Below are 141,367 nucleotides of genomic sequence, written 5' to 3' on the forward strand. Positions count from 1 at the left end.
CCATGAAGATTGCAGGTATTGACATGTGATTTACCTGGATCTTCTTGTTTTTCCTGGTATTGTGACACTACAAACTTTCCAACAACTCTAGGATGTATCACCTAGAAAAAAAAATTGTGGATGACAAAACGATTATATAAAATAGTATAGGATTTCACATCACACTGACCAAGTCTTTTCCCAAAACAAAATTTTGGTATCATAGATATATTTTATTGCACAATTTGAAAGGGTGGTATCCATCATGACATGCAAGGTCTGTAGAGTTTATGTGATAGAAACTCATGGAAGGGGTAACCTCACCAAGAAAAAATGATAAGTAAATCCTTTCTGGAAATTTTCTCACAGATATACTCAAATATTTATTTTAATAGTGCCTTTTACAATCATGTGAAGAATTAGAAAACTACCAAGTTACACAAAAAATCAATAAGAGAAAAGAAATATATATATATATATATATATATATATATATATATATATATATATATATAAAACAAATGAATTAAAATAGGATATATTAAATTATAAACAACAAGCTTGACTTTATCAGGTCAAATTCCTTAGTTAAAATACACACAATGCCTACATCAAGCAAAAATCCAAACATGAGATGCTACCTATAATAGAATAAGCAGAACATGCAGTGGTGGCACATTCATTTAATCCCAGCACTTCGGAGGCAGAGGCAGACAGATTTCTGAGCTCAAGTCTGTCTGGTCTACAGAGTGAGAACCAGGATTGCAGAGAGAAACACCTGTCATGAAAAAAAAACATAAAAAAGAAAGAAAATAAGTAAAGACACACTTACATTGAAAATTGAAGAAATGAATGTTATATAGAAGCAAACTACATGTGTACTGCAGAATATATACTTACAAGTGTCAAAACTAGAATGAATGAATATTGTAGAAAATGTAAATATGTCGATTGTCAAAATGAAATAACAACAAGGAAACTAACATAATAGTATCATAATTATTGGGGCAGAAGATTTGGTCACACTGCAAACCTTGAGGTTGTGTTGTTTACTGGAAATACCTGTTTCTAGTTGTGGTATAGCTCAGTCCAGCAAACAAATGTAATCCAAGTGCTTTGCATTCATTGTAAACATGGTTAAATATAGTTAGCCATAGGTCAAGAAGTAGAGCAAGCAACCAGTTACAGGGAGTAACATAGGGGGAATAAAAGAGAGGAAGAGAGGAACTCAGGTTCCAGCTCGTGGCTTGTTAGTCTTTACTGGTAAAATTGAACACTTGAGATTTTGTAAAAATCAACATGTTTTATTTCTTTGGCTTTGATCAAACAGGGACACAAAGCAACTTGAGGAGGAAAGGATATGTTTGCTTTACACATCCTGAACATAGTTCACCATGGGCTTTTCCATCCATGCCACAGTTCACAAATAATGACTTGGATACTGAATTACTTATGAATGAATGCTTAGACTATAAGATTGGGCTTGTTCCCTGACTAACTCATAACTTATATTACCTCTTTATTCTGTTTTATGTGTGTCACAGGGTTGGTTTCCTCTCCTCAGTTATATATGCCTGTCTCCTCTGAGTTAGGGGTAAAATCTTTCTGCCCCTGACTCTTTCCCAGAATTCCTACCTCTCCCTTCTGGTAGGGAGATGTCCTACCTTCCAATCTCACATAAGGTCCTCATTGGCCATCAGCTTTTTGTTGACATGTGATACTTCCACACAGTCCATGAGGAATATTCTCTACACTGAAGACACCACACCCATAGAGTAGTGCATCTCTCAACCCCATAAGAGAAGATTCTTCCAGTAGACGAGGAAAACATAACAACACTCTTTTTTCTGGGAATTAGTTCTAAGGAACTGTTCAATTAAAAAAAACATGGAAGAAGAATAATAGGAAATAATAATAGAAAAACTAATGAAAAAAATAGAATGATACAAAGTAATAGAAATAATAGAACATTCCATTTTATATGTAATATAATAAAATGTATAATGTTTGTGAAGGAGTAAATAAAAGGATAGATACAGTCAGCAGGGGACTGAATCAGATTTCCTTCTTTCTTGTAGGGTTATCAGTATGTCTAAACTATTCCAGAAGTTGCCAGTAAACCAAACAGAAGCAATACTTCTTGATACTTTTCAAGAGTGTCTCCGTGTCCTTGAATTGTATCTTAAAATTTCTTCAGTTTAACAGCTTTATTGGACATCACTATTTTGTGAATGGATTTAATGTTGTTGTCTCGATTTCTCTTTCTTCCTAATGAGCACCACAGTGTGTTTAGTTTTATAATAGATCAATTTTTTAAGGAATCATCTTATCAGACATATAATTCTTGATAAATTATTATGAGTTTATCTCATATTGATTGCATCATTTCTTCTCCACCAATGCTGAGTCACTCTCAACATAATGTGAGTTTAAAATAAACAACTGAGCAAATGAAAATTACTCTTTCAGAACCTAAAAGAAAGGAATGTTAACATAAAATCTTCAAGAGAAGATAGATATAATATATATTGTACATGTTATTTTATATAATATAAACATTGAAATTTAAACATGCATAGAGCACACCCTTAGAAAAGTGGTCATTTATATTATTAAACATTTGCTACTTCAGGTGATAATGTATTTTCTTATATGTTGAAATTACACGGATAAGATTCTAACATAATTATAGCATGTGGCAACATTCTTTTCTGTTTCCAGTTTGACAGATGTGGATATAGAATGATAATATTTAATGAAAACTAGTAGGCCTAAGAATATAGACTCTTCTCCACATTTATCTAACCACTATAGAAAGAGAATCCAGCATACTAATATGTCAGTTCTCATTCACATCTGGTTATCAGTTGAATGACCACTGTGGCAGCTGCAGACCAAGTTCAGCTCTCAACTCTCCTCTGTCAGAATTACTCTATATTCCCTTGCTCACGTATTTTATTTCCAAAAAATCTCTAAGTCTCTACATATAGTTACCTTAAGAGGGGTCAGTATCCAGAGAGCACTATGATACTCAATGTCAAAGTTTGGGAAGCAAACCAATGAAAAAGTTGAAATCATTTTATTTACCCTACAAATTTTTAATTTTCTCTGTTTCAAAATTTGCTTTGCTAAATCTCAAATGAAGACTCTGACAACATTAAGCATATTCCAAATAGTTCATATTTATTTTTATGAACATGAACATGGGACCTTGAAGAGTATAAAATAATATATTACACACTCTACATAAATAATGCAAAAAGCGACCTATTCATATGCCTGCAAGGCTAAACATGTAATACCTAATGTAGTTAACATATGTGTCATATCAGAAAACTGTTAGTTGTACATTGTGTACATGATGTAATTGACTAAATTTTATGTGCTGTTTTCAAAACTCAATTCATGATTTTCTAAGCTTTGTCTTCTATCTCAAAGGTGGTTGGGTATTCCTAACTTTAAGCCATATATTTAAATTAAATGTTCCTTGGATATTAAGAAATAAAAGTTTATAAACAAAGCAATTTTATCATTAGTATTCTTGGTTTACCTTCATTTTAATTAAAATTTTAAACAAAATAGAAGTGAATGAGTTAAAAAGAATAGATATAAACAGAGCTGAACACAATTCCTGAATTTCCTGCTTTCCTTAGAGAGACTTGATTGATAGAGTGCCAATAGCCATTGCTAAATATCCAAGAAAGAGTCCACAAATTGCCCCAACCCTAACCCTTTCCCTCAAGACACAGGGAACCTGTGAAAGAAAAGGCAGAAAGATTGGAAGAGCAAGAGATGATAGATGACATCATGTAGACAGTGTCTTCCAGATACAAGACGGTCACACATTTGAATTGATACAGACTGGGTCAGCACACATGGGGCCTACACAAAGTCAACCCAGATGAGGTCTAACTTCTAAGAGGGGGATACAAGCTCCCATGCCACAACAAGAAGCTGTCTCCAATTACAAATGCTGCATAGGTAAATTGTTTTTTCTCAATGGAATCTCACAAGACATGTAATTCACATTTATGTGTAGTCCTCATGCCCAGCTGTAGACAGCCAACACAGCAAACAATGGTATTTTTGTAGATTTTTATTTTTTATCTCATATTGCTTTTTTGGGACATTTTTATATTACTGTTTTTATTGTGGTTTCTAATTTTGTGTTTTATGAATTTTTGTATTTCTTGTGTTTTTTTTCTTCTAGTATTTTACTAATGCTATCTTTTTTGAACTTAAGGAGTCAAGGAGTTGGTTGGGTAGGGAGGTGGAAAAGACTTGGAGGAGATGAGAGTGGGGAAATGATGATGAAAATATATTGCATAATTTTTTAATAAGTAAGAAAAATGCCTTGAGTTAATTTAAAACTCTGTGCTCAAGCTATCTTACTGTATTCTCAGCCTGTTTAATTTTTAACCTGCCATTAAGAAAACAATGAAACCAACCTCAGTATAGCATGTAATCAGCTTTCACAAGCTAAGGTAAGAATGTAGCTGTAACCTTAAACTATGTGGTATACCATGCCTGTGATCCAGAGTAACATATTTGTGCATGTATAAACTATTAGTATTCATTTTTGCAAACAGAAGCCAGACTGACATCAAACTTGACAAGACAATAACATCTTGAATTTGGAGAGCAGATAATGTCAATGTGTGGCTCTGAGTGGTGTTTTATGTCAATTGGTTTCAATAAAGTAAAGTCTTTCCTTGTGAAACTTTATTAAATATTTCTGTAACAGTGTCCCTTATTCTTTCCTATGTCGTTTCTTATATTTTGTTCTACATGTGAAACAAATCCCTTTGTAAGGAAAAGACAGAAAATATGTTCAGGCAATAGGGGCAGACACAAATAAGACACACAACAACCAGACTATGAAACACAAACTATACACATATTGGAAGTATGGTGAGAAATTTGGAACATTTAAATTTGGGCTCACTCTCACAGTAAGAGGAACAAACAGTTTGAGGAAACCTCTCTCTCTCTCTCTCTCTCTCTCTCTCTCTCTCTCTCTCTCTCTCTCTCTCTTTCTTTCTTTTAAGGTGTAATTGACACAAGTATTATCTAATGTAGTAGACTAACAATATTGGGGATGCTAGTAAATGCACTTTGAAATAATATTATATGCCTTACCTATTCCTGTTTTCTCTCAGTTTCAACAATTTTTTACTAAATATTAAATAGGTACCTAAATACTTCTATATTATCGGAGGCCCTAATGTTGATCTTCCTCAAGGTGAGCAGTAGAATGCATATATTTTAAATAATTTACTTAAAATTGTAGGACAAATCCTTCTGTCAGTATTTCTGTATTGTTTACACTTAATTTGCCTGTGTTTTGTAAGTAGACGTTAATTTAGAAAACTACTAGTAGTGAGCCTTGTCCATGAAGTAGATGACCAAATATCACAACTTATTTTAAAAATTAAATTCATGACTCAGCATTTAGTTTTAAATCTCCATAGTGTTTGTATAGTTCTAGATTAAAGCATTATATTTGAAATTAAAGAAGAATATGTCCAAGACTTTAAAGATGTAGACTGTTACCTTACCTGTAGATCTAAACACTATTTTTAGAGTGTCTGTTTGAAATATTTTTGAATATAGAAAATTTCTAAATTGCAAAAATCAATTGGGAAGAAAAACTATAAACGCATAATTCTATTTTTTCATAATTCATGTAATTATTGACTTTATATCCTGATCACGGCCCCTCGTCTCTTCCTATTACCCACTCACATGGCCTCTTCCTCCTATCCCTTTCGCTTCACTTCTGAGAAAGTGGATATCCCTCTCAGAAATGGTGAGTAGGAAAACTTCAAGAGAACAATTGGTATATATGTAGATATATAAATCTGTCTGTCTGCCTATCTATCTAATCTATATCTATCTACAATATTTGTATAATATATACATATATTATAATAAGTAATAATATAATATATTGAATATTACATATATATTATACACATGTATATATGTACATATATATACATATATATATATATATATATGTAGCAACATGTTTCTTCAGTTCATGATTTTCTTCTACTTTTAGTTGACAACTAAGACACAAAACTTATCCCTTGAGATCTCACATGACACGTATGTATAGAATGATGAGGTTTCAAGAGTAAAATGATCCACAAACACTGACTCTAATAAACATTTATCTAATACTTTGTAAGCAAAATTCAAGCCTTGTTGCTGTCATTTCTCATTGTCTACCTGGACAGCAAGTGAAAGGTTACCCATGTGGCTCAATGTCTAATGTCTAACTGAGCTCATTGTTCTCAGAATTACTGCTGTTCTTTAAGTTCTTCATTTTTAGAAACTCAGTGCTTCTTGCTCGTGTTTGGTAAGAAAGCAAGAGGACAAACAACAATTAGTTTCTTAACAAATGGAAATTTGGAAGTACATTTTGCCATGTTATTTTATTTTTATTCAGCATAAAAGATCTTTTGATGAAAAGAAAAAATGAATTCTCGATCACAAATGCCTGGTCTGAGTTCTGAGTTGTCCATGATGTACAAAAGGGGAAGAAGATCAATGTGTGACATCAGTGAGTTTCCAGAAGGTGGTTTATAAAGTGGAAAGATCAGAAAATTTACCTCAGAATACATAAAAATATAACTATTGCCTTAGAGTAAGACATATGTATAATAGTTTGCCTTTTAAAATATATTAATAAAATTAAAGGGTATAGTATTTTCTTACTTATGAAAAGCCTTTTAATATGAATTTTACAAATGTTTACTGAAAATATATTTTCTAAATTTTAGTGCAATGTATAAAAACAATATATTTACTGAACATTATAATTATTAATTCTAAAAATTAATCCAAGTGTATTTCCCTTGATTAGTTTAGTGGGTATTTTTCTTCATTTTTATTAATCATTTTATTTGTTTACATTCCAAATAATATCCCCCTTCCTGGTAACCCCTCCACACACCCCCATCCCATCCCTCCTTCTCCCCTCTCCTCTTTGCCTCTCAGAGGTTGCTCCTCCACCCATTCACCCACTCTTGCTTCACTGCTCTAGCATCCTACTATGCTGTGGCATCAAGCATCCACAAGACCAAGGGTCTCCCCTCCCACTGATGCCAGATAAGGTCTTCCTCTGTCACATATATATCTGGAGCCATGGATCTGTCCATGTGTACTCTCTGCTTGGTGGTTTAGTCCCTGGGAGGTCTGGGTTGTCCAGTTAGTTGACGTTGTTTTTCCTATGGGTTGCAATCTCCTTCAGCTCCTTCAGCCCTTCCCCTCATTCTTCCTTGGGGTCTCCGAGTTCAGTCAGATTGTTGGCTATGATTATCTGCATCTGTATTATTCAGATGCTGGTAGATCCTCTCAGGGAGCAGCCATATCAGGATCCTTTGCTCAGAGTTTTTTCAGTATATCTCAACTTCCTTCTCCTTCTGCTAGTAATTTTCCATTTAGTAGTAGCTGATCTGTTCTTCCCCATCCCAACTCTCACTAAATTACTTAAAGAAATTATATTAGAATTGCTTAGTTATTAGTGTTTATGCAAAACAAAATGTCAATGTATTTTAAATATGCTAAACTTTTGTAAAACACAATTACCTTGCAACAACTAATACACAATGCAGAGATAAAATTTTCTCATCACACAAAACCTTAGATCACCCAGTAACTCTAAGAAAATTATTCGTATTAGTGATTCACTCTTAGTCATCAATAATATATCTATTGGTATCACATTAAGCAAAGAAAGAAAATCACTCACCCTTGGAGTCATTTAACCAAGAGTGAATCAGATTTAAATACTTTTCTTCATGCTCCCTGTGTCTCCTGCCCTCTGTTGCATGAGGTGAATTTGTGCCTACTTGTATGTTCTTTTTATCACTGTGTCTAAGTGTCTTTACTAAACAGCATAGCAAACATAACATGGTAAGGAATGGGATACTTTAAAGAAATATTTTAGAGTTTTACAAGAGATTAAATCACTGGATCCAACTGATCTCAAGTGACTCAGACCACAAACAGTACCTACCATAAACATCATCTAGTTATCACCTATACACATTTGTGGTTTCTTCCATTTTTATGGTGAGTTTAGAAAATTGCTAATCAACTTCTGTATTTACAACTTTCAGCAAATGAAACACATATTTTGACTGGGTCAGGAGCATAGAAGGGTAGGTAATTTAAGGTTACAGCTTTGTGGGCTGGAGAGATGGATCAGCAGTTAAGAACATTGACTGCTCTTCCAGAGAGTTCCTGAGTTCAATTCCCAGCAACCACATGGTGGCTCCCAACCATCTATAATGGTATCTGATGCCCTCTTCTGGTGTGTCTGAAGACAGCTATTGTGTACTCATATACATAAAATAAATAAATCTTTAAAAAAGAAAAAGATTACAGCTTTGTGTTAGTTTATGTCATAAAAGTTGATTACATGAGAAATCCAAAGCAAATGGTTGATTGTTTTTTTTCTAAAGTCCGGTAAAACAAACAGTTTTAGTACATGGCAACCTAGTAGTCTTAATCATTATGAAAAAAGAAAAGAAAAATGAAAATAGGGCTTCCAGTTTCCATCTCTGCCTATAGCAGATCCTCTGACAATATACCCATAGCACCAGGAGGGAGCAAATCTCTCAGGAGTGCCAGTGAGTACAGACAAGTCCACCACTGCTGCTCAGAGACACCTGCCCAGAACCCTCAGGACACAGGAGCTGAGGGGCTGCCTGGTACAGGAGTCTTCTGGTCTCTGTCTGCGCCCGAGAGCTGACCCTGTACCACAGTTCTCCATACCCGAATCCCTCCTGGAGAGATCTGGTCACCTAGGATTACTGACACACAGGTTTGCAGGGAGGGACAAGACAAAGTCAAAGACAAGACCAGTTAACCCCATAGATAACCAGATGGTGAAAGGCAAGTGCAAGAACATAAGCAGTTGAAGCTAAGACAACATGGTATCATCATAACTCAGTTGTCCAAAGACAATATTATTAGAACAACAATCTTATTAGATATTAGAATGGCTACTCCAGCTTGTTTCTTCAGACCATTTGCCTGGAATCCTCACCAGCATCTGCTGTCACTTGAATTTTTGATCTTGGCCATTCTGACTGGTGTGAGGTGTAATCTTGGGGATGTTTTGATTTGCATTTCCCTGATGATTAAGAATGTTGAACATTTTTTTCAGGTGCTTCTCAGCCATTAGGTATTCTTCGGATGAGAGTTCTTTGTTTAGCTTTGTAACCCATTTTTTAAATAGGTTTACTTGATTTTCTGGAGTCCAGCTTCTTGCGTTCCATATATATATATATATATATATATATATATATATATATTGGATATTAGCCCCCCATCTGATTTAGGATTTTTAAAGATTCTTTCCCAATCTGTTGGCGGCCTTTTTATCTTATTGACAGTGTCTTTTGCCTTACAGAAGTTTGTAATTTTGTGAGGTCCCATTTCTTGATTCTTGATCTTACAGCACAAGCCATTGCTGCTTTGTTCAATAATTTCCCCCCTGTGCCCATATCTTTGAGGACTTTCCCCACTTTCTCCTCTGTATGTTTTAGAGTCTCTGGTTTATGCGGAGTTCCTTAATCCACTTAAACTTGAGCTTTTTTCAAGGAGAAAAGGATGAATCAGTTCAAATTCTTCTACATCCTAACTGCCAATTGACCCAGCACCATTTGTTGAAGACACTGTCTTTATTTCACTGGATGGTTTTAGCTCCTTTGTCAAAAATCAAGTGACAATACGTGTGTGGGTTCATTTCTAGGGTCATGAATTCTACTCCATTGATCTACCTGTCTGTCACTCTACCAGTACCATGCAGTTTTTATCAAAATTGCTCTGTAGTATAGCTTGAGGTCAGGCATGGTGATTCCACAAGAGGTTCTTTTATTGTTGAGAATAGTTTTTTTCTTTCTTTCTTTCTTTCTTTCTTTTTTTTTTTTTTTTTGCTATCCTAGGTTTTTTGTTATTCCAGATGAATTTGCAAGTTGCCCTTTCTAACTCAGTGAAGAAATCAGTTGGAATTTTGATGGGGATTGCATTGAATCTGTAGATTGCTTTTGGCAAGATAGCCATTTTGACTGTGTTATTCCTGCCAATCCATGAGTATGGGAGATCTTTCAATCTTCTGAGATCTACTTCGATTTCTTTTTTCAGAGACTTGAAGTTATTATCATACAGATCTTTCATTTCCTTAATTAGAGTCACACCAAGATATTTTATATTATTTGTGATTACTGTAAAGGGTGTTGTTTCCCTAATTGTTTCTCAGCCTATTTATCTTATGTGTAAAGAAAGGCCACTGAATTTTTTGAGTTAATTTTGTATCCAGCTACTTCACTGAAGCTGTTTATCAGGTTTAGGAGTTCACTGGTGGAATTTTTAGGGTCACTTATATATATATATATATTATCATATTGTCTACAAATAGTCATATTATGATTTCTTCCTTTCCAATTTGTATCCCCTTGATATCCTTTTATTGTGTAATTGCTATAGCTAGGATATCAAGTACTATATTGAATAGGTAGGTGGAAAGAGGGCAGCCTTGCCTAGTCCCTGATTTTGGTGGAATTGCTTCAAGTTTCTCTCCATTTACCTTGATGTTGGCTACTGGTTTGCTGTAGATTGCTTTTATTATGTTTAGGTATATGCCTTCAATTCCTGATCCTTCCAAGACTTTTATCATGAATATGTGTTGAATTTTGTCAAATACTTTCTCAGCATCTAGCGAGATGATCATATGGTTTTGTCTTTGAGTTTGTTTATATAGTGGATTACGTTGATGCATTTCCATATATTAAAACATCCCTGCATCCCTGGAATGAAGCCAACTTGATCATGATGGATGATTGTTTTGATGTGTTCTTGGATTCGTTTTGTGAGAATTTTATTCAGTATTTTGGCATCGATATTTATAAGGGAAATGGGTCTGAAGTTTTCTTTCTTTGTTGGGTCATTATGTGGTTTAGGTCTCAGAGTAATTGTGGCTTCATAGAATGAGTTTGGTAGAGTACCTTCTGTTTCTATTTTGTGGAATAGTTTAAGGAGAACTGGAATTAGGTGTTCTTTGAATGTCTGATAGAACTCTGAACCAACTGGTCCTGTTTTGTTTTTTGTTTTTTGGTTTTTTTTTTGTTTTTGTTTTGTTTTGTTTTGTTTTTTGGTTGGGAGACTATTAAGGAGTACTTCTATTTCGTTAGAGTATATGGGACTGTTTATATCATCAATCTGATCCTGGTTTAATTTTGGTACCTGGTATCTATCTAGGAATTTGAACCATTTCATCTTGGTTTTCCTGTTTTGTTGAGTGTAGCCCTTTGTAGTAGGATCTGATGATGTTTTAGATTTCCTTGTGTTTTGTTGTTATCTCTCCCTTTTCATTTCTTATTTAGTTAATTAGGATACAGTCTCTGTGCCCTCTGGTTAGTCTGGCTAAGGGTTTATCTATCCTGTTGATTTCTCTAAGAACCAGATCCTGGTTTGGTTGATTCTTTAAATAGTTCTTCCCCTCCCCCCACCCCCCACCCCCTGCTTGGCTGATTTCAGCCCTGAGTTTGATTATTTCCTGTCATCTACTCCTACTTAGTGAATTTGCTTCCTTTTGTTCTAGAGCTTTTAGGTGTGCTGTCAAGCTGCTAGTGTATGCTCTCTCAATTTCTTTTTGGAGACACTCAGAGTTATAAGATTTCCTCTTAGGACTGCTTTCATTGTGTCCCATACATTTGGGTACATTGTGGCTTCATTTCCATTAAACTCTAAAAAGTCTTCAATTTCTTTCTTTATTTCTTCATTGACCAAGGTGTCATTGAGTAGAGTGTTATTCAGCTTTCTTGTGAATGTTGGCTTTCTATTATTTATGTTGTTATTGAAGATCAGCCTTATTCCGTGGTAATCTGATAGGATGCATTGGATAATTTCAATATATTTGTATCTGTTGAAGCCTGTTTTGTGACCAATTATGTGGTCAATTTTGGAGAAGGTACCATGAGGTGCTGAGAAGAAGGTATATCCTTTTGTTTTAGGATAACATGTTCTGTAGATACCTGTTAAATCCATTTGTTTCATAACTTCAGTTAGTGTCCATGTGTCTCTGTCTAGTTTCTGATTCCCGGATCTGTCCATTTTGAGAGTGGGGAGTTGAAGTCTCCCAGTATTATTGTGTGAGGTGCAATGTGTGCTTTGAGCTTTACTAAAGTTTCTTTAATGAATGTGGCTGTCCTCGCATTTGGAGCACAGATATTCAGAATTAAGAGTTCACCATGGAGGATTTTACCTTTGATGAGTATCAAGTGTCCCTCCTTGTCTTTTTTGATAACTTTGGGTTGGGAGTCGATTTTATTTGATATAAGAATGGCTACACCAGGTTGTTTTTTCAGACCATTTGCTTGGAAAATTGTTTTTCAGCCTTTTACTCTGAGGTAGTGTCTGTCTTTTTCCCTGAGGTGGGTTTCCTGGTTGTGTAGCCAGTCTGTTAGTCTATGTCTTTTTATTGGGGAATTGAGTCCATTGATATTAAATTATACTAAGAAAAAGTAATTGTTGCTTCCTGTTATTTTTGTTGTTAGAGTTGGAATTCCTTTCTGTGGCTGTCTTCCTTTAGGTTTGTTGAAGGATTATTTTCTTGCTTTTTCTAGGGCTTAATTTTTGTTCTTGTGTTGATGTTTTCCTGTTATTACCCTTTAAAGGGCTGGATTCATGGAAAGATATTCTGTGAATTTCATTTTGTCATGGAATACTTTGGTTTCTCCATCTATGGTAATTGAGAGTTTAGCTGAGTATAGTAGCCTGGGCTGGCATTTGTGTTCTCTTAGGGTCTGTATAACATCTGTCCAGGATCTTCTGGCTTTATAATCTCTAGTGAGTAGTCTGGTGTAATTCTGATAGGTCTGCCTTTATATGTTACTTGACCTTTTTCCCTTACTGCTTTTAATATTCTATCTTTATTTAGTGCATTTGTTGTTCCGATTATTATGTGCTGGGAGGAATTTCTTCTCTGGTCCAGTCTATTTGGAGTTCTGTAGGCTTCTTGTTTGTTCATTGTCATCTCTTTCTTTAGGTTAGGGAAGTTTTCTTCTATAATTTTGTTGAAGATATTTACTGGCCCTTTAAACTGAAAATCTTCATTCTCATCTATACCCATTATTCTTAGGTTTGGTCTTCTCATTGTGTCCTGGAATACCTGGATGTTTTGAGTTAGGATCTTTTTGCATTTTGCATTTTCTTTGATTGTTGTGCCCCTGTTTTCTATGGAATCTTCTGCACCTGAGATTCTTTCTTCCATCTCTTAGATACTGTTGCTAATGTTAGCATCTATTGTTCCTGATATCTTTCATAGGATTTCTATTTCCAGAGTTGTCTCCCTTTGTGATTTCTTTATTGTTTCTACTTCCATTTTTACATCCTGGACAGTTTTGTTCAATTCTTTCACCTGTTTGTTAGTGTTTTCCTGTAACTCTCTAAGCAATTTTTGTGTTTCCTCTTTAAGGGCTTCTAGCTCTTTACCTGTGTTTTCCTGTATTTCTTTCTTAAAGTCCTCCATCATCATCATGAGAAGTGACTTTAGATACATGTCTTGCTTTTCTGATGTATCCAGGACTTGTTATAGTGGGACAGTTTGGTTATGATGATGCCAAGTAACCTTTGTTTCTATTGCTTCTGTTCTTATGGTTGCCTCCTACCATCTGATTATCTCAAGTGCTTGCTGCCCTCAATATATCTGTTTGGAGCCTATCCTTCCTATAATTCTAGTTGATTCAGGATTTCTCAGAGTCCAGCTTTCTCTGTGATCCTTTGATTTTGAGCTCCTGTGAACTTGAGATTCTGGGTGTGCCAGAGTTCTTGGCAGTCAAGCTTCCTCTGTGACCCTGAAATCCTGGTGTGACCAAGTTCCTGTTATACTGGGATCCTGTTATCCTAAGATACTGGGAGTGTTACCGTGCCTGGAAGTGTTAAGATCCTGGAAGTGTTACCGTGCCTGGAAGTGGTGTCTCCTCTAAGGACCATGGAACTGTCTGGTCTGTTCGAAACCAAGGTAAACCAGTACTGATCAGAATGAACCTGAACCTCTGGTGAGGCAGGGATCCTGTGTTTTTGCTCCTGCTGTCACAGGCTCATCACAATTGGTTTAGAACAGATGTTGTGTTCCACTGATCCTAAGATCACATGGAGCATCCTCTGGGGACCGTGGGGGTATCTGCCAATTCATGCCCAAGATGACCCAGAGCTGGCACCTACTGGAAGGGACTTGTGCCCCTGGTCAGGCAGGTTTTCTGCTTCCCTGCTGATAGCTCAGGTCCCACATGATTAGTTTGTAACCAATGTTGTGTTCCACTCACCAGTGATCCTAAGATCTTGTGGAGAGTCCTCTGGGGACCGTGGGGGTGTCTGCCTATTTGCACCCAAGGTGTGTGTTACTTTTTAAATGGCTACTGTGGGTGTTTCAGTACACGTTCTGTAGCCTGAAGGACAAGGTACAAGAATTCTATATCAAAAGGGTAGTTGGTAAGCTTGGAGGATTTCCCCAAAGTTGGATGTTGCCCCTTATCTTGAAGAAACACTTTGCTGGGCTTCCGCCAGGTGATATAATGAATGCCTCCGAGCCTGGCCAGGTCTAAGTAACAGTACCCATTGTCACAGCATATAGTTGTAACACTGCAGCCAGTCCAGAAGGAAAAGTAAGTGGGTAAGGCCAGATCTCTGAGCATGCCAATAAATATTTCCATGTTGTACATGATCCTGAGCTGATCTAAAATACCGAGTTCTCTGTACTTGTAATCAACCACATGGACTTCAAATGTGGATACTGTTTTCAATGCGTTTACCAGTTCATTTTGGTTCAGGATTTTTCTGGTGTTCTGTGCTGGGTGCAAGAATGGTACTTCAAACATCCTTGGGTACCTCTTGAGTGATGTTCAGCCTATGCAGCACATGCTGGGTGAAGGCTCTAAATAATCCAGTATTCTGACAGCTAGAGATTAGAGGTGTGTTATAGAACAGCCCATTCCACATGCAGGGCAGCAACAAAAACACGGCTTCTTTAAAAGACCTCTTTTTGGAATCAAAGGTCTTCAAATGTATGTTATCATATTAAGTAAATGCTTTCCAGGTATTGGCGAAGAGGTCACCATATGCATAAGAGCTGATGTCGCACATCACAATTTAAACCTCTGAACTGAAAGAAATGTTAATTTGATGAGTGATATAGAGATTCAGGAAATCATACAAGTAGTGGTACATGCTAATATCTACATCTAATTTCATAAAATGTGTTGGGTTTTCAACAGCAATGTTACATTTAGCATTTTCAATAGGCCTGAAATTGAGCTAAGTGTAGTTTTGTAGCTCAGCAAAGCAAGACTGTAGAGGGCTCTTGGAGCTGACCTTCAGACACCAGTGCGTGACTGTCAAGTTTACAGTATCCTCCAGTTTCACCACCCTGAAGAAAATCTTCCTTGAATCTGTCATGGTTTCTCTTGATGTTTTTTAAGTCCAGGTATAGGCCATAGCTCTAAAATATTGAAGGTGATGAAAGCAAACAAGACTTGAGATGCTTGCTCTTTCTGGCTGGTAGAATGTTCTTATCTCCTCCAGCTGCTCTTGGGCCTATCCAAAGTCAGTTTGTTTTCAGAACATGTCCTGGGCTGACAGTGTGTCCATCGCAAGTTCACATCACTGCAAATGGGGAAACTGAATCTGAATTCTTATATGTAGGGTTTGTTATAACCCCAGCAGTAGTTTAGATTTTCTAAACATTTCTTATATGGACAGTGGGAATCCTCCCTGCACACAGAAGCAACATGCCTGTTATTGTGCAAGAAGGGAATGTACTTCTCTGGGAGATGGAGGCTGGAGTAGTCTGTACAGGGCTTTGCCTGGCACATTTTCAGCCTCAGAGTGAGCCTCATCTTCGCCAATCTCTGGGACTTCATGAACCAATATTCCAAAGATAAGCAGCAAAACATAGCAACCTGCAGACCTCTTTAATCCTCAGGATCACCCTGAAGCTGCTGATGCTTTGGATAGCTTAAAACCATCTAAGTCACCAGTAGGAGTACTAGGTCTTGAATTTCAGGTATCCAAATCCACAGCTCCACAATGCATTCTGCCAGTTAACAAAACTTGACTATTCATAGAAAAAAAGTAACCCTTGGCAGTGGGGAAAATCTAAAGAAGCAGATCAGACAGTTGGCTTTTCAAAGGGAGGTCACACACCCACTTGCATATGCTGGGTGATGGTTCCCTGTATTGCATGAAAGTACAACTTCAGGGACTGGCAGAAAGCCTTCCTGGAATCAACTTCTCTGGCAAGACTTGGCAGAGATGAAAGCTTTAGTAGGTTGGGCTACCGTTTCTTTTTGCACAAAATGGCCAACTGCACTCCACGCATGTATAGCTTGATTGGACTTCCACAGGCCTGCAGCTTCACAAGGGAGGTCTGGCAACAGCAGCTCAGGAGCAACCCCTTAATATCTCTTAAGATAAATCACTCAATTCTCCAATAAAAAGACATAGGCTAACAAACTGGATATATAAACAGGACCCATCATTTTGCTGCATACAGGAAATGTATCTCAGTGTCAAAGACAAACACTACCTCGGAGTAAAGGGCTAGAAAACAATTTTCCAAGCAAATAGTCACAAGAAACAAGCATGAGTAGCCATTCTAATATGGGACAAAATCAACTTTCAACCAAAGTCATCAAAAAGGATAAGGAATTATATTCACCAAAGGAAAAATATACCAAGAAGAACACTCAGTTCTGAACATATATGCTCCAAATGCAAGGGCACCCACATTCATAAAAGAAACTTTACAAAAGCTAAAAGTACACATACCTAACACAATAATTGTTGGGACTTCAACACCTGACTGTCAGCAATGGACAAATCAGGGAAACATAAACTAAACTGAGACACAGTGAAACTAACAGAAGTATTGAATCAAATGGTTTTAAAAGATATCTATGGAACATTTCATCCTAAATCAAAAGAATATACCTTCTTCTAAGTACCTCATGGTACCTTCTCCAAAACTGACCATATAATCGATCACAAAGCAGACCTCAACAGATATAAGAAGATTGAAATAATCCAATGTCTCCTATCAGATCACTACAGATTAAGGCCAGTCTTCAATAACAAGGATAACAATGAAAAGGAAACCTTCACATGGAACCTGAACAATGCTTTTCTCAGTGATAACTTTGTAAAGGAAGAAATAAAGAAAGAAATTTTAAAAATTTAGAATTTAATAAAAATAAAGATACAATATTCCAAAACTTATGGGACATAATGAAAGCAATGCTAAGAGGAAAATTCATACCTCTGGGTGACTAAAAAACAGAACAGAACAGAAGAGAACAGAAGAGAACAGAACAGAACAGAACAGAACAGAACAGAACAGAACAGAACAGAACAGAACAAAACAAGCAAACAAAAACCAAATGAAACCAAAAAGAAAGAAAAAAAAACTGAACAGAGCATACACTAGCAGCTTTGCAGCATACCTAAAAGGTCTTGAAAAAAAAAAAGAAGCACATACACCCAACAAGAGTAGATGGCAGGAAATAATCAAACTCGGGGCTGAAATCAACTAAGAAACAGAAAGAGCAATTCAAAGAGTCGACAAAACAAGGAGCTGGATCTTAGAGAAAATCAACAAGATAGATAAACCCTTAGCCAGACTAACGAGAGGGAACAGAGACAGTATCCTAATTAACAAAATTATAAATGAAAAGGAAGATAAAACAATGGAAAAGAAGAAATAAAAAAAATCATAAGATCCTTTTACAAAAGCCTATACTCAACAAAACTGGAAAATGTGGATGAATAGGTTAATATTCTAGACAGATACCAGGTACAAAGTTAAACCAGGATCAGATAAAAATTCTAATCAGTCCCATATCGCCTAAAGAAATACAAGTCGTCATTAATAGTTTCCTAAACAAACAAAGCCCAGGACCAGATGGGTTTAATACAGAGTTCCACCAGACCTTCAAAGAAGACCTAATTCCAGTTCTCCTCAAACTATTCCACAAAATAGAAACCGAAGAAACTCTACCCAACTCATTCTATGAAGCCACAATTATTCCAACACCTAAACCACACAAAAACCCAACAAGGAAAGAGAACTTCAGACCAATTTCCCTAATGAATATCGATGCAAAAATACTCAATAAAATTCTCACTAACCGAATCCAAGAACTCATCAAAACATTCATCCATCCTGACCAAGTAGGTTTCATTCCAAGGATGCAAGTATGGTTCAATATGGAAATGCATGAATGCAATCCACTATATAAACAAGTTCATAGAAAAAAACATACTGGTATTTACTTAGATGCTGAGAAAGCATTTGACAAAATTCAACATCCCTTCATGATAAAAATCTTGGAAAGATCAGGAATTCAACACCTTTATCTAAACATATAAAAATAAATATACAGCAAATGATTAGCCAAAATCAAACTAAATGGAGTGAACCTTGAAGCAATCCCACTAAATCAGTGAATAGACAAGAGTGCACACTCTTTTCCTACCTGTTCAATATAGTACTTGAAATCCTAGGCAGAGCAATTAGACAACAAAAGGAGATCACGGTGATTTAAATTGGAAAGGAAGAAGTCAAAATATCACTATTTACAGATGATATGATAGTATACTTAAGCGACGCCAAAAATTCCACCAGAGAACACATAAACCTGATAAATAGCTTCAGCAAAGTAGCTGGATATAAAGTTAACTCAAACAAATCAGTGTCCTTTCCCTAGTCAAAGGATAAACAGGCTGAGAAAGAAATTAGTGAAACAACACCCTTCAATATAGTCACAAATAATATTTAAAAAATATTGTTGTGACTCTAGCTTAGCAAGTGAAAGATCTATATGACAAGAACTTCATGTCTCTGAAGAAAGAAATCAAAGAAGATATCAGAGCATGGAAAAATCTCCCATGCTCATGGATTGGCAAGATTAATATAGTGAAAATGACTATTTTGCTGAAATCAATCTACAGACTAATTGCAACCCCGATCAAATTTCCAAGTCAATTCTTCATAGAGTTAGAAAGAGCAATTTGCAAATTCACCTGGTATTAAAAAAAAAAACCTAGTATATAGAAAACTATTTTCAACAATAAGAGAACTTCTGGTGGAATCATCATTCCTGATCTCAAACTGTACTACAGAGCAAATGCAATAAAAACTGCAAAGTATTGGTACAGTGACAGGCAGATAGATCAATGCAATAGAATTGAAGGACTAGAAATGAACACACAGAACTATGGTCGCTTGATCTTTGCCAAAGGATCCAAAACCATCCAGTGGAAAAAAGACAGCATTTTCAACAAATGGTGCTGGTTCAACTGGTGGTTAGCATGTGAAAGAATGCAAATTGATCCATTCTTATCTCCTTGTACAAACTTCAAGTCTAAGTTAATCAATGACCTCCATGTAAACCAAAACCAGATACACAGAAACTAATAGAAGAGAAAGTGGGGGAAAACCTCGAAGGCATAGATAAAGCAGAAAAAAATTCCTGAACAGAAAAAAAAATAGCTTATGCTCTAAGATTAATAATTGACAAATGGGACCTTATAAAATTGCAAAGCTTCTGTGAGGCAAAGGACATTGTCAATAGGACAAAATTGCAACCAACAGATTGAGAAAAGATCTTTAGCAGCCCTACATCTGATAGAAGGCTAATATACAATATATACAAAGAACTCAAGAAGTTAGACTCCAGAGATCCAAATGACCCTATTAAAAATGGGGTACAGAGTTAAACAAAGAATTCTCAACTGATGAATACTGAATGGCTGAAAAGCACCTGAATAAATGTCCAACATCCTTAGTCATCAGGAAAATGCAAATCAAAACAACTCTGAGATTCCACCTCACACCAGTCACATGGCTAAGTTGAAAAACTCAGATTCCATCAGATGCTGGTAAGGTTGTGGAAAAAGAGGAACACTCCTCCATTGCTGGTGGAATTGCAAACTAGTACAACCACTCTGGAAATCAGTTTGGTGGTTACTCAGAAAATTGGCCATAGTACTATCTGAGGACCCACTAGTACCCCTCTTGGGCATATACCCAGAAGATGATCCAACATGTATTAAGGAAACAAGCTCCACTATGTTTATAGCATCCTCACTTATAATAGCCAGAAGCTGGAAAGATTCCAGATGTCCCTAAACAGAGAAATGAATATAGAAATTGTGCTACATTTACACAATGGAGTATTCCTCAGCTATTAAAAACAATGAATTTATAAATACTTAAATGGATGGAAGTAGAAAATATCTTCCTGGATGAAGTAACCCAATCACAAAAGAACACACATGGCATGCACTCACTGATAAATGGATATGAGCCTACAAGCTCCAAGTACCCAAGGTACAATTTGCAAAATATGTGAAACTCAAGAAGAATGAAGACCACAGTGTGGATTCTTTGTTCCTTCTTAGAATAGGAAACAAGATACTTATGCAAGGAGTTATCGAGGCAAAATATGGAGTAGAGCCAGAAGGAAAGGTCATCCAGAGACTGCCCCACCTGGGGGTCAATCCTATATACAGTCAGGAAACCCAGACACTATTATGGATGCCAACAAATACTTGCTCACAGGAGTTTGATATTACTCTCTCCTGAGGTGCTTTACCGGTGCTTCACAATTACAGATGTAGATGCTCTCAGTCTACCATTGGACTGAGCACAGGGTCGCCAATGGAGGAAATAGAGAAAGGACCCAAGGAGCTGAAGGGATTTGTAGCCACATATGAGGAACAACAGTATGAACTAAGCAGTGACCTTAGAGCTCAAAGGGACTAAACCACCAACCAAAGAGTTCACGTGGAGTAACCCATGGCTCCAGCTGCATATGTAGCAGAGGATAGCCTTTTAGGTCATCAATCAGAGGAGAGACCCTTGGTCCTTTGAAGGCCCTTAGTCTATATGTAGCAGAGAATGGCCTTGTAGGTCATCAGTAGGAAGAGAGGCCTTTGGTCCTATGAAGACTTGAGAAACTAACCTCCACAAAAACAAAAAATTCCAATCAAAAAATTCGGTATAGAGCTAAACAGAATCCACAGCAGAGGAATCTTGAATGGCTGAGAAACACTTAAAGAAATATTCAAACTCTGTACTATTTAGGGATAGTGGAACATATTTTGGGTATATGCCCAGGAGTGGTATAGCTAAGTCTTGAGGTAGAATTATTCTCAATTTTCTGATAACTCCCACAAATTAATTTCTAGAGTGGTCACACAAGTTTGAACTTCCACCAGAAGTGGAGGAGTGCTTTCTCTGCTCTACAACCTTGGCTGAATATGTGTCCCTTGAGTTTTATCATAGGCATTCTGAGGGTATAAGTTTGAATCTCAGGGATGTCTTGATTTGCATTTACCTGATGACTGAGAGTGTTGAACATTTTCTTGGGTGCTTATCATCCACTTGAGATTTCACTGTTTGGAACTTACTCTGTACTTCAGTATTAAAATGGGTGCTTGGTTAGTTGTTGTCAAAATTCTTGGGTTCCGTTATATATTTTGGATATTAGCCCTCCGTCAGATGAAGAGTTGGTAAAGGTGTTTTCCCAATCTGTAGGCTGTTTTTGGTCCTAACAATGGTGTCCTTTGACTTATAGAAGCTTTTCAGTTCCATGAAGTCCTATTTAGTAAATCTTGACCTTAGTGACTGAGCCACTGATATTTGGTTCACAAAGTTTTCTCCTATACCAACAAGTTCAATACTATTCCCCACTTTTTGGCCTATTAGATTTAGTGGATCTGGTTTTATGCTGAAGATTTTGATCCATGTGTACATGAGTTTTATGCTGTGAGATAAATAAATATATATAAGTGTGTGTGTGTGTACATATACATATATATTTTTTTTTTCTACATGCTGATATACAGTTAGACCAGCAGGATTTGTTAAAGAGGCTTTCCCTTTTCCATTATATGGTTTCGGCTTCTTTGTCAAGAATTAATTGTGCATACATGTGCAGGTTTATTTCTGGGTTTTCAATTTAATTTCATTTACCCACATTTCTGTTTCAATACCAATACCATGGATTTTGTTTGTTTGTTTGTTTATTGCAATTGCTTTCTAGTTCTACTTGATGTCAGGGACAGTGATATATTCAGAAGTTCTTCTTTGTTTAGGATTCTTTAAGCTATCCTGGAATTTTTGTTTTTGTCGATATGAAGTTGAGAATTTTTCTTTCAAGATATGTGAAGAATTGTGTTGGGATTTTGATAGGAATTGTATTAAATCTGGAGATTGATTGTTGTAAGATAATCATTTCTGCTATGTTAATCCTACTGAACCATGCATGACCTTGGCAGATATTTCCATCTTCTTATATCTTCCTCAATTTCTTTCTTAGGGCACTCAAAGTTCTTGGTATATAGATCTTTTGCATGCTTAGTTAGAATTACATCAAGATATTTAGTATTATTTGTGGCTATTGTGAAAAGTATTGTCTCCTTAACTCCTTTCTCAATCCATTTAGCAGTTGTATAAAGGATGGTTACTGATTTCTTTGAGTTAATTTTGTACTCAGTCACTTTGCTGAAGGTGATATTCAGCTGTGAGACTTCTCTGGTAGAATTTTGGGGGCTATTAATGTATACGATTATATCATGTGCAGAAAGCAATAAATTGACTTTTATCTTTCTCAATTATATCCCCTTGATTTCCTTTAGTTTTCTTATTGCTCTAGCTTGAGCATCAAGTGCTATTTTAAAGAGATAAAGAGTGGACAGCCTTTTCTTTTCACCAATTTTAGTGAAATTGATTTAAATTTCTCTCCATTTAACATGATTTTGGCTATTGGGTTGCTGTATTTAGCCTTTATTGTGTTTAGGTATGCACCTCATATCCCTGATTTCTCCATGACTTTTATCATGAAGAGGTGTTGGATTCTGTAAAATTCTGTTTTTAGCATCTAATGAGATGATTATTTTTTGAGTTTGTTTATATTGTGGATTACTTTGATGAATTGTCATATATTGAACCACCCCTATTTCCATGGGATAAACCCTACTTGATGATGGTGGATAATGTCTTTGATGTGTTTTTTTTGGATTCAGTGTGTGAGTATTTTTATTGAGTATTTATGTTCAATGTTCATAAGAAAAATTGGTCTGAAGTTCCATTTCTTTTAGAGTAATTATGTGGTTTAGGTATCAGGGTGACTGTGTCCTCATGAAATGAATTTGGCAGTGTTTCTAGTGTTCCTTTTATTTTCTATTCTGTTTCTATTTGTGGGATAGTTTCAGAAGTATTGGAAATTGCTCTTCTTTAAAAGTTAAGTAGAATTCTGTGCTAAAGCCATCTGGCTGTGGTGGTTTTGTTTGTTTGTTTGTTTGTTTGTTTGTTGTTGTGACACATTTAATGATTGCTTTATTTTCTGTGGGGTTATAGAACTATTCAGATCGATTAACTGATGCATATTTAGCTTTGAAAATTGGTATATGCTTACAAAATCATCCACTTCATTTAGATTTTCAAATTTTGTGGAGTACAATCTTTTTAATTAAGAACTAATGATTCTGTAAATCTTTTCAGTATCTGTTGTTATGTCTTCCTATTTATTTATGATTTTGTTAATTTGAGTACTATCGCTATGTCTTTTAGTTAGGTTGGCCAAGTGTTTGTCTGTCTCCTTTATTTCCTCAAAGAACCAGCTCTTTGTTTCCTTGATGCTTGTATTATTCTATCTGTTTCTAATTGATTTCATCCCCACAGCTTGATTATTTCAAGTCATCTACTCCTCCTGGGTATATTTATGCCTTTTTTCTAGAGCCTTCAGTTTTACTCTCATTAGTATGAGAACTCTCCAATTTATTTATAAGGACAATTAGTACTAGTGATTGACCTCTTAGCATTGCTTTCATAGTGTCACATATGTTTGGGAAAATGTTGGCAGCATTTTCATTGAATTTCAGGAAATCTTTAATTTCTTTATTTCTTTCCTGATCCAGTGATCACTGAGTAGAGAGTTGTTCAGTTTTCAGGAATATGTAGGCTTTGTGTTGTTTCTGTTGTTGTTGAAGTCCAACTTTAATCCATGGTGATTTGATAAGATACAAAGATGTTATTTCAATCTTCTTATTTCAGTTGAGGCTTCTTTCGTGCCTGATTATATGAACCATTTTGGAGAAAGTTTTGTGCGATGCTGAGAAACATATTGATAATGTTTCTGTAGATATATATTAGGCCTCTGTTAGTTTCACTATTTCTCTGTTTAGTTTCTGTCTTGATAACCTGTCCATTGTTGAGAGTGGGGATTGAAGTTCCCTACATTTAATGTGTGAGGTTCTCTGCGTGATTTAAGCTTTAGTAATGATTTTAGTTTTTTGTTTGTTTGTTTGTTTTACAAATGTTTTTTTCCATTTTTTATTAGGTATTTAGCTCATTTACATTTCCAATGCTATACCAAAAGTCCCCCGTACCCCCCCCCACTCCCCTACCCACCCACTCCCCCTTTTTGGCCCTGGCGTTCCCCTGTACTGGGGCATATAAAGTTTGCAAGTCCAATGGGCCTCTCTTTGCAGTGATGGCCGACTAGGCCATCTTTTGATACATATGCAGCTAGAGACAAGAGCTCCGGGGTACTGCTTAGTTCATATTGTTGTTCCACCTATAGGGTTGCAGTTCCCTTTAGTTCCTTGGGTGCTTTCTCTAGTTCCTCCATTGGGGGCCCTGTGGTCCATTCAATAGCTGACTGTGAGCATCCACTTCTGTGTTTGCTAGGCCCTGGCATAGTCTCACAAGAGACAGCTATATCTGGGTCCTTTCAGCAAAATCTTACTAGTGTATGCAATGGTGTCAGCGTTTGGAAGCTGATCATGGGATGGATCTCTGGATATGGTAATCACTAGATGGTCCATCCTTTTGTCACACTTCCAAATTTTGTCTCTGTAACTCCTTCCATGGGTGTTTTTTTTTTTTTTTTTTTTACAAATGTTATTGCCCTTGCATTCATGATGTACTTGTTCAGAATTGAGGCATTGAGGCTGAAGGGGTTTGCAACCCTATAGGAAGAATGACAATATTAACCAACCAGTCCCCCAGAGCTCACAGGGACTAAACTACCAACCAAAGAGTACACATGGAGGGACCCATGGCTCCATCCACATACTCAGCTACAGCAGAGTATGGCCTTGTCAGGTATCAATAGGAGGAGAGGTCCTTAGTCCTGTGAAGTCTTGATTTCCCAGTGTAGAAGAATGGCAGGGCAGGGAAGCTGGAGTAAGTTGGTGGGTGGGGAACCCGGAATGGCAATAACATTTGAAAAGTAAATAAAGAAAATAAAATTTAACAAAAGAATTAAGAAGATATCTTGGTGAATTTTTCTTTAATGAACATGAAGCATTGTTCCACATTTCAATTACTTTCATTTGAAAGTCTGTTTTATTAGATATTAGACTGGCTACTATACCTTATTTCTTGAGTCCATTTGCTCTCAAACCTTTTCCTACCTGCTTATTGTGAGATAATGTTTATCTTTTCTATTGAGATTTACTTTTAATATACAGCAGAATGATGGATTCTGTTTATACTCATGTCTTTTTACTGAGGAATTGAGCCAATTGCTGTTGAGTGATATTAATGACCAATGATTGCTATTTTGATATTGTTGGTGGTACTGTTTGTGAGTGTGTATGTTTGTATGTCTGTGTATTTGTTTTTACTTATTTAATTAATTATTTTTTAATTAAGGAATTTTTATTAGATATTTTCTTCATTTACATTTCAAATGCTATCCCCAAAGCCCCCTATAACCCCACCCCCACCCTGCTCCTCAACCTACCCATTCCTGCTTCCTGGTCCTGGCATTCACCTGTACTGGGGCATGATCTTCACAATACCAAGGGCCTCTTTTCCCATTGATGGCTGACTAGGCCATCTACTGATACATATGCAACTAGAGACTCAGCTCTGAAGGTACTGGTTAGTTCATATTGTTGTTCCTTCTATAGAGTTGCAGACCCCTTCAGCTTCTTGGGTACTTTCTCTATCTCCTTCATTATGGGACCTGTGTTCCATCCAAAAATGACTGTGAGTATCCAATTCTGTATTTGCCAGTCATTGGCATAGTCTCAGGAAACAAAGTACCCATGGAAGGAGTTACAGAGAACAATTTTGGAGCTGAGACAGAAGGAAGGACCATCCAGACACTGCCCACCCAGGGATCCATCCCATATTCAACCACCAAATCCAGACACTATTGCATATGCCAGAAAGATTTTGCTGACAGGACCCTGACATAACTCCCTCTCTTGTCTATTTGTTTTAATGGTGTGAAATTATTTATTCCTTGAGTTTTCTTGAGTGTAGTTTGCCTCACTGGCCTGGAGTTTTCCTTCTAATACTCTCTGTAGGACTGGTTAGTGGAAAGATATTGTTTAAATTTGGTTTTGTCATTGAATATCTTGGTTTCTCTATCTATGGTAATTAAAAGTTTTGCTTGATACAGTCGTCTCAACTGATATCTGTGATCTGTTGCGACCCATATAACATATGTGCAGGCCCTTCTAGCTTTTAGGGTCTCTGTTGTGAAGTCAGGTTTAATTCTTGTAGGTCTGTGGTCAAATGTTAGTTGGCCTTTTTCCCTCAGAGCTCTTAATATTCTTTAGTTGCTCTACATGTTTAATATTTTGATTATATATGTCAGGAATATTTTCTGTATCCCAGATAGACCTAACAAGGATAGATAGGTGGGGCAAGGTTCCAATATGATTTGGCTTGGGACTCTGAAGGTATCCACATGGAAGCAGGATACTCTTGGGGTTTTACAAACACCTCTTGGACTGAAGAGTGAGCCCAGAGCTAGACAATGGAGTCCAGGGGATTGTGTGTAATTCACCTCTGCTGGCTGCAACCTGCAGAGACCCAATTGGGATTCCTTGTATTTCTTAATCAATTAAAGTTATAGTTGAAATTAGCCATCAAATTTTCCTACATATAAAATAAAACCATTGACCTGCCTTATGGACAAATCATAACACAGTGATACAAATTTTATGAAAGAACAAGACAACAAATGGCTCCAAATGAGCAGGAAACTTTCTCCCAACAGACTGCTAAGAATGAAAGTGATGTAGTTCCTTATAAAGATTACAAAATAGGAAATAATAGGGTAACTTTAAGGCACTACAGAATGCTGTCAAGTCATTTGATAAAATTAGAATTGAAATACACCTAATAAATGCTATATGTACAGACAAATATCTTAGAATATAGAATCATATATAGGTAGACAGAACCCCAAGTGGAGGGCCAGGGTTACCAACATACACTTAAAATTTCTCACCCAGAAATGTTTCTGTCTAAAAGAATTGCAGAGACAAAAACAGAGAAAAGACTGAAGGACAGGCTGTCCAGTGACCAGCTTAACTTGGTGTGGGAACTAAAAGGGGACAGGGGAAGGAGGGGGAAGGGAGGATAGGCCACATACAGCCAGAGTTCCTTCTATGCCCAGGGCAGGTAGACGCAGGGGGGCTGCCAGACACTTTCCACTCAGCCTCGGGTGGGCATCTAAGCCACTGGTCCCACTCAGTGGGGGGTGGACAAGGGAAAGCCCCCAAAACCAGGGGCCCTGGGCCGTCACCCTGTAGCACAAGGGTTACAGGCAAGAGGGCTGGAGGAGAGAGGTTCCAATGCAAGTGAGAGTAAATGCAGTGGGCCTTGAAAAGAGACAGTCTATGGTTTTAGAGCTTTATTATAGAAAGGCAGGGAGAAAGAGAAAATGTGGAAAAACAGAGAAAGAGAGAGACCAGCCATGGCCAAAAGGAGAAAAGGGGGGAAAAAAGAGAGAGAAGAAAGGCTAGACAGTAAGAGGGAGAGAGTGAGAGGAGAGAGAAGAGGAGAGAGGAGAGTAAAGGGAGTAAGAGGAGTAAGAGGAGTAAGAGCAAGAAAAGAGGAGGGTCTAAACAGCACTTCTAATGGTGTGGTGTTATCTTTACTGTTACTAGGTAACTGAAGAGGAGTCTAGCCTGAAGGTCAGAAGCTTGGGACAATGCCTATGTGACTAAGAGCCACACTTGTCCTGTGGGGGCTACAGGGGCAGTGACTTTGACAGGAGCCAGGGTCCAGGAGACATGAGAGAACTCCTTCTGTCCCATGGAGGTGAATTAACACCACCAGGTCCCAGAGTTCAACATCTCAGCTCGACTGGAGACCAGACTATTTGTGTATATCCCAATGTCCAACAACTTGGGATCCATCTAATGGGAGAGGCACCAAGGACTGGAACTTACTGATGCTATGATATGCTTAAAGACTAGCATGGATGACCTCTGAGAGGCCCTACCAGCAGCTGACTGAGACAGATGTAGATATTTATATCCAAGCATTAGACTGAAGTTGTGGATTCCTAAGGAGGAATTGGGGAAAGGTTTGAAGGAGCTGAAGGGGAGGATAACTTCATAGGAAGGCCAACAGTCTCAACTAAACCAGACCCCTGGTAGCTCCCAGAAACTAAGCTACCATAAAGGCAGCATTCTCAGGCTGGTTGCTGACACAGCATCGGGCTGCCTTTTCTGGCCTCAGTGGGAGAAGATGAAATTAATCCTGGAGAGACTTGAGGATGTCTAAGGGGGAACATCATCTCAGAAGCAAGGAGGAGTGAGAGTGGAATGGGGAACTGTGGGAGAGGAGACATTGAGGGGAACAATGCCTGGAGTGTTAATATATATATAATAATTTTAAAAAATGCTCCCAATTACACATAGTATATGTACCTATACAAATATAATAAAATTTTAAACACATAATTTTTCAAAAGGAATCATATATATGTGGTAGTATGTGAGGAGCAGGTGCAGCTTCTGCCCCAAAATGGCGCCTGGACAGGTGCCAGGTTTTATGACCTGCACCTGATTTCCTCATTACCTCAGACTTAGCCACATCCAGCCACCTGCACTGAGCAGACACCATGCCTCTTCAGCTCGCCTGAGGTGTCATCATTTTCTGTGAACCAATGGACTGCCATTACATGACTTGGGTGATTGGGAGGAGTCAGTAGTGTATTTAAGGCGTGCCCTGGGGTTGTTCAGGGGATTCCCTTTCCTGCATTGCAATGCGAAGTGTTCCTGAATAAACCTACTTAAAGAACAACAACTTGGTGTTGCATCTTTCCTACCCAGTAAATGATATGAACTTATAGTATCAAGTGTTCTTGAGTGTTCATTCTTTAAATTTAAAATGGATTATTCTTTTACACAATGTATCCTGATAATAATAATCCTTTTGTTTACGTCTAATCCTGCTACTTCCTCCTCTTGACTTCACCTCCAGTTCTACTCCCTCACTGCCTCTCATTAGAAATTAACAAGTCTCTAAGAGACAACAATCATACATGACAAAAGAAAATAAGATAAGTTGAAACTAAACTATCAATGCAAGGCTGGATCCAGCAAGCCAACAGGAGGAAAAGAGTCCTAAGAGCTGGCACAAGAGTCAGAGTCCCTGCAACTTGTTCTCACAGCTAGGAATCTCACAAAGATGCCTTGTCTACCAAGGATAAGAGTAAATGATTTTGATGTTACTTTACTGAAAGAATTAAAACAAAAATTTAATCAGATCTGGTAGTATATGAGTCTTGACAATGCAGTGTGGAGGATAAAGCAGAAGGGTTGAACATTTAAGACCATCCTGGTTTACATAACAAAGAAACATAAGGCATAGCAAAGAGTTAAAAAACAAGAAGCAAAGGAGAGAATTATATATGTCCTGAATGATGCCTTAATTTATATCTGTTCCTATCATCAGTATTACCTTCAGGATAATTTTTGTTCATTTGGCTTTCCATAAAAACAGAATGAATAAATGAATGAATGAATGAATGAATGAATGAATAAATAATACACATTTTAAAAGAGTAAACACACAAAGGATTGTCTATCACTCCCTCTAGTGCACTGAGCAAATATGTTCTTGACATTGTTCTGATATTCAGTGAATTAGCCGCTCCTCTGGCCACAATGTGGGCAATGTTATCATGTTGTTCTCCAAACAAAAGAATGCCAATCATAGGGATTCCATAATAGATTGCTTCATACAGGCTATTGGCTCCACCATGAATTAGAAAGGCTTTGGGTTTTGGATGGCCAAGTATAAGATGAATTCAGGTTAACATTAATTACAAGCTGTAGAAATATAAGGAGAAATGTATTCTATGAGGAAATGAAAAGAGATGTTTCTACATAAAAATTCTTAAACTCATAACTTCACTAAAGCATGTTTGTCTCAGCACAAGAAGAAACAGAATTTAGAGAGAAGTGTATTTTTTTTCACATTTGTGACTTGAGACTTGAATTTTGAAGCACTCATTTCCAGTAGAACACATTAAGTCCATAGTAGATAAGAAACAACGAGTTATATTGTTGTCATATATTATCTACTCATTAAGTATAATATAAGGGATTTTGAAGTGAGGAAAGTTAAGTATAGGAATCAGAGAGAGTCATTCTTGATTAAGCATTTGTTTATCAGAGTCTTACCAAAAAGTTCATTCTGGGGAAGCCATTTATAGACTCTGGTATTGGGTCCTATGGTTGCTGGGGTTTCAACATCAAATCTCAAAAAACAAAAAACAAACAAACAAAAACACCAAAAAAACAAACAAACAAACAAACAAAAAACAAAACAAAACAACAAAACTGTTAAATTTAGATAATTTGTGTTGAAGGAAAGCAAATATGACATTATAAATATTGATCAGGTTATATTTAAGAAACTAAATATAGGAGCATCTGCGGGAGACATTTTGGATCCCAGACTCAACCTAGACTAGTCTGCACAGGTGAAAGTGTGGACTATAGAAGCTAACAGCTTCTAGGACAGGTCCTGTTTCGGGCCCTCATCTTCTGCCAGGAGGCAAGTCTGAATGCCAGATATCTGTGTACCTTCCCTGAAAGAGGAGAGCCTGCCTGTAGAGAGTGCTCTGACCACTGAAACTCAGGAGAGAGCTAGTTTCCCCAGTCTGCTGGTAGAGAACAACAGAATCATGAGAGGAACAAGTTCTAACCAGAGACAACTATAACAACTGACTCCATAGTTTACCAGATGGTGAAAGGCAGACTTAAGAATCTTACTAACAACAATGAAGACTACTCACCATCATCAGAACCCAGTTCTCCCACCTCAGCCAGTCCAGGGAACCCTAACACACCTGAAAACCTAGACCCAGATTTAAAGGCATATCTTATGATGATGGTAGAAGACATCAAGAAGGTCTTTAATAACTCACTTAAAGAAATACAGGAGAACACTGCTAAAGAGTTGCAAGTCCTTATAGAAAAACAGGAAAACACATCCAAACAGATGATGGAAATGAACAAAACCATACCAGACCTAAAAAGGGAGGTAGACACAATAAAGAAAACACAAAGTGAGGCAACGCTGGAGATAGAAACCCTAGATAAGAAATCTGGAACCATAGATACGAGCATCAGCAACAAGAGATGGAAGAGAAAATCTCAGGTGCATTAGATTCCATAGAAAACATCGGCACAACAATAAAAGAAAATACAAAATGCAAAAAGATCCTAACTGAAAATATCCAGGAAATCCAGGATGCGATGAGAAGACCAATCCTACAGATAATAGGAGTAGATGAGAATAAAGATTTTCAATTCAAAGGCCCAGCAAATATCTTCAACAAAATTATAGAAAAAAACTTCCCAAACCTAAAGAAAGGGATGCCCATGAACATACAAGAAACCTACAGAACTCCAAATACACTGGACCAGAAAAGAAATTCCTCCCAAAACATAATAATCAGAACAACAAATGCACTAAATAAAGATAGAATATTAAAAGCAGTAAGGTAAAAAGGTTAAGTAACATATAAAGGCAAGCCTATCAGAATTACACCAGGTTTTTCACCAGAGACTATGAAAGCCAGAAGATCCTGGACAGATGATATACAGACATTAAGAGAACACAAATACCAGCCCAGGCTATAATACCCAGCCAAACTTTCAATTACCATAGATGGAGAAACCAAAGTATTCCACAACAAAAGCAAATTCACACATTATATTTCCACGAATCCAGCCCTTCAAAGGATAATAACAGAAAAAAAAATACAAGGACAGAAACCACGTCCTAGAAAAAACAAGAAAATAATCTTTCAACGACCCAAAAAGAAGACAGCCACAAAAACAGAATGCCAATGTTAACAACAAAAATAATAGGAAGCAACAATTACTTTTCCTTAATATCTCTTAATATCAATGGACTCAATTCCCCAATAAAAAGACATAGACTAACAGACTGGCTATACAAACAGGACCCAACATTTTGATGCTTATAGGAAACCCATATCAGGGAAATAGACAGACACTACCTTAGAATGAAAGGATAGAAAACAATTTTCCAAGCAAATGGTGTGAAGAAACAAGCTAGAGTAGCCATTCTAATATCTAATAAAATTGACTTCCAACCCAGTCATCAAAAAAGACAAAGAGGGGCACTTCATACTCATCAAAGGTAAAATCATCCAAGAGGAACTCTCAGTTCTGAATACCTATACTCCAAATAAAAGGGCATCCACATTCATTAAAGAAACTTTAGTAAAGCCTAAAGCACACATTATACCTCACACAATAATAGTGGGAGACTTCAACACACCACTTTCACCAATGGACAGATCGTGGAAACAGAAACTAAACAGGGACACAGTGAAACTAACAGAAGTTATGAAAGAAATGGATCTAACTGTTATCTACAGAATAAGTTAACCTAAAAAAAAAGGATATACCTTCTTCTCAGCACCTCATGGAACCTTCTCCAAAATTGACCACATAATTGGTCACAAATCAAGCCTCAACAGATACAAAAATATTGAAATTGTCCCATGCACCCTATCAGATCACATTGGATTAGGCCTGATCTTCAATAACAAAATAAATAATAGAAAGCCAACATTCACATGGAAACTGAGCAACACTCTTCTCAATGATACCTTGGTCAGGGAAGGAATAAAAAAAGAAATTAAAGAGTTTTTAGAGTTTAATGAAAATGAAGCCACAACATACCCAAACTTATGGGACACAATGAAAGCATTTCTTAAAGGAAAACTCATAGCTCTGAGTGCCTCCAGAAAGAAATTATAGAGAGCACACACTAGCAGTTTGACAACACACCTAAAAGCTCTAGAACAAAAGGAAGCAAATTCACCCAAGAGGAGTAGAAGACAGGAAATAATCAAACTCAGGGGTGAAAACAACCAAGTGGAAACAAGAAGAACTATTCAAAGAATCAACCAAACGATGAGCTGCTTCTTTGAGAGAATCAACAAGATAGATAAACCCTTAGCCAGACTCATTAGAGGGCACAGGGAAAGCATCCTAATTAACAAAATCAGAAATGAAAAGTGAGACATAACAACAGATCCTGAAGAAATCCAAAACACCATCAGATCCTTCTACAAAAGGCTATACTCAACCAAACTGGAGAACCTAGATGAAATGGACAAGTTTCTAGAAAGATACCAGGTACTAAAGTTAAATCAAGATCAGGTTAATGATCTAAACAGTCCTATATCCCCTAAAGAAATAGAAGCAGTCATTAATAGTCTCCTAAACAAAAAAGGCCCAGGACCAGATGGGTTTAGTGCAGAGTTCTAGCAGACCTTCAAAGAAGATCTAATTCCAGTTCTTCACAAAGTATTCCACAAAATAGAAGCAGAAGGTACTCTACCCACTCATTCTATGAAGCCACAATTACTCTAATACCTAAACCACAAAAAGACCCAACAAAGATAGAGAATTTCATATCAATTTCCCTTATGAATATCGATGCAAAAATCCTCAATAAAGTTCTCGCTATCCGAATCCAAGAACACATCAAAAGAATCATCCATCCTGACCAAGTAGGTTTCATCCCAGGGATGCAGGGATGGTTCAATTCATCAACGTAATCCATTATATAAACAAACTCAAAGACAAAAACCACATGATCATCTCCTTAGATGTGCAGAAATTATTTGACAAAATCCAACATCCATTCATGATAAAAGTCTTGGAAAGATCAGGAATTCAAGGTCCTTACCTAAACATGATAAAAGCAATCTACAGCAAACCAGTAGCCAACATCAAAGTAAATGGTGAGAAGCTGGAAGAAATCCCACTAAATTCAGGGACTAGACAAGGCTGCCTACTTTCTCCCTACCTATTCAACATTGTACTTGAAGTCCTAGCCAGAGCAATTCAACAACAAAAGATCAAGGGGATACAAATTGGAAAAGATGAAGTCAAAATATCACTTTTTGCAGATGATATGATAGTATATATAAGTGACCCTAAAAATTCCACCAGAGAACTCCTAAGCCTGATAAACAGCTTCAATGAAGTAGCAGGATATAAACTTAACTCAAACAAGTCAATGGCCTTTCTGTACACAAAGGATAAACAGGCTGAGAATGAAATTAGGGAAACAACACCCTTCTCCATAGTCACAAATAATATAACATACCTTGGTGTGACTCTAACAAAGGAAGTGAATGATCTGTATGATAAGAACTTCAAGTCTCTGAAAAAAGAATTTTAAGAAGGTCTCAGAAGATGGAAAAGTCTCCCATGCTCATGAATTGGCAGGATCAACATAGTAAAAATGGCTATCTTGCCAAAAGCAATCTACAGATTCAATGCAATCCCCATCAAAAATCCCAACTCAATTCTTTAATGAAATAGAAAGGGCAATCTGGAAAATTCATCTGGAATAACAAAAAAACCAAGGATAGCAAAAACTCTTAAGGATAAAAGAACCTCTAGTGGAATAACCATGCCTGACCAAAAGCTGTACTACAGAGCAATTATGATAAAAACTGCATGTTACTGGTATAGCAACAGACAAGTAGACCAATGGAATAGAATTGAAGACCCAGAAATGAACCCACCCACCTATGGTCACTTGATCTTTGACAAGGGAGCAAAAACCATCCAATGGAAAAAAGACAGCATTTTCAACAAATGGTGCTGGCACAACTGGTGGTTAGCATGTAGAAGAATGTAAATTGATCCAATCCTATCTCCTTGTACTAAGGTCAAATCTAAGTGGATCAAGGAACTCCACATAAAACCAGAGATACTGAAACTTATAGAGGAGAAAGTAGGGAAAAGCCTCAAAGATATGGTTTAGGGGGAAAATTCCTAAATAGAACAGCAATGGCTTGTGCTGTAAGACTGAGAATCGACAAATGGGACCTCATAAAATTGCAAAGCTTCTGTAAGGCAAAAGACACTTTCAATAAGACAAAAAGACCACCAATAGATTGGGAAAGGATCTTTACCTAGCCTAAATCAGATAGGGGACTAATATCCAATATATATAAAGAACTCGAGAATGTGGACTCCAGAAAATCAAATAACCCCATTAAAAATGGGGCTTGGAGCTAAACAAAGAATTCTTACCTGAAGAATACTGAATGGCTGAGAAGCACGTGAAAAAATGTTCAACATTCTTAATCATTCAGGGAAATGCAAATCAAAACAACCCTGAGATTCCACCTCATACCAGCCAGAATGGCTAAGATAAAAAACTCAGGTGACAGCAGATGCTGGCAAGGATGTGGAGAAAGAGGAATACTCCTCCATTGTTGGTGGGATTGTAAGCTTGTACAACCACTCTGGAAATCAGTCTGTCAGTTCCTCAGAAAATTGGACATAGTACTACCGGAGGATCCGTCAATACCTCTCCTGGGCATATATCCAGAAGATGTTTCAAACGGTAAGAAGGACACATGCTCCACTATGTTCACGTCATTCTTACTTATAATAGCCAGAAGCGGGAAAAAACCCAGATGCCCCTCAACAGAGGAATGGATACAGAAAATATGGTACATTTACACAATGGAGTACTACTCAGCTACTAAAAAGAATGAATTTATGAAATTCCTACGCAAATGGATGGACCTGGAGGGCATCATCCTGAGTGAGCTAACCCAATCACAAAAGAATTCACACAATATGTACTCACTGATAAGTATATATTAGCCCAGAAACTTAGAATACCCAAGACATAAGATACAATTTGCTAAACACATAAAACTGAAGAAGAACGAAGACCAAAGTGTGGACACTTTGCCCCTCCTTAGAATTGGGAACAAAACACCCATGGAAGGAGTTACAGAGACACAGTTTGAAGCTGAGACGAAAGTTTGGACCATCTAGAGACTGCCATATCCGAAGATCCATCCCATAATCAGCTTCCAAACGCTGACACCATTGCATACACTAGCAAGATTTTGCTGAAAGGACCCAGATATAACTGTCTCTTGTGAGACTTTGCCGGAGCCTAGCAAATACATAGCCGGATGCTCACAGTCAGGTATTGGATGGATCACAGGGCCCCCAATGGAAGAGCTAGAAAAAGTAACCAAGGAGCTAAAGGGATCTGCAGCCCTATAGGTGGAACAACAATATGAACTACCCAGTACCCTCCCGAGCTCATGTCTCTGGCTGCATATGTAGCAGAAGATGGCCTAGTGGGCCATCAGTGGAAAGAGACGCCCATTGGTCGTGCAAACTTTACCTGCCTCAGTACAGGGGAATGCCAGGGCCAAGAAGTGGGAGTGGGTGGGTGGGGGAGTGGGTGGAGGAGCATGTGGGGGACTTTTGGGATAGCATTGGAAATGTAAATGAAATAAATACCTAATTAAAAAAAGAAACTAAATATAGAGATATTTCCATATGTGAATGTAACAACAACTAGTGGAAAAGGAGGTTATGGGTTTGAAATAGAGCAAAGGATCATGGATATTAGATTGTTTGAAAGGAGGTATGAAAAGGGAGAAATGATGTCATAATTTCTAAAAGCAATTTTAATATTTTTATTTTTAAATTTTAATATTTTAAAATTTCAGTCTTTTTAAATTTTAGCCCTTGTAGTTTAGAGAAGACATATATATATATATACACATATATATGTATATATATATGTATATATATGTATATATATATATCACTCATAGGATAGATGAGGAACTCAGAAGAGATTAGCAAGGAGAACTCTCAAAGGATTGAGACACTAGTGTATAAGAAGGTCCTGTGTTTATTTTTACACGCATACAGGCTGAATATAAGCATCACTTTACAAGGAAAGATATGTAGAAAAATGAAATAGTTATACATGAAAATATTAATAATTTGCCACAGTGACATAAGTCAACTACACAAAAGTTGGCATATAAAATATGTAACTTATATTTTATATATATTATTTTTGATAACCTTAATATTTAAGTTTTAATATCATTACATGTTATAATACATCAGAATTTACTTTAATTCAATTGTTCTTGGATTGTGTATTTGCCATTGTCCCAGATATAGCTGGTAAGATTTGGTCTATTTCAGGTTAAGCACTTCTGCTTCCTACTGGTATCCTGATAATGTATAAACAGCCCTTTCTGTGCCTATATGGAAAAGTTTTTATCTTTTTAACTACACAGTTCATCTTCATGCAGCTTGAACTCATGTGATATGTACTCATAAAACCTTTGTTAACCCTCAGAGTACACTTTATTTGATTCTCTGAATAAAGCTGGGTATTGAATTTGGCTATAATCGCACTTTCCTCTGGAGTGGTGACAAGGTAGGATTCAAATGCAAATATTAAACCTGCTATGCCAACTTCACCCTAATAGACATGCACCCTTTGTAGAGCTATTGCTGTGGACTAATGGTTCAGAACATGCAGGCATCACCCCTACCCTGGGATTCAACTTGGCTATACCAATGATGACTGTGATCACAACAAGAGAAATTGATATTTCTCTTTTATTTTTACATTTCTCTTTAGAATTTCCTATAACATGCTTCCTAAAATTCATTCCTTCTTACCATAATCTTCTGTAAATCATTGCCTTCCTTACCAACCCAACTAAGTACCCTTCAAAAAAAAGAAAGAAAGAAAGAAAGAAAGAAACCCAGCAATTTCAAGACTATTTTGCACATTCCAAGTATTCTTGTGTATGTGGTCTTTCAGTAGATAGTGGCTGGCTCCCCAGTTTCTGCACTCTTCCCATCTTACAAGCCAACAGGTGTCAAGAGTCTATGGCTCTGTGCAGACTGAGTACCCCTCTACTCTCTCCATGCTCAGATTTGCTCTGTTTATATTGCACAGACTTTCTACATGTTGCTTTTGATTTACATGAATTTTTAACTCTTCATGAAAAATCAATTTTGCTTTGGGATTCTAAGAATATTAATACGTATCTATAAATCTCTAGTCAGTAAGGGCAGAAAAATTTGCACGTAAAATTTAATTGAGCAGTCTCATTTTTGCAATTATCACAGATCTGTTCTTCCTCCACCCCTTAACTTTTGTCTGCCTCCCTTCCTCTGTGTTTATCTTTTGGAGCATAGATGAGACATTTGATGTGTGCAAATGTATGTTTATGTATACCAAGGTGAGTGTGTGACATGGAGAAGACTATCTCAGATGTTTAGTTGAATATATTTCCTGACAGAAACAGAATTTCTTGTTTGTTTTATTTTTTTCCTCACTGGTGGCCCACAAAGCTCCAGGAATTTTCACTCTGACTGGTTAGAAGCAGAGTCCTATGATTCTTGTTTACTGTTCATAGAGATGATCACAAGGTAAGTACCCCTCTCTACATTTCCTTTAGATATTTCTTCTACAAATACTGGCAATGTAAGTCAGAAAGATAGGTTCTTTTTTCTCATTTTCTTAGTTAGCCAGTTAGTACTCTAGTCTTGGAATCCCTTTCTTTAAACTGTGCTCTCAACTGCACTCTGATAATATCCACCTCAAAATTAGGATACAGACTTATGTTTCATTTCAAATATTTTCAATACTTGCTTAATGTTCTTCTAGTAGAAAAAATAATACAAATTAACTCTTTCCTGAAAAATTTTACACATGCAGTGAATTAAATTTTCGACAATTGGAACAAGTAACTTTGAGGGATTTTCTATGTCTACACGACCTTGACAGTGTTGCCATCACAATGCCAGCATTTTACAATGTGTACACAGAGATCACAAAGTTGATATCCAAGGTATTCACAGTCACTAAACCATCTGTAATACTGTAACATCTATGATGTGTGTCTGTTTGTAATTTGGCTAAAGTAAATAAGAGCTTGCCTAAACATTTACTTGTTGCACAGTCATTTCTAGAATTGGTTCTTTTAAGGACTTTAACAGACTAATTATACATTCTCTTGCCATGGGCACTTTACCTCACCTGTTGTGGAATCTGGGCAAGGGCCCATGCAATTGCTTTGGCCCATTCTTCTTTCATATTTATGACCATTGAACCCCAAGAAAATACCACCACACCATGTTCTCCAGAGCTCTAGAGGAAGTCTTCCATTTTCTATGAAGAAACAACTTGACTTATCACACAATAAGAATATGAGAAAAAAATCACTCATGAAAGTTTTATGCAAAAGCTAAAACAATAAAAATTGAAGGGCTTTAGGAATTTTAAAATAGTGGTGTTAACAGGCACAGAAGACAAAACTGGCAATATTAAACACTTTGGACTTCACAGGAAGCAGTGTGAAGTGTACTAACACAAATATAATAAATGTTCTCAAATTGTTTCTCTGGCTAAATAAAAGCTCAGGAGTGCAATCATGGTGTATGAAATATTTACAAATTTGTAGCTTCATTATATTTTTCATCCTATAGAATGTATATTTTTGCTTGTTCTTTTATTTTTGTTCTATGATATCTGAAAAAACATTATTAGCTAGTGTTTGATGAAATAATATCTATGTTGTAGTAGGTTCATATATGGTAGTTGACCCAGATTTCATAAGACAAGTAATTAAATGTTTTACTTTTTTTGTAAAACAAATCATATCTTCATGGTAAACATGTACTATGTAGTAATTTTCTTATATTGTGTATAAATAGTAATATTTTCAAAAGTAACCTCAACAATTCAATGGTTTGAATAGAAGTTATGTCTATGCTGTTTCTCTGGATGTTAAAGAACTAACTGATATGTGATAATCACAACTTTTGAATGATTGACAGATTCTGATGTGCTGAATTTTTTAACTTAATTTCTCTGACATTTTGTGTATGTTCATATATGTATATGTGCATTTGAGTATCTTGTACCTGTGTGTAAGTTTGTGTAGTGTTTGTGTGTGTGTGTGTGTGTGTGTGTGTGTGTGTGTGTGTGTGTGTGTGTTTGAGTGTGACTCAGATGTGGTGGTGTTGTGGATGTTCCCTGCCTTTGTTTTAGCTCATCCAGGCCACAGTTAAAATAAAATGTCCTACTCTATCAATTTTTACTTTTTTTTAAAAAAAAAAAAGACTGTCTCTTATTGAATATGAATCTTACCATTTAAACAGGTTAGCATCCCCAGTACTAACCTGTTTCTGCAACTCAGAACTAAGTCATTCATTCTATGCCAGAAAACTCTACATTTTATGTAGGCATTGGGATTCAAACTCACTTTCTCATGATTGTTTGGTAAGGACTTTACCCAAAGGTGAATCACTCTAGTACCCTACATGACTTAATTTAACTCACGATATTAGTATTTTCTGGGTCTGTTATGTTCTTTCATGAGTTCATAGAGCTTCTACTTAGCAGGGTACTTAATTCCACTTCCCATGTACCTCTATCATTGGGAGAAAAGTGTAATGCCAGATGTAGAATCACTTTCACCAGAAATAAAATGAAATGAAATGAAATGAAATGAAATGAAATGAAATGAAATAGAGGTAAAAAGAATGTATTTACCTTAGGCAAGGGTTTATCAGGTTTGCAGTAGAATCCACCAACATAATCAACATTTTGTAAGGTTGAGTGTGGGAACTCCAAATCCCAATAGGATCTAATGAGCCACATTCTTACTTTGCTGATTGTCTCAGCTAAAGTATTTTGCCTTCCTACCCCATAATCAGCATTCAAACGCTGACACCATTGCATACATTAGCAAGATTTTATTGAAAGGACCCAGATGTAGCTGTCTCTTGTGAGACTATGTCGGGGCCTAGCAAACACAGAAGTGGATGCTCACAGTCAGCTAATGGATGGATCACAGGGCCCCCAATGGAGGAGCTAGAGAAAGTACCCAAGGAGCTAAAGGGATCTGCAACCCTATAGGTAGAACAACATTATGAACTAACCAGTACCCCGGAGCTCTTGACTCTAGTTGCATATGTATCAAAAGATGGCCTAGTCAGCCATCACTGGAAAGAGAGGCCCATTGGACTTGCAAACGTTATATGCCCCAGTACAGGGGAACACCAGGGTCAAAAAGGGGGAGTGGGTGGGTAGGGGAGTGGGGGTGGGTTGGTATGGGGGACTTTTGGTATAGCATTGGAAATGTAGATGAGCTAAATACCTAATAAAAAATGGAAATAAAATAGATGTAGAAAATGAGCCAATGAGACAAAGAAAAGTTGACAGGACTGCCTGTTGAGTATGAAATATATTTCCTTAAAAGAGTTGGGAACATTTTTGTTTGATGTAGCACATATGCTAAGAGAACTTTTAAAAAAAAGTTAGAAAGAACCTACACAAGCCAATTAACAGCATGCCTCAAAGCACCAGAGTAAATAGAAGCAAACACAAGCAAGAGGAGTAGATGGCTAGAAATAATCAATTAACCAATCTTTATTGGTTAATTGAAAACAGCCAATTAGAAACAAAGAGAATGATACATAAAAAACAAAAAAGAACAAAACCAAAAGCTGCTTCTTTGAGAAAATCAATAAGATAGAAAAACCCTTAGCTGAATTAACTACGGGGCACAAAGACTGTATGCAAATGAACAAAATCAGAAATGCAAATGGAGAGATTAACAACAAAAACTGAGGAAATTAAAAAAAAAATCAGTTTTTATTACAAAAGCCTTTATCCAACAAAACTGGAAAGTCTATGTGAAATAAATGACTTTCTAGACAGACACCAGGTACCAAAGTTAAATCAAGATTGGGTAAACTATCTAACCAGTCGCATATCCAACAAGGAAATAGAAGTCATTTAAAAATCACCTACCCAAAAAAGTCCAGAGCCAGATGGCATAGTGAAGAAGTCTACCAGACCTTTAAAGAAGAGTCAATACCAACACTCCTCAAACAATTCCATACAATAGAAACACAAGGAATACTACCTAGTTCACTCTCTGAAGCAACAGTTACACAGAAACCTAAACCACCAAAGACCCAACAAAGAAAGATAACTTAAGACCAATTTCACTTATAATATCAATGCAAAAATATTCAATAAAATTCTCACAAACTGAATCCAAAAACACATCAAAACTATCATTCACCACAATCAAGTAGACTTCACCCCAGGAATGCAGGGATGGTTCAATATTTGAAAATCCATTAACATAATCCACTATATAAACAAACTCAAAAAAATTACATGTTCATCTCATTTGATGCTGATAATGCCTTTGACAAAATGCAACACTCCTTCATGTTAAGAGTCTTAGAGAGATCAAAAATTTAAGCTCATATCTATATGTAATAAAACCAACACACATCATACTAACAGCCAATATCAAATTAAATGGGGAGATACTTGAAGCAATCCCACTGAAATCAGGGACAAGACAAGGCTGCCCACTCTTGCTGTACATACTCAATATAGTTCTTAAAAGTTCTAAATAGAGCAATAAGGCAACAGGAGATCCAGGGAATACAAATTGGAAAAGAAGAAGTTAAGGTATCATGATTTGCAGATGATATGATAGTATGCATAAGTGACCCCCAAATCTCTACCAAGAAAATTCTACATCTGATAAACAACTTCAGCAAAGTGACTGAATATAAAATTAATTCAAACAAATCAGTATCTATCTTTATGCAAATTTAAATGGGCTGAAAAAGAAAATAGGGAAATTACCCCTTTCACATTATTTACAAATATGAAATATCTTGCTATAACTCTAAACAGGTAAGTACTGGGGGACTAGGTCCAGCACATGCTCATTCATTTTCAGTGATTCATTCTCTGGGAGAACCCAACAGTCCATTTTAGTTGACTGTGTTGGTCTTCTCTGGAGTCCCTGTACTCTCCAGGTCTTTCAGTACCTCCCTTAACATTTCCATGAGAATCCCTGAACTCTCTCTAATTTTTGGCTCTGGGTTTCTGCATCTCTTTCAATTAGCTGCTGGGTGAAGCCTATCAGAGGATAGTGATTCTAGGTTCCTGCCTGCAGACATAACAGAGTATCATTAACTGTTTCAGGGCTTGTTTCTGATCTATGAGATGGTCACAATTTGGGGAATTCACTGTTTGGTCATTCCCTCAGTCTCTGCTCTGTCTTTGTCCCTGCACATCTTGTAGGCAGGACACATTTTGGGATGAAGTTTTTGTGGGTGGGTTGCTGACCTTATCCTTCACTGGGAGTATTACTTGCTTACTGGAAGTAGCAATATCAGGATCCCTATCACTGACATCTAGAAATCTTAACTACAGTCACTCCCTTAGACCCCCTAGGTGTTCGCTTCATCCCAGGTCTCTGGCAGGTTCTGAGTTTGACCCCCTATTCCTGATGATTTCCATTCTCTCTCCCCTATGTTTTTATGTCTGATCCCCCTACACTCTGCCCTGCTTCCCTCCATATCCTCTCACCCTCCCAGTTCTGTCCTTTCCTGGACTTCCAATACCTATTTTGTTTCCCCTATTGAGAAAGTGTTAACCACCCACAATTGGGCCCTCATTATTTGGCTTGTTTAGATCTGCTGATTATAGTGTGGTTATCCTGTACTTTATGGCTCATAACCACTTCTTAGTGAGTACTTACCATGCGTGTACGTTTGGGTCTGGGTTACTCACTAAGTTTTATATTTTCTAGTTTCATCCTTGTCTCTATAAAATTTATGATGTACTTGTTTATAATGGCTGGGTAGTATTCAATCATGCAAATAAACCACATTTTCTTTATCCATTCTTCAGTTGAGGGACATCTAGGCTATTTCCAGTTTCTGGCTATTATGAATAAAGTAACTGTGAACACAATTGAACAAGTGTCCTCCTGAGATAGTGGAGCATCATTTGGGTATACGACCAGGAATGGTATAGCTGAGTCTTGAGGTAAAACTATTCCTAATTTTTGAGAAAATGCCAAATTGATTTCACAAATGGTTATACAAGTTTGCACTCCTACAAGAAGTGGAGGAGTGTTCTTTCTCCAAAACCTTATGAACATATACTATCCTTGAGTATTTATCTTAGCCATTCTGATGGATATAAGGTGGATTGTCAGAGTCATCTTGATTTGCATTTCCGTGATGACTAAGTACCTTGAACATTTCTTTAGTTGTTTCTGGGCCATTTGAGCCTTTTGTAGAGAATTCTCTTTTTAACTCTGTATTTTTAAAATTGGATTATTTGGTTTTTGGAGTCTAACTTTTTGAGTTCTTTATATATTTTGGATATTAGCCCTCTGTCACATGTAGGCTGTCATTTTGTCCTAACGATGGTGTCTTTGCCTTACAGAAACTTTTCAGTTTCATGAGATTCCATTCATTAATTCTTTAACTTAGAGGCTGAGCCATTTGTGTTCTGTTCAGGAAGCTATCTCTGTACTGATGAGTTCAAGACTATTCCCTAATTTCTTTTCTATTAGATTTACTGTATGTGATTTTAGGCTGAGGTCTTTGATCTACTTGAAGTTGAGTGTTTTGCAGGGAAATAAACATATTTCTTTTTGCCTTCTTCTACATGCAGACATTCAGTTAGAAGAGTACCACTTGTTAAGATGTTCTTCTTTTTCCATTGTACACTATTGACTTTTTTTTTTTCCAAAAATCAAGTGTCCTTAGATGTATGGGGTTTCCTTCTGGGTTTTCAATTCGATTCTATTTATCCATATGTCTGTTTCTATACCAATACCATGCAGTTTTTTTTATTATTATTGCTCTGTAGTATAGGTATAATAATACCTCCAAAGGTTCTTTTATTGTTCAGGACTGTTTTAACAATCTTTGTTTTTTTTTTGTTTTTCCATGTGAAATGGAGAATTGTATTTTAAAGATTAGTGAAATATTTTATTAGAATTTTGATGGGGATTTCATTGAATCAGTAGATTGCTTTTGTTAAAATGGCCATTTTTATTATGTTAATCCTCCTAAGCCATGATCATGGGAGATATTGCTATTTTCTAATATCTTCATCAATTTCTTTTCTCAGTGACTTGAAATTCTTGTCATGAAGGTCTTTAACTTGCTTGGTTAGAGGTACATCAAGATGTTAATATTATTTCTTGAAGTGGAAACATATGGTTTCTTTGAAAAGTCTGTTGTGTCAGTAGGTGTATTGAAGTGACAGAATCAGTCTTTTCCTGCACTGGACACAAGTGAGAAGATGTTTTGGTAAAGCAAGCCTGTGAAAGGACATGTGAGGAAGGAATGTTCATTAAGGACACACATGTAATTCCCTTCCAGTCCACTCCAGCACTGGAGTTCCTTGCCCGCGGAGTCTTCGGTCACTTGCAAGGACCCCCCCACAGGATCCCCCACAGGATCTTAAGACCTCTGGTGAGTGGAACACAGCGTCTGCTCCAATCCAATTGTGCGGGACCTGAGACTGCATTAACTAGGGAAGCAGATAACCCGGCCTGATGAGGGGCACAAGTCCCTTCTGGTCCACTCCAGCACCAGGGTTCCTTACCCACAGAGTCTCCGAACAACCGCAAGGACACCCACAGGATCCCCCACGAGATCCTAAGAACTTTGGTGAGTGGAACACAACTTCTGCCAAAAGGCAGGCTCGAACACCAGATATCTGGGCACCTTCCCTGCAAGAGGAGAGCTTGCCTGCAGAGAGTAGTCTGATCAGTGAAACTAAGGAGAGAACTAGTCTCCTAGGTCTGCTGATAGAGGCAAACATAATCACCTAAGGAACAAGCTCTAACCAGAGACAACTATAACAACTAGCTGCAGAGATTACCAGATGGTGAAAGGCAAACGTAAAAATCCAACTAACAGAAATCAAGACCACTCACCATGATCGGAACGCAGCACTCCCACCCCACCTAGTCCTGGGCACCCCAACACACCCGAAAAGCTAGACTTAAATTTAAAAGCATATCTCATGATGATGGTAGAGGATATCAAGAAGGACTTTAATAACTCACTTATAGAAATACAGGAGTACACAGCTAAATAGGGAGAAGACCTTAAAGAGGAAACACAAAAATCCCTTAAAGAATTGCAGGAAAACACAACCAATCAGGTGATGGAATTGAATAAAACCATCCAAGACCTAAAAAGGGAAGTAGACACAATAAAGAAAACCCAAAGTGAGGCAACGCTGGAGATAGAAACCCTAGGAAAGAAATCTGGAACCATAGATGCGAACATCAGCAACAGAATACAAGAGATGGAAGAGAGAATCTCAGGTGCAGAAGATTCCATAGAGAACATCGGCACAACAATCAAAGAAAATACAAAATGCAAAAGGATCCTAACTCAAAACATCCAGGAAATACAGGACACAATGAGAAGACCAAACCTACGGATAATAGGAGTAGATGAGAACAAATATTTTCAACTTAAAGAGCCAGCAAATATCTTCAACAAAATTATAGAAGAAAACTTTCCAAACCTAAAGAATGACATGCCCATGAACATACAAGAAGCCTACAGAACTCCAAATAGACTGGACCAGAAAAGAAATTCCTCCGGACACATAATAATCAGAACAACAAGTGTACTAAATAAAAAGAGAATATTAAAAGCAGTAGGGGAGAAAGGTCAAGTAACATATAAAGGCAGGCCTATCAGAATTACACCAGACTTTTCACCAGAGACTATGAAAGCCAGAAGAGCCTGGACAGATGTTATACAGACACTAAGAACACAAATGCCAGCCCAGGCTACTATACCCGGCCAAATTCTCAATTACCATAGATGGAGAAACCAAAGTATTCCACGACAAAACCAAATTCACACATTATCTTTCCACGAATCCAGCCCTTCAAAGAATAATAGAAAAAAAAAAAACACAAGGACAGAAATCACGCCCTAGAAAAAGCAAGAAGGTAATCCTTCAACAAACCAAAAAGAAGACAGCCACAAGAACAGAATGCCAACTCTAACAACAAAAACAAAAGGAAGCAACAATTACTTTCCCTTAATATCTCTTAATACCAATTGTTCAATTCCCCAATAAAAAGACATAGACTAACAGACTGGCTACACAAACAGGACCAAAACATTCTGCTGCTTACAGGAAACCCAACTCAGGGAAAAAGACAGACACTACCTCAGAGTGAAAGGCTGGAAAACTATTTTCCAAGCAAATGGTCTGAAGAAACAAGCTGGAGTAGCCATTCTAATATCGAATAAAATCGACTTCCAACCCATAGTTATCAAAAAAGACAAGGAGGGACACTTCATAGTCATCAAAGATAAAATCCTCCAAGAGGAACTCTCAATTCTGAATATCTATGCTCCAAATGCAAGGGCAGCCACATTCATTAAGCCACTTTAGTAAAGCACAAAGCACACATTGCACCTCACACAATAATAGTGGGATGTGGAGAGCTGTGCTGTGAGTAATCGCCATTATAAGATGGTGCTGGCTTCCACTGTGCCTAACTAGTAAACAAGCCTTATGGGCAAGTGCAAGAGTGAATTCACGCCCAGTCACTGCCCATCTCAGGGCTTAGTATTGAGGTGATGGTCGAGCAACTAATCAGGTGCTGTAACTCCACATCAGGTGCTGAAACGTCACGCTGAGGGCTATATAAGCAGCACTATTTTCCGGGTTTGGGGTCTTCCTTATGTTGAAGCAATAAAAGCTTTGCTGTAGAAGGATCCAGTTGTCCGAGTGAATTGTTGCTGGAGAGATACTAGCTTGGGCAAGAAGTGGCACAGAAACCCGGGATTTATCATCATCAGGCGCTGATAGGAGACCCCCCACCCCCCGTTTCACGGGGCGGGTTCAGAACTAAGGGTAACTTTACAGCTCTGCAAGGTACACTCGGTCTTGAACTTTCTCCAACGTTAGAAGCCTTTCTGTTCCTTTTCACAGGGCTCGTTCTTTTTCTTTTGATTACATACTGTTTCCACTGGTAGAATTGCTAACTGGTGTTCAGTGGAGGTCAGGCATGGTTAGAAAAAAAAAACAAGAAGATAGCATGGGGGCCTGCCACTCTGTGGTGACCGCCTTACGGTCGGTCCTGAGGCAGCCCGGCTTGAAAGTCGCCACCAAGATATTAGAAGGTTTTGTAAAAGAGGTAGATCGCATAGCACCATGGTTTGCATGCTCAGGGTCCTTAACTATCCCCTCTTGGGAGAAACTCAAGGGAGATTTAGTTAGGGAACTGGAGAATGGCAAACTTAAAGCAGGAACCATGCCGTTGTGGAAGCTGATAAGATCATGCTTAAAGGAAGAGGAATGTCAACAAGTGGTTAAGGTAGGGCAGAGAATTCTGAATGAAATTCAAGACACTCTATCAGAGGTAGAGCGGGTAGAGAGATTAGGAGCAAAACAGAAACATGGTGCATCAATTAAGCACACAGGCCTTTCCATGGACCTTGAGCCCGAGGAAAAGATAATGTCGGGAAAGAATATCTGGGGTAAGTTTGGAAGGAAGGAGGAGGAAAAAGAGAAGAAGAAAGATCAATCAGCAGAGGTCCCTAGGAGAAGGAACCTATACCCGCCACTAGATGAGTTTAAGGAGCTAGCTCTTAGTAGCTCAGAATCAGATGAGGGACTTAGCTGCTCTGAGGAAACAGACTTGGAGGAGGAAGCAGCTCGTTATGAGGGAGAAAGGTACCAGCCAGATAAAATGAGAGCTAATCAGTCAAGAAAAAGGCCAAAAGCGGCTGGCGAAAGCCAGCTTGCTGCTCGGCCTCCAGACTGTCGGCTTCAGGGTCCTAGTGCACCTCTGCCTTATGTGCAAAGGTATCATTCAGACTCATTCATTCCAAAAGAGGAACAGAGAAAAATGCAACAGGCATTTCCAGTCTTTGAAGGAGCCAAGGGAGGGCGAGTTCACGCTCTGGTGGAGTATATACAGATTAAGGGGCTTTCCAAGTCTGTCCGTAACTATGGAGTCAGCGCCAATTCACTATAACACAAGTCGAAAGGCTTGCGGCTTTGGAAATGACTCCTGGAGATTGGACAACTGTGGTGAAAGCTGTGGTTCCAAATATAGGGATGTATCTTGAGTGGAAAGCATTATGGCAGGATTTCTGCCAGACCCAGGCAAGGGCTAATGCCACCATGGAAGGGAACCAAAGAACGTGAACTTTTGAATTACTTACAGGTCAGGGACAGCACGCTGCTAACCAGACAAATTATCATTGGGGAGCGTAAGCTCAGATCTCAGCTGCCGCTGTTAAGGCGTGGAAAGCACTCTCCAGGAAGGGGGGGGCAAGTGGGCATTTGACAAGAATTACCCAGGGCACACAGGAGTCATTCTCAGATTTTGTGGCCAGAATGACGGAGGCATCAGGCAGGATATTTGGAGACCCAGAGGCAGCTATGCCTTTAATTGAACAGTTGGTTTATGAACAAGTTACACAGGAATGCAGATCAGCAATCAGACCTAGAAAGAATAAGGGGTTACAGGACTGGTTAAAGGTTTGCCATGAGCTTGGAGGGCTGTTTACTAATGCTGGATTGGCAGCTGCCATTCTACAGGGGCAGTGGCGCTCGGACTCAACTGAGCTCAAACTTTGCTTTAATTGTGGCAAACCAGGGCATTTAAAAAAGGACTGCAGAGCCCCCATAAAAAGGACAGCGCCAGGGTTGTGTACTAAGTGTGGAAAAGGATACCATTGGGCCAAAGTTTGTCGCTCAATTAGAGATATACGAGGCAGGCTCTTGCAGCCAGGGCCCCCTCAAGTGGTAGAAAATGAGAATGAAGGCATTTCAAAAAACGAGTTTCGGACCCCCAAGTCCCAGGGCCCCAAAACATATGGGACTCCGATGGGCAACAAGTGGACACCATGGTCCGCAGGGCAACAGAAGGCTCGGCTGGATTGGACCTCCGTGCCTCCACCCAATTCATGCTGATGCCTTATCTGGGAGTGCAGCCAATTCCTACTGATTATAAGGGGACTTTGCCATCTGAAAGTGTCGGCCTAAAGGGGAACTTCAGGTTCTCTGTTCCTGCCCTCAAAGTGTCTTTTCTATATTACAAGGGGATAGAATAGCTCAACTAATAATTTTGCCAAGCCTACATGGCTGTTTTCCCTCCTCTGGTATCCCTCGAGCTCCCAGAGGGATTGGTTCTACTGGAAATGATTCTGCTTACTTAATAATGTCTTTAGATTCCAGGCCATCCTTGGAGTTAGTTATAGAAGGGAAATAATTTAAGGGAATTTTAGATACAGGAGCAGAAAAAAGTATTGTTTCTTCACACTGGTGACCAAAATCCTGGCCCGTCACTCAGTCATCACACTCTTTAAAAGGGTTAGACTACCAGTCCTGCCCCACTATTAGCTCCCGTTCTTTGAGCTGGCAAGCGCCTGAAGGTCAAACGGGACAATTCACTCCTTATGTCTTACCACTCCCAGTTAATCTCTGGGGGAGAGATATTTTACAGGCAATGACCTTGACTAATGAATACTCACCACAAGCTGTTCAAATGATGAGAAAAATGGGCTATACAGAAGGAAAGGATTAGGGAAAGGAGAGCAGGGTAGGCTTGAACCTATCCCTCAAGAAGGTAATACTGGGAGACAAGGTTTGGGTTTTTTCTAGAAGCGGCTGTTGAGGGTTCCATGCCCATACCATGGCTTACAGAGGAAGCTGTATGAGTTCCTCAATGGCCTCTTTCCTCTGAAAAATTAGAAGCAGCCACAAGTTGCTCAAATGGGAACCTTCCTTGGGTCACGCATTTATCCTGACAAAATTGTTCCTCAAAAATTAGAAATCTGCAAAGATCAATTACATACCTTAAATGATTTTCAAAAATTGCTGGGAGATATTAATTGGCTGAGACAATTTTTGAAAATTCCATCAGCAGAGTTAAAGCCTTTATTTGATATTTTAGAAGGAGATAGTCACATCTCCTCCCCTAGAGCACTTACCCCAGCTGCCTGTCAAGCTTTACAAACTATAGAAAAGGCCTTACAAGATGCCCAATTATTATGAATTGATGAGTCGAAATCATTTGAATTGTGCGTATTAAAAACCGCACAGTTGCCAACAGCAGTCTTGTGGCAAAATGGACCCTTATTGTGGGTCCACCCTAATGCTTCCCCTGCAAAAATCGTTGAATGGTACCCTAATGCAGTCGCTCAACTTGCACTTAGGGAAATAAAAGCTGCCATCACTCATTTTGGAGAAGAACCTCATATACTAATTGTGCCTTATACCTCTGCTCAAGTTAGAACCCTGGCAGCAACGACTGATGATTGGGCAGTCTTAGTTACCTCCTATTCAGGAAAAATTGATAATCATTTTCCTAAACATTCAATTTTGCAGTTTGCCTTAACTCAAGCCATAGTGTTTCCAGTAATTACAGCCAAACACCCAATTGTGGATGGGGTGGTAGTATATACAGACGGATCCAAATCTGGCATAGGTGCATATGTAATAAATGACCAAGTAACATCCAAGCAATATAATGAGACATCACCCCAGGTTATAGAGTGTTTAGTGGTACTAGAGGTCCTTAACACGTTCCCAGGACCGTTTAATATTATATCTGATTCCTTATATGTAGTCAATGCAGTGAATACACTTGAAGCTGCTGGCTTAATTAAACCATCTAGTAAGCTTGCTTACATTTTTCAACAAATTCAGTCAGCCTTGTTACACAGAAGACATCGTGTCTATATTACTCATGTCAGAGCCCATTCTGGCCTTCCTGGCCCTATGTCTCATGGAAATGACTTAGCAGACAAAGCCACTAGAATCGTGGCTGCTGCCCTGTCCTCGCAGACAGAAGCTGAAAGGGAATTTCATAAACGCTTTCACGTGATGGCTGAAACTTTACGCCGCCGTTTTACTTTAACCAGAAAAGAAGCTCGTGATATTGTCACCCAGTGTCAAAACTGTTGTCAATTTTTACCTACTCCTCATATAGGGGTAAACCCCTGAGGTGTCAGGCCATTACAAGTCTGGCAAATGGCTGTCACACGTATTTCCTCTTTTGGGAGAAATCAGTATTTACATGTTTCTATTGACACCTGCTCTGGTGTAATGTTTGCCACACCTCTAACAGGTGAAAAAGACTCTCATGTTATACAGCACTGCCTAGAAGCCTAGAGTGCTTGGGTCAAGCCCACATTCCTAAAAACGGACAATGGGCCAGCGTATACTTCTGCTAAATTTCAACAATTTTGTCATCAAATGGATGTTACTCACCTGACTGGCCTTCCTTATAATCCTCAAGGACAAGGCATTGTGGAATGTGCCCACCGCACACTCAAGTGTTATTTTATAAAACAAAAAGGGGGAGTTGATGAGACTCTGCCCTCAGTGCCAAGAGTAGTTGTCTCCATGGCACTCTTCACTTAATTTTTGAATCTCGACGAGCAAGGACGTTCTGCAGCTGAGCGACATAACACAGACCCTGATAGACCAAAAGAAATGGTCAAATGGAAGGATGTTTTAACTGGTCTGTGGAAAGGCCTGGATCCTATATTAATAAGATCCAGGGGAGCAGTCTGTGTTTTTCCAGAGTGAAGACAACCCATTTTGCCTGCCGGAACGACTCACCCGCAAGATATTCATCAAGGATGGTGTGGAAGATGCTGACCTCCCGAGGACTGTTCCTGATCCTGACAATGCTGAACTTGTCTCAGGTTCCTAGTATAATGGGCGAAAAGAGATGGGCCATTCTCTCGACTTTCCCTAAACCAATGCCAGTTTACCATGATGCTATAGTTTTTCCAAAAATTTTTTACTACTAATAAAACAGTGGATTTGCAATATCTACCCTATGATCCCACCCGAGCACCATTAGGAGAAAATCGCTCTTTACTAGAACAGGGTTCTTTATGTTTTCATATTAATGGACCAGGAAAATGTATCAACCTCACAGCCTGAGCCTTGGGAATGTTTAATAAGCACCGAGGAGGCTGGGTAAGTACAACCCAAGATACTTCCAATGCAGATATAACCATTACAAATCAGACCTTCTGGCAGGAGGCAATTTGGGTTAATGGTACATTTCTACCACCTAACTTTTCAAACAAAGAACGTCCCCACCAACCAAGAATAGCACCCCATTGTAGCTTGGAAGATGAAGGACTGATCCTGCCTTGGTCTGATTGTCAATCCTCCATGACTCGTTGGGCAGATCAGAGTAAAATCTTTTCCTTTTCTCCCAACATGATGGTTGACCTAGAGAAGGAATTTGCTATGAAAAAGGGACTTCATACAGGACATTAGAATGCATCCCTTTCATAAGTGGATGTTTTATGAAGTCAATGGCAGTTGTACAGTACTCAATCCTTTGATCTTTATCCAGGGATGAGCAGTTGGAAAGGCTTCTTTTACTGGCATCTCAAGAACTGCTCAGTATTGGGGAATGCATGCTGCCTCCCTGGACTCTTATGGATATACTAATACCAGTGTAGGGATCACTGGGTTCAATAAAACTTTGGTAAACCAGAATAATTATCCACCTACCCCAGTCTGTGTTTATCCCCCTTTCTTGTTTATTCTTTCAAATGATTCATTTGAAGTCTGTTTCAATGATTATTGTTGGATTTCTCAATGTTGGGATGTAACAAAGGACACCCGTGCCATAGTGGCACGGATCCCACATTGGATCCCTGTTCTGGTGGAAACACCCTCCACCTTATCCCTGTTTAGACTAAAAAGAGATTTTGGCATTTCTGCTGCCATGATCCTAGCAATTTCAGCCAGTGCAGCTGCTGCTACAACTGCAGGGTATGCTATGGCTAATACGGTACAAGCAGGCACAAAATTAAATCAGCTTTCAGTCGATCTGACTGATGCCATCAATGTTCAAACTTCTGCTAGTGCTCAGTTGAAGGGAGGGCTGATGATTTTGAATCAGCGCCTCGATCTGGTTGAAAAACAGATAAGTGTTCTATACCAGTTGGCCCAGTTGGGCTGTGAAAGAAAATTGGGTGCTCTGTCCATTACCAGTGTCCAATATGAAAATTTTACTCATGCAGATAATCTGTCTAGACAGCTCTCCTTGTATCTTGCAGGAAATTGGTCCGAGGGCTTCTATGAGACTCTTGAGGCCCTGAGGGCAGCAGTTTTAAGAATCAACTCAAGGCGAGTGGACCTGTCATTGACAGAGGGCCTCTCCTCCTGGATTTCATCTGCATTTTCTTATTTTAAGGAATGGGTGGGGGTAGTTTTATTTGCTGCTGCCATCTGCTGTGAACTTGTGTTCATGCTCTGGTTGGTTTGTAAGCTCAGAACCCAACAAAACCGTGACAAGGTCGTTATTACTCAGGCACTTGCAGCCATTGAACAAGGGGCTTCCCCTGAAATTTGGCTATCCATGCTTAACACTTAAAGGGCATCTGAGTTCTCTGCTATTGCGTCCCACGGATTTGTGGATCCATTGCACTGGAATGAGAGAGACTCAGCGCTCATTGATCAGCACTTGCACTTCGCTGATTTTTTACTAATTCGTTTTTTGACTGGCCTCTTTTATAGAGTTTTCACTAGGTCATTTGGCAGTTACTGTCACACAGCACTGAGGTATCCAGAGATGGGCAACTTTCCTCATGTACAGACCAACCTAAGACATAGGACCCGGTGGCGATAGGATTACCCTATGACGGGAAAGGCTGTGACATTGGAGGAATGACCTAAGACAGGAGCCACATCAGATGGATATGACGGCAGAGGCCTAGGCCAGCCTCAAATTTTAATAAAATAAAAAGGAAGGGATGTGGAGAGCCGTGCCGTGAGCAATCGCCATTATAAGATGGCGCTGGCTTCCACTGTGCCTAACTAGTAAACAAGCTTTATGCGCAAGTGCAAGAGTGAATTCATGCCCAGTCACTGCCCATCTCGGGGCATAGTAATGAGGTGATGGGCGAGCAACTAATCAGGTGCTGTCAAGCCACATCAGGTGCTGAAACGTCACGCTGAGGGCTATATAAGCAGCACCATTTTCCGGATTCGTGGTCTTCCTTATGTTGAAGCAATAAAAGCTTTGCCATAGAAGGATCCGGTTGTCCGAGTGAATTCTTACCAGCGAGATACTAGCTCAGGCAAGAGTGGGAGACTTCAACACACCACTTTCATCAATGAACAGATCGGGGAAACAGAAACTAAACAGGGATATGCTGAAACTAACAGAAGTTATGAAACAAATGGACTTAACAGATATCTACAAAACATTTTATCCTAAAACAAAAGGATATACCTTCTTCTCAGTGCCTCACAGGACCTTCTCCAAAACTGACCATATAATTGGTCACAAAACAGGCCTCAACAGAAACAAAAATATTGAAATTGTCCCATGCATCCTATCAGACCACCATGGACAAAGACTGGTCTTCAATAACAACATAAATAATGGAAAGCCAACATTCACGTGGAAACTGAACAACATGCTTCTCAATGATACCTTGATCAAGGAAGGAATAAAGAAAGAAATTAAGGACTTTTTAGAGTTTAATGAAAATAAAGCCACAACATACCCAAACCTATGGGACACAACAAAAGCATTTCGGAGAGGGAAGCTCATATCTCTGAGTGCCTCCAAAAAGAAACTAAAGAGAGCACACACTAGGAGCCTGCCAACACATCTAAAAGCTCTAGAAAAAAAGGAAGAAAATTCACCCAAGAGGAGTAGACGGCAGGAAATAATCAAACTCAGGGGCGAAATCAACCAAGTGGAAACAAGAAGAACTATTCAAAGAATCAACCAAATGAGGATCTGGTTCTTTGAGAAAATCAACAAGATAGATAAACCCTTAGCTAGACTCACGAGAGGGCACAGGGATAGCATCGTAATTAACAAAATCAGAAATGAAAAGTGAGACATAAAAACAGATCCTGAAGAAATCCAAAATACCATCAGATCCTTCTACAAAAGGCTATACTCAACAAAACTGGAAAACTTGGATGAAATGGACAAATTTCTAGACAGATACCAAGTATCTAAGTTAAATCAGGATCAAGTTAATGATCTAAACAGTCCCATATCCCCTAAAGAAATAGAAGTAGTCATTATTATTCTCCCAGCCAAAAAAAAATCCCAGGACCAGATGGGTTTTGTGCAGAGTTCTACCAGACCTTCAAAGAAGATCTAATTCCAGTTCTGCACAAAATATTCCACAAAATAGAAGTAGAAGGTACTCTACCCAACTCATTCTATGAAGCCACAATTACTCTGATACCTAAACCACAGAAAGATCCAACAATGATTGAGAACTTTAGACCAATTTCCCTTATGAATATCGATGCAAAAATACTCAATAAAATTCTCGCTGACCCAATCCAAGAACACATTAAAGCAATCATCCATCCTGACCAAGTAGGTTTTATTCCAAGGATGCAGGGATGGTTTAAAATATGGCAATCCATCAATGTAATCCATTATATAAGCAAACTCAAAGACAAAAACCACATGATCACCTCGTTAGATGCAGAAAAAGCATTCGACATGATCCAACACCCATTCATGATAAAAGTCTTGGAAAGGTCAGGAATTCAAGGCCAATACCTAACCATGATAAAAGCAATCTATAGCAAACCAGTAGCCATCATCAAAGTAAATGGTGAGAAGCTGGAAGCAATCCCACTTAAATCAGGGAGTAGACCAGGCTGCCCACTTTCTCCCTACCTATTCAACATTGTACTTGAAGTCCTAGACAGAGCAATTCGACAACAAAAGGATATCAAGGGGATACAAATTGGAAAAGATGAAGTCAAAATATCACTTTTTGCAGATGATATGATAGAATATATAAGTGCCCCTAAAAATTCTACCAGAGAACTCCTAAACCTGATAAACAGCTTTGGTGAAGTAGCTGGATATAAACTTAACTCAAACAAGTCAATGGCCTTTCTCTACACAAAGAATAAACAGGCTGAGAAAGAAATTAGGGAAACAACACCCTTCTCAATAGTCACAAATAATATAAAATATCTCGGCGTGACTCTAACTAAGGAAGTGAAAGATCTGTATGATAAAAACGTCAAGTCTCTGAAGAAAGAAATTAAAGAAGATTTCAGAAGATGGAAAGATCTCCCATGCTCATGGATGGGCAGGATCAACGTTGTAAAAATGGTTATCTTGACAAAAGCAATCTACAGATTCAATGCAATCCCCATTAAAACTGCATGGTATTGGTATACTGACAGACATGTAGACCAATGGAATAGAATTGAAGACCCAGAAATGAACCCACATACCTATGGTCACTTGATTTTTGACAAGGGAGCTAAAATCATCCAGTGGAAGAAAGACATCATTTTCAACAAATGGTGCTGGCACAACTGGTGGTTACTATGTAGAAGAATGTGAACTGATCCATTCCTATCTCCTTGTAGTAAGGTCAAATCTAAGTGGATCAAGGAACGCCACATAAAACCAGAGACACTGAATCTTATAGAGGAGAAAGTGGGGAAAAGCCTCAAAGCAATGGACACAGGGGAAAAATTTCTGAATAGAACAGCAATGGCCTGTGCTGTAAGATCGAGAATTGACAAATGGGACCTCATGAAACTGCAAAGCTTCTGCAAGGCAAAAACACCGTCAATAAGCCACCAACAGATTATGAAAGTATCTTTACCTATCCTAAATCAGATAGGGGATTAATATCCAATATATGTAAAGAACTCAAGAAGGTGGACTCCAGAAAATCAAATAATCCCATTAAAAAATGGGGCTCAGAGCTAAACAAAGAATTCTCACCTGAGGAATACCGAATGGCAGAGAAGCACCTGAAAAAATATTCAGCATCCTTAATCATCAGGGAAATGCAAATCAAAACAACCCTGAGATTCCACCTCACCCCAGTCAGAATGGATAAGATCAAAAATTCAGGTGACAGCAGATGCTGGTAAGGATGTGGAGAAAGAGGAACACTCCTCCATTGTTGGTAGAATTGCAAGCTTGTACAACCACTCTGAAAATCAGTCTGGCGGTTCCTCAGAAAATTGGACATAGTACTACCGGAGGATCCTGCAATACCTTTCCTGGGCATATATCCAGAAAATGTCCCAACCCGTAAGAAGGATACATGCTCCACTATGTTCATAGCAGCCTTACTTATAATAGCAGAAGCTGGAAAGAATCCAGATGCCCCACAACAGAGGAATGGATACAGAAAATGTGTTACATTTACACAATGGGTTACTACTCAGCTATGAAAAAGAATGAATTTATGAAATTCCTAGGTAATGGTTGGGTCTGGAGGGCATCATCCTGAGTGAGGTAACACAATCACAAAAGAACTCAAATGATATGTACTCACCGATAAGTGGATATTAGCCCAGAAACTTAGTATTCCCGAGATATAAGATACAATTTGCAAAACACATGAAACTCAAGAAGAACAAAGACCAAAGTGTGGACACTTTGCCCCTTCTTAGAATTGTAAACAATTACCCATGGAAGGAGTTCAGAGACAAAGTTTGGAGCTGAAACAAAAGTATGGATCATCTAGAGACTGCCATATTCAGGGATCCATCCCATAATTAGCCTCCAAATGATAATACCATTGCATACACTAGCAAGCGTTTGCTGAAAGCACCCTGATATAGCTGTCTCTTGTGAGACTAGGCCAGGGCCTAGCAAACACAGAAGTGGATGCTCACAGTCAGCTATTGGATGGATCACAGGGCCCCCAATGGAGGAGCTAGAGAAAGTATCCAAGGAGCTAAAGAGATCTGCAACCCTGTAGGTGCAATAACATTATGAACTAACCAGTACCCCGGAGCTCTTGACTCTAGCTGAATATGTATCAAAAGATGGCCTAGTCGACCATCACTGGAAAGAGAGGCCCATTGGACATGCAAACTTTATATGCCCCAGTACAGGAAACGCCAGGGCCAAAATGTGGGAATGGGTGGGTAGGGGAGTGTGGCGGGGTATGGGTGACTTTTGGGATAGCATTGGAAATTTAATTGAGGAAAATACGTAATAAAAAATATTAAAAAAAAATAAAGGACAGACATGTATCTTTTTGCCTTACATTACATAGCTGATCTCTCTTTGTTGTGACTCCATAGAGAGAAACACACCAAAAAAACTTATAGTGGTATTCTAGTGTCTTCTAGTCTGGGCTGACATTTGTGGTCTCTTGGGGACTCTAATACATCTGGCTATTCCCTATTATGTGTTAGAGTTTCAAATGAGATATCAGGTGTAATTCTGGTAGGTTGGTGGTTATATCTTTATTGATAGGGAAACCCTGTTTCTGGGGTAAAAAAGACAGGTTTCTTTGTAGTTTATGTGCTTTTGTTTAAAATTCAGCTTTCTTTACCTAAAATATAAACATACAAATAGTATCTGAAAGGGAAGCATATGATGATAGTGTTTGCCCAGTAAACATTTGAAATCTACTAGTAGGTTCACTTTACATTAATCTTATTAGTTACTTTCAGTTCTAAGTGGCAAAATGTTCTATATAAACAAAAGCTAAGTTTTCAAAATTAATGTTAGAACTATTCAATCTTTAAAGATAGATGGTTGTGGTTGCATAGAATTTCCACAGTAGATAATCTACAGTTTTTATCATTCAATTGTTTTTCTTTGTTTGTTTAGTTTTTGTTTTACTTTCAAACATTATACTCTTTTATTGTAGAAAATTTGGAAAAACTAAGAAACCTTATAGAAGAGACTTTAAAACATCACATTGCCAACTAACCATTATTAGCATTTTTATTCCTTTCCTATCCGATTATTATTATTATTATTATTATTATTATTATTATTATTATTTGTCTACCAAAATTTTTTATTAATTAGGTATTTTCTTCATTTACATTTCTAATGCTACCCCATAAGTCCCCCAAACCCTCCCCTCTCACTCCCCCCCCCACTCCCACTTCTTGGCCCTGGCATTCCCGGCTACTGAGGCATGTAAAGATTGCAAGACCAATGGACCTCTCTTTCCACTGACAGCCAACTAGGTCATCTTCTGATACATATACAGCTAGAGTAGAGACACGAGCTCCGGGGGGGGGGGGTGTAACTGGTTAGTTCATATTGTTGTTCCATCTATAGGGTTGCAGACACCTTTAGCTCCTTGGGTACTTTTCTAGCTCCTCCATTGGGGGCACTATGATCTATCCAATAGCTGACTGTGAGCCTCCACTTATGTGTCTGCTAGGCCCCAGCATAGCCTCGCAAGAGACAGTTATATCAGGGTCCTTTGAGCAACATCTTGCTAGTGTGAGCAATGGTGTCAGCATTTGGAGGATGATTATGGGATGGATCCCCGGGTATGGCAGTCTCTAGGTGGTCCATCCTTTCATCTCAACTCCAATCATTGTCCCTGTAACTCCTTCATTCGGTGTTTTGTTCCCAATTCTAGGAAAGAGCAAAGTGTCCACACTTTAGTCTTCATTTTTCTTGAGTGTCATGTGTTTTGCAAATTGTATCTTGTATCTTGGGTATTCTAAGTTTCTGGACTAATATCCACTTATCAGTGAGTACATATCATGTGAGTTCTTTTGTGATTAGGTCACCTCACTCAGGATGATGCCCTCCAGGTCCATCCATTTGGCTAGGAATTTCATAAATTCATTCTTTTTCATAGCTGAGTAGTAACCCATTGTGTAAATGTACCACATTTTCTGTATCCATTCCTCTGTTGAGGGGCATCTGGCTTTTTTCCAGCTTCTGGCTATTATAAATAAGGCTGCTATGAACATAGTGGAGCATGTGTCCTTCCTACCGGTTGGGACATCTTCTGGATATATGCCCAGGAGAGGTATTACAGGATCCTCCTATAGTTCTATGTCCATTTTCTGAGGAACCACCAGACTGATTTCCAGAGTGGTTGTACAAGCTTGCAATTCTACCAACAATGGAGGAGTGTTCCTCTTTCTCCACAACCTTGCCAGCATCTGCTGTCACCTGAATTTTTGATCTTAGCCATTCTGGCTGGTGTGAGGTGGAATCTCAGGGTTGTTTTGATTTGCATCTCCCTGATGATTAAGGACACTGAATATTTTTTTCTGGTGCTTCTCTGCCATTCGGTATTCCTCAGGTGAGAATTCTTTGTCTATTTCTGAGCCCCATTTTTAATGGGGTTATTTGATTTTCTGGAGTCCACCTTCTTAAGTTCTTTATATATATTGGATATTAGTCCCCTATCTGATTTAGGATAGGTAAAGATCCTTTCCCAATCTGTTGGCGGGTTTTTTTTTGTCTTATTGACAGTGTCTTTTGCCTTACAGAAGCTTTGCAATTTTATGAGGTCCTCTTTGTTGATTCTCGGTCTTACAGCACAAGCCATTGCTGTTCTTTTCAGGAATTTTTCCTCTCTGCACATGTCTTCGAGGCTTTTCCCCACTTTCTCTTCTATAAGTTTCACTGTCTCTGGTTTTATGTGGAGTTCTTTGATCCACTTAGATTTGACCTTAGTACAAGGAGATAGGAAGAAATAGACGCAGTAGTTAATAGTCTCCCAACCAAAAAAAGCCCAGAACCAGATGGGTTTAGTGCAGAGTTCTATCAGACATTCAAAGAAGATCTAATTCCAGTTCTTCACAAACTATTCCACAAAATAGAAGCAGAAGGTACCCTACTCAATTCATCCTATGAAGCCACAATTACTCTGATACCTAAACCACAGAAAGACCCAACAAAGATAGAAAACTTCAGACCAATTGCCCTCATGAATATCGATGTAAAAATACTCAATAAAATTCTTGCTAACTGAATACGAGAACACATCAAAACAATCATCCATCCTGACCAAGTAGGTTTCATTCCAGGGATGCTGGGATGGTTTAATATGTGGAAATCCATCAACATAATCCATTATATAAACAAACTCAAAGACAAAAACCACATGATCATCTCCTTAGATGTGCAAAAAGCATTTGACAAAACCCAATACCCATTCATGATAAAAGTTTTGGAAAGATCAGGAATTGAAGGCCCATACCTAAACATGATAAAAGCAATCTACAGCAAACCAGTAGCCAACATCATAGTAAAGGGTGAGAAGCTGGCAGCAATCCCACTAAAATCAGGGACTAAACAAGGCTGTCCACTCTCTTCCTACCTATTCAACATTGTATTGAAGTCCTAGCCAGAGCAATTTGACAACAAAAGCAGATAAAGGGGATACAAATTAGAAAGGAAGAAGTCAAAATATCACTTTTTGCAGATTATATATATATAAATGACCCTAAAAATTCTACCAGAGAACTCCTAAACCTGATAAACAGCTTCAGTGAAGTAGCTGGATATAAAATTAACTCAAACAAGTCAATGGCCTTTTTATATACAAAGGATAAACAGGCTGAGAGAGAAATTAGGGAAACAACACCCTTCTCAATACTCACAAATAATATTAAATACCTTGGCATGACCCTAACTAAGGAAGTGAAAGTTCTGTATGATAAAATCTTCAAGTCTCTGAAGAAAGAAATTAAAGATCTCAGAAGATGGAAAGGTCTCCCATGCTCATGGATTGGCAGGATCAATATAGTAAAAATAGCTATCTTGCCAAAAGCAATCTACAGATTAAATGCAATCCCTGTCAAAATTCCAACTCAATTCTTCAACGAATTAGAAAGGGCAATCTGCAAATTCATCTGGAATTTCAAAAAACCTGGGATAGCAAAAACTCTCCTCAAGGATAAAAGCACCTCTGGTGGAATCACCATGCCTGATCTAAAGCTGTACTACGGAGCAATTATGATAAAAACTGCATGGTACTGGTATAGCGACAGAGAAGTAGACCAATGGAATAGAATTGAAAACTCAGAAATGAACCCACATACCTATGGTCACTTGATCTTTGACAAGGGAGCTAAAACCATCCAGTGGAAAAAAGACAGCATTTTCAACAAATGGTGCTGGCACAACTTGAGGTATCATGTAATAGAATGCGAGTAGATCCATTGCTATCTCCTTATGCTAAGGTCAGTTGTTTTCTTATCTGCACACTCATGTCAAAAACCTTTAAAACAAAGGAAGTTGTAGCATCCTAACTGTAACAAGCGGTCCCTGAGTTACATCATTGTAGACTTGAAATGTTTCCTGGGCAAACAAAATCATCATATGTTTCCCTCCCCAGATACTATTTCTATGCTTATAATTTTAGGAAGAAGCCACACACCTGTCTCCAGAGACCTGTCTTTTTCAAGCATCTCTTGACAATCTGCTGGAAACTCTGAACACTGGGATCTCAGAAATTACACTGAAATATTCTATGAGTTTTAAGGCTTTATCAAGTACATCTTTATTTTTTTTATATTTTTCTACAATACAATTTTTTTTACATTAAATAGTTTGAAACTAAAAATAGATGGGATTTTTGAAAATGCATCAGTATTCACAGATTTATATGTCTTCTTACAAGGTAGAATTTATAAAGAAGATGTGCCTTGATTAAAAAAGAATCAAATCAGTGTTTAGAAGGTGGCTCATAAATTAGAATGAGGCTGAAAGTTCATTCATGTGGTGCATTGACAATGAACTCTACTCATTCTTCATTTTCTTTTTTTTCGTTACAAAGAATCGGTAAATGAACAAGAGGCACTTTACAGTAAGAACTACAGTGGCTGCCACACAAGCGAGTAGGAATCCAATCACATCCAGAGAGTGGTACTGGTACCAGGTAAGGTTATGTCCAAGTGGCCTCAAGTGCTTAGCATTTTTGTGGCGCATGACAAACTCAACCCAGAATACAGCCCTGTCCAGGGGTTTCATAGGCTGGTCATGGTGAATGGTTGACAACCACATAGCATTCTTTTTATAGCTATAAGAGAGAAAATGACCATCAATTAATGGAATGAATGCACTAAAACTCTTGTTCTAGCCGGGCCTGGTGGCGCACGTCTTTAATCCCAGCACTCGGGAGGCAGAAGCAGGCGGATTTCTGAGTTCAAGGCCAGCCTGGTCTACAAAGTGAGTTCCAGGACAGCCAGGGCTACACAGAGAAACCCTGTCTCGAAAAAAAAAAAAAAAAAAAACGCCTGTTCTTATCCATTGAGCTGCCCTATGACCTGATTTTTTCATATCATTGCTGATCTTCATTTTCTTCACATCTGAACTTAGAAAAGTGGTCCAAATTTTACAGAGAACTATGCAGGTGCATTTGATTTTATTGCTGAAAATATTATAAATAAACATATTTATGAAAAGAATGAGTTAGAGAGCTAAGTCACCAGCCCAAAATGTCAGATTACTGTAGCACAACAGGTAGGATTTACAGTGGTGGTAACTTATCCTCCTACTCTTTACAAATCACAATAGCAAAATTGTGTATTTTTTTTATTAAAACATCCTCATTTATTAGTATGCTATGACAGTCAATTACAATTTAGGATTCAACTTATCTGATAGAGGGATAGGAAGACTAGATACTCCTTTGAGATGGGGAAGAGGTTAATACAAAAAAGGCATGAAGAATGTGAACGTAGATGGCAGAATTTCAGTGATGTAATAAGGGAAATGGGAAGAGGGGAAAGGCAAGGGGAAGAAGAAGAGGAGGGAAAAGGAGAAAATAACAAGAAGAATTCTGAAAAATAATTATACTCTTAACTATTTATGCCTTTCTTCCAATTCTATGCAAAAACATACATATATAGCTTTAATGAACTTTTCTCATCTGAACTGACATTCCTCTTTCCAATAGACAAGGACTTTCTACTAAAAAGTCCCACACCAGATATGAAAGCCTTCTTTTGAAGTGTTGGACAGGACTATCAAGATCATTCTTGGCAAAGCAGTGTGGAGGATGAAGCGAAAGTGTTACATATTTAGGACCATAGTAAAGAAATATAAAGCATAAGAAGGAATTAGAAAACAAAAAGTAAGAGAGAGAATAATATGTGTAGTGAATTATACCCTAATATATTTCTGTTCCTATAGTTACCATTGCCTTCAGGATAATTCTTGTTTGTTTGGCTTTCAGTAAGAAGACACTAAATATATGATTGTGAGAATAAATGAATAATTAATGAACCACATTTTAAAAGGTTATACTCACAAAGGATTTTCTATGACTTCCTCCAGTGCATTGAGCACATCTGACCTTGACATTGTTCTGATATTCAATGTAACAGCTGCTCCTTTGGCCACCATATGGGCAATGTTATCATGCTGTTCTCCAAACAAAGGAATGCCAATCATAGGGATTCCATGATAGATTGCCTCATAGACACTGTTGGCCCCACCATGAGTTATAAAGGCTTTGGTTTTTGGATGACCTAGAATAAGATGAATTCAGGATAACAGTATTTAGCAGTTTTAGATATGAAAAGAGATATGTATATTATGAGGAACTGAAGAGATTTTCTTCATGAAGATTGTTATACTCATAACCTCACTGAAATATTTCTCTGTCTCAGAGCTAGAAGAATCTAAATTTTCAGGGAACTATTTTGCAGATTTGCACATGACTAGAGACTTGAAATATGAAATACTCATTTCCAGTCAAACACATGAAATCCATAGTAGATGTGAAAAAAAAAAAGAGTGGTAAGAAAAGACCAAATCCATGTCATAACTTGTTATCCTAAATAAATAATCCATGAAGTAAGTATAATATAAGTGTTTTGAAGTCAAAAGGGATAGGTATAGGAATCAGAGACTCAGTCATGATATTGATTTTGTTTTCCAGAGTCTTACCAAGGAGGTCATTCTGGGGGAGCCACTTGTACACTCTTGTATTGTGTCCTAAAGTTGCTGGGGTTTTGCCATCAAATTTCCAAAGAACCTGTTAAATGTTAGACAATCTTTATTGGTGGAGGCAAATTTTACATTACAAGGACTGAGCAGGATATATATAGGATTATAAATGTAGACACACACACACACACACACACACACATATATATATATATGTTGTGAATTTGAAAGAGACCAAGGGGGCATGCTTATGCAAGTGTTTGGAGGGAGGACTGGAAACAAAGAAATGATGTAATTATAATTTCCAAAAGAGAACTTATTTTATAATGTATCTTTTTTTAGTGTAGAGAAAACAGATCTGAACATCTCCCATAGGATAGATGAGGAAGTCAGAAGAAGTGAGCAATGAGAGCTCTTAAAAGACTGAGCAAAAACTGTACCAGCAGTTTCTGTGTTTATATTTTTGCCCTCAGACATGTTGAACACAATCATCACTTTCCACAAAGAGATATGTAGGTAAATGAGTCAGTAAGTGATACATGGAAACATTAATACATTGCCATGGCAACATAATTCAACTGCAAGGAATATTGGCAAATTACTATTCACTTATTTTATATAAATTATTTTGAAACCTCTAATATACCAGTTTTAATATTGTAATAAAATACATTTTAAATAGTTTAGAGTTTTTGTTTATTCATTTGTGCTATGTTATTTACAGTAAATTTCAGTTTTTCTTGTCTTTGATTGTGTATTCTTCATTGTTTGCCATCCAGAATTATCTCTGCCCAGGAGTACTTGGAAAAAATGGCCAATGTGTGGGCCAATAGAAATATGAAATCATCTGACCCTTCTGGAAGAACCTTTGCATATTGTAGTGTTGCAACAGTTCAGGAATGGAGTCATGTGAGTAAAATCTTAGTCCACTGAGAATACTCCAAGAAAACAGGTCAAGGGTCTTGTTACTCTTGTTTCTTCAAAACACAAGCCTTCTCTTGGTATGTGTCTATGTCATTTTCCCATTTATACCAGATAGGAGTTGAATCTATATGTTATTACCTTGATTTGTCCTTGTGATTGTATACAGCTTGAAATCGTGTGACCTTTACTCATGTGACATTTCTTAAGCCTCAGAGTAAGCATTGTTTGATGCTGTGAATAAAGTTGGCTATTTCATGAGATTTTTAGTCTGCCTCACTTATCAGCTCCATTCTCTCAAGTCTCCATGTCTCTGGAGTTGTGACAAGTGACAATGAAGGGGGACTTAAATTTGACTTTGCAATAGAACATTGGAGACGCTCACAGAGAGAGGTGAATGAGAAAAAGCAGGTAGAATACAGAGAAAGCTATACCTTATGTGAGCTTGTGCATCCAGTCAGGGCTATACAGAGAAACCCTGTGTCGAAAAACCAAAAAAAAAAAAAAAAAGAAGAAGAAGAAGAAAGAAAGAAAGAAAGAAAGAAAGAAAGAAAGAAAGAAAGAAAGAAAGAAAGAAAGAAAGAAAGAAAAGGAGAGGAGCACATGTATCAAAGTCACAACTATTAGGTTGCTTGAGATTATAATGCCTAGTTAACAGAAGATGATACTTTAGATGAAGAAGTAAGGGACTGCATCTAAATGAATATGGAAAAAGCACATAAACATTGAAAAAATATTCCCTTTCAATCAGTGGTCATGTGGGCATTGAGTTAGACTGTTAACAAAAAACTTTACAAAGATAAGGAGGTTAATAATCACCAGGAAGTAATTCCCAAGGCCTTGCATGAACATCAACAGAATGAAGATACCTTAAAATTGGTTTAAAAGAAAAAAAGATGAAAAGAAGATTTCCCAGTGAAGGCAAAATGGAAAGGGAAATCAGCACCACTGACAAGTATGCAGGTGATAATCTTGAGTTCTTCCCCTGTTTTATGAGGATTTAAGAGAGCCTACAAAAAAGCTAATATTACAACCAAGGCAAGCTAGGCCAGTGCAAGGAAAAGAAATTCATTCATCAATTCCTTACTGGCCTTATTAGTTGTGCTCTGTGTTTCCTGTAAAGTTTCAATAAAATCAAAATGTACATTAGGAATTAAACATGTACATCATGAAATATTTTAAGAAGGCCTGTGCTTCCTATAGACCTACTACTTTATATAGTTATGAATATCTTTTTGGTTGGAGCAATAATGCACTAAGTTTGCCACATGATTTCATGTAATTGCTAAAATTGTTCATAGCCCTTTCCGATTATTGGAAAATGTGGCTTGAAAATAAAGTCCATAAAAAGTTGGGCATCTAGAGACACAAGCTCCTCTGGTACTGGTTATTTCATATTGTTGTTCCACCTATAGGGTTGCAGACCCCTTTAGCTCCTTGGGTACTATCTCTAGCTCCTCCACTGTGGGCCCTGTGTTCCATCCAATAGCTGACTGTGAGCATCCATTTCTGTGTTTGCTAGGCCCCGGCATTGTCTCATAAGAGACAGCTATATCAGGGTCCTTTCAGCAAAATCTTGCTAGTGTATGCAATGGTGTCAGTGTTTGGCGGCTGATTATGGGTTGGATACTCAGGTGAGCTTGTGTCTCTAGCTGCAGAAGTATCAGAAGATGGCCTAGTTGGCCAACATTGGGAGGAGAGGCCCCTTGGTTTTGCAAACATTATATGCCTCAGTACAGGGGAACACCAGGGCCAAGAAGTAGAAGTGGGTGGGTAGGGGAGTGGGGAGAGGAGGGAAAGGGGAACTTTTGGGATAGCATTTGAAATGTAAATGAAGAAAATACCTAATTAAAAAACAGAAATGCTGACAGGGAATTGTATCAGCAGATTATCAGTTGCATGATATACATCCTGCAGTTCTTCCACATTAGAAATGCTGTTATGGCTTCCTGCATGAATACTGATATGGAATCAGACTTAGGGTCTAGTAATATGCAAAATATATGTTTTCTCTGAGCCTTATGCTGATTTCAGAGGGAGACTCAGAGATGCTATTGAAAAACATGTAAAGGGGGAGCAAATTCAAGACTTCTTAAAAATAGTTAGTTACTTTTGATAATGACAATGAAGAATGCTGAGAATTAAGCCTCAAAGAGAGGTAAAAAATGTTATGGTCTTTCTGAAGTTATGTAGAAATGTAGGGGCATACAAATCTAGAGCAAAATTATCTGTTTTAGGAATGTTTGCTCTACAAAAAAAAATGATGTTGGTTAAGTGGTCACTTTAAGAAGCAAAGTAAATTGTCCTTGTCACAGTTCAATGCTCAGAATGCAGCTGGAGCAACAGGTACCTCCATGTGTACTTTTTGGTTTGAGGTTTAGTCCCTGGAAGCTCTGGGTGGTCTGGTTGGTTGATATTATGGTTCTTCCTATGGGATTTCAAACCTCTTCAGCTTCTTCATTCCTTCTGCTATCTTCTCCCTTCAGGTCCCTGTTCTCATTCCAATGGTTGCCTGCAAGTATCCACATCTGTTTTGGTTAGGCTCTATCAGAGTCTCTTAGGAGAAAGGTATATCAGACACCTGTCAGCAAGCACTTCTTGGCATCAGCAATAGTATCTGGATCTGTTGCCTGCATATTGGATGGATCCCCACATGGGGCAGTCCTGGATGACCTTTCCTTCAGTCTGCTCCACTCTTAGTGTTGATTGTTTTTAAATTGTCCTTTTTATGGGTGCTAACAGGTGTTCTAGTTACTAGCTGCCCCTGATATTACTCAGTGTCTGATCTTTGTAAATTTTCAGATATAATAATTGTTGTAGAAAGTATCTTCACAAAAGATTAATAATAACATTATGTTTTCTGAATTTATAAATTGCAATTTTGTCTAATCTTGATAGAGCTCATAGTTCACTACTCTACCAATGTTTACTTACTTTTACAATATGCTGTTAAGGTGGTCACTATTCAATAAGTATAAAAGAAACATCAGTTACAAAATCAATTAATCTGATAAAAGTTCCTCTTATTTTTAAATCCATTAATTATTTATTGTTTTCCTTTATTAGTGTGCTTAAACTTACAGTCTTATTTGTACTACTGAGTCCTCCCTCATGAAGCACATTTTCTACATGATGTGACTATATAGGCAATAAAAATAATGTATAAATTTACCTATGGCTTTTAAATACCAATTAGTAGGTATGGTGATCAGATCACAATTTCCCTTGTATAACTTGCATCAGTGACTACTGTAATAATCCGGATTCCTTTCATAGATAAACTACTGTTTATCCATGGGAGGGCAGGCCCTTGATCCTGTGGAGGTTTGCTGTCCCAGAACAGAGGGATGCTAGATGAGTAGGTACTGAGAGGAAAGATGTGGGATGAGGGGGATGGGGGTCAGGGCTTGTGGATAGTTAACTGGGAACTGGGATATCAATTGAGATGTAAATGAGTGGAATGAGTAATAAAAAAAAAAAACAAGGGGGAGGAGGGATGGTCTAGTCCTTTTCAGAGGAAAAAACAGGGAAGAGAAATAACATATGAAATGTATATGAATAAAATAGCTAATAAAAATAAATAAAAACACTCAACAAATTTCAAAAATATTAGGGAATATTAATTGCCTACATACTATTTTGAAAATGCCTAATTTCGGACTAACCCATCTATATAAATTCTGAAAGGAGAAATGGCATTGGATAACCCTTGATTTTATATTGAGAGTCAAAAGTATTACAGCTATTTGAATCCAAACTAAAAGAGGCATTTGTTTATATTGTGGACCCTTTGCTGCCTTTACACTTACTTTCTCCACTAAGTTGTCTCGTATACATACTAAAGCACAAGAAAATAGACCTCTCGAACGGATCCCTTTGCACCATAAGGGCCATAAAATACTACTTTTCTTTCTCTTCTTGCTCAATTAATGAATCAGGGGAAGATTTAATGTCAACAATTACATGGTTATATTCCTTGATGTATTATCTTACACCTAACAAATATCAGTTTTAAAGAGAGTTGCAGAACTCTATGGAGTTTTCAAGTTTCAAACACAGATTGTTATAGTAGAATAGGAAAGTTCTACTTTCATCTTCACATCCTACCATGCTCCCATTACTCCAGGATCTATAACAACTTGTTCAAACCATCATTCATCCTGTGTTTATTACTCACACTTGTGCACACTCTAACCTCCCTGTTTCTATTGCAGAACAAAATAAGCAAGCTAATGCATCGAGCAGTCCTATTTTTGCTTTCCTGCAAAATGAACATCACCACCTATACAATAATGCTGCTGGGGTTCATGTACAGTACCACATCCCACTTAGATAAGTGAGACAGATTGTACAAGAATGTCCTACTTATTCTCCTGTATAATATCATATTCATACAGCTACAGTTAACACATGAGGTAAAAGTCATTAGATAATTATGGACAGTATATGTAATTTACTATGTTATTCTGCCTTGGATACTGAACAAGCATGTGTGCATTGATATACATTCTAATTTTGGGGGGTTCTACTTCTATACTCAGGGAATGCTTCTGCAATGTAGTCTTCTTATTCAAACTTTTGATAGTATGGGAGTGCCTACTTCAATAAAACCTGGCATTATGCCCGTCTATAGGAGAAAAAAAATAAAACTTTTTCAAATGATGGAATAAAAGTCATATTGGAAGCTTCTTTATAATCATCATGGTCAGTGCATAATTTAAAGAACACATGGAATGTTAGAAATAAAAAATAAATTAAAAATCCCAAAACTAGTGGCATATCCTTGCACTTTCCTCATTTACTCTTATTTTTAAATTTACCTGAAGGTGATACATGTTCAGGAACTCAAAACTATTTCTATACAGAACATTCTGAAATGCCTTTAGACAGGCCTATGTGGTTTCAACAATTTGAACCTTGGAAACCCTGCTGGCTCAAGAAATATTGAACAGAATATGCAGATGTTTCCAATAAAACACTGGTTTCCTCTCAGACTCCTCTAGCCCTGAGCCATGAATGAGAGATGTGGGTGGTAAGAAGATTGTGGCAGACATCATGAAGACAGCAAGCTTCAAGATAAAAGGTAAAGGGGATTTATTGACTATAGCATCAGAATTCAAGTCGGTCTACTTTGGGCCAATTAAAGACCCTATGCACCAAGGGAGAAGTTAACTGATGCCATTTGTCACCTGAGAATCTCTTTCTGGTGACTGCATCTGTTTTCACCTGTGATCCTTTGCATACTCAAGCATCCAAAGACAAGTAAATTTGAACACATATTAAATCAAAATGACTCTGGATACTCTGTGTTCAAAAAAAAATTAAAAAGGAGGAGATATGAGAAAGGAGTCCATGATAGCGACAATTTTTGAGTGCTTGTGAAAATACTCCAAGAAAACTGGACAAGGGTATTTGACCTCAGTTTCTTCAAAGAGATTACTTTTGGAGTGTGATTTGGCCCCCTTCTCAGATCTAGCAGATAGGAGCAGGCCTACCTCACGTTAATCACTTCTACTTGCTATTGTTATCCAGGAATGTTTGAACTCTCCTTTGTGTTTCTCATTAGAAATGCAGGTTTTTGTTATATATAGCTCATCTTTATGACTGGATGCAGCCAGAACTCCTGTGTTATGTATTCTTATGACCTTTCTTAACCCTCAGACTGTAAGGATTTGATTCTCTGTATAAAGTTGGCTATTGCATATGTCTTTAATTTCCCACATCATCTGGAGTGGTGACAGGGTAGGATTTAAACACAGATATTACATCTGCTGTACCAACTTCACCCAAGTAGACACATGTCCTTTGTAAAGCAATTGCTTTGGACCACTGATGCAGAACATGTCAGCATCATCTGCACACTGGACTTATTCCTCATCTCCAAATTATCACTATGACCACACAGTTAGATTGACATCTTTTTTCATTTCTGTAAGAATTTCATATAATGTTCTTTTTTCTTATTATTTCTTATTCCAAACCCCAATCTTCCATAAACAACCCCTTCCCTATACACCCTACTTCTGGCCTTAAAAATTATCTACCTTCCTTCCTCAGATGTCTGAGGCAGGATGATTCCTGGCTGTTGAAGCCACTAGCCTGAGCTGCAGTGTGAGATTGTGTCAAGTCACAGGCTCAGGAAAGTAGCTCCACAAGGGTTTGTGTTACATATTCCTATAAATTGCCATGGTATTGTGTACGCCCCCATGTATTAATTTGACATGTGCAGTGTTAACTGTGTATTTTTAATCATCAATACCAAAAATAAAACAAAAAAACAAAACATAAGAAGCCAGTTGTCCTTTCCAAATATTCTTGCATGTGTGGTTTTCCACTAGAGAATGCTTGGCTTAGATTTGGTCTGCTTTTTGATTGCACAAGCTTTATACATGTTTTTGATTCACATGAATCTAAAATCCATGCAACTATTATCTTTTCATGTGAAATCAAGAAGAATTTGCTGTGTCTACACACCCTTGACAGTAATGTCATCATAATTCGAGGACTTCAGAATGTACCCACAGAGATCACAACATTGATATCCAAGGCACCTGCAGTCAAAAATACCTTCTGTAATATTGTAGCATATCTTTTGTGTTTCTGTTTATAATTTGGCTAAGCTAAATTAGAGCTTACCTAAACGTTTAGGTTTCACATAGTCAATTCTAGAATCAGACCTTCCAAGGACTTTTATGGATGCAGTATACATTCTCCCACCATGGGCACTTTACCTCACCTTTTGTGGAATCTGGGCAAGGGCCCATGCAATTGCGTTGACTTTTTCTTCTGTGATGTTACTAACCATTGACCCAAGAGAAAAGACCACTACACCATGGTCTCCAGAGCTCTGGACATATTCTTCCATATCCTGTGAATAAAGAACTTGTTTTATCACACAATAGCAATTGTAGAGAAGTCACTCATGAAAATTTTACAAAACAAAACAAAACAAAACAAAACAAAACAAAACAAAACAAAACAAAACAAAAACCTAGGGGAAAAAATTGAAGTAGTACGAGTTTTTAGAATAGTGGTGTTAAAAGAAACAGAAGCCAGAGCTGGCACAGCCCACCACAGGCAACAGTATGAAGTGCACTCACATATGTGCAACAAACCTTCTCAACATTTTCCTCTGGCAAAATGAAAGCTAAGAAATGCAAGTATAGTGAGTGCAATATTTGTAAAATTGTAGCTCCATTATATCTTTCATCCTGCAGAATTTATAAAGTTTGCTTGCTGTTTAATTTGCTACTATGATGGCTAGTTTAATATTATTAGCTAGTGTTTACTGAAATAATATCAATCTTGTGGTACGTACATATGTGATAAGTTAATGCATTCTTCCTCCTATGATAAATAAAATGTTTTGGTTCTTAATAAAATAATCATAACCACGTGGTAAATATATACTGTGTGACAATTTTCTGATATTGTGTATAAATGAGAGTATTTTCTTAATGTCTCCATATTCCCCACCTTTGTTTTAGCCAATAAAGGTCATGATAAAATCAGAAGTTCTACTCTATTAACTTTAAGATATTATTTTTGAGACTGTCTCTCATTGAACATTAATCTCACCATTCTATCAGGTTAGTATCCTCAGTATTAACCTGTTTCTTCAGCTCATGCATGCTATGCTAGAACACTAAACTTTTTATGTGGGCACTGGCACTCAAACTCACATCCTCATGGTTGCTTGGTAAACACTTTACCCAATGGTGAGTCACTCTAGTACTGTCACTGCATGACTGAACTCACTGATATGAATATTTTTCATATCTGCCATATACTTTCCTCAGTTTGTAGAGCTTCTGCTTACCAGGAATCTTAATTTCACTTCCCACATATCTCTATCATTGGGAGAAAAATGTAAGGAAAGATGTAGAATCATTTTACCAGAAATGATATGAAATGAAAAAGAGATAAAAAAATATATTTACCTTAGGCAAAGGTTTAGCAGGTTTGCAGTGGAGTCCTCCAACATAGTCAACATTTGGTAAGGTCGGGTGAGGAAACTCCAAATCCCAGTTGGATCTAATGAGCCACATTTCTGCTTGGCCCATTGTCTCAGCTAAGGTGGTGGGCCTTCCTAGATGGAGAAGATGAGCAAATTAGACAGAGAAAAGTTGACAGAACTGTCTGCTGAGTATAAAATATATTTCCTTAAAAACGTTGGAAGAATTGGTATTTGATATAGAACATGTACATTTAAAATGTAATATTGTATTGATAACTGATTTGTTGATCATATAGTTACCTGTTAATTTGTGTTTACTTTTAAAAGTTTTTTGTTTGTTCTTTTTTTTTTTTTTTTTGGTTTTGGTTTTGGTTTCTTGAAACGGTTCCTCTGTATAACCCTAGCTGTCCTGGAACTCACTCTGTAAACCAGGCTGGCCTTGAAGTCAGAAATCTGCCTTTCCCTGCCTCTCAAGTGCTGGGATTAAAGGCATGTGCCACCACTGCCTGGCTTTGTGTTTATTTTTAAAGCATTACGTAAGACTTATTTCATCTTTCCTCTGTAATTTAAAACCGTAATTAATTACAGAAACAACTCACTAAGTATATATTAAGAAGCTCGCATTTTTTTCCTCTCCAAATCTTCAAAAAAACAAAACCAAACTATGTAAATATAAACACACATTCCATGACCAAAACTGTCAAATGCTGTGTATCCTGGTCAGAATCCTCAGGGTCATGATAGTTTATAGCTAGTTTTTATTCCTTTCAGGGAGATGTAAGATTTATAAATGACTGAATTTAGCCAGGAGTGGTGGTGCACGCCTTTAATCCCAGCACTCGTGAGGCAGAGGTGGGCAGATTTCTGAGTTTGAGACCAACATGGTCTACAAAGTGAGTTTCAGGACAACTGGGACTATACAGAGAAACCCTGTCTCGAAAAACCAAGAAAGAAAGAAAGAAAGAAAGAAAGAAAGAAAGAAAGAAAGAAAGAAAGAAAGAAAGAAAGAAAGAAAGAAAGGAAGGAAGGAAGGAAGGAAGGAAGGAAGGAAGGAAGGAAGAAAGAGGTTAATAATTCTAGTATTATTTCATATTGAGTTATTTAATAATACTTACACTATAAAGCAATCTCAATACATCCAGAATTATGAGAATAGGAAATTGTGGCTAGTCTTATCTGTGGTACATTTTTAAGAGAAAAAAAAAAAAAGTGAATTCAGAAAATATAGCATGTGGGTCCGGGTCCCTGTAGAATTTAGGCATTTGCAATTGAATTTAGGAAAGGACCCAATAAGGAAATGTGGGGACTGGTAGAAATATCTGTTCCACTTTTTTTTTGGGGGGGGGGGTTCGAGACAGGGTTTCTCTGTGTTTCCCTGGCTATCCTGGAACTCACTCTGTAGACTAGGCTGGCCTCTAATTCAGAAATTCGCCTGCCTCTGCCTCCAAGAGATTAAAGGCGTGGGCCACCGCGCCTGGCTCTGTTCCACTTTTAAACTTCAGAAATAATGTAATAGTTTTCAAGATGTGGGGGATTTTATAGTTATATACAAAGAAAATATTTTATGTTTTATCTTTTCATTTATAGGTATGTGTGTCTTCATGAGTATATGTTAAGTTTATGCCAGTGCCTGTGGATATGATAAAGGACAGCAGTTCTCTTGAAGGTGAAGTTACAGGCAATTTTGAGCCATTGTATATGAGTGGTCCCAGGAAAAGAGCTCTGGCACAGAGCTCTGTACAGAAACAATCTTAAATCTTTGGCCATGTTTTCTGACCCTACATTTTCATTTTAAATAAATACACTGGCCTAGGCAAGAGGAAATAACTTATTCAATGTGTGTATGTATATATATATATATATATATGTATATATATATATATATATATATAACAAAATATGCCATTCTTGAATCTCCATTAATCAAGATTAATTGGTAACTGCTTAGTGACTTATTAAAATAGAAGAAAACATTTCAGTATATGGGTAAAGAATCATTTAGGGACCATCTAATTTCATCTCTATGTAATTGTATAGCTAACCGAAATGTCTTCTATCAGTACTGATACCGATACCTTCTCCTATTTGATCAAATATATGAGCATTTACAAGAGCTTGTGACTTTGATAGTTTATATCATTATACATTTGATCACTTATAAAGGACTCTTACACTTTCTATTTCATGGACATAAAGATTTACACACTTGTGAAACTTAGGTATTCAAGCAACTTAGAAAAAAAAATGTAACTTACCCAAATATTCAGTGTAAAATGAATCCCATTTCTTATCATTAGGCATCTGGAACCAAAAGTCAAAATAAAGCATGCATATCATATTTTTTACTCTCTCTATGAATGTCATTTGTCCACCTAATCCTGACAGAATAACAGGCACATAAGAGGGAGGTAGTAGAAATCTTCCACTGGATTTTTCAATTCTGTAACCTGCAGTGAAGCGAAGACTGTACAGAAAAGGTATGTGGAGCAATTCAGCGATTAGCTCCCCACCAAAAGCAACAGGATCTGACAAAAGGACATCAAACTTTGATTCCTGTAGCTTTGTCATGAGCTGTCTGTTTGAAACGACATCTTTACAAAGACTTAGATAATAACCAGATAATTCATCAAACATATTTTGCATTAAAGGAGAATATGACAAACATGTATCTCTTGACAACTCATAAGTCCACACATTCAAAAGCTGTATGAAAAAATTTTCCAGATCATCTTTAGTGACAGATGTAGGAAAAGTTTCAAACTTAAGGCCAGGTGATTTTTTGGGATCAAGAACATAGTAAGCTGAAGGTCTCAGAACAGTGACTTCATGGCCCCTCTGTACCAGTTCATCCAGTATTATTTTTATGTTCATCCAATGACTGAATTCCATCGGCCACACCAACACTTTCCCACATTTCACAGATCTGAAGCAGCAACTTATCTGCAGCAGCAACAGAGCAGAAATCCACTTTCCAGGCATCCTGAAAATCAAAATCCTTCTCTTCACAGTTCATTTGCTTCTGTCACTGCTTGACCTTTTATCCAAGAAGCTTCAGCCCAGAGGTTAAACTATAACTTGCATTTCCCAGAGCTGATAATTAAAAGACCAGAACTAAGGTTTTGGGAAAAGAATCGAAGAATGATTTCAATTATTCCCTGTTTACATGAGAGTGAGTCACGTCTCTTATGATGGCATGTTTTCAAATAGCCAAGAAATAATGATGTCATGTTCAATTATTAATGGGATATTAGAATATTCTAAGATGTCTCACAAAACTAGTGACATCATAATATGGCTGATCTCTGAATTCTCCTCTATATGGCCTTGAAAGCTTATTAATTTACATAGTTGAATGTCATGATGACTCTTCCCTTTCCTTTAATGTGACCAATTATTCTGACTAAATCATGGACTGTTCTAATAATCAATCCAATATTAGAAATAACAGACTTCATTTAAAAGGCTGGTTCTAGACAGTTTTAGAGACATATTTGAAAGTTAGCTACAGTTTTCTATGATGATATGTTAACAATAGATGGGGACAGGTTATAGCAAATATTAAGGTTAGGTTAGCTACTAAAGGTCGTGCTTCATTTCAATATATATGTGTCATGCCATTAACTTATAATGCAACCATTAATTGGGGAAAGACTAAGGCTCATTTGCAGGGAGTGTGGAAAAATACAGATATTTCACATATTATACAGCAATTAAAGATAGAAATTTCAGATATTAACAGAAGTCCTTTGGATAAATAGAACATTGAGAAATTAGCCAGAGATTTAAAAAATAATCTATTTGTATTAAATCCCTTAGATTGGGTTAAGTATATAATCTTGCATGCTATTATAATTGACATTATTTTATTAGTAATCATTGTGTTTCCACTTATCTTTAGAGTTCTTCTGAGATTGAGGTGGGACATTCTGAAACTTCATCTAAAAGATATAAAGTGGGAAATGCTATACACACACCAGTGAAGACTGCATGGCAGCCCCAAAAACTTCGATGAGTCCCAAGGCAGAAAAGTTTTATGGAAACTTAGGGCCCTGGAGCCTTGGCATCCTGTAACACAAATGTTCCAACTTGTCCCTGCATTAGTTGGTGAATGGATCTGTGTACTTTCTTTCAGTATTGTTTTATTATAGGTACCTCTGAGAAATAATGTGTCAAATACCTAAGCTAGACTGAACTTTGCTTCCTGGCCTTCACCAATGTCCTCGGAGTCCTGGAGTCAACCCTGGGCTTGGAATTTCGTAAGAGTGTTCCTCATTCAGATGAAATGTCCCAGTGTTGACAGTTAGTAAACAGGCATCTCACAGTTTTTCAAATAGGAGTTAGTAATCTCAGGGCAAGTTGAAAATAGTAAACTTAGAATCCTCCCTACAGTCAGGTATGGTAGACTACATTGCATATTAAACTGACGTTGGTGAGTTCTTCTGACAAAAGGATATTCCATACAGACCCTTACTCCCATATGCAAGAATTTACAATAACCTAGGAAGAAGGAGGGTTGTGGTTTAAGGAGGAACTACATTATTGCTTTATTCATGAAAATGTCAGCATGAGCAGAATCCCCCTGGTGCAAGCATTCACAAGGCTCAGAGGAATAGCATAAATTGTGACTAAGGTGTGAAATCCTCACCTGGCTCCTGTCAATAACAAATTTTTAGAAGGGGCTGATCATATCTCAATTGTAAACACTGCCTGGTTCCTGTCAGACTTTTTGTATACAGTTTTTATTTTTACATTTTATCTGTTTTGTGTCAGATAACTTCGATGTACCTTGGTTAATGTGTAACCTAACTTCTTAGTTTTCTTCTGTAATATAAATCTGATGCTCATTTTGAAACATTACATTCAGATCAACACTCCCTTGTGTTCATGCCTATTTGTCATCCCACCTACTTCTTGTTCACCTGATTACTGAAATCCTGGTTCCCTGCGAGTTGATAAACCAATTGAGTCCAGTCCACAGCACATAATGAATGAAAAATGTTTGAATCTGTGTTGATCCATTTAGTCATGAAATCCAATTCTGTAATATAAGTGTATGACAAGTATTTTGTGGTATATTTGTAGTAAACCATAAACAGCCTGACAACAAGTCTGTAAGAATTTCATGAGACATAGTTATCTCATTCAGTTCTCTCTTCAGCAAAGTCAGAAAAGCATGAAAATTAAAACAGATATTTCACTGGCCTCTTCAATATAGTACCAAAGCATAAAGGGATATGTTGAGATTCCACAACATTGATGTGGTGGCTAAAATTTTCTGAACACCGAAGAACTGTTGCACATACAAATCCCAGTAATAATGACTGTATGCTCAAAACATGCCCAAGATTGAAGACCATAGCCCATAGAGACACATGAATTCCCATCCCTTCCTGAGGAGTTATTGACAGGTGATTGCTACTATGGATGAAGTCAGGAGCTTCAGAATGAGAGGTCTAGCCATTACTCAGGATATGGCTTTATACTATTGTGGTAAATATTTAATGGGGGAATTTCTACCTATACTTGATCATTCCATTCAGTTCCCAAATAAAAGATACAAAGCCTTTATAATTAAAATTAACCTTAATAGTACTTGAGGTGGGCAGGTATCAACCCTCTCTTCCATTGTAACTACATCTTTGTCAATAAGCCTGAGTTATAACTTGGCAATTTCCATTTGGGCTGCTTCTTTTCCAACTGGTTGGCCTTCATCATCATTTTCTCATGGTTCAACTAACCCATAACATCTTTTGTTCTCCTCTGCTCTCCTCTGCTCTCCTCTGCTCTCCTCTGCTCTCCTCTGCTCTCCTCTGCTCTCCTCTGCTCTCCTCTGCTCTCCTCTGCTCTCCTCTGCTCTCCTCTGCTCTCCTCTCCTCTCCTCTCCTCTCCTCTCCTCTCTCCCCCTCTACCACCACTACCTCCTCCCCCCCCTCCTCCTCCTCCTCCTCCTCCACCTCCTCCTCCTCCTCATGGTCTTTACTTCAGACCTAAGTCTGTGTATCGAATTTATGCCTACCTCCTCTGCCCATCAGTAGGCATCTTTTTGATGAATCATGAATAACTTGTTATATAGGGCAAAGTTACATAGCATCACTTGTTGTATGTGAGGAACTCCTTGTACCTGGGAACAAAGAGAACTTGGGGTCTACTATTTAGTACTACAATACAAGGCAACAAAACAAACCTTAACATTATTCCTAGCCACATGCTTGCAAGACTAAGTACACTCAATTTGGTTTAAAAAATACATATCAAATTGGAAATAAAAAGTGGTGGGGTATAGTAGGAAAAAGGGAGGGTAAGTCAGAGCTGGTGATTTGACCAAAACATGTTATAGGCATATCTGTCATTCTGAACAATAAAATAACTGTCTTTTAAAAGTAAACTGAACACAAGGCAGCTACAATCTTGACTCTGAAATCAAATAAGAATGAACATGAGCTTAACCTGGTATGTGAGAGTATGCAGGGACTCATAGCAGCTTTTTGTCACACTCTATGGGAGAAGACCTTTTCTTTCAGTGTCTGTGTGACTGATTTGGTGGGATTCACGGTCAGCACACAACTCCATTTTACTAGAGGAAAAAAAAAACAATATATATCTTTTTTCCTCTATCTCCTGATCCTCCTGCATAGATCAGGAGATGTCTTGTAAAGTAGCTGACCAACTATCCCATGGCTCCTGTATCTTAGATCACTCTACCCTAAAATCGTATTATCTTGCCATGTGTACATTCACAACAGTGAGAAGCACATGGGAAATCACTCTATGTGTTTTACTCAGTAGAATCATTTGTAAGATAACTTAATGAATATGCCCTCTCCTGTTATCATTATATAATCCATTGAATAATTTAAAAATGTCATCATGTCCTTACCTATTATTCCTCATCTTCTGAAAAAACTACAAATTATCTTCTTTGGAAATTCTTGCATAAACTGAGCCCAGTTATTATCTCTATAATGCTTTAGGTATTTTTTAATTAATTAAAGTTAATAATTAAAGATTATCAATCACACACTTTTACATATAAAATCAATACAGTACACCTATAGACCAATCATGACAGTGATGCAAAATTTATTAAATAACAAGACATTTGTCTCTAAAAGAAAATTGAACTGTCAACCAACAGACTGCTAAGAGTAAAATTGATGTACTTCATTATAAGAATTTCAAAATTGGAAAATGTTAGCCAATTTTGCTTTACTAGGAAATACTGTTGAGCATCTTGACAAAATTAGAAAGGAGGTACACATACTGAAAGGTTTTTCTCAAGATATGCATCTCAGTATAAAGAATCAAATATATACATGGAAATAGCTACTCAGTCAACAATATAAAGTTAGAGTAGCAAGTCTTTTTGAGGTGCTTATTTTTAAATTAAAAATAGATTATTTTTCATATAATGTATCCTGATAATAGTTTCCCCTCCCTCTACTCCTTCCATCTCTCTCTCCTCCTCCCCCCTCTTGATCTACCTCCTCTCTGTCTCTCATTAGAAAAAACAGCAGGATTCTAAGAGATAACAACCAAACATGACAAAAGAAAATATAAATGCTCCAAATACAAGGGCAGTCACATTCATTAAAGAAACTTTAGTAAAGCTCAAAGCACACATTGTATCTCACACAATAATAGAGGGAGACTTCAATACACGACTTTCACCAATGCACAGATCATGGAAACAGAAACTAAACAGGGACACAGTGAAACTAATAGAAGTTATGAAACAAATGGATCTAACAAATATATACAAAACATTTTATCCTAAAACAAAAGGATATACCTTCTCAGCACCTCATGGTACCTTCTCCAAAATTAACCATATAATTGGTCACGAAACAGGCCTTAACAGAAACAAAAATATTGAAATTGTCCCATGCACCCTATCAGATCACCATGGACTAAGGATGATCTTCAATAACAACATAAATAATAGAACGCCAACATTAACATGGAAAATGAACAACACTCTTCTCAATGATACCTTGGTCAAGGAAGGAATAAAGAAAGAAATTAAGGACTTTTTAGAGTTTAATGAAAATGAAGCCGCACTATACCCAAACATATGGGGCACAATGAGAGCATTTCTAAGAGGAAAACTCATAGCTCTGAGTGCCTCCAAAAAGAAATTAGAGAGAACACACACTAGCAGCTTGAAAACACACCTAAAAGCTCTAGAACAAAAGGAAGCAAATTCACCCAAGAGGAGTAGAAGGCAGGAAATAATCAAACTCAGGGGTGAAATCAACCAAATGGAAACAAGAAGAACTATTCAAAGAATCAACCAAACAAGGAGCTGGTTCTTTGAGAAAATCAACAAGATAGATAAACCCTTAGACAGACCCGTTAAAGGGCACAGGGACAGCATCCTAATTAACAAAATCAGAAATTAAAAGTGAGACATAACAACAGATCTTGAAGAAATCCAAAACACCATCAGATCCTTCTACAAAAGGCTATACTCAACAAAATTGGAGAACCTAGATGAAATGGACAAGTTTCTAGACAGATACCAGGTACCAAAGTTAAATCAAGATCAGGTTAATGATCTAAACAGTCCTATATCCCCTAAAGAAATAGAAGCAGTCATTAATAGTCTCCCCTCCCCGCCCCCCCCCAAAAAAACAACCCAGGACCAGATGTGTTTAGTGTAAAGTTCTATCAGACTTTCAAAGAAGACCTAATCCCAGTTCTTCACAAACTATTCCACAAAATAGAAGCAGAAGGTACTCTTCCCAACTAATTCTATGAAGCCACAATTACTCTGATGCCTAAATCACAAAAAGAGCCAATAAAGATAGAGAACTTCAGACCAATTTCCCTTATGAATATCGATGCAAAATTCCTCAACAAAGTTCTCACTAACCGAATCCAAGAACACATCAAAACAATCATCCATCCTGACCAAGTATGTTTCATCCCGGGGATGCAGGGATGGTTCAATATACTGAAATCCATCAATGTAATCCAGTATATAAACAAACTCAAAGACAAAAACCACATGATCATCTCGTTAGATGCGGAGAAAACATTTGACAAAATCTAACACCCATTCAGGATAAAAGTCTTGGAAAGATCAGGAATTCAAGGCCCATACCTAAACATAATAAAAGCAATCTACAGCAAACCAGTAGCCAACATCAACGTAATTGGTGAGAAGCTGGAGGAAATCCCACTAAGATCAGGGACTAGACAAGGCTGCCCACTTTCTCCCTACCTATTCAACATCGTACTTGAAGTCCTAGCCAGAGTAATTTGACAACAAAAGGAGATCAAGGGGATACAAATTGAAAAGGAAGAAGTCTTCTACATGATAACAACCAGTTGTGCCAGCACCAATTGTTGAAAATGCTGTCTTTCTTCCACTGGATGGTTTTGGCTCCCTTGTCGAAGATCAAGTGACCATAGGTGTGTGGGTTCATTTCTGGGTCTTCAATTCTATTCCATTGGTCCACTTGTCTGTCTCTATACCAGTACCATGCAGTTTTTATCACAATTGCTCTGTAGTAAAGCTTTAGGTCAGGCATGGTGATTCCACCAGAGGTTCTTTTATCCTTGAGAAGAGTTTTTGCTATCCTCGGTTTTTTGTTATTCCAGATGAATTTGCAAATTGCTCCTTCTAATTCGTTGAAGAATTGAGTTGGAATTTTAATGGGGATTGCATTGAATCTGTAGATTGCTTTTGGCAAGATAGCCATTTTTACAATGTTGGTCCTGCCAATCCATGAGCATGGGAGATCTTTCCATCTTCTGAGATCTTCTTTAATTTCTTTCTTCAGGGACTTGAAGTTTTTATCATACAGATCTTTCACTTCCTTCGTTAGAGTCACGCCGAGATATTTTATATTATTTGTGGCTATTGAGAAGGGTGTTGTTTCCCTAATTTCTTTCTCAGCCTGTTTATTCTTTGTGTAGAGAAAGGCCATTGACTTGTTTGAGTTAATTTTATATCCAGCTACTTCACCGAAGCTGTTTATCAGGTTTAGGAGTTCTCTGTTGGAATTTTTAGGGTCACTTATATATACTATCATATCATCTGCAAAAAGTGATATTTTGACTTCCTCTTTTCCAATTTGTATCCCCTTGATCTCCTTTTGTTGTCGAATTGCTCTGGCTAATACTTCAAGTACTATGTTGAAAAGGTAGGGAGAAAGTGGGCAGCCTTGTCTAGTCCCTGATTTTAGTGGGATTGCTTCCAGCTTCTCTCCATTTACTTTGATGTTGGCTACTGGTTTGCTGTAGATTGCTTTTATCATGTTTAGGTATTGGCCTTGAATTCCTGATCTTTCCAGAACTTTTATCATGAATGGGTGTTGGATCTTGTCAAATGCTTTTTCTGCATCTAACGAGATGATCATGTGGTTTTTGTCTTTGAGTTTGTTTATATAATGGATTACATTGATGGATTTTCGTATATTAAACCATCCCTGCATCCCTGGAATAAAACCTACTTGGTCAGGATGGATGATTGCTTTAATGTACTTATCTCCTTGTACTAAGGTCAAATCTAAGTGGATCAAGGAACTTCACATAAAACCAGAGACACTGAAACTTATAGAGGAGAAAGTGGGGAAAAGCCTTGAAGATATGGGCACAGGGGAAAAATTCCTGAACAGAACAGCAATGGCTTGTGCTGTAAGATCGAGAATTGACAAATGGGACCTAATGAAACTCCAAAGTTTCTGCAAGGCAAAAGACACTGTCTATAAGACAAAAAGACCACCAACAGACTGGGAAAGGATCTTTACCTATCCTAAATCAGATAGGGGACTAATATCCAACATATATAAAGAACTCAAGAAGGTGGACCTCAGAAAATCAAATAACCCCCTTAAAAAATGGGGCTCAGAACTGAACAAAGAATTCTCACCTGAGGAATACCGAATGGCAGAGAAGCACCTGAAAAAATGTTCAACATCCTTAATCATCAGGGAAATGCAAATCAAAACAACCCTGAGATTCCACCTCACACCAGTGAGAATGGCTAAGATCAAAAATTCAGGTGACAGCAGATGCTGGCGAGGATGTGGAGAAAGAGGAACACTCCTCCATTGTTGGTGGGATTGCAGGCTTGTACAACCACTCTGGAAATCAGTCTGGCGGTTCCTCAGAAAATTGGACATAGTACTACCGGAGGATCCAGCAATACCTCTCCTGGGCATATATCCAGAAGAAGCCCCAACTGGTAAGAAGGACACATGCTCCACTATGTTCATAGCAGCCTTATTTATAATAGCCAGAAACTGGAAAGAACCCAGATGCCCCTCAACAGAGGAATGGATACAGAAAATGTGGTACATCTACACAATGGAGTACTACTCAGCTATTAAAAAGAATGAATTTATGAAATTCCTAGCCAAATGGATGGACCTGGAGAGCATCATCCTGAGTGAGGTAACACAATCACAAAGGAACTCACACAATATGTACTCACTGATAAGTGGATACTAGCCCAAAACCTAGGATACCCACGATATAAGATACAATTTCCTAAACACATGAAACTCAAGAAAAATGAAGACTGAAGTGTGGACACTATGCCCCTCCTTAGAAGTGGGAACAAAACACCCATGGAAGGAGTTACAGAAACAAAGTTTGGAGCTGAGATGAAAGGATGGACTATGTAGAGACTGCCATATCCAGGGATCCACCCCATAATCAGCATCCAAACGCTGACACCATTGCATATACTAGCAAGATTTTATCGAAAGGACCCAGATGTAGCTGTCTCTTGTGAGACTATGCCGGGGCCTAGCAAACACAGAAGTGGATGCTCACAGTCAGCTAATGGATGGATCACAGGGCTCCCAATGGAGGAGCTAGAGAAAATACCCAAGGAGCTAAAGGGATCTTCAACCCTATAGGTGGAACAACATTATGAACTAAACAGTACCCCTGAGCTCTTGACTCTAGCTGCATATGTATCAAAAGATGGCCTAGTCGGCCATCACTGGAAAGAGAGGCCCATTGGACACGCAGACTTTGTGTGCCCCGGTACAGGGGAACGCCAGGGCCAAAGGGGGGGAGTGGGTGGGTAGGGGAGTGGGGGTGGGTGGGTAAGGGGGACTTTTGGTATAGCATTGGAAATGTAAATGAGCTAAATACCTAATAAAAAATGGAAAAAAAAAAAAAAAAAGAAAAGGAAGAAGTCAAAATATCACTTTTTGCAGATGATATGATAGTATATATAAGTGACCCTAAAAATTCCACCAGAGAAGTCCTAAACCTGATAAACAATTTCAATGAAGTACCTAGATATAAAATTAACTCAAACAAGTCAATGGCCTTTCTCTACACAAAGGATAAACAGGCTGAGAAAGAAATTAGGGAAACAACAGCCTTCTCAATAGTCACAAATAATATAAAATACCATGGTGTGATTCTAACTAAGGAAGAGAAAGATCTCTATGATAAGAACTTCAAGTCTCTGAAGAAATAAATTAAAGAAGATCTCAGATGATTGAAAGATCTCCCATGCTCATGGATTGTCAGGATCAATATAGTAAAAAATGGCTATCTTGCCAAAAGCAATCTACAGATTTAATGCAATCCCCATCAAAATTCCAACTCAATTTTTCAATGAAATAGAAAGGGCAATCTGCAAATTCATCTGGAATAACAAAAAACCTAGGATGGCAAAAACTCTGCTCAAGGATAAAAAAACCTCCAGTGGAATCACCATGCCTGACCTAAAGCTTTACTAAAGAGCAATTGTGATAAAAACTGCATGGTACTGGTATAGCGACAGACAAGTAGACCAATGGAATAGAATTAAAGACCCAGAAATGAACCCACACACCTATGGTCACTTGATCTTTGACAAGGGAACAAAAACCATCCAGTGGAAAAAAGACAGCATTTTTAACAAATACTTCTTGTACTAAGGTCAAATCTAAGTGGATTGAGGAACTCCACATAAAACAAGAGACACTGGAACTTATAGAGGAAAAAGTAGGGAAAAGCCTCGAAGATATCAGTACAGGGGAAACATTCCTGAATAGAACAGTAATGGCTTATGCTATAAGATGGAGAATCGACAAATGGGACCTCATAAAATTGCAAAGCTTTTGCAATGCAAAAGTCACCGTCAATAAGACAAAAAGGCCACCAACAGATTGAGAAAGGATCTTTACCTATCCTAAATCAGATAGGGGACTAATATCCAATATATATATGGAACACAAGAAGGTGGACTCCAGAAAATCAAATAACCCCATTAAAAAATGGGGCTCAGAGCTAAACAAAGAATTCCGAATGGCTGAGAAGCACCTGAAAAAAATGTTCAACATCCTTAATCATCAGGGAAATGCAAATCAAAACAACCCTGAGATTCCACCTCACAGGAGTCAGAATGGCTAAGATTAAAAATTCAAGTGACAGCAGATGCTGGCAAGGATGTGGAGAAAGAGGAACACTCCTCCATGGCTGGTGGGATTGCAAGCTTGTACAACCACTCTGGAAATCAGTCTTGTGGTTCCTCAGAAAATTGGACATAGTACTATAGGAGGATCCCATAATATCTCTGCTGGGCATATATCCAGAAGATGTTCCAACCGGTAAGAAGGACACATGCTCCACTATGTTCATAGCAGCCTTATTTATAATAGCCAGAAGCTGGAAAGAACCCAGATGCCTCTCAACAGAGGAATGGATACAGAAAATTTGGTACATTTATACCATGGAGTGCTTCTCAGCTATTAAAAAGAATGAATTTATGAAATTTTTAGGCAAATGGATGGACCTGGAGGGCATCATTCTCAGTGAGGTAACCCAATCACAAAAGAACTCACACAGTATGTACTCACTGATAAGTGGATATTAGCCCAAAACCTAGGATACCCAAGATATAAGATACAATTTCCTAAACACATGAAACTCAAGAAGAACGAAGACCAAAGTGTGGACACTTTGCCCCTTCTTAGAATTGGGAACAAAACAACCATGGAAGGAGTTACAGAGACAAAGTTTGGAGCTGAGATGAAAGGATGGACCATCTAGAGACTGCCATATGCAGAGATCCATCCCATAATCAGCCTTCATACGCTGACACCATTGCATACACTAGCAAGATTTTGCTGAAAGGACCCAGATATAGCTGTCTCTTCTGAGACTATGCCAGGGCCTAGCAAACACATAAGTGGATGCTCACACTCAGTTCTTGGATGGATCACAGGGCCCTCAATGGAGGAGCTAGAGAAAGTAACCAAGGTGCTAAAGGAATCTGCAACCCTAGAGGTGGAACAAAAATATGAACTAAACAGTACCCCCAGAGCTCGTGTCTCTAGCAGAAGTTGGCCTAGTTAGCCATCAGTGGAAAGAGAGGCCCATTGGTCGTGCAAACTTTATATGCCTCAGTGCAGGGGAAGGCTAGGGCCAAGAAGTGGGAGAGGGTGGGTGGGGGAGCAGGCTGGGGGACTTTTGGAATAGCATTGGAAATGTAAATGAAATAAATACCTAATAAAAAATACAAAAAAATTTCTGTAATTGGGCCCCAGGAGAACATAGTAATTTTTAATGGAATAAATATTTGAGAACCTAAAAAAAAAATACTGATATGAGAACTTCTTAATTTCTTTATGGAGGCACTTAATGCTGTGAACTTTTCTTTTAATGCTGCTTTCATCATGTCCCATGACTTTGGGTTTGTTGTGCCTTCATTTTCATTGAATTCTAAAAACTCTTTGGTTTATTTATTTCTTCCATGACCCATATATCATTGACTAGGAAATTGTTCAATTTCCAAGTGCATGCAAGTTTTTATTGTTTCTGATGTTGTTGAAGCCCAGCTTTAATCCATGGTGGACTGATAAGATACAAGGTGTTATTTCAATTTTCTTATATCTGTTGAGGCTTGCTTTGTGATCAACTATATGGTCAATTTTGGAGAAGGATCCATGAGTATATATCCTTTTGTGTTTGGGTGAAATATTCTATAGATGTCTGTTAGGCCCTTTTGCTTCAAAATGTCCGTTAATTTCATTTTTCTTCTGTTTAGTTTTTTCCTGAGTATCCTGTTAATTGATGAGACTGGGGTGTTGAAGTCTCCCATTATTAATGTGTGTGGTTCAATGCATGATTTAAGCTTTAGCAATGTTTATTTTACAAACTTGGGTGCCCTTGTTTTCAGTATTGAGATATAATCTTGGTAGATTTTTTCTTTGATGAATAAACAGTGCCCTTCTCTGTCTCTTTTGATTAATTATGGTTGAAAATATATTTTATTAGGTATTAGAAGTGCTTCTTGGGTCTGTTTGTTTTTAATCCTTTTCTAGCCCTTTACTCTGAGGTAAGGTCTATAGTTATTGCTGAAGTATGTTTCTTGAATGCAGCATCCATTCTGTTAGTCTGTGTCTTTTTATTGGGTAACTGAGTCCATTCATGTTGAGAGATGTTAGTGATCAGTGATTGTTAATTCCTGTTATTTTGATGGTGGTGGTTTCTGTGTGTGTGTGTGTGTGTGTGTGTGTGTGTGTGTGTGTGTGTGTGTTTCCTTTGTTTTTACTGGTAAGGAATTATTTTTTTCCATATCTTGGATCAAATTATCCTCCTTGAGCTGGAGTTTTCCTTCTAGTATTTTCTGTATGGCTTGACTTGTGGATAGATGTTTAAATTTAGATTTTTCTTGAAGTGTCTTTTTTCCTTACATCTATGGTAATAGAGAATTTTGCTCTGTATACTAATCTAAGTTGGCATCTATGGTTTTTTAGAGGTTACAAGCTATCTTTTCAGGACCTTTTAGAATGTCTGTCCTGAAGTTGGGTATAATTCTGAAAGGTCTGAATTTATATATTACCTGCACATTTCCCCTTGCTGATTTTAATATATGTTCCTTTTTCTGTGGATTTTGTGTTTTGATTACTATGTGGCAGGTGTTTTTTCTTTTCTGCTCCAGTCTATTGGTGTTCTATAAGCTTTTTATATGTTTATTGGCATCTCTTATTTAGAATGGAAACATTTTCTTCTATGATTTTGTTCAGAATATATTTTGGGTCTTGGAGCTGGAACTCTTCATCTGCTTCTTTCTGTATTACTCATAGATTAGGTCTTTTCGTGGTATAACAGACTTCCTAGATGTTTTGTGTCAAGTTTCTTAGATTTAACATTTTGTTTGATTGATGTTTCTTCTCTTTTGTCTTCTATGCCTGAGATTCTTTCTTCTATCTCCTGTATTCTGTTGAGTACACTTGCATTTGTTGTTGCTGTTCACTTCTCTAGATTTTAAAACCCCGATATTTCTCCAGTTTGTTTTTTCTTTATTGCTTCTATTTCTAATCTCAGGTCTTGCACATGTTGGGAGCCGCGCCCACATTCGCCGTTACAAGATGGCGCTGACAGCTGTGTTCTAAGTGGTAAACAAATAATCTGCGCATGTGCCGAGGGTGGTTCTCCACTCCATGTGCTCTGCCTTCCCCGTGACGTCAACTCGGCCGATGGGCTGCAGCCAATCAGGGAGTGACACGTCCTAGGCGAAGGATAATTCTCCTTAATAGGGACGGGGTTTCGTTTTCTCTCTCTCTTGCTTCTTACACTCTTGCTCCTGAAGATGTAAGCAATAAAGTTTTGCCGCAGAAGATTCTGGTTTGCTGTGTTCTTCCTGGCCGGGCGTGAGAACGCTAATAACAATTGGTGCCGAATTCCGGGACGAGAAAAAACTCGGGACGAGAGTTTACCATCACCGGTGCAAGGAAGATCCCTCATTCCAGAACCAGAACTGCGGGTCGCGGTAATAAAGGTTCCCGTAAAGCAGACTGTTAAGAAGGATTCAACTGCATGAATTCAGAACTTTTCAGCTGGGGAACGAGAGTACCAGTGAGTACAGCTTTACGAGGTACGCCTGGCCTTGAACTTTCTAAGGAAATTCAAGACAGTCTATCAGAAGTAAAGTGGAAAATGTTTGGCCTTGAATTTTTTCTAATGTTAGGAGCCCTTTTGTTCCTTTTCACATGTTATCAAGTGATTAAGGCAGGGCGGATTCTGGATAAAGTTCAGGACAATCTATCAGAAGTAAAGCGGGGAGAGAGAATAGGAGCAAAAAGAAAATATGGTTCACAAAATAAGTATACAGGCCTTTCCAAGGGTCTTGAACCCGAGGAAAAGTTTAGGTCAGGTAAGAATACCTGGGGAGAGATTAGAAGGAAGGAGAAGGAAAAAGAAAAGAAAAAAGATCAATCAGCAGAGGTTTTTAGGAGAAGGAGCCTATACTCATCACTAGGTGAGCTCAAGGAGCCAGTTCTTAGTAGTTCTGAATCAGATGAAAAGGCTATTAGGGCCTGGAAGGCGCTCTCCCGAGCAGGTGAAGCCACTGGACAATAATGACAGAGGCAGGCTCTTGCAGCCTACAAGGTCTTATTGTCCACCCTGGAGTTGTAGATCAGGATTGTAAAGGGGAACTTCAGGTTCTCTGTTCTTGTCCTCAAGTTGTCTTTTCTATATCACAAGGGGACAAAATAGCTCAACTAATAATTTTGCCAAGCCTACATGGCTGTTTTTTCTTCCTCTGGTATTCCTAGAGCTGCAAGAGGGATTGGTTCTACTAGAAATGATTCTGATTACTTAATAATGCCTTTAGATTGTTGTCAAATTTTATCTACTCACGTAGGGGTAAACCCTCATGACGTCAGGCCATTACAGGTCTGACAAATGGATGTCACGCATATTTCCTCCTTTGAGAGAAATCAATATTTATATGTTTAGATAAGAAGAGATCACCTCCATACCTTAAATGATTTTCAAAAGCTGTTGAGAAACAGTAAGAAACCCACTTAAAAATGGGATTGTGGTGTATACTGATGGATCAAAAACTGGCATGGGTGCCTATGTGGCTAATGGTAGGGTGGTATCCAAACAATATAATGAAAATTCGCCTCAAGTGGTAGAATGTTTAGTGGTTTTAGAAGTTTTAAAAACCTTTTTAGAACCCCTTAATATTGTGTCAGATTCCTGTTATGTGGTTAATGCAGTAAATCTTTTAGAAGTGGCTGGAGTGATTAAGCCTTCCAGTAGAGTTGCCAATATTTTTCAGCAAATACAATTAGTTTTGTTATCTAGAAGATTTCCTGTTTATATTACTCATGTTAGAGCCCATTCAGGCCTACCTGGCCCCATGGCTCTGGGAAATGATTTGGCAGATAAGGCCACTAAAGTGGTGGCTGCTGCCCTATCATCCCCGGTAGAGGCTGCAAGAAATTTTCATAACAATTTTCATGTGACGGCTGAAACATTACGCAGTCGTTTCTCCTTGACAAGAAAAGAAGCCCGTGACATTGTTACTCAATGTCAAAGCTGCTGTGAGTTCTTGCCAGTTCCTCATGTGGGAATTAACCCACGTGGTATTCGACCTCTACAGGTCTGGCAAATGGATGTTACACATGTTTCTTCCTTTGGAAAACTTCAATATCTCCATGTGTCCATTGACACATGTTCTGGCATCATGTTTGCCTCTCCGTTAACCGGAGAAAAAGCCTCACATGTGATTCAACATTGCCTTGAGGCATGGAGTGCTTGGGGGAAACCCAGACTCCTTAAGACTGATAATGGACCAGCTTATACGTCTCAAAAATTCCAACAGTTCTGCCGTCAGATGGACGTAACCCACCTGACTGGACTTCCATACAACCCTCAAGGACAGGGTATTGTTGAGCGTGCGCATCGCACCCTCAAAGCCTATCTTATAAAACAGAAGAGGGGAACTTTTGAGGAGACTGTACCCCGAGCACCAAGAGTGTCTGTGTCTATGGCACTCTTTACACTCAATTTTTTAAATATTGATGCTCATGGCCATACTGCGGCTGAACGTCATTGTACAGAGCCAGATAGGCCCAATGAGATGGTTAAATGGAAAAATGTCCTTGATAATAAATGGTATGGCCCGGATCCTATTTTGATAAGATCCAGGGGAGCTATCTGTGTTTTCCCACAGAATGAAGACAACCCATTTTGGATACCAGAAAGACTCACCCGAAAAATCCAGACTGACCAAGGGAATACTGATGTCCCTCGTCTTGGTGATGTCCAGGGCGTCAATAATAAAGAGAGAGCAGCGTTGGGGGATAATGTCGACATTTCCACTCCCAATGACGGTGATGTATAATGCTCAAGTATTCTCCTGCTTTTTTACCACTAACTGGGAACTGGGTTTGGCCTTAATTCAGACAGCCTTGGCTCTGTCTGGACAGGTCCAGACGACTGACACCATTAACACTTTGTCAGCCTCAGTGACTACAGTCATAGATAAACAGGCCTCAGCTAATGTCAAGATACAGAGAGGTCTCATGCTGGTTAATCAACTCATAGATCTTGTCCAGATACAACTAGATGTATTATGACAAATAACTCAGCAGGGATGTGAACAAAAGTTTCCGGGATTGTGTGTTATTTCCATTCAGTATGTTAAATTTACTAGGGCAGCTAATTTGTCAAAAAGTCTTTTTCAGTATATGTTACAGAATTGGATGGCTGAATTTGAACAGATCCTTCGGGAATTGAGACTTCAGGTCAACTCCACGCGCTTGGACCTGTCCCTGACCAAAGGATTACCCAATTGGATCTCCTCAGCATTTTCCTTCTTTAAAAAATGGGTGGGATTAATATTATTTGGAGATACACTTTGCTGTGGATTAGTGTTGCTTCTTTGATTGGTCTGTAAGCTTAAGGCCCAAACTAGGAGAGACAAGGTGGTTATTGCCCAGGCGCTTGCAGGACTAGAACATGGAGCTTCCCCTGATATATCTATGCTTAGGCAATAGGTCGCTGGCCACTCAGCTCTTATATCCCATGAGGCTAGTCTCATTGCACGGGATAGAGTGAGTGTGCTTCAGCAGCCCGAGAGAGTTGCACGGCTAAGCACTGCAGTAGAAAGGCTCTGCGGCATATATGAGCCTATTCTAGGGAGACATGTCATCTTTCAAGAAGGTTGAGTGTCCAAGTGTTCTTCTCTCCAGGCAAAACGACACGGGAGCAGGTCAGGGTTGCTCTGGGTAAAAGCCTGTGAGCCTAAGAGCTAATCCTGTACATGGCTCCTTTACCTACACACTGGGGATTTGACCTCTATCTCCACTCTCATTAATATGGGTGGCCTATTTGCTCTTATTAAAAGGAAAGGGGGAGATGTTGGGAGCCGCGCCCACATTCGCCGTTACAAGATGGCGCTGACAGCTGTGTTCTAAGTGGTAAACAAATAATCTGCGCATGTGCCGAGGGTGGTTCTCCACTCCATGTGCTCTGCCTTCCCCGTGACGTCAACTCGGCCGATGGGCTGCAGCCAATCAGGGAGTGACACGTCCTAGGCGAAGGATAATTCTCCTTAATAGGGACGGGGTTTCGTTTTCTCTCTCTCTTGCTTCTTACACTCTTGCTCCTGAAGATGTAAGCAATAAAGTTTTGCCGCAGAAGATTCTGGTTTGCTGTGTTCTTCCTGGCCGGGCGTGAGAACGCGTTAATAACATGCACAGTTTTATTTATTTCCTTCACCTGCTTAATTTTATTTTTCTGTACATCTTTAAGAGATTTATTAGCTTCCTCTTTAAAACCTTCTGTCTGTTTGATTGTATTTTCTGCCTTTTCTTTAAGGAATTTATTCATTTCCTTTTTAAAGGCCCCTATCATCTTTACAATGTTAGATTTAAGGTCATTTTCTTGTGTTTGTGTTAGGTTACCCAGAGCTTGCTGTAGTAGGGTAGATGTGCTCTAAAGGTGTCATATTATCGTGGCTTTTATTCACTGTGGTTTTTTTGGGGGCCTTGAGCCATCTTGATGGCTTTGACCCCGAATGTTCCTGCTGTAATTGTGATCAGGGTTAATCTGAATGTTTCTGGTGTGGCAGGCCTCTAATTGGTATGCTTGAGTTGTATGGTTTAGGATCTGTATCTCTGTAGGGTTCAGGCTCTGCAAGTCTAAACAAGATGAGAAAAGGTTTCAGAGGAGAATGGAGGTCCAGGGATAGCAATCTGCTAAGGGTAGCTTGACATGCCCCAGAGCACTCACTGAGCAGGTAAGATTTTGGGGGAAATGAAAGCTAACCTATACGGGTCAGGGTCCACAAGGTGGGTGGAGATGTAGCAGGAGAATAAATTAAAAATTTTAAATAGAAATTTTGAGGAAAAGAAATCACAAGTATGAAGATATGTCAATAGGCGAGAACATGGAGCTCTATTCAAAAACTATTTCTTGATGTGATGATTATTAACTATTGTTGTTGTGGCAAGAAACATAAACAAAACTCTTCCAGTCCCTCAGGCCTAGTAGTAGTAAAGGGAACCCAAATCAAATTTACTGTTGTCATGGATTAAATTTTCTAGACTGTGAAGTGATGAGTATAGAAAATCACTAATTTTGCTTGAAGAACAACACATTGAATGCCATTTATATTCTATTATAAATTATAGAAATATTTAAAATAACTCAAATGTTGGACATTTTAAAGAGAACTTAATTTTCACATTTGACATCACCATGCCACATTCTGCACTGTCAGTGCCTTGTTGACACACTCACCTACTTATCTCACAAATATTAGTATGGGATACAGTAGTAAGATCCACCTGCTTCTTGCCACCATATCCAGAGCTCTCTCCTCTGCCACACTTTCCCCTGCATGAGCTGATGAAGCTCTGAAACTATGAAACTATTCTAGATCCAAATTTGTGTTGAAAATGGTAACATTGAAGTCATAGTATTGATTTGATGATTTGGACATCACAAAGCTTGTATGAATGTGATTGAGACTTGTAATGAACGCCAAGTGAGTGGGGATGCACAGTCTGTGCAAGCCTCCCTTGAGCAACTTGGCTTAAGAAAGAGCAAATGATTTGAGTAGAGTGCAAAAATTTTCCCTGAGTAACCAAAGGGGGCTGATTAAGAGGACACCTTCATATACCATAAGATAGTAAAGACTTAATATGGCATATGATACTCAAGATTTCATATGGCATATGCAAAATATAACTTCATTAGCATAAGATGAGGCTCTAGGTGAATATATATATATATATATATATATATATATATATATATATATATATTCAGCATATCGGTCACTATAGGCTTGATAGTTATAAGAATTTCCATTTATTTCACTGGATTTCTCTATGAATAAAGGGAAGTATAAATTATCTGACAACAATAAGAATACATTTCTGTCATCTAATGAACACACTCTAGTAATGGGAAGACAAACGTTAAGAAAAGAGAATCACTGAGATATAAAGGGAAATTTGCAAATTCATCTGGAGTAAAAAAAAAAACCTAGGATAACAAATCTATTCTCAACAATAAAAGAAACTCTGGTGAAATCACCATGCCTGACTTCAAGCTGTACTACTGAGCAATTGTGATAAAAACTGTATGGTAATGGTACAGCAGCAGACAGTTAGATCAATGAAATAGAATTGAAGACCCAGAAATGAATCCAAACACCTATGGTCACTTGATCATTGACAAGGGAGATAAAACCATCCAGTGGAAAACAGACAGCATTTTCAACAAATGATGCTGGCACAAAGGACAGTTATCATGTAGAAGAATGCAAATTGATCCATTCTTTTTTTTTCCCTCTGTCCTTCGCCCACATTTTTATTAGATATTCCCTTCATTTACATTTCAAATGTTAATCCAAAAGATATCCTCCTTCTGCCCAGCTCCCCTACCTACTAACTCCCACTTCTTGACCCTGCCATTCACCTGTACTGGGGAATATAAAGTTTGCTAGACCAAGGGGCCTCTCTTCCCAATGATGGCCAACTAGGTCATCTTTTGCTACATATGCAGCTAGAGACACGAGCACTGAGGGTACTGATAAATTCATATTGTTGTACCACCTATAGGACTGCAGAACCCTTCAGATCTTGGGTACCTTCTCTAGCGCCTATATTGCGGGCCCTGTGTTCCATCCTATAGATGACTGTGAGCATCTACTTCTGTATTTGCCAGGCACTGGCAAAGCCTCACAGGAGAAAGCTATATCAGGGTCCCTTCAGCAAAATCTTGCTGGCGTATGCAATAGTGTCTGCATTTGTTGGCTAATTATGAGATGGATCCCCATGTGGGGCAGTCTCTGGATGGTCCATCCTTTCACCTTAGCTCCAAACTTTGTCTCTGCAACTCCTTCCATGGATATTTTATTCCCTATTCTAAGGAGGAATGAAGTATCCACACGTTGGTCTTCCTTCTTGATTTTCTTGTGTTTTGGAACTTGTATCTTGGGTATTCTAGGTTTCTGTGCTAACATCCACTTATCAGTGAGTGCATATCAAGAGACTTCTTTTGTGATTGGGTAAACTCACTCAGGATGATATCCACCAGAAACATTCATTTGCCCAAGAATTTCATAAATACATTGTTTTTAATAGCTGAGTAGTACTCCATTGTGTAAATGTACCACATTTTCTGTATCCATCCTCTGATGAGGGACATCTGGGTTCTTTCCAGCTTCTGGCTATTATAAGTAGGGCTGCTATGAACATGGTAAACCATGTGTCCTTATTAGAAGTTGGAACATCTTCTGGGTACATGCCCAGGAGAGGTATTGCTGGATCTAGCAGTAGCACTATGTCCAGTTTTCTGAGGAACCACAAGACTGATTTCCAGAGTGGTTGTAACAGCTTGCCATACCACCAGCAATGGAGGAGTGTTCCTTTCTCCACATTCTTGCAGGCATCAGCTGTCACCTGAATTTTTGATTCTAGCCATTCTGACTTGTATAAGGTAGAATCTCAGGATTGTTTTGATTTGCATTTCCCTGATTGTTGTGTCCGGCCAGTGGCTCACATGTCTAGCTTCTAGTCTGGAAAGGCATCTTGGAAACCTGGAAGAAAAGAGGGAGCTAGGCAGACGAGAAAAAGACGAAGCTAAGACAAAATCCTGATCAAAGTTCAATTTTACTAATTTGTGCACCGAGTTATGAAGGAGGAGAAGGGGCCCAATTCCTGTCAAATCATCTTGGAGTAAGGTTGCAGGTGAACACATGATGGCTCCAGAACAGCTAGGAGGCAGGCCGTGGGAGTGGCAGGTCGATAGGGCGGCAAGTTCTGTCCCAATAATCTCTAACACTGAAACCAGAGCAAACAGGTTTCAGGCTGGTGGAGGGGAGGTTACATCTCCTCCCTGTTGTTAATATAAAAAAGAAAAGGTTGGGCTGAGGCATGAAATTTATTTATGCTCTATAGTTCTGCCTGAATTTTAGGGCTTAATGAAGAAACATGTCTCAGTGGGACTTTTTTAACTTTTCTTATGGTAAACCATATCTGGATAAGACTGTCCTTTCTGTCCTAGTAAACAACTAGCAGATTAGCCCTGAGCGGTAAGCTCTGACTTTACAATGCTGATTAGTACTGAATAGGTAACTTCCTAGTTGAATTTTAAGTAGTCAGCTACAGGGCGTTGGAACCCTGGCAAGGCTGAGTGTACGAATTTGAAAGGCACTTTATTATGAATAACACTGAAGAAGAGTAAGTAGATGGTCCTCCCCATTCTGGGATGACAGGCAGGGAACAGGGAGGAGGCAGTGACGACCAGCTCTGTAGTACAAGACCAATTGGCTTTTTAGGGTGGGAGGCTGTGAAGGGCTTGCCCTTGTAATGTGGTACAGTCTCCAACCTCTCTCCCCCTCCTATTAATTAAGTTTAATAAATCCACGCTTAACTGAGGTGGTCAAATGATTTTCTCATCTGTAGATGAGTGGGCTTATCCTTGGCTTGGGGGGGAATTGACACAATTCCTTCCTTGGGTGCTGTCACGACCCACACTTGTGGCTCTTGGTATCTTTTGGAGAGGGGAGGCAGAGCCTTGGAAATATATTTTTGGTTGTACCTGGAACTAGATACCAACCTTCATCCAAACCGGGTATATCTCACAGGGAACCCAGAAATGGTCAAGCTGGACCTTCCCCTGCAGTAAATTTCTGCACCTAAGCGGTACCCGTACTGTATTCGTATGATCACGAATCAGTATGCACAGTTCTGAGTACTGTGCAGCTCCTAAAGGAGAATTGTCACTCTCAGATTTAGCAAGGCCTCGACAAGAATTATGTCACTAGTAACACCACAATTTGTGGCTCTTAGGATATATTAGGAACTGGAGTTCACCCTCCTCATCTCTGATATTTGCACAGCTTGAGGAACTAAGGGGGCCTTGCAATAACAGCAAGGGTGGAAAAACAGAGGCCAGCTAAGGGACTAAGCTCGTCTATCAGAAATAAAAATCAATCTCTTCTAATATTTGAAATATCTGCCTTTCTAGCCCTCGTAGTAAACCTAAATCTTAAATCAGATCTAAAGCCACAATATGTCTTTAGAATGAAAATAACAGCTGCCTCTAGCATGCTCTAGGGGGCGGGAATGCACGCCCACTGCAGTCTGACTGAAGGTGTTGATTGACCTGCTTGAAAAAAAATGAGATCTAGACAATGAGAAAATAGCAATGCAAATCTTCTTTTGGGGAGATCAGGTACATTATTTAGTTGCAAATTAGCAAGGCTCAAGCTCAGCCTCTGGGCTTGTTTTAGAATTAGTAAAAGGGCCAGAGATTCTCTGGAAGTGGGGGATGTGCTCTGAATTACCTTTGCTCAGTAATTAAGAATATAGTTATCTACAATAGGAATCTCTAATATTGGACTAAATATTAGACCAGTCTAAGATTGAGTTAGAATGACTGGTCACACTGAAGAAAAGAGAAAAATCATTATGACTCTATTAAATGACTAATCTTACTAAGTCAGAATATACAGTCTCTGATGTACTATTGCCATAAAGTTAAAAGGCTTGAAGCTAGTCTAACCTGGAAAAATGGTAAGCAAAGATGGATCTAAAACATGAATCTAATTTAGTTTCTTAGTCATTTCAATCAGGGCACTGAGTCAACTTACCTGCCAGCTCGTCACACGATTTAACCATCATGCTTCTGCAGCATTCTGTGGAGAGAACTTGTTTTTCACTTCCCTAATAAGGTAGCTGTTTAGGATCAATCTATAAGCCAATAAGTAGATCCTTTTGAGATAGTATAAAGCATTTATTAAATTCTTTGACATTTAAAATTTAAAATTTGAAAATAAAGGTATGAATTAAATAGTGTGCATGGGAATGCACTAAATAGTATGTACAGGGATACAATTTCTCCCTTCTTTGTCTTTTAAGATGTTAAAGTTTTAAACTTTCACAATATCTAATCCTTTGAATTAATAACTTGTTGACAAAACATTTTAAATACTTGGCTGTAAAGGGGCAGTGACTAATTGCACTTTTACTCATTTATCTTAAGGAGCGGTTATAACTAGATAGCTTGAAAAGTTATTAAGAGTCACATGTGCATAATTTATTTATTTATTAACTACACATAAGAGCATTCATTTTAGCAAATTATTAAGTAAAAGTCCTCAAAAATTAATACTATTATGTGGAAACAAGTTGTAACTGATGACACTAAAAGGAAAGAATTATACATGAACAATTTTTAAGAATACTAAAATATTATCTTAAACCATAACTGTTATGAATTTACAAAGAATAAGGTTATATATCTAAAGTACCTTATATGTAAAACCTATAGACTGTCTGAGGTATATATTGCCTGGCATTGTTTTAAAATGTCCAGGCAATTTAGAACAATTTAATAAATGTCTAAAAACTGCCTTCTTAAAAGGACAGCATTTTTTATGAGTTGTATACGCATAAGCAATTGCAAATTTGAGAATTAATAGCATCTGAGGGATGAACAATCTTAAGCAATTGTGAGCTCTGAGATATAGCATTGACTATTAATATACAAATTAAGGTTTGATTGTTCAGTATTATAAAACACCATCTATAGCACACAACTAGATTGTGCTGAAACAGGGGGAAACTTAAGAGAATAAGCATGTGACCTAATTTACATGTACCTACATCTCATATAGAGGTTGTTATTAAACACAATTGAACATACACTAGTCAGGTTTTTAAGACACAATTTTTGTTATAGGTTTTTAAAAAATATACGAATATACTTTACAATTTTTTATTAGTAGCACAGTGATTTTAATAGGATGATGAAACTGTTTTGAGGTGAGTTCCACCTTGGCCCCATCCACCTGCCTTGTCGTGGCTTTGTGGTCTAGGTCCTGACACCCACAGGGTACCTGGGGGGGGGCATTTGCCCTAAGTCCTCTTTAGCCCTGGCTGCCTGACGCCCTGGCATGCGGAGTCACTCTGAAAAGGACTCTGGATTTTAACTCGCTGTTGAGCCCTGTAATTTTGAAGTGGAGAAGGCGGTATGTGCCTGACGCCAAGTGGCAGCTCCGGTCCTGGCACTGGGGCAGAGCTGGCTTTGTTGCCACAGCCACTTTTGTCATCACCGCCATCACCTCGGCCTTTTTTTTTTCAGGCTAGAAAACTCAAACAAGGGTGGCAGAGTACCCCGGGCCTTAGCAGGGAAAAATATGACTACTCTGAAAATATGGCTACTCTGGTTGGGACACCTGGAGGCTCGGGACAAATGTGAACGTGGCCCTCTCTTGAGTTTGCTGTAAGCCTCTCTCAGTACTATAGCTCTGGGAAACTGTGTGTTTCAAGGCCCCACCCCACAACAGCCAGTAGCTAGTTGGGCCCACGTGGGTCAACGATCGGTTGGGAGGATGAGAAAAATAACTTTACAATGTTTTTTCTGGCCAAGGAATTGTCTTGGGCACAGCTAATATTTAATTACCAATGAATATAATTAATAACAATTATAAAAGCTTTCTTATTTTTTGTAAAACCTATATAGTAAACTAAAACCCTAAGTAATAAAAGGATATTGTCTCTGAATCTTTTGGGTGAGAGCAAGGATTTAAAGTAAACTTCCCTTGAGAAGCATTAGTTAATAAAACATTTTTCACTTAGGAAAAATATACATTGAAAGATTAAATCTCTTGGCTTCCTGTATAGAAGCAGAAATGATAAAAATTTCTTACACAATGTAGATCAATAGTTAGCCATATTAGAGGCAAAATATTTTAGTTATTACAAACTCACTAGAACTAAAACCTTTACAACAATTTAGATGCAAAGGAGAGAGAAAAAGAAACAAACCTTTGGTTTTAAAATAACTATATAAAAGGTAGGCAAACCAGATTGTAATGCCTTGATAAATTTTACGGTCTGATTGACTCTTTATAAACTATGAATTTGAACTTCATTAAAACAGCGTCTGGCTAGATCTGTAAAGAATTATTAAGGTTCTTTTTGCAACATTAATTTTGGGAAAGTAAAACCCAATTTTAAAACAATCTATTACTTATAGAAGTAATATTAGAAGCATTACTATCATATTACGAAGTTTGGCTGCCAATTAATACCTATGAATACATGCAAGCTTTAATGTTTTAATAAAGAGACATTGCTTTAAATCTTATCTTTAATTTTACTTTCTAGGATAGGAACCACATTAATTATTATCTTAACTAGAAATATCTTTAGAGACCCAGCCTCTTGGCCTGCCTTATGCCACGTGTAGGAAGGACTCTAAACTTGAGCTATCAATTTTAAGACTAACCATCTGGTACCAATGTAATAATTATTAATCTTAACCAACAACTTATGAGCTGATTGTGAAAACACACAGAGCACATTACCAATAAAAAAGAACCAAATGAAGCAGTTACATTTAGACCAATCAGAGAATGTTAATTTTTTTAGCTACAATCATAGAATAAAAAGCACTTTATCATTTGCCAAACACATTAATCACAATTGTAGAGAACCCTCCAGGAAAAAAGCCTTTATCAGCTTTTATACCCCAAAACCAAGAGGGTGTAGACTCTCCTTTTGCTTATAACGAACAGTTTTTCTAGTAAGGGCCCTCCTGCCATGTGTCTGTTTCCTGGTTGAAGCACGTGGCAGCTCTTGGCTTTGCAGATAAAGTATTTTAGCCATCTTTATTATCCAACATAAAACATAGAACATTCATTCATACAGACTGGACACGAACATACATGAATTGAACACAAGAAAAGACTGGTGCACCAGACATTAGACAAGTCACAGAAGGGGCAGAGTACTTCTGCTGTAAAGCCCAGAGAGAACAAAGCAAGGCACTCCTGAAATTTCTCTCTGCTTTTTGGGGCATTTTCCTCTCGCATGATGCAGTCCGCCTGATTATTAATTTCCTTTTAATAAACCCTTTCTTTTCACACGCGCCTAAAAATGTAGCTTCTGGGAGTTATGGCTAAACACCTGTTACTTTCCTAGCTCCTGTTAAGCCTCACTGCTGAACCTAAGTGAATTAGCGCTCAGGTTAAATGCTGATTCAGCTTAGCCCATACCGACCTTCTCTTGTATGAATTTCCTTTAATTATTTTCTTACTGAAGTTTCTTTAATGAATGTTTCTGCCCTTGTATTTGGAGCATAGATATTTAGAATTGAGAGTTCATCTTGGTAGACTTTACCTTTGATGAGTATGAAGTGTCCCTCCTTGTCTTATTTGATAACTCTGGGTTGAAAGTCAATTTTTTTTTTGATATTAGAATGGTTACTCCAGCTTCTTTCTTCAGACCATTTGCTTGAAAAATTGTTTTCCAACCTTTCACTCTGAGGTAGTGTCTGTCCTTTCCCCTGAGGTGAGTGTCCTGGAAGCAACAAAATATTGGGTGCAATTTGTGTAGCCAATCTATTAGTCTATGTCTTTTTATTGGGGAATTGAGTCCATTGATGTTAAGAGAAATTAAAGAAAAGTGATTGTTGCTTCCTGTTATTTTTGTTGTTAAAGTTGGGATTCTGTTCTTGGGGCTGTCTTCTTTTAGGTTTGTTGAAGGATTACTTCCTTGCTTTTTCTAGTGTGTAGTTCAGTCCTTGTGTTGGTGTTTTCCCTTCATTACCTTTTGAAGGGCTGGATACATTGAAAGATATTGGAATACTTTGGTTTCTCCATCTATGATAATTGACAGTTTTGCTGGATATAGTAGCCTTGCCTGGCATTTGTGTTCTCTTAGAGTCTGCATAACATCTGTTCAGGAACTTCTGGCTTTCACAGTCTCTAGTGAGAAGTCTGGTGTAATTCTAATAGCCTGCATTTATATGTTACTTGACCTTTTTCCCTTACTGCTTTTAATATTCTATCTTTATTTATTGCATTTGTTGTTCTAATAATTGTGTGTCAGGAGGAATTTCTTTTCTGGTCCAGTTTATTTGGAGTTTCGTAAGCTTTTTGTATGTTCATGGGCATCTCTTTCTTTAGGTATGGGAAATTTTCTTCTATAATTTTGTTGAAGATATTTGCTGGCCCTTTAATTTGAAAATCTTCATTCTCATCTATACCTATAAACCTTAGGTTTGGTCTTCTCATTGTGGCCTTGATTTCCTGGATGTTTTGAGTTAGGATCATTTTACATTTTGCATTTTCTTTGATTGTTCTGCCCATGCTCCGTATGGAATCTTCTGAACCTGAGGTTCTCTCATCAATCTCTTGTATTCTGCTGCTGATACTTGCATCTATGGCTCCAGATTTCTTTCCTAGGACTTTTATCTCCAGTGCTGTCTCACTTTGGGTTTTCTTTATTGTTTCTACTTCCCTTTTTAGGTCTTGGATGGTTTTGTTCACTTCCATTACCAGTTTGGTTATGTTTTTCTGTAATTCTTTAAGGACTTCTACCTCTTTAGCAGTGTTCTCCTGTATTTCTTTAAGTGTGTTATTAATGCCCTTCTTGAAGTCCTCTACCATCATCATGAGATATGATTTTAAATATGAGTCATGCTTTTCAGGATTGTTGGGGTATCCAGGACTCGCTGAGGTGGGAGTGCAGCATTCTCATGATGGTGCATGGTCTTTGTTTCTATTAGTGAGATTCTTATGGCCTTTTGCCATCTGGTAATTTCTGGATTAATTGTTATAGTTGTCTCTGGTTGTAGCTTGTTCCTCCTGTGATTCTGTTAGCCTCTGTCAGCAGACCTAAGAATCTAGGTCTTTCCTGAGTCTCAGTGGTCCAAGTACTCTCTGCAGACAAGTTCTCCTCTTGAAGGGAAGGTGCACAGATATCTGGCATTCAAACCTGCCTCCTGGCTGAAGATGAATGTCCAAAACAGGACCTGTCCCAGAAGATGTGTTTCCTCTGCAGTCTCCATGCTCACCTGCACAGACTGGTCTCCGAGGGATGTGGGGCACATGATGGCTCTCTCACCTGCTCTGGCGGTCAGAGCCCTCCAGTGTAGACACTTCTCCTCTTGCGGGGAAGGAGCCAGGATATCTGGAGTCTGAAACAGGGTCCATCCCAGAAGCTGTGTCACTTCTGCCTGTCCCAGAAGCTGTGTTGCTTCTGTAGTCCACACTCTCACCTGTACAGACTAGTCTCTGAGGAAACCAGGACCCAAGATGGCTTCCTCACCTGCTCCTGCCCAGCTCTCCCGGGTGGACACCTCTCCTTTGGCAGGGAAAGTGCCTATATATCTGGAGCCCAAAACAGGATCTGTTCCAGAAGCTGTGTTGCTTCTGCCTGTCCCAGAAGCTGTGTCACTTCTGTAGTCTGCACTCTGACCTGTGTAGACTAGTCTCTGAGGGACCCAGACCCAAGATGCTTCCCTCACCTGCTCCCACTGGTCTCTTCTTAATCACAGCTATTGTTTTAGTTCCAGCTAACCAGCATCAATAGGCCAAGTAATGCAAAGTTTTGATTTAGTAGTTCTGGTATCTTGTTAATCACAGCTGATTCTTCAGACCCATCTAACCCGAACCACAGAATCTTCACAATCAAAATAGCAATGGCCCTGAATAGAGTCTTTAGTCTTACATCTGAAATTTCACAAGTCAGGCCTCCATCTTCTGCACTGTTCTCAACATTATCTTCAAAGCTCCTACACAGAGCTCTTAACTCTGAATGGATCTTCCAGCCCAAAGTTCCAAGTCCTTCCACAGTCCTCCCCCAAATATGGTCAGGTTGTCACAGGAATACCCCACTCCTGGTACCATTTTGTCTTAGTCAGTGTTTATGTTCTTGGACAAACATCATGACCAAGAAGCAAGTTGGCAAGGAAAGGGTTTATTCAGATTATACTTCCATACTGCTGTTTATCACCAAAGGAAGACAGGACTGGAACTCAAGCAGGTCAGAAAGCAGGAGCAGATGCAGAAGCCATGGAGGGATATTCTTTACTGGCTTGCTTCCCCTGGCTTGCTCAGCCTGCTCTCTTATCAAACCAAGACTACCATCCCAGAGATGGCACTGCCCATTGGGAACCTCCCCGCTTGATCACTAATTGAGAAAATGCCTTACAGCTGGAGCTCGTGGAGGCATTTCGCCAACTGAAGCTCCTTTCTCTGTGATAACTCCAGCCTGTGTCAAATTGGCACAAAAGTAGGTGGTACACTCCCCCATCTTTCTTTTTTGCCAATAGCTTCTGAAATAACACAAAATATACTTCAATATACGTGTTCATCTTGGGATGTGACCGTAATTCAGAGCACAGTAAGATCTAAAATTTACTCTAGTTTAACTAATCACTTTTTTCAGTGTTAGATAATACCTGTTTAAGGCATGATTTCTTTGCAAACACCACAAAGATTGAACTTCCCATGACACGTGCTTACTAATATATATATCTTTACTTAGGTTTCGTTTTTCCAGTGTCAAAGTTTTCTCTCAGATGGGTATTTGTCATGCATGAAGTTCATTGTAAGGACAGAACCCATTTATCCCTACATCTACTTTTACATCTCCCTACTACCAACATTGAAAAGGCACATCCTTTATTCTCTTTTTCTCTGCTAACATAGTAGAAAGAATACTTGGCTTGAGAGTCTGCCTTTAAATGATTGTTTTTACCCCAAGAATGAAGAAAAAGATTGCATGACTAGCATAGGCTGCATGCTATTTTTCTAATTTGGATATTAGTTCAATATTACTATGCTAGTGAGGTCATTGATAAAAAAATCAAAGTTCTTGAAATGTCTTTAGTATGTACAGTGACCTCAAATTATCAAGGAAAAGAAGAATTTTGGGTTCTTTTATTCTTGTTTGCAACATCATAATAATGCTAATATTTTATGCTGGGTACCTAATGACCCAATGTCATTGTCAATGACAATGGTCTTTTTAAAAAGTCAATTAAAAGTATTGAATGTACTATTATAGCATCCATTATGTTCATTTTTCTTTTTAAACTTTCAAAATAAATTAAAAGTTATATAGACACATTATTTTTTCACAAGGGAGTTTCTCTAATTAGCCCTTTATATACTTTAAAAGTTTGAGTTATAGTGGCCTCACATGGGTACATTTTATTTAACTCTTTGTGGAAGCTAGCAGAGGCTGATGTAATTGTGTTGGACTTTTTCTGTAATGTAGCTAAATGTTGACCCCAGAGAAAACATTACCACATTCTGCTCTGGATCTCTGAATAAAGCCTTCCACTTTTTGTGAAGACCGGTTTTATTATATATATATATATATATATATACACACTAACACACATACACACACACACACACACACACACACACACACACACACACATATATATATATATATAGAGAGAGAGAGAGAGAAAGAGAGACAGAGAGCAACATCAGAGAAAACAGGAGTGTAATTGTTATGAAAAAATAACTAGGAGAAAAAATATTGAGCATTATCATGTACATGTGTGGTAAGTGTCTTCATCTTTGTACTCTTTTCTCACTCTCAAAATAACTCTATCAGAGCTGTCAGTACAAGTTCTTTGTAATTTCTATGTTGGAGTTCTCTGTTTATATCTCCATTTCATTAAAATTATTCATAAGAGAATTAAAAAGCAAAGATCCAAATCAGTTAAAGCACAGTTTACTCAATATTTCTTCCTATTCAATATAGTTCTAATTCATCTATCGAAGTGATAATCTGTGTTTCTGACTCACTGTAGTCACAGTGTTTTACTATAGCATTTGGCCACTCTATAATCTAAGATTACCATGCCAGGTGAATGTTTATGTTCTTATTTTTTACATTAACTTTGTCATTAATTGCCTACTGGGTACCCAGTTCTCCCATGTGTTCTTTTTCTCAAAAGATTATTGGTGTCCAGTAATCATACATCACCTTTTAAAAATTATATTGTTAGATATAATCAGTGTATCTAACAACCAAGATAAAAGGAATTTGCCAACAAACACACTAAACAAGGCTCTTGTTTTCCATTATATGCATTTCATAGGTTGAGAGTTGTATCTACTATTAGGCAGATTAAATGAGTTATTCGCCTTTTTACTGTCAATCTCCTTTTATCTGACCTTCTAAAAAATGTATAATTCATGTTGCAATGGAGCTATGATGACCAAAATGGATAATATGCATAACTACACATTAGAATCATCTACCAAGGTTAATATTTTCTCCATAACTGGTATACAATTACTGTGTTAATACCAGCTATGCCCAAGCAGCTCCCTAATATGGCACTGATTCCTGAAGTAAGGCAGCCAAATATTAGATGATTAAAGAAATATTATTTAATGTTGAGCATTTAAGATTTTGGTAAGGACATTACCAAGGACAATTTCTGGCTTGGAGAGGGGTTCATAAAAAGTGCGTTTGGGAGTAGTAAAAGAATGACTGGAAGTCAATCATGGGTGCAACCTGAAAGCTCTGTGTTCTGCTTTAGTTTGCGCTCCAGAGAGCCGTGTAGATAGTTCAGCCATTGCAGATAAAAGTCTAGTCATTTATTGACATAATTATTCAACCATTACCCCAGGTTCTCTTTCGATTATTCCACAATTCAGCATTTTATGACTTTAGTCCCTTGATTCAGAGAATCAGCAAGTACTTTTTTTAAAGATAACAAATGATCTCAGTGATCTGCCTGATTTTGTAAGCATAATAATAAGTTTAGCTACATGTAGTGCCATCCTGAAATTACCATTCCCACCATGCCTGAACCTAAAGTCACTCTTTTCTAGGATGAGCTTGAACTAAGTAATCTGCCTGCCTGTGTACCTGATAAAAAATGTAGATCAGTGGGATCTTGCCCTGAGATCACCATTTCCTAAAATCTTTATCTCTTTTCTTAATATTTTTCTGACAAGCTGGCTCATTAGAGTAACTGTCTGTTCTTTTTGGTCTGTAAAGCCATTTGAAGAGTTCATATTACATCCCTATATTTTGCATAGTCGAAAAATTATATATCTGTGAACTCATGTTTTCAGAGTTCTTACCACAGCCCTAAGGGATGTCCTTAGGTTACAGTGTTTACCTTTTTGATGAAGAACATATGCTTGCCTCCCAGACACATCCTGTTTCTAATTATCATAGAGACATTTATTATTACAGGTAAAACATTCCTCAAAGGAAGAACATGAATATATGTTCATTATTACAAGCAAGCCCCACACCAAAGAAACCATCAGCACTCATAAAAACCCACATCTTGCTCTCTCTGTTCCAAGGGTGGGGAATCCTGTCATGTTGTCCTTTCCACAGCAATGTAGGACTCAGCAGGACACTACATAATACTTTAGGTATTTGAGGTGATATCTTAAACATGTAGCTTATCTTTAAATTAAAGCCAAATATATGATGCTTTTTTATTTTTCTTTGTATATACATACCTAAAATCCAAAGGATGAAGAGTAAGACTGGGACCTCTAAAAAAAATGCTTCTTTACTTCCTTCTTTTTTTTATGATTAGTCCATATTAAGGTAATTTAGAGCTGAGGAGATATTTTAAATAGGACAATGGTCCAGCTATCATTCACTTCAATCAGAAACTGTTAGAGTTCTGTCATCACTCAAAGCTAGTAATTTTTAATTCAATAAGGAAAGGCCATATTCTCTTGTAGTTGTATAACTAGCTCAATTTTTAGGTTGAAAATAGACACAATTTCTATCTATTATCTACCATTAACAACCAGGCCAGGAGAAAGTTAAGTGAAATTACGAATACATATTGTGTTAACACAATGATTTTGAGTTGATAGAATTTTGAACATTAACAACTAATGAGCAGTTTCCTTGGAGAGACCATGAGAACATGGAATATTTATGAACAATGAACTTTGAGGCTCCTTCCTTCTCTTGTACACATCAAAAATGCTCTGTGATAAGAGTTATATAACAACAGCTCTGCTGATAAGGTGTGGACTCTTGTTTCATGAAGCCTGCGTTTCTTCATATGCAGAATTTCACAAAGGAATTCTATTGTCTAAATTTGCATTTTATTGCTGTGAAGAGATACCATGATCAAGGCAACTCTTATAAAGTAAAATATTTAATTGGGGCTGACCTACAGAATCAGGCCTTTAATAATTTATCATCATGGAAAGAAGCATGGAGGCATGCAAGCAGACATAGTGTTAGAGCAGGAGCTGAGAGTACTTCATTTTGATCCAAAGGCTACCAGAGCAGACTGGAATTCCACTCTAGGCAGAGCTTAAAGCTAGAAACCTCCAGCCTATCCCCACAGTGTTTCACCCTATCCAACAAGGCCACATTTACTCTTAAAAGGCCATAACTCCTAATAGTGCCATCCTGTGTTGGTCAATCATTCAAACACATGAGTCTATGGGGGCCAAACCTATTCAAACCACCACAGCTATAGAAGTCATTTCCCAGCTGTTAGTTCTTTAATCCACAGATAAAATAAGTTACACTGATGAATGTGGCTTGTATCATCAGGGATTTTATGCAGTCTCACTTGACTTTTGATAACACTCAGGTAAGAGAGAAGCAGAAGAAAACAGCAGAAGAGGGAGAAAACTTCAGTGAGAAGGGTATTAAGTGGCCGAAGTGGTGTTCAGCCCCAGTTTCCTACACAGTGGCATGGCTAGTCCACTACTTCTCAATGTATAATTACCATACTTTGATCTCAGCTGGCAAAAAAATGAAGTGAAAAGAATAGGAAGCAATCATGAAGTCAACACAAAAAGCCCTTTTTAAAACGTAAATGAAGATAAACCAAAATACATTAATATAAGTCATTTGGTGATAAAATTGGTAACATTTACCAAATGCTTTTAATGTTCACAAAATTATAGTAATTTATGTGCACCTTTAGCTACGCACATATACAAGAATATTATATAGTTATTTCTTACGTCATCCACCAGTGTTGTTCCTTTGGATAGCTCATTTGCTCACTTGAAGAGCTGATTTTCCTAATAAGAGCACAGCCAACTAGTACTTATTGGTGGTGGTCACACTGCCCTGCTAATTTGAGCTGCCCCTTGGAGGGATGGTCTCTTCTTGGAATGAGAATGGGCCTAATTGCTGATTGTAAATCAGAGTTGTCTCCATTGTTATGGGCATGAATCTAATTAGCCTAATCTTGGTGAACAACTTTTGGTATTTTGGAAGCAGTGCTCTTTCAGCTAAATTCTTAGTGTTATTTAATTATTTTCAAGTAAACCTATCATTAAATCTTTTATGACAGGAATGCTATCACTTCCGATGTCCCTTATATCAAGTAGAGTATCCTGTCCTTTAATTTAGGCACCTATTGTCATATGATCAGAAAATCTGGTAAACTAGTACATATTTGGTGTTAAAACTAAATAATGAGTTTAAATTAATAGAAAATAAAGACTGGAAAATTACACAGTGATCCCAATATAAGTATTTATTTTAGCAGAAAATTAAACATTTCATTATAAATGTGGTTATACAGTATGAATGACAAAATGTTTTAAGTATAATGGATAAACACAGAGCCAAAGTACAGTCCAATAAAATTTAAGAATTACTGCAATAATTCTATATTTGCTTTTTATAGAAATAAGTTTCAAATATTGTTAGTAATGGTTTTCTGAGGGAAAAAATGGCAGCTTAGTTCATTGCCTTCGTTTTTTGGAAAAAAGTATCTCAAATCTTTGACAGGATAGCAAGCATACAGACATATATTTTAGGGAAAAGCAGAAAAATAGACCATAATAATTTAAATGTACAAACAGTTGTTATATATTTTTTCCTATTATAATATGGATTCACAGTTCTGAACTGACACTTTCTTGCCTGTGACATTAGATAAACACAGTAGCTGTCTATTATTTAAAACGTTAATGATGAATCTTCTCATATTTTACTAATCCCTGTGGTCAGAGCTGTATTTGTGTGCTCCGTGAGCCCCTTGTGTTATTCTTAAATAAAATTCAGTATACCCTGTGTGCCTTCTCAAAGATTCAGAATGCTATTAGTTATTATCTTGTTTATATTTTAAATAACATTCTGGAAAGAGCATATTTAAATTAATAGTGCCCCTGTGTCAGGAAAATAAGAAATTCTAGAATTGTCATTGAAATAGCCTTCAGGAAAGTGTGATTATATTGCATTCTACAACTTAACTGCACTCTAAGACAGGAGTGGGTTGTTTGAAAATGGGATGAGGATAGGTAACAGGCAGGTCCCTTTGCTTCTAAATACAATTGCTATTCCATTTGGTACTTCACCAAACTCAGAGACCTGAGATGTCTTTCCCTTCATCTAGTCTCATTTTTTCGTCTTTCCTGTCTTACCATTTTTTTTTGAAATATAAACACACAACATTTTGCAACCAATAATGTAGCAGATGCCACATAGGCCAGCAGGAACCCAATCACATCCAGAGAATGATACTGAAACCAGTTGTGGTCATGGGCTGCTACAAGAAGATGCTTGGCTTGTTTGTGATGCAAGACAAACTCAATGAAGAAGATTGCTTGGTCTAGGAGCTTCACTGGCTAGTCATGGTGGATTCTTGATAGCCTCATGGCATTCTCTTTATAACTTGAAAAATGCACAAGCAATCATTTGTCTTTTTTTTTTTTAAAGTAAGTATGTGACATATGTTTAACTCCTCAATTTTTTCTTTTTTTTAAAAAAGAATATTTTTTAGGTATTTTGCTCATTTACATTTCCAATGCTATTCCAAAAGTCCCCCATACCCACCCCCCACTCCCCTACCCACCCACTCCCCCTTTTTGGCCCTGGCGTTCCCCTGTACTGGGGCGTATAAAGTTTGCAAGTCCAATGGGCCTCTCTTTCCAGTGATGGCTGACTAGGCCATCTTTTGATACATATGCAGCTAGAGACAAGAGCTCCGGGGTACTGGTTAGTTCACATTTGCTACAGCCTAACAGTTTAAAATTTTTCCTCAAACAGCATTCAGGGCCCAGCAGGACAGCCAGGGTTATATAGTGAGACACTATCTCAAAAGAAAACAACCAGAACAAAGCAAAATGAACAGATAACCTCAAGTCAAGAGCTAAGTATTTAGAAGGCAGAGTATGCTTTCTCTTGGAGCTTCATAGTAAGCAGAATTAAAACATCTAACTTTGTTTTGGTCATAATGTAAAGTTCTGGATTCTATCCAGGCTATATTCATAGAGATGATGGGAGTTTGTGGTTTGTGAAGAGGTGTCCTGTTGCTTCTAAGACATCCAAAGGATTAGGGGAAATTGATTAACACTCACTTGGATGTGAAAAGCCACAGTGTGAGCTTATTCATGTGTGTCCTTCTTTGTGCATGTTAGTGGACAACCTGTGGGCAGGTGCTAGCTGATGGACAAGGGAGATTCAGTTTTCTTTAAAGTTTTGGTTGTGGTGTGTTAACACTTCTCTAGTAGATAAGTCTAAACCTATGTGCTATGAGCAACACAAATAAGACTCAGTGGTTTATTAAAATAGATATGAAGTGGGAAGGAATGAATTTGAGAGGATTTGGAGTAGGAGTAGGAGATGTGATTGATCAAACTATCATAAATGTGTAGATATTTACTCAAAGAATAAAAATATAACTTATAAACCAAAATAAAAGAAAATAAATTTATAAAATAAAATAAAATAAATAACTAAAAATAGTTTAATACAAATTAAACCACCTATTCTTCAATTGTATTGAGCTATAGAAGACTCAGTACTTACGATGGCTCATTGATGACTGTTCTCAGAGCATTGAGCAGATCTGAGCTTGTCATCGTGTTCATGTTCACCTCCACTGCTGCTCCTTTGGCCTTCATGTGAGCAATGTTGTCAGGCTGATCAGTGAACATGGGGACTCCCATCATAGGGATCCCATGGTAAATGGTCTCGTAGATTCCATTTGTTCCACCATGGCTGATAAAAGCTCTGGTTTTGGGATTTCCTATTTTGAAGACAAAGGAAGGAATGAGTATAGATTTCATGCTAATTAGTTGTGTAATTTCAGAGGTAGAAGGGTAAGGGTTATGGTTATCAATAAAAGCAACATTTTGTATAAATGTTGAGCATGAGACATTGTTATTCTAGGGAATTATACTCCCAGATGTGTGAGTATGTGTGTGTGTGTGGGGGGGGGGCGGTGAACTTCTTTTCACTGTCTGGGAAGATATTAGTGAGGTAGAGATGTCTTACATCTGATGGGAACTGAAGATGCTTAAAGATACAGTTTTGTCCACAGGGCAACCATGAATGCATACCGTTCAATTATTTCTTTCTTAAACCTGGAGGTGAGGATTGTGCTGTAGCTCAGTGGTGGAGTATTTCCATTGCATGCAGAATCTTCTAGATTCAATACTCAGTTTTAACACAAAAGTAAAACTTGAAGTAATATATAAAATGTAAGCAATTTCTTAGCATTGAGACAGTTTAAAACATCCAATAATTTTGAGATTTTTTTCAATTGGATATTTATTTATTTATATTTCAAATGTTATACCCTTTGCCAGTTTCCCATTCAGAACCCTGCTATTCCCTTCCCACTCCCCAAGCTCCTATGAGGGTGTTCTCCCACCTACATATATATTTACTCAAAGAATAAAAATATAGCTTATAAACTAAAATAAAAGAAAATAAATTTATGAAATAAAATATATAAATAAAAATAATTTAATACAAATTAAACAACCTATTCTTCTTCAATTGTATTGAGCTATAGAAGATTCAATACTTACGTTGGCTCATTAATGCCTGTTCTCAGAGCATTGAGCAGATCTGAGCTTGTCATCCATTCATGTTCACCTCCACTGCTGCTCCTTTGGCCTTCATGTGAGCAATGTTGTCAGGATGATCAGCGAACATGGAGACTCCCACCATAGGGATCCCATGGTAAATGGCCTCATAGATTTCATTTGTTCTACCATGGGTGATAAAAGCTCTGGTTTTGGGATGTCCTATTTTGAAGACAAAGGAAGAAATAAGTATAGATTTCATGCTAATTAGTTGTAGAATTTCAGAGATAGAAGGGAAAGGGTTATAGTTATCAATGAAGGCAACATTTTGTATAAATGTTGAGCGTGAGATATTGTTGTTCTAGGGAATTATACTCCCAGATGTGTGAGTATGTGTGTGGGGGGGTGGGGTGGGGTGGGTGAACTTCTTTTCACTGTCTCAGAAAATATTACTGAGGTAGAGATGTCTTACATCTGATGAGAACTGAAGATGCTTAAAGATATAGTTTTGTCCACAGGGCAACCATGAATGCGTACCGTTCATATATATATTTATGTTTTTATTTATATTTGTAGTATATTTATTTATTTGTATTATATTTTATATATTTTAATATATTATTTATATATAATATATTTATATATATTTATATATATTATATGTTATTTATATATTATACTATATATTTATTTATATTTGTATTATATTTTATTTATATTTATATTATATTGTTCATATATATATTTATTTTATTTATTTATATTTCAAATGTTATGCCCTTTGACAGTTTCCCATTCAGAACCCCGCTATTTCCTCCCCACTCCACAAGCTCCTATGAGGGTGTTCCCCCTCATACCCATACCTCACCATCCTGACATTCCTCCTACACTGGGGCATTGAGCCTTCACAGGACCAAAGGCCTCTAACTTGCTTTCTGACTACACAGAGTTTTCTTGCCCCAGAGTCTTACGAAGATCATTCTGAGGAATCCAAACAGTCTTGTATCAGATCCTAATGTGTCTGGTACCTTTCCTTTGTATCACCACAAAACCTGTAGACGACAATGTTTTCATTTTGCAAGTAAAGCACACATTGTGAAGGTGTGCTGAGGCAGCAAATTACTGAGAACAAACTGTATACATACTTTAGGTTGTATTTGAGAAGGGGTTACAGATATGGACATTTGCAAACAAAGAGTTACAGGTTAGGACTGTCCACAACAAGCCACTACCAACAGCTTCTACTACTGATCTAATAAACACAGATTAGTAATTCGATCTTTATTATTGAACAGCCATTTGGAATATACTATTGAGATAATTTTTTTCCTTGTAGTTTTTGGGTGTTTGTTTGTTTGTTTGTTTGTTTGTTTGTTTTGAGGGAAAACTATATAGGACTTGCTTATAAATCACTTTTGAAAAACTTAATTTTGGAGAAATGAGACAAGATTTTAACTTCTAAATGAGAAAGACTGAAAAAGACAAACGTAGATATAAAAGACACAATTTTTAAGATGACTATCAAAGTATTACCTTTATAAAATTATATTAAAACTAACCAATACATGAGTGACACTAAGTTAGTCCAGGAATAGGAATAAATAGAGTTAAATTGTAGAATAAGAAAAATAAATTTTAAGGTTAATTGAATGTCATAAATTATAAACTACATTATATTTTAAAATGATATTCATTTTTTGTTTGTACAATTTTAGAATATTCAATTTAGAGAAAATAGTATATTCTAGACATTCTATTTCAAAAACAACCATATTTACATATAGTCTTAATGCGATTCAGAAAGTTGAAGTATAGCTTTTAGCATGATATCTTTCTAAAGAAAGCATAGTGTCGTTCTTCTTAAAAGCATGGTGTTAAACTAAATTTCAGAATTTGGTGTCAGTCAATCTAGGCCAAATGATTTTAGAAGTGGCCTAACGGTTTCTTTTCTATCCTATTAATAGATTATAGAAGTCTATTTATCATAGTAACTGGGAAATAAGGCAAATGAACAAATATGTCAAAAAATAACACTAACTCTTGAAAACCATCATTAGTAGTGTTCAGCAGCTGACAGGGCTCTGCTTCACTCTGCAGATACCACTACCAGTCTCTCTATTGCCAGTCTGAAGCTCTTCTGGTGTCAAGAATCAAGGGCTTTACTGACCTGAGGAATCTGGGCAAGGGCTGAGGCAATGAGATTGGCCTTTTCATCTGTCAGGTTTTTGACCATTGACCCCAGAGAAAACACCACAATACCATGTTCCCCTGAGGTCTGGACAAACTCTTCCATTTCCTGCAAACATGACATTCTGTTGAAAATGTGTAAAATCATTAGGAGGAAATCTAGTTCCCTTACAATTCTAGGTGGAAAACATGGAATTAAGGTTCAAAGGAATGTTTATATTTCTCTGTCCCATGACATGTAAAACCAGAGAGTAAATGTTGAGAAAATATGTTTTTTGAAAAAAAATTATAAGGTGTATTCAAGAAGAATGTGACACCAAATCACCGTAGAAGGGAGCAGATAATAGGAGCAGCACTTCTCTTTGCAAGTGAATATGCTATTCTCAAAATGTATCTGTAAGAAAATAAAATGTTAGTTGACTTGGATGAACATTAGTGAAGCCAGTTAACCAGACTTTCAGAATTATTATCATGCCTGTTATACATAAGTGAGCCCAATAAAAGTATCTTGAAACTATCATAATATTTGAATCTATCTACTCATGTTATTATTTTTTTCTTGATGTAGATGAGTTCAGACTGCATCAAACGTTCTTTTTTGGTTAAACAAATGTTTTCTAACAAAAAAATCATCTAAAATACCTCTTTATCTTCTTAATAATATTATACTAAAATTTAAAGTCATCTTCATTATTAGTTCCTGATAATGGTTTCATACCAATTGTTACTATGACAATACAGGCCACCACAATGTCTATTAATACACACTCTGAAGTCTGAGAGATAGGCCTGATCCTGAAGGCTCTCAAAATGTGCTTTCTCTTACTCATCAAATCCTAAACAACTCATCACGAGTACTCGTAAAGGCCTCTTTCTCTATCAGTTAGGGAAGGTGTCCTTGGCCAGAGCTCAGTCAGGGACATTAGGAAGACTTCAGCACACCCCAGGCCATCCACGATCCTGTCTTTCTACCCCATTGCAGATTCCACACCATTGAAAAACAAACATTTTTAATATACCTTTTATTCCATTTTGTTGTTAGTTTCTTTTTTTAATTGAAAATAGATTCTTCTCACATAAACCATTCTTACCATTAACCACAAAGTTAATCCACTTCTCCTGATATCCCCCCCTCCAAAACACAGCTCCCCCCTTTCCAGATCCACTCTGAGGCTTAAATTCTCAAGTCCAAATGATGCACTATATGAATAAAATAAATATGATGAAAGCAGAAATTCTCCTGAAAGAGTGGAGTTACTCAGCAGCATATCTTTGTTATTAAAGATATTAACCTTGAAGGATAATCAGTTATTGTATCGTGGAATAATTAAGACCATCTCTGTCATCAACCTATCTTAGGTAAAGGCTTAGCAGGTTTGCAGTGCAGTCCTCTCACAGACTCAAAATTTGGTAAATGAGAAAATTCAAAATCCCAATATGTAAAAGGCGAAAGATTTATACGATCTGAAGAGAAACCAGAGCTGAGATGAAAGGATAGACCATGTAGAGACTGCCATATCCAGGGATCCACCCCATAATCAGCATCCAAACGCTGACACCATTGCATACACTAGCAAGATTTTATTGAAAGGACCCAGATGTAGCTGTCTCTTGTGAGACTATGCCGGGGCCTAGCAAACACAGAAGTGGATGCTCACAGTCAGCTAATGGATGGATCACAGGGCTCCCAATGGAGGAGCTAGAGAAAGAACCCAAGGAGCTAAAGGGATCTGCAACCCTATAGGTAGAACAACATTATGAACTAACCAGTACCCCGGAGCTCTTGACTCTAGCTGCATATGTATCAAAAGATGGCCTAGTCGGCCATCACTGGAAAGAGAGGCCCATTGGACTTGCAAACTTTATATGCCCCAATACAGGGGAACGCCAGGGCCAAAAAGGGGGAGTGGGTGGGTACGGGAGTGGGGGTGGGTGGGTATGGGGGACTTTTGGTATAGCATTGGAAATGTAAATGAGCTAAATACCTAATAAAAAATGGGAAAAAAAAGGAATTAGAAAGGAAAAAAATCCCAATATGTTCTCATTAGCCAAATCTCAGCTTTCCCCATAGTCTTGCATAGTGTGGTGGGTCTTCCTGGAGAGTACACATAATATTGATTGGTAGAAATTAGTACTCATATCTGTGAATTAAAAAGGTATCATGCATTTCCTTATTAGCTATTGGAAGGAAATGTAGACTTCCTAAGATACTTATCATAACACTATGTTAAAAGAGGGGAAGAGTGAAAATTAGAAATGACAAAGACAGTGAAAGAGGGTCTTTAAAAAAAAAAACAATAAAAGTCTACGTGTAGCTACAATGACTGATGAATTCCACAGTTTCTTCTTTTTAGTAAAAGGCAGAAGATAGTTTGGCTCTATTCTGTAAACTATGTGCCACCATTCACTGCTCTCCAGTCTCTTCCTAGGAACAAATTTCTCTTATACATTGTGTTATACTTGATTTAAAAATTATGTTGGAGGATTCCCATTATGGAAATAATTCATTATTATTTCAATGTTGGGGGAGCCCTGATTAATTCTCAGAATACAATAAACTTTGGGATGTGAGATAGAAATGCAAGGATAATCAATACACATCTTTACACTTACCATTAAGAAGAACACTGGAATAAGAAAAATATTGAATGATACTTTCAAGAGCTATCTAGAGAAGATGACTATGTTTATATATTAATATTAGACAATTATTCACAGAAAAATTTGCTTTAGGTAAGAAAAAACTGTCAAAATGAGAATTTTTTTAAAGTAAATCTGTTGATCTTGTGCAGGCTGGCAGATACTATTTCTAAAGGCCACCGATTAGCAGTTTTGACATGTGCATGAAGTCACAGAGCCTAATGACATAGCTAGGTTCACTACCTGAGGATACTGAGCTCAGAGTTTCCAGGCAGTGGATTTAATCCATCTCAAATCTCACCACCAAAATGTTTATATCCCTAACTTGCTTTACATTACTTGTGCTTCTTGCAGGCTTTAGAGAAGTTCAGTAGATAAATTTTATATTCATAGATTTTAGAGTTAAGAAACAATTATTTACAATAGTTATTGAATTCTATGTTAAAGCATTCATATATGGATCTTGGATTGCATATCATTGGTAACATGTTTGTACTACATCAAGAGGCCTTGAAATTTTATTCCAAGAATTCTATAAAAAGCTGGCAGCAGTAATTCCTATAACATTAGTTTGGGGTACTTAAAGAGAAATCAATACCTGGTTTTCATTTGCTAACCAGGTTCACCAAATTGGTGGGATCCAGTCAATGGGCCATTTCTTAGTACGTAAGGCAATAGCAATATGAGAAGACAATTAATCCCATATAGCGTCCACACACAACAACATATAACCTCACACCCATGCACACATATACACACATAGACCTAAAGCAGTGATTCTGGGTTATAAATATGAAGTCCATGTAAAGCATAGAAAATTGGACATATATTTACACTTAAAGTCAATTAATTTCTTAATGTACACTTTTGAAGTATTAGGGAGGAACAATGATTGTAAATGTGAGAGGATCAGGGAGTTTGTTGTGAAATTGTGTCTACTAGAAGTGTTAGAAGCTGCACTGTAAGTCTCAACCACTGAGTGCTCAAACATGAGCTGAACAAGGGAAACAACAACAGATGTATCAAAGTGGGCAGGGGACAGACCTGGAGGCCTCAACCTTAAACAACTGTAGGTCATACTAAAAGTGTGAGACACTGCCTTGCCCAGAGAGGAGCACACCAATGGTTTATCCTTGACCCACTGGAAACATATATTCAGCCCTGAAAGCATATATTCAAGTATAATTTTGCCAAATAAGCAGATTGTATTTATGTAATATATATATATACATAAATGTGTGTGTGTGTGTGTGTGTGTGTGTGTGTGTGTGTGTGTGTGTGTGTATAAAAAATAATGAAAAAAAGAGGCCATCAAGTTGAAAGAGAATAAGAGGGCATATATAGAAGAGCTTTAAGGAAATATGGAACTGATGAAATGATATAATTATATATAATCACAAAAATGAAATAAAATTTAGCAGTCATAAACTGTACTAAGTTTAATTTATCCAGATGTTTAAGGAATAGTTTACCATGTCCAAATTAATAACTGTGATACACCAAGTTGAAATTTAAGAATTAAAATATTGTGATATAAAGTATTTTTACTAGATTGGCATTCATGTGTAGCTTTTTGTATGTTTTGACAACATCTATCCTATTTCTAGTTATCACGAAGCAGTTTGGTGAGAACTTCATACTTCCCAGTTTCTAGCACAATTAAATATTGCATTTGTCATGCTGCTTGCAAAGTGGAGTGTTGTCATTGAATTCACAAGTCTGTCTACATTTTGGATTCTGTCATCTCATCTAGTAAATTCTCGGTGACCTCATTCTCACTGAGCACATAAATTCTTTCAAAGTTCTGTGGGGGACACTTGATGTGCTGTGACCTTGGAAGATGCTCTGACATCAGGACTGTCAGCCCTGCCCACGCTATGCAAGCTTCCTGATGTGCTGTGACCTTGTAAGATGCTCTGACATTGGGACTGTCAGCCCTGCCCACGCTATGCAAGCTTTTGAGAAGAAGCTTTAGGTTGAAGCCCATACCTTGGTTACACTCCAGGACATGGTCATGAAAGCTGTGATCAGCACAGCAGAGACACAGCAGAGAATCATGGTCCTATCAGAGAAACCATTGCTGTGGCTCCCCACCCTTCACTGAAGAGGATGAGTGTCTGTTAATTGAAGTGGAAATTTATAAATGAAGCAAGTCAAATACTAACTTCCAGAGTTATAAAAACACACAAATGGGAGGAAATCTGTCAGTAATTGTCTATGTATAGCACTTATATGCCTTATAGGAACCTATAGGCTAATGAAATTAGACCAATAGACATTTAAATTTCTTTGGTAACCCTATGGATCTAATTGTTTCTACCTCCAGAGCTCTGTTATTAGAAACCTCTGCTACTGTACTGTGTATTTTCATGTGGGCTCTGGTGGGCAGTATCAAACCCTCACACTAGTTAAGCTAGCCCAATACTGACTAAGCAATCTTGCCACCTATTATTATCATGTTCATTTGTAGAATGATTTTTAAAAGATAGTAATCAGGTAAACTTGTTAGTCCAAGATGTTTATCAGAATAAACTAGTTACTAGTCTCAGAAAATGCAAAGACAATACATAACAACTTTAAAGGTGTGACTTAAAGGACAAGATAAATATTTTAATAATAAAATTGAAAGATGCCCTGATTTCCCACCAAAAGTTAAAAATGTGCTGTTATTAAAGTTATACTTTGTTTTGTGTTCTGTTCCCATAACATAAAATATATAGGAAGCTAGAAATAAAAAAATATAGAAAGTGAATTTGTTTAGTTAACTCACTTTGTAAGGTTACAATCTGACATCTGGAAGAATCTTGAGTTCAGGGATGAAGGACTTCTGGCTACATCAAAACACAGCAGATGGCATCCTGACTGCATGCATATGAATGTGAGAGAGTAACCACTCTGAAATATAGGAAGCAAAGATAAGCACAATGAAGAACAATGGCTACATGTGCTGCTGAAGGAATGATATTGTCATATTCCTGATATTCCCATTCCATTATCTGTTAGGTGGATAAAGGTGATTAGCCCTTCCTCCAATAAGAGATGCAGTCCTGATAACACAGGATATAAACTTTTGGATGAGCTCACTTGTATGTATCATTTTATTCCCCTCTGCCCCTTAAAAGTATGTGTGCTAGTCATTAACCACAACCCAACTTTACTATTCGACTTTTTCCATACAGAACGGAAGGATAACATTATAAGGAGAACTCTGTAGGAAACAAACACTTTATGAAATCTCTTATATTAAGAATAATAATATAGATTCTTCCAGTTTCTGTCTGTGCTCTGAGCTGATCCTGTGCCACAGTTCTCCATACCCAAATTCTTCCTGGAGAGAGCTGGTCTCCCAGGAGTTCTGATGCACAGTCTTACAGGAGGGACAAGCTAGAGTCAGAGACAGCAAGACCATCCACCAGAAATAACCAGATGGAGAGAAGCAAGGGCAAGAACATAAGCAACAGAAACCAAGGCTACTTGGCATCATAAGAACCCAGGTCCCCCACCACAGCAAGCCCTGGATACCCGAACACACTAGAAAAGCAAGACTCTGATTTAAAATCACATTTCATGATGATGATAGAGGACTTTAAAAAGGACATAAATAACTCCCTTAAAGAAATACAGGAGAACACAGGTAAACAGCTAGAAGACCTTAAAGAAGAAACACAAAAATCCCTTAAAGAATTACAGGAAAACACAATCAAACAGGTGAAGGAATTGAACAAAACCATACAGGATCTAAAAATGTAAAAAGAAACAATAAAGAAATCACAAAGGGAGACAATTTTTGAGATAGAAAACCTAACAAAGAGATCACAAGTTACAGATGCAAGCATCACCAATAGAATACAAGAAATAGAAGAGAGAATCTCAGGTGCAGAAGATACCATAGGAAACATTGATACAAGAGTCAAAGAAAATGCAAAATAAAAAAACCTTCAAACCCAAAATGTTCAGGAAATCCACAACACAGGGAGAAGACCAAACCTAAGAATAATATGTATAGAAAAGGTGAATATTCCCAACTTAAAGGGCGATAAAATCTTGCTAGTGTATGCAATGGTGTCAGCGTTTGGATGCTGATTATGGGGTGGATCCGTGGATATGGCAGTCTCTACATGGTCCATCCTTTCATCTCAGCTCCAAACTTTGTCTCTGTAACTCCTTCCAAGGGTGTTTTGTTCCCACTTTTAAGGAGGGGGTGGCTATGGGGCACTTTTGGTATAGCATTGGAAATGTAAATGAGCTAAATACCTAATAAAAATGGAAAAGAAAAAAAAAGGGCCAGTAACTATCTTCAATACCATTATAGAAGAAAACTTTCCTAAACTAAAGAGATGCTCATAAACATACAAGAGGCCTACAGAACTCCAAACAGATTGAACCAGAAAAAAATTCCTCCCCTCACATAATAGTCAAAACACCAAAGTCATAAAACAAAGGAAGAATATTAAAAGCAGTAAGGGGGAAAATGTCAGATAGCATATAAAGGGAGACATATCAGAATTACAGCAGACATCTCACTAGAGCCAATGAAAGCTAGAATATCTGGGTGAGATGTCATACAGACCCTAAGAGCACACAAATGCCAAACCATGCTACTATACCCAGCAAAACTCTCAATTACCAGAGATTGAGAAACCAAGATATTCCAGGACAAAACCAATTTACACAATATCTTTTTTACAAACTTGGCCCTACAAAGGATAATAGATTGAAATCCCCAACACTAGGAGGGAAACTACACCCTAGAAAAAGCAGGAACGTAATCTTCTTTCAAAAAACCAAAAAGAAGATAGCCACACAAACATAAAAATAACATCAAAAATAAGAGGAAACAACAAGAACTATTCCTTAATATTTCTTAATGGACTCAATTCCCCAATAAAAAGACATAAAAGTAACAGAGTGGATACATAAACAGGATCTAACATTTTGCTTCATACAGGAAACGTGCACCTCAGTGTCGAAGAAAGACACTACCTCAGAGCAAAGGGCTGAAAAAAAAATTTCCAAGCAAATGGCCCCAAGAAACAAGCTGGAGTTGTCATTTTATTAGCATGAATAAAATCAATTCCCAAACAAAAGTTATCAAAAAGGATAAGGAAGGACACTTCATACTCATCAAAGGAATAATTTACTAAGAAGAACTCTCTATTCTGAATATCTATGCTCCAAGTGCAAGGGTACCACCATTCATAAAAGAAATTATACTAAAGCTCAAAGCACACATTGCACCCCACACAATAATAGTGGGAGACTTCAACATCTCACTTTCATCAATGGACAGAACATGGAAACACAAACTAAACAGAGACACATTGAAACTCACAGAAGTTATGAACCAAATGGATTTAACAGATATCTATAGAACATTTCATCCTAAAACAAAAGAATATACTTTTTTCTCAGCACTTCACAGTACCTTCTCCAAAATTGACCATAGAAGCAGTCACAAAACAGGCCTCAAACAAGAATATTGAAATAGTGCCATGGATCTTATCAGATCATTTCAGACTAAGTCTGGTCTGTAATAGCAAGAACAACAGCAAAAATAAAATAAAATGAAATAAAATAAAGAGAGAGAGAGAGAGAGAGAGAGAGAGGGAGAGAGAGAAAGAGAATGAGAGAGAGAGAGAGAGAGAGAGAGAGAGAGAGAGAGAGAGAGAGAGAGAGAGCCCACATACACATGGAAACTGAATAATGCCGAACTCAAGGATAAATTGGTCAAGGAAGAAATAAAGAAACTAGAGACTTTTGAGAATTTAATGAAAATGAAGGCATAATATACCCAAACTTACAGGGCACAATGAAAGCAGTGTTAAGAGGAAAACTTAGCTCTGAGTGCCTCCAAAATGAAACTGGAAAAAGCATACACTAGTAGCTTGAGAGAACAAAAAGAAGCAAATACAGCCAAGAGGAGTAGATGGCAGGAAATAATCAACCCCAGTGTTAAAATCAACCAAGTGGAAATGAAAAGAACTACACAAAGAATCAACAATACCAGGAGCTAGTTCCTAGAGAAAATCAACAAGATAGATAAACCCTTAGCCAGAGTAACCAGAGGGCACAGAGACAGTATCCAAATTAACACAATCAGAAATAAAAAGGGAGATGTAACAACAACAACCAAGGAAATCCTAAACAATCACAGATCCTACTACAAAAGGCCATACTCAACAAAACCAGAAAATTTTGATGAAATGGACACTTTTCTATCCAGATACCAAATATCAAAGCTAAATCAGGATCAGATTAACAATCTAAACAGTGATAAAACCCCTAAAGAAATAGAAGCAGTCATTAGAAGTCTCCTAGACAAATAAAGCCCACGACCAGACGGGTTTAGGGCATAATTCTATTAGACCTTCAAAAAGACTTAATTCCAATACTTTACAAACTATTTCACAAAATAGAAACAGATGGAACACTACTCTCAAAGGACACACACAGGGGTCATGAAGAAATTCACACAGTTGTCAAGAATTTAACCTTGGAGTTTTTCTATCTTTGGATGTGGTAAGTTGGTAAGTTTTAAACTTCCTTGATTAGAAAAACTGCATGTTTTATTGACAAAGCTTGGGGTTAGTTATAAATAATTAACACTCTTTCTCAAGCTGCTATTGCCTTCTGTTTTAGTAAGAGTTAAATTTAAAAGCAAAAATCTGCAGAAAAACATGGTAGGTGCTAAATCTTTCAAACTAAGCCATAACAATCATATAATGTTTGCGAATGTCTTTGTAAATAAAAAAAAAAAACACAACTTTACTTCTTACATTACAGAATAATGACTAGACTTGCAAATCCTACCATTTGAGATGTTCTTTGTTAAATACGTAAGTCCTCTGTGTTCCCTATATTGCTAAACATCCCCCTTCTCTCTTCTCCCTCCCTACCCCTGTCTCTGTATGCCATAGAGTGCAGGTGGAGGCTGTAATTTAAGTTGAGGATCTGTCTTACCCTCTGCCATGTAAGTCCTCAGGATATAATTCATGTCCTTAAGCTGGGTGGCAAACACCTTTACCTACTGAGCCCACTAAACACTTTTGAACAGAAAATATTTCAAGTAGGAGTACATTGTCAGAAACTAGTTGTATGTAATGCCTTTTCCTGGATATTATATATTTTGATAGTGATATGGATACCCAGTATGAATAAACTAATTCTCATTTTCCTCCTTATGTCATCTTTTAAAACAATTCAGAACACAGTTCCTTGAAACTAGTATACTGCGACACAGATTTCAAATTATAGATATAGTTACAGAATTAAAGAAAAACTTACTAGAAGCCTTGCCTATATTCAAATGATAAAACAAAATGGCTACAAAAATGGCTACATACCTAAAGCTTTAGTGTAATAGGAATCCCACTGCTTCCAAAGGGTTTCAAACATGTAGTCCTGCATTCTGTAAGAAATGAAGTTTCTTACTTGACCAGTGAAAGACATCTGGTCTGTGAGTTTCTACAGAATTGCAGGTATATAGGAAGGAAGGAATGGGACCTTTCCACACTGCTTTTCCACTGTGGAGGTAGTGGAAAACCACAAGGAATAGATAAATGGAATTCTCAGTTCTAAAGCCACGATGTCACCACAAGGAAATATTGGGTCTGATAACAGTACTTTGAACATTTCTTTCTGCATCTTAACCATTAGCTTTTCATTCTTAAGAACACCATCACAGATACCTCTGGACACCACGTGGAACTCCTCAATGACTTTAGCCATTTCCTTATTGAAGTCTAGATAGTTGAAGGGGATGGCCTGTTTTCCAGCCAGGTAAAAAAAAAAAAAAAAGTCCTTGATCACACTTTCAATTTTTTCCTTGCCAAAGGACACTGGATATATTTCGAATGTCAGAGATGGGCTGATGGATGATGAAAAGGGTCCCAGAGGCCACAAGGACAGTCACATTATGTCCCGTGCTATTTCCTCGCCAGCAAGAAAGCACACAGAACACAAGAATCCTTCTGCAGCCCACATTACTCCTAGCCCATGTGCACCATAACTTGTTCTTTGTTTAGGTGGCATAAGGCACTTCGGAAGCCGGCGCCATCTTGTGATGGCAAATGTTATCGAGGCTCTCCACATCTCCCCCTTTATGTTTTATTAAAATGCAAGCCACTCTTTAATGGATGAAGATAGAGGTTGAATCCCTAGTAAGATGAGTAAGAGCGCCATGTACAGAACAAGGTCCTTAGGCTCCTTTTTCCAGGATCGTCCTGACCTGCACTCGTGCCGTTTCTCCGAGGGGAGGGACACTTGGACACTCAACCCTCATGCAAATCGACTTGTCTTCTAGGAGTGCCCAAAACTCTGAGCGACTCCTATGTGGTTCTTAGCCCAACAATCCATAAGAGTCAAAGACCTACTCACTCGTCTCTGTGCAATGAGTCTAACATCTAGGGGTGTAAGAGCTGAGTAGTTTAGTGCTTGTGAGGTCATTTTAGTATGGATAAGCAGAGTTCAGGGGAGGTGCCTTGCTCCATGGCAGCAAGTGCTTGAGCAATCACTACCTTGTCACGTCTCTGTTGAGATCTGAGTTTGTAGACCAACCAAAGCATGAACACTAAGCCACAACACAGGGCTGCGCCAAACAGAGCCAGCCCCACCCATTCTTTGAAGTAAGAAAATTGCAGAGGTAAGCCAAGAGGTGAAGTCTCCAAGGGTCACTGGTTCCACTCTGGTTCTATTAAGGTTCAGGATCTGTATCTGCAGCTTTTTCTGCAACCTTTCCAGCTCCTGCAACCAGTTCCCTTTCAGATAATTCGATAAATCTGTACTTTTAATAAAAGAATTATTAATATACCTAACAGGAGTAATGCACATAGGCAGAGTTGATGCCACACAACTCATTTGTATGCCATCCATCATCTGTTCCATGTTATGTTGTAAAATATCTACTCTTTGATTCACTAACATTAGTCCTGACGCAATATGAGAATCTACCCTTTGCAGGGTAAGCAATGCCTCAGACGTTTTTTCTGTTATCTGACTTATGGTATCAGCAATATTGAATTGATAGGCCATAGCAATTCCTGTGGTAACCGCGGATGCTGAGGACACTGCAATGGCAGTAACAATGGCGGCTATGATTCCAAAATCTCTCTTCCGCCTGACAAGACTCATGATTGGGAACTTCTCTGGATCTGCCTCAATAGGCACAGGGACAAAGGTTGGTAAATGTACCACTAAGGCTAAGAAATTAGTTCCATTCCAGTATTGTGTCAAAAAACAAATGACATTTGTACAATCTAACCATTCTGTATTATTTTGAAATTCAGCCAATATAAAGAAAAATGGAGGATTGACACAGACTTCTACTGGAGAAGTAGTCATATTTCTGAAAACTCTATTAGATGTCACATTATCCAAATGAGTAGAGATATTGGAAAGTGTGGCAGAAACATTCACTATCTCATGAAAGGTTCCAGTCAGCAGTGCAAAGGCTGACAAACTGGTACTAGCACCTGCCTCATTACTTAAAATCCATTGGTAATATGGCCAAATATTTTCTTTCCCTGTAGCATCTCCTTTATCATATATTATAGCATAATCTAATGGTGGTGACAAAACAAAACCCTTTGCTAATTCTTTCCAAGGAAAAACATTTGATTGACAAGGTGAAAAAAACTATAGGAAATGCAAGGTATGGATGGCACTAAGGCATGCTGCGTATAGCAGCAGCATTGCCAACAGGCTATCATGATCTTTTGGGAATAGTCACATTTCCCTTTATCATGATAGTGATGATGTTTATAGGTGAAGTTACATTATTTCCAACATCACCTGATCCTGATTGTGCTCCTTGAGCAATTTGCGTTGAAGCATTAAATAACACTCCAGAGCTCACTTTATTTTGGATAATGGGATCTGCTCAATTAGAGATAATCTTTTTCTTTAAAAATATACAAGTTGTAAAAGGTTTATCCAGATTATGCACAAAGCATAGTGTATAATTTAAATGAAAACTAGTACTCTTATACACCCTGGCTCTTGAGGAGTTTGTCGTGCATAAGGCACATCCAAAAAACCATTCCTTTGCGAAAAGCAAAGGCTAGGTAGAAGAATTGGAATGTACTGGTAAAGGTACTGGCCATGATCTTACTATGGCCCACAAGGGTATACTTATCCCGGTCTCAATCATCAGGAGTAAGAGGATCATCTTGGGGTTCATCTTGCTCTTTCACGGTCCTTGTCAGTTGCATCGGGACCCAAAGTGGATTTTCTTCACCCTGTGAAAAAAACACAAATAGCTTCCCAGGATCTGATTAAAATAGGATCCGAGCCATACCATTTATTATCAAGGACATTTTTCCATTTGACCATTTCATTGGGCGATTGAGGCCATTGTCCGTGCCTTTCAGCTGGTGATCTCCCAGCGTCATCCAATTTTAAGAAATTAAGAGTAAATATTGCAAGGGATAGAGCCATCTTTGGTGTCATCATAGCCTCTTTCCCCCTCTTTGTTTTTGCAAATATTGTTTCAAAGTGCGATGAGCTCTTTTAGTGATGCCTTGGCCCTGTGGATTATAGGGCAATCCAGTAATATGTTTCACTTGCATTTGTTTGCAAAATTGACTAAATTTAGAAGAGGTATATGCAGGACCATTGTCTGTCTTTAGCACTAGGGGCTTGCCCCATGTAGCCCTAGCCTCTAAGCAGTGGGATATGACATGAACTGCTTTTTCCCCTGTCAATGGAGAGGCATGTAGGACACCAGAACTGATATTGATGGATACATGTATATATTTTAATTTCCCAAAAGATGGGATATGCGTGACATCCATTTGCCAAACATCTAGGGGTTGTAATCCACGAGAATTAACACCCACGGAAGGTGCATTAATAAATTCTACACATTTACCACACTGTAGGACAATATCTCGAGCTTCTGTTTGTGTGAACTTAAACTTCTGTCGCAGTGTAGAAGCATGGACATGATAAAGTTGATGAAAATTCTTAGCACCTTCTATAGAAATTTTGTGATAGGAAAACCATATCTCTGGTGGCTGAATCAGCAATTGGATTTCCCTTAACCATATGTTTAGGTAAAGATGTATGTGTTCTAATATGTTGAATATAAAAGGGATGCTCACGTATTAAAACACAATCTTGTATTTTCATCAAAATTTTAGATACTGAACTAGACTGCTTAAAATTTCTTGCAGTCTCTAATGCTAATACAGCATTAAGTACATAAACAGAATCAGAGATAATATTTATGGGCATAAGGAACCTTTTAAAAACTTCTAAAACTAGCAAACATTCTACCAATTGAGGGGCTCCTGGTGTAAATTGCAACCTTACAGCCTTTTCATTGATTACATAACTTCTAATTCCTGTTTTGGATCCATCTGTATAAATATCAATAGCTCCCTTTATAGGGGTATTAGCCATCACCTTTGGAAACATCACTGGATGCAATAGCATAAAATGTAATAAAGGATGTTTAGGATAATGATTATTAATTAAACCAGAATAAGCACATCTAAGAATGGCCCATTCATCTATAGTAGCACACAATATTTGCATTTGTGCAGCAGTATATGGGCTCATTTATACAATTCAACTGTGCCTTTTGGATAGCTGTTTCTACCTTCCTAAGAGTTTCAGAAGCCTCAGGTGTTAGTTGTCTCAATGAGGTAATATGTGATTCTTCTAAAATTTGAAATAAAGGTTTTAATTCTGAAGTAGGGATTCTTAAATAAGGTCTAATCCAATTTATATCTCTTAATAATTTTTGAAAATCATTCAATGTCTTTAAATGATCTTTTCTTATACTAATCTTTTGTGGGGAAACACATCGTGAAGTAATAGTGGCTCCTAAAAAATGACTAGCATTAGACTGCTGTACCTTTTCTGGTGCAATAATCAAGCCATTATTTTTTAAAATTTTATTGAGCAAGCCATAAGCTTGCTGTATACTTTCTTCTTTAGGTTCACAAATTACAATATCATTTATATAGTAACATACCTTTAAAGAGGGGAAACCATCTCTAATTGGTTGCAAAGCCTTTCCCACATATAACTGACATATGGCAGGGCCACCCGCCATTCCTTGGGGCAATACCCGCCATTGATACCCTTTATCAGGCTCCGTATGATTAATAGAAGGCAAGGTAAATGTAAATCTAGGTTTATCTTTCTTATTTAATGGAATGAAAAAGAAACAATCCTCAACATCCACCACTATAATTCTCCAATCCTTAGGTAGAGCTGAGAGTAGGGGGAGTCCTCTTTGTACAGGACCCATAACTTGCATTTGTGCATTAATGGCTCTTAGGTCATGTAACAATCTCTATTTACCTGACTTCTTTTTTACAACAAAAATATAGGTATTCCAGGGTGATTGTGTGCGTTCTACATGTCCCAGGTCTAATTGTTCTTGTACTAATTCTTTAGCTTCTTTTAACTTCTCAGAGGGTAAAGGTCACTGAGGCACACCACAGAATGGGCAAAGGCTCCTCAGTGGCCCCTAGAAAAAAATCCAGCCCTTTCCTATCTGTTTTTTCTGTGACTTTAACTGGAGAAACTCTACCTTGTAAATTCTTTCCAAGACCTAGTCTAGGTATATATCCCATTCCTTTCATCATTTCCTTGCTTTTCTGAGAGTAATCATTAGTCAGTATAAAGTTGAAAAATCCCTGTCCTTCTTTATTATGCAAACTAGAAAGAACCAACAATTGAGCAATGCGATCTCCAGGAAAAATGGCCACAATACCTCGGGGTGCAGAACACATAATCTTAACTTGTCCCTCATAATCTGAGTCTATAACTCCGAGATGTATTACCATTCCTTTCAAAGCAGAAGAGGACCTACCCAACTACTAGTAGGACCACTGTATCCTTTGGTAAGGGACCTCTAAAATCTGAGGGCATCCTATTTGTGGTGTAAGAATTACTCTGGAGTTGGCACAGATGTCCAATCCTGCTGAACCCGGAGTGGCTCTCCTCGGTCTTTGGGTGGCCTCATGGATACTGTGGTCTGAAGTGCCCCATACATTTGGATTTTTTGGCTGTTGCACTTTAAACTGAGGTATTGGACTTCCTGTTACAACGCTGGTTGATCTGCATTCATTTACCCAATGTCTTCCTTTCCCACATTTTGAACAAATGCCTGGTAATTTCTTTTTTAAACCTATTCTTTCCATCCTGCTTATGCACATGATCTGTTTTCTTGTTGTTTAGAATGACTCCAACCCTGAGTTCCCAATTTTAAGCTAACTTTCTGTTACAAGCAAAAGGCTGCCTGCCCCTTTGAGAGCTCTATTTGCAGTTGGCCCTTAGCAGGGCTTTTTTAGCTGTACCTGACTCCCAGTCACAGTGCTTATATCACTTTTTGCTGTGTAAATTGAGACTGCTTTTTAAACAAGTTAAAGGATGGACAGTCAGCAGATAAAGTTTTAACCAATTATATTTTTCAACATGAAACACAGAACAACAATCATTTAAACAACAAAACAAAAACAAACGTGAATTGACAGACATATGGACAATTTGGTGCACCAAAAACAGATAATAGACAGACAGGGAATTTAACTTGGTGTCTCAAAGGGACCCAGATATCTTAAACAGAGCTAAGAATATCTCCATAGGAGCCAGCGAGGAAGCAGGACGTCTGCCGTTTTCCTTTTGTCCCTAGGAGAGCTCTGGAATAGCTTGTTTTCTTTTACAGGAGCACCAGGGAAGCATATCAGAAACAGAGAGAAATAAAAAAGAAGGCGCGCACAGAAAAATAAGTAAGAAATGTAGAAAGAAAGAAAAAAAGGCATGTTTGGCCTTGATTTTTGACCGCCTCAAGGGCCAAACATGCCTCTCAGAGCTTACCTTGGTCCTGCAATTCTGAATTCTTCCCCGTGAGCCGGGAGTCCCCTCGGCACCAGCGATGATGAAGAGTTTTTTCTGGGTTCTCAGTGCCAAAATGTCCCGTGCTATTTCCTCGCCAGCAAGAAAGCACATGGAACACCAGTATCCTTCTGCAGCCAATCTTTATTATATATTGATGAGGTAGACAAAGAGCCCCAGAAAGGCGCTGCTTATATACACCCTAGCGTGGCGTGTCCACGCCTGACTGGTTGCTTACCCACGATCTCATAGACACGCCCAGGGGTGGGCTATGCCTTGGCGCACATTACTCCTAGCGCATGTGCACCATAACTTGTTCTTTGTTTAGGTGGCATAAGGCACTGTGGAAGCCAGCGCCATCTTGTGACTGCAAATGTTATCACGGCTCTCCACAACATTATGCTCTATTCTTAGGAGTTCATCAATTATGATCTTAACATTTACCTAGTGACTGCCTTCCATGGGCAAGATGAGAACGTTCCTACAAAGACTCATTCCGAGGATACTTATATGAAAAGAACAGAGCAAAATGTTCTTCAACATGACTGATTTGATGCAATTTCTTAAAATGTGGAACAAAAAAAATTTCATACTTTCCTAGAAAAGAAAAAAACCGAAATACAAAAATATGATTCCCCTTTTTACTTAAGCAAATAATATTTTAGTAATCCTTTCTCTTCCACAAGTTATTAGCAGCAATAGATTCATGTTTAATGGAATCAGGCTCAAAGTAAGCTATCATGTGCTTTAATGTGATTCCTACTTTTTATCCCTTCTGAATTTGATCTTTTGACCCCTTTTTGTATATCCTATTTGTTGATATTTTCTCCTTAAACTGATTCAAGTCCTTGTACTCATCAGTGCTAACCTTCAAGGCTAGATAATGTCAGTGGGAAAGTGCCAGAATCTATTCAGATATGTAAGGACTTTAACAGTGATATTTATTTATTTATTTATTTATTTATTTATTTATTTATTTATTTAAGTTAGTTCATATAATTGCATTACTGGCAATAAAGCTTTTGTTTTAATGACATAATCATATACGTTTACGACAAAATCATAATATGAAAGTCAAATACATGTGGTGGTGCATCATTCAATTATATTCATTAATGCTTCACCAACACATTTGAGAAATTATTTTGTCAGTTACTGAGGAAAAATAAGTAAGCAAATAAAATATGCACAGAAAGATATGTAATATGTGATAAATGAAGCTCTGGAGAACAGGCTCTATTTGAAGAGATTTGCTTATTCAAGAACAATCTGACTAAGTTATCTCGAAAAACAAGCTTACCCAGGCTAGTTAGGGATGTCTTAGGTATAAAGTCAGCCTTTAATACTTGCTAATAGTTGCTAATATGAAAGACCCTGGAGAGTGCTTGGCATATGTCAATCTCATTCCTTTCTTTTGTCATTTTCAAGAGATTTGACCTAAATGGAAAGTGTTATTTCACTTTTATGTTTTGTCTGCTGATGACAGCCTCATCCACAGTTATGTAATCTTTAAATTAGCCATAATACTTCACTGGACTGGACAATTGATTGTGATTCTCCTGCAATCCTTCCACATTTCCTCTCCTGTTCTCTTATGAGGAGTAGGGAGTCCCATGGGTATCCCCACACCCTAAGACTTCAAGTCTCTGTTAGGCTAGGTGCTTCCTCTCCCACTGAGGCCAGACAACACAGCTCAGCTAGTAGAAAATATCCAGTATAGAAGCAACAGCTTTAGGGATAGTCCCCACATGCTCCACTATGTTCATACAGCCTTATTTATAATAGCCAGAAGCTGGAAAGCACCCAGATGCCCCTCAACAGAGGAATGGATACAGAAAATGTGGTCCATTTACACAATGGAGTACTACTCAGCTATTAAAAAGAATGAATTTATGAAATTACTAGGCAAATGGATAGACCTGGAGGGCATCATCCTGAGTGAGGTAAACCAATCACAAAAGAACTCACACAATATGTACTCACTGATAAGTGGATATTAGCCCAGAAACTTAGAATACCCATGATATAAGATACAATTTGCTAAACACATGAAACTCAAGAAGAACGAAGACCAAAGTGTGGACACTTTGCCCCTTCTTAGAATTGGGAACAAAATACCCACGGAAGGAGTTACAAAGACAAAGTTTGGAGCTGAGATGAAAGGATGGACCATCTAGAGACTGTCATATCTAGGGATCCATCCCATAATCAGCTTCCAAATGCTGACACCATTGCATACATTAGAAAGATTTTGCTGAAAGGGCCCAGATGTAGCTGTCTCTTGTGAGACTATGCCAGGGCCTAGCAAACACATAAGTGGATGCTCACAGTCAGCTATTGGATGGATCACAGGGCCCCCAATGGAGGAGCTAGAGAAAGTAACCAAGGAGCTAAAGGGATCTTCAACCCTATAGGTTGAACAACAGTATGAACTAACCAGTACCACCAGGAGCTTGTGTCTCTAGCTGCATATGTATCAGAAGATGGCCTAGTTGGCCATCAGTGGAAAGAGAAGCCCATTGGTCTTGCAAACTTCATATGCCTCAGTACAGGGGAATGCCAGGGCCAAGAGTAGGAGTGGGTGGGTGCTGGATTGGCTGGGGGAGCATGAAGATTTCCATTTGAGCCACGGATGCAAACTATTTTTTTTTTTTTGCAATTGTTGTAAGCTACTAGAATTGTGTTGTTTAGTTTACAAATACCTTTAAACTTTGCAGGTTGCTTTGTTGGTGATTTCTAATCTAATTTTTGTCAGAGAACATGTATTTTTATTGCTTGGATCCTATTTCATTTAGTAAGATTCATTTCATGGCCTTGAATCCAGTAACAAATTCAGGTGCATTTGGAAAGGATATATATCCTGTTACCTGTAGTTTGTGTGTCTGTGCATATTAATTAGATTCAAGTTGGGTGATAGGGTTGCTTTAATTTGTAATATCTTTCCAGATTTCTTATTACTTCTCCCATGACTGACAGAAAACCCCATTACACAGAAGACACCAAGCCTAAGCATCTATTTTCCTCTTTTCAGACTTCTTCTTTGTTCTTGGTCTGAGCTGCATAGTCAGTGGATGCGCACATTCAGACTTTCAGGACACCAACTCTTTAGTTATTTGAAGTATACATTATTTTATGTTGTGTTCCTTGTTCAGAGAAATTTATCTCCCATTATCTTAGTTCCTGAATACTTAAACAATAAACCTCTTCCATATTTGAAAAAAAAATGACATTGCATAATTTTCCGCCCATGCTATTAAGTGTATTGTCTTTGGATGCTCATGCTTAGGGAGTCACATTGCTAAGCCTTTTTTGTGAGTTATAAAGGTAAACATGTTGAATGTAGTTAGGTATTATGCTGGAACTACAGGCAACTGTCTGTCATTCTTTGTCTAGGAATGGGACCCTGTGAAATTGATTTGCTATTTTTCTGCTCTGTTTTTGTAGACAAGTCTAGGTGAGTATCAGAGACTCTAGTATTCTATGAATACTAGAAACTTTCCATCCCCTTTCCATAATGTTCCTTGGGCAACAGATCCAAGAGCTGTGTTGTAACACCTATGTAATGTAATTATCCATAACAAACCAAGGTGTCAGTGTATCTATGTAAAGGTGAACTAAGCAGACCAACATGTCCCAGATTAGATCTAAGGCTTCTTAGGCAGCAGAAGAAGCATGCCTGATAACTGCAACCTAGCCAACATTCTGGGGCCGATGAGGCTATGGACCAAAAGAAGAAAATGTGCCTATTATTGCCACTTTCCTAGGCCAGTATGATTTCCTACTAGATTCTAAACCACATCCTTATAATTTTTAGATAAGTACAGCATCTACCCTCTCAACGAAGGAAACTCTATGCAACAGGTGGAGACCATCCCAACTGGGTATCTTGCAGATATCAATGGTTTAGAAGGAGTCCAGCACCAATAGGAGATTTACTAATTAGTGGTTTAATCTCATTAACAGTTATGAACTTGCTTAAAGTTTTTTATTTGGTCTAATTATATATACATTTCTGTAGGGTTAATGGAAGTTCTGAGTCCACCCCACCACAGTGCTCAGCCTGCTCTGGGAGACGGGATGCAGGAATTTGACTGTGTTTACCCCATGCTGGTGCCAGGTGGATGACAGGCTATTTGAAGCTGCTGGATGGACACCACTCCAGTGATATTTTTATTAAACTTTGATTGAAATAAACATGCATCAATCATGATGGAGGCACTTAGTTACTTTGTTTGTTTGTTTGTTTCACTTCCTATTTGTGAGTTTATATATATATATATATATATACATACATATATATATATATATATATATATATATATATATATATATATATATATATGTATGTATATGTATATGTATATTTGATGGACCCAATAGGCCTAAAATAATTGACTTCTGTTTCCAGTATTGATCTAAGTACCAATGAATGATCATAGAATGGAAGGGTGAAAAGATTGAAATAGCCAGAGAGCCAGGCTATCTGCTGTGAAATTGTATCTTTGAGAACTATGAAGAAAGTTACACTCATGAAGTCTCAACTACACCGGCGCCTCAGCAAGATCTGAATATGAATGACACTAAAATTCATGGTAATATAGAAAGTGGTCATACTCACCCTAGCCCTAACTCTACACAAAATTATAATAGGCACTTAAGGAATACTGAGAGTGAGAGAGAAATAGTCTTTTCCAGGGAAGAACATTCAAAACTGGAATGTTTTTAACAATTAAAGAATAAAGATGGTGAGCACTTTTTTTTTTGCTCCTGCCTAGTAGGTTTTCACTATATGAATTATCCTAAAATATTAGGTTACACATTTAAACATCCCATCGCACACTTATTTCTATGGTACACTCTATTCTATTTCAATTCTGAAAGTTATGACTGTCATAATAGTTACATATTTCTTTTATAACATTCCTCAAAGCATACCAGAATGTCATAAGAATGAAAACCAGAGTGGTTAATAGCCAATATCAAAGCTAAGTTTACCTTAGTCAAAACCTCTACAGGTTCCCTTGTTCATGTACTTCATTTCAGATGCACATCATGCCTCTTGATCACAGTCAAGTTATAACGAAACAGTACAAGCTTTCTAGGGTGCTGTGGTTGAATTTAGACTATTAGAATGCTAACAACATATGGCATGCTATGAAACGAGAATTAAGAAACAGTGTTTTTTCCTGTTACAGTTTGAATGAAAACATATCTCAAATATGCTAATACAATGGGACACTTGTTCTACAATTGCTCTTTGTGCTTATGGATTTAAAGGGGTTAAACATTGCTAGAGGAAGTACATCACTGGAGCTAGTTTTGATAGTTCTTAGCTAAGCCCAACTTTCTGCCCATTCTCTGCTTTCTGTATGTGGGTTAGATGTGATGAGTGAGGTTCCTACTCTGGCTGCCTACTGCCTTGCCTTCCTGTCTATCATGCATTCTAGGATCTGTAACCACAATCCAAACTAAATGTTTCATTTTTCCCTTGAGATGCTTTTGTTCAGAACATTTCATTACAGCAAAAAGTAGTCAACAATTCATTTTACAACCCTGTTTCTTACTTATTTCATCAGCTACAAATTTTCACTTTGTCAACTCTTAAAAAAAGGCCCTGAAATATTTCTCCTCTATCATACTCAGAACTTTCTTCATTATCAGCATTTTACACTGGAGTGTTTATTTAAAAATCCTGATATATATAAGGAACAACCTTGTTTTAGTGGTATAGAAATTATCTATATGCTGGCTTGGTTTTCTACACTGCCTTAATATTTAAGTTCCCAGATAAAAGACACACACTCAGACAGCCTTTATAGTTCCACTAAGCCTGAAACAACAAAAGAACTGGTCTCCTGACTACCTTCCATGGTATTTGAATCTACTTCCCTATAGAAAAATTTGAGTTTTATGTACTATTTCATCTAGGCTGCTCTGAACTCCAAGTGGCCAATCCTCAGGGTCCTGAAATTATGGCTCATCTAACCCATGTCTGCTTCTCCATCTTCCTAGTGGTCCTCTCTTGTACAAAACCCAGGAAACTGCAACTCCACATGTCTGCCCAACTATTGGATGTTGGTATCTTTATTTACCAATAAGAAATACCTTGGGGGAGGGTCACTGAGTTTTTAAGAGGGGACTCTCTTGTCTGGTGCAACCAATCTTGGGGAGCCCAAATTAGCTTCAGAATGCAAGCAGCATTAGGCCAATCCACTATGTTTTAGTACGTCATGATCACTTACCATTTAATAATCAACACATTCTTTTTTTTTCCCGAATTTTTTATTAGGTATTTCCTTCTTTACATTTCAAATGCTATCCCGAAAGTCCCCCATACCCTCCCTCTGCCCTGCTCCCCTACCCACCCACTCCTGCTTCTTGGCCCTGGCATTCCCCTGTACTGGGGCATATAAACTTTGGTGTATTCTTGGATCAGTTCATGAGATATGTCTTGCTTATGTTTTACATCAATATTCTTCAGTGAAATTGACCTTCAGTTCTCTTTCTTTGTAGAGTCTTTCTGTGGTTTAGGCATCAGGGTGACTATGTCTTCAGAGAACATATTTGGTAGTGTTTCTTTTGTTTCTATTTTTTGAATAGGTTGAGGAGAACTTTACTTGCTCTTCCTTGAAGGTCTTACATCTACTCCTCTTGGGTGTATTCGCTTCTTTCTCTTCTAGTGCTTTCAGGGGTGCCATTAAGTTGCTAGTATGGGATCTCTTCAATTATTTGTTTATTTATTTACTTATTTTCATTAAATAACACAGTACTATCAATTTCCTCATAACACTGCTTTCATTGTGTCCCATAACTTTGGGTCTGTTGTACCTTCATTTTCATTGAATTCTAAAAAGTCTATAATTTCTACCCTGACCAAGTTTTCATTGAGTAGAGTCGTTCAGCTTCCATGAGAAAGCGGCTCTCTTTTGTTTCTGTTGATATTGAAGTCAAACCATAGTCCATATGATTGTATAGAATGCATGGGATTCTGTCAATCTTCTTGAATCTGCTGAGGTTGTTTTGTTTCTGATTATATAGTCAAATTGGAGAAGATACCATGAGGATATGAGAAGAAGATATATTCTTTTGTTTTTGGGTGAAATGTTCTGAAGACATCTGTGAAATCCATTTGATTTGTAACTTCTATTAGTTTCACTGTGTTTATGTTTAGTTTCTGTTTCAATTAATTGTCCATAGTGAGAGTAGTGTATTAAAGTCTTCCACTATTATTGTGTGAGGTTTGATGAGTGTTTTGAGCCTTAGTAAAGTTTATTTTATGAATGTATGTACTCTTGGATTTGGTGCATAGATGCTCAGAAT

The 141,367-nt window shown here is 37.8% G+C and overlaps 1 protein-coding gene and 2 pseudogenes across 1 annotated transcript; all 3 read right to left on the reverse strand.

The window, feature by feature from the left end:
* Positions 1–14,396: 14,396 nt before the first annotated feature.
* Positions 14,397–63,202, reverse strand: Gm19418 (annotated as a pseudogene).
* Positions 63,203–63,265: 63 nt separating this feature from the next.
* Positions 63,266–77,562, reverse strand: Ugt2b37 (UDP glucuronosyltransferase 2 family, polypeptide B37). The gene is made up of 6 exons (NM_053215.3): positions 76,821–77,562; positions 74,549–74,697; positions 73,345–73,476; positions 65,688–65,775; positions 65,047–65,266; positions 63,266–63,813 (listed from the first exon to the last, which is right to left on the reverse strand). Exons 1-6 carry the CDS (start codon positions 77,542–77,544, stop codon positions 63,534–63,536), a joined length of 1,593 nt encoding a protein of 530 aa, NP_444445.2. The 5' UTR covers positions 77,545–77,562; the 3' UTR covers positions 63,266–63,533.
* A 35,347-nt stretch (positions 77,563–112,909) lies between these two features.
* Positions 112,910–134,590, reverse strand: Gm7646 (annotated as a pseudogene).
* Between the last annotated feature and the right edge of the window lie 6,777 nt (positions 134,591–141,367).

The sequence above is a fragment of the Mus musculus genome, chromosome 5 (genome assembly GCF_000001635.26).
Source record: "Mus musculus strain C57BL/6J chromosome 5, GRCm38.p6 C57BL/6J".
NCBI lineage: Eukaryota > Metazoa > Chordata > Mammalia > Rodentia > Muridae > Mus > Mus musculus.

What these genes read in the sequence shown, in the direction of transcription:
- Ugt2b37 (NM_053215.3), bottom strand. Translation starts at nt 77,544, where the DNA reads ATGCCTGGAAAGTGGATTTCTGCTCTGTTGCTGCTGCAGATAAGTTGC. An exon ending in TTGCCCAGATTCCACAAAAG is followed by an intron (nt 65,776 to 73,344) that starts GTGAGGTAAAGT and finishes AACATTTAACAG; the next exon opens with GTTCTTTGGAAATTTGATGG. An exon ending in GAAGTCATAGAAAATCCTTT is followed by an intron (nt 63,814 to 65,046) that starts GTGAGTATAACC and finishes TCTCTCTTATAG; the next exon opens with CTATAAAAAGAATGCTATGT.